The sequence below is a fragment of the Aythya ferina genome (assembly GCF_964211825.1).
Source record: "Aythya ferina genome assembly, chromosome: 5".
Classification (NCBI taxonomy): domain Eukaryota; kingdom Metazoa; phylum Chordata; class Aves; order Anseriformes; family Anatidae; genus Aythya; species Aythya ferina.
The window spans coordinates 48763053-48907231 of record NC_140301.1 but is presented as its reverse complement, the minus strand read 5'-3'; the positions used below and the strand labels follow the sequence as shown (position 1 = coordinate 48907231).

Below are 144179 nucleotides of genomic sequence, written 5' to 3'. Positions count from 1 at the left end.
TGTCTATAGGTTGTTGACCCAAAGAGCATGGTGTTGAAATATTGTTAGAGGTCCTAAGTTTCGCATGTGAGGGATTTTCATCAATTCTATCGGGTCCTATGAAAATCACATGGGTCAAATCAAAGCACATGGTCAGTTACAGGAATGCAAGTATAATATTGCCTTTTTGGACATAGGCTGTTTTTACTTTTCTGGCTGTTAAAAAGTTGTCTGTTTTGGAGGTAACAGCTAATGACTACAGGAACCCTGGGGCTATCCCTGTGAGGAACTGAAAGCAAGAAACAGAGAGAGAGAGAGAGAGACGGAGAAGAGACTTTTGGGAATCCTGCTACCTATGAAAGCAGTTCTCAAAACAATTTTGTGTGTGTGTGTGTGTGTGTGTGTCTTTGTCTTCTCTCTCTGTACACAAATGAGGCAGATCAAAGTTCAGACTGTACTAATCTCCTAATCATACAGGCTTCTGATTAGCATTTTTAATCAGTCTGGTGATCACAGGGCAGCCTCAAAATTGCTCTTGAATGCTAAACTTTAAGAAGAGAATTTCCAAATTACTTTTATTTTGGTGTTTGCTCTGGAATGTATCAGGTAACTCTTTGCACAGGATGTCTGATAGACGTGTGCTACAGAGTTCAGATCCAGTTACCTCTCCCCCATCAGCTGGCAGGACCCAAACCTTGAGAGTCTGTTGGAGCACATGGAGGTCATTACTGGAATGATATCCCAATGCTTTATTCTGATTTGAGACATTCATGTTACATACAAATGAATGGTGATAATGTCAGAGGCAAAAAAGAAAATGTTTTGTGTATACGGTGTCATTACATTCATTTATATTAATTTTTTAAATCTTAAATTATCATTATCTCTTACTGCCACAAGAACAATTGTCTATAAATTCAGTGGGATCTTTCCATTAATGCTATTAAAAAAAAAAAAAAAAAAAAAGAGTAGGATGCCCCCCATGGTTTTCTGAGTGATGCCTTTCCAGTGAGTGGTTTGGTGATATTCCAGATGCTCACTGTCTCCATTATAATCGGAATAAAATATTTTCCAGACCAGATCTAGGAATACTCCTGAAATAATCACATGTTGGAAATTAGAGGTATTTGGGAAATATAATCAAAACAAAGTACAGAGGTAGAAAATATTAAATAGCATTTATCTGCTTAAAGCCAGACACAAGGAACTGTCTTTCTTGTCATTGCGCTTACCATTGTGATAATTTAACTTTCATGTATGTCCCACACTAAAATATCTCGCTAACAGCACCGACTAATGCTAGCTTCAGCTATCACTGCCAAATTTGCTTGTTTTTCATCTCAAGCACAATTAGTATCACGAACTGAGTAACAGCCAAAAGGCTTTGAATTAGGGAAGTGTCTCACAGGAGATCCATGAAATCAGCTCATCTAAGGAGAAAATATTGATGCTGCTGAGAGTCAAAGGAGAAGTATAACGCTTGGATGAATTCTCTATGGCACCCCCTAAAAGGAGTAGGAAAAGCAGCAGCAGCACAGCAGGGTAGCTGGAAACTGAGATGCTATTAGTTTGCCATGAAGACTGTTGCAGCACAGAAAAGCTGAGACTGCACCAGCTGAGAAGCTCTGGGGACTGCAAGGTGATCATTTATGAGTGGCACCCGGCCAGCCCTAGGAGCCTGGGCAAGGCCAGTTTTCCAACCGATACAGCCAAAATCCCAGTATCATCCCAGTATTCCCAAGGTCAAGAGATGGTATCAAAGAAAAGCCAACATAATTCCCACAAAAACAGGCAGAAAATCTCCTGAAAGCCATAAAAATGAAGCTGAGAGGAAAGGGAGTTGGTGAGAGAGAAGACTGGTCCTGCTCGTGCTGTTTGTTTGAGGTGTTTCATACAAGGGACACACTGAGAACACCTTAGCTTGGTGCTGTCAGTAATCACCCTCCTGCCAAAAAGGCAGCAATCCTGTGTTTGTTTAGGACCTGGTCCTCAGAAAAGGAACACACACTAGTATGACTTGACAAAACAAAAGTGAACATTAGCACATCCATATTTAAATGTTGAACTTTAACTCAGGCCATCATACATCAAGCAGGAATATCCAGTTAGCTCCTTAAGCACTGGTGAAAGGTGCTTTGGTGAACCGTACCTAAAGGTTTCAAAGCAGATCCAATGTTGGGAGTCTCTGCAATGGGTAAGTCCTGAGCTGGGGCCATTTCTGGATTTAGACAGGGACTCCAACTGTGGTACCCATCAGCGGACTCATCCCTGTGCTAACATCCTCAACATCTCTCTACTCATTCTCAGATTGTTCTCTCCCATCCATTTTCCTGTTCCAGTGTGCAGTTCCCACTGTGTTACCATGTTGTACTTTTGCAGGCTTCAAAAGCAGAAGTTTTTCTTAATACAGAGTTATTTCTGTAGTTTTACTTGGGCCTTTGTTTTACTTCCACTTATACATCACTTAATCTTGAACCGGAATTTAAAAGCTACAAAGAAGTCAGTCTCACATCGTAATAAGGAACCACATCTTCCTCTAGCTCACCCGAATCCTCCCTTGTCATTTTATAACTTGGAGTCTTCCTACTGCTGATTTCTTTAATAATCCCGGGTAATGCTGCTTTCTATTTCTGATGAGCATCAGCGGCTACACCCCACGCTCAGCACTCAGCTAGCTGACATATTCTTACCCAGGCCTTACCTGGGAGTTTCAGTGGCAGTAAAGGGATTCTCCCACAGCATGCAGGGGTGAGATGAGCAAGAGTTCCTCGTACCCTACTTGCCACAGACAACCTCAAACAAGCCCAGGAAGGAGACCTGTGGCTACATATAATCTTGCTATACAAGAAGAATAAAATGTACCAGCCAGATCTAGGCTCTTAGTGTGATCTACTTTAAGCTACAACAGAATAAGATCACTTGACTCTTGATGTCCCACATATGCTGTTAACACATTTAATTTACGTGTGTTGGCTCTATTCATACCTCTAAACCCACCAAAATGTCTCACAAGTAGAAAAGATTTTTGTTTCTCTGCTTGCCTCCTCAGATCCAACACTGAACTTGTCAAAGATGCCAAGAGGTGTAGCAATAGAGGCTGGGCACATGAGCAGGGTGAGGATATCTGCTGCCAGCCACACCACACCCCGGGAAAAGGCAGATCCTAGCATTTACATGCAGGAGAATGAGGGACATTTGCATATTGGTAGGACTTAATCTGTTGCTCTTCTGCCCATAAGGTTTTGATCAATATCTGGCTTAAAAGCAGGGTTTGTTGGAAAAAAAAAAAAAAAAACACAGTATTTTTCTCCTTAAATTCATACCATCCGAGCCCTCCAAATTCATCACAGCATCTACATTTAACACCCACTGGATTTCTCAGGGATATAGGCATCTGCTTAAACGCTTGCCAGATTTGGAGAACTCATGCGCATGCATAAAGCCATATCAAACTGGGGGTTACATTACAGGGACTCTGTTACACAGCATATCCTCCCCTGCACACACACCATTTCTGTCTTTCTCAGTTTCTCAGGCTTGCTTACCTCCACTAAATCCAAGCTTCAGCTGATTTTACTGGCTTTACATTTTGCCAGCAATTTTCTGTTCCTCTTTGCCCTCAGAGTCACTTTCTCTTCTGCCTATTTCACTGCTTCCCTGACTCTTTTTACCTGTTTGCTCCACATGACCTTGGGCCTCACCTCTTGACCTTCTAGGCACTGTGTAAATCTTTTCATTTGTTCCACTCTCTGTAAACAGCACTTGCTCTTCTTCAAGTCTCCCCTTAAATCTACACGTGGGTTAGAGCCTATTATTGACTCTAAACCTTATTCCCAGAGGCCTGAGGAAATCTGAGCGTGCCTGACGGTAACTGTGAGGAATCTAGTTAGGTGGCATCATGCTGAACGTGAGTGATTCTGGCTGGTCAAACTCTGCGGGCTGGCTGCAGCACTCTCTTCCATCACTGTACAACACCTTTATTTGCTCTTCGTAATTGGGTTCCTCTCCCATATAAAACAAATGAAATTCACTTCCATAAAACGTTCCCCTTTTGTTTCCTTTCTGGATTTCTTTTCTATGCTTGCGAAATACAGTGAAATTCAAAACAAATACTGAGGAAACACCTTCCCACACCCTGCTTTTCGGCAGCTTTCATACCCGCTGGGATCTGTTTCCAACCCCTTTGCTAGTCCCTCAGAATGAGAAGGGTCATTAACTAAGCAAAAATTGATTCATGGCAGTGAGAAAAAAAAAAATCAGCTATGTGTTTTTAGCCCAAACCACAGACTGCTCTGATCTTATGAATACACAGGAGGAAGCTGTGGAGAATTCTCACACAAAAAAGCCTCAGTTGATGTCAGTGCTTGAAAGCCTGGAGGCTGAAGAGGTTTGGTGCCAGTCCTGTTGGGGAAGCTGAGAAAGATTCAACAGGGCAGCTCCTTTCCCTCATTAGACTGGTACATCAAAATCATTAAGGAAAGAAAAGTAGGCATGCATCCTCAGTAAAATAAATAAATGCAGACTTCTAACTCTATAAAAGCAAGTGCTGAATGTATGTCCTGGCAACTGATGTCCTTGAAACCACAATATTGAAAAGGTGAGAACTGCCTGTGTTTGGAGGCTTGGGGAACATATGCTTGGAGGAACCCTGACGGGTCAGCCTGTTCACTCCCTTTTGCTGAGGCAATAGCAACTCTCCCTAATGTTGAGTGGGCTTGCTCTGAAACTTAATTTCCATTTTGATACTGAAACTGCTGTTTGACTGCCTATCAAAGCTTTTAAAATAAAATGATGGTGAATAACATTAAGAAAATTTACACCTCCTACTTTGGCTGGCATCTTTTTTTAACTGTTAGTGAGCAGAGCTCAGAGAGTGCTGGGAATTTTCCCCCACATCTGACCACAGATTTTCAAAAAGGAAAATTTATTCTATTGAAAATCTATTATTTTAAAGCTAAGAGGAAATGTAGCTGTCAGTCAGAAGGGGGAGAATATTATTGCCATTTATTTCTATAAAGCTAGTAGAAATCATGCTCCCTTATAGATGAGTAGGAAGAAAACAACCTTGCCCTGGGAAGACAAATTCAGTGTATAAAATCATGTAAAACGATAGTCTGGAGGGAATGGCAATCAGAGGAATCAAGTGAGCAGCTACAGTGTTCAATGGAGTGTTTTGTATGAGGAATTCAGGTCATTTATTTCATTGCTGCTTCATGTTGTCTTCTGTGGAAGGGACAAGAAAGGAGGGTTAATTTGCTCCCCATTACGATCAGACAGGAGAGGGGAGAACAGAGAAGGCTGGTTCAGAAGGCTGGTGATGTGAAAGGTGTTTGTCTAAGGAGGCATTTAAGGGAAGGAAGGAAGGAAGAGCTGTGGTACAACAAGAGAGGGGAGAAGGTTCTGAGCAAATGCATTAGGCACAGCCCTCTGGGGCACCAGACAAAGGAACCTCAATCAAAGTAGATCGGAAGCACGAGTGAAACAAGCTGAAACGGGGACACGAGCAACACTACGTCCACTTTGAAGACCGTCTTACACTGCGAATTTGAAAAGGGTCAGTGTAGCAGGGGAGAGACAGATGTGGCTGTAGCACTTCGGGAAGAACGTTCTCCACGAGAGTCCCCTCTGAGCTTACAAAGCTGCAACATCTGCAGCACAGCCTCCTCCAACCCAGATAAACGATGTTTGTTATAGTCAATGAAAAGTCACGGTCAGAGCAAACTTTGGCGTATTTTCAGGCATTGGCAGGACTGCTTTTTGCAATATTTCCATGTTAACAGACGTCACACTCAAATACTGAGACAATTAGTAATTATTTCTGATTTTAACAAGAAATGTTAATCACTGGCAAATATATCCAAATACGACACTCCTGCAAATTCACTTCCTTGCCATTCCCAGTTCCTTGAAAAGGCTAGCAGCAGGCTATTTCAGCTGGCCTTGGGTGTAAATGTGCTCAGCTGCTGCTCAGCACCAGGACAGCCCATGCTGAGCCCAGCCCCTCCACGCTGGCTGCTCTTTTTGGCTTGTAGTAGGAGTACAGCATAGGAGCGCTACCCCCCCATCCGCTTTAATAGCAGCGATGGTGGGTGTCACCTACCTGTCACGCCTGACTCACCCCACCATCTTTTTTTGTTGTTTTCATTTAAATATTTAAGCACTCGGATATTCCAGCCACTCTGCAGTTCACCTCCTCGGAAAGGAGCAATGTTTCAGAGGTGTTACCATAGAAACAGCGGAGAGAGGAGGCAGCTGAACATGAAGGAAAGTCGTCCAACATTACATCCAGAGACGTGCTTTGGGGGAACTTGAAATTAAAAAATGTATAATTAATTGTGCTGCTGCTGAGCATGTGCTTTTACTTATTGCTTCCTTACAAGTGACAAGAGGCAACCTTTTTGCCTGTGACGGGGAAACAAGGTCGCCGTGTACGGAATTTTAAGTCCGTTGGGTCCTTTTTGGCATAGGAGAGAGCACCGCTCCTTGGAGATGGCCACCGGTGCTAGTCCTCTTATCAGCAAGGTCAGGGAACTGAAATGGTATTGTAAAGGGTCAGCAACGCTAGGTTCCTCAAACAAATCCATCCTACTGCTAGCAGCGGGCTGTGAGCATCGCTGAGTTGTGATTTGAGGTGCTCGCAAAGTTTAATCAGGCTATGGGAAAAAGAAGATAGCATTAATGGAAGTAAAAGTGCCGCTAGATATGGCATGCCCCTTCCAATTATACAAATGAACACACAAAGCCACAATGCCTAATGCTCTGAAGTGGGTATTAAATCAACCCTGCAGGTAAATATAAAAGCATGCCATTGTCAGTCTGTCACCCTATGTCCTGAAGTACCACAATCACCTCTCTCGAGCATGGGAAGGAATAACTGGCTTTGCCAGTGCTCACATCATAAAATAATCTCTGCCATCTCTGGTGAGGTTGTGCAGCTTTACCGAACTACGTGTTGTCTGTAGGGAAGGTAACAAAGGAAAATCCAATGTTACAATTACATGTTAAGCAAGAAAAGTTAAAAAAAAATAAAAATAAAAATAAAGTAACAAAAAGCATATTCACTTCACACATTGGCAAGTTGACCACAGAAACAATATGCTTAGCTATGCCACACAAAATGTTCTGTTCAGAACAGCATCAGAAATAGAACATCAGAGACTTGAAATTTAGTTGCTCTCCATGACCATTCAGACCATGTTCAAGCCCGTCTTACTTTAACTTGTGGCAAGGAAGGGTCCCGGGAGATGTCTAAAACTCTTCCAAGAGCTGGAAGTTGTCTTGATGATTAAAAAAAGGGTTGTTCTGACTGGCAGCAGGACACATCTCTAGCAAACTGACAGCTCTGACTTGAACTGAGTGCTGAGCACTTTGCTCTTGGTGCCCAGGGTGGCCGGCTTACCATCAGCATCTGCTCCACTGCTGCCCTCCTTGGGAAGGGGGTCCCAGCACCTCCTCAAGGGGTCACACCTGCAACCAACCAAATTTTTTCTGACTTTCCTTTTCTCATGAGCCTTGTTCCTTGGGTCAATGTGGTGGGGTGTTTGCTTTTTTTCTGCACATGGATTCACAAGTTGATGGAAGCATTACTGGTGGAGCTTCTCCTTCAGAGCCTTAAGTCTGCTTTTTGCAGGTGAACAACCACCCCTGCATGTCAGGAGGACCTGTGGGGAGAGGGCAAGCCAGACCCTGCCAGCCTGAAGCCATGACTTAACCATGCACTGCTGAAAGTGCTCTCCTCCTGCATGGCTGGGCAGAGGGAGACATTATGTGAGATGCCCACATAGCCCACAACATCAGTAAACTATGAGGGAGCATGGAGGTGCTTGTCTACTGAGGTTTGGTGGGCCTCAATACCAACACAGCAAATCCTGAGGAGCTGATCCTACCCACACCCAGCTGTCTGGGAAACACGTGGAAGATGGCAAAGGAGCCACTTCATAACAGGCTGGCAGAGCATCAGGGCATCAGACAGGCTGTGATGGTCATCATAAAACATATTCACTCGATGGCTTGTGATAAAAGATAATTCATGCAGTTCTACCCCCAAAGAAATGGATATCAAATCTCTTTGAACAAGGATAACAGTACAGCCGTTTATCTGGATAAATAAATGTTTATCTGGAGAAAACTGATCTTCCGTCCGTTTCACAATCCTTTAAAAAAGAAAGTATTGAGTTGCATTTAGCCTTGTGACTGATGAAGGAGTCTCAGAGAATTAGTTATGCTCTTGGCATTGACTGTACAAAGGAAGGGAAGAGACAGGCTGTGTTTTAAGCGATTTGTTTTTCTTGTTGTTGGAAATCTATCATACTATTCCTGCCTAAATTATCAAGATGGTTGATAAGCTGAAAATAGATCATTGTGGTGAATGTTACATAGCTAGCTATTGTGTAACTGAACTGCATTTTCTACCTTAGCTTTCCAAGCTCTAATAAATTATAAAAAAAAAAAAAAAAAGCAAGTATTCTGGAAGATTTAACCAGCCTTAAAATGTGCTGAGGTTTGGCAGTGACTTAGCCATGAAACCTGAGTGAAAGGGCACAGTTTTGTTTTTGCTGTTTCTGTCCCCCAGAACAGATCAGAAGCTTCCAGAGAGAGGCTGCCTCCTGCTCTCCTCCTGCTCTGTGCCTAGCACAGCCTGTCCCTGCCAAGTGCTGGGGCTGCCAGGGCAGACGTCCTGTCGTGCCCACTTGCGTGAGGTGGGAACGCAGCAGCCCCCAGCCTTCAGGGCTTGCACTGCTGCACTGCTTGTGGCAGGCAGAAAGCTAGTAAGTACATATGTCACTACTTTTTACGTCAAGTACCCCTCATGAACAAATAGCCATTTCAACTCTTATCTGAAAAATCTCTCTACCCTTCTGCTTTTCTTTGTGTTTCTGAGTTGCTGCTTGCTGACTCTGATGGACCGTGGACCAATTCCTCAGAGAAGAAAGAGCTTTCAGCTCATCATCAAGTCTCTGAGCAAGCTAGTCCTCCAGGAAAAAGAAAAATACTTTAAGTCACTCTCAGAATAATAATCACGCACAAGGTCTGATCCTTTTTTTTTTTTCCCATGTTTCAACAGGTATCTGAACCAACGAATGTGAGTACAGTTACACCTCATCCAGACTCAGTTTTCTGTTTGTTGATGCAGTGGCCCTGGCTCTGAACCTTGTGGAAGGGGTTGCATCATGTATTGGTGTGCTCACCAGTGCTCAAAGGCTTGCTTAAAGCAGGTAAGTGTCCTAGCAGTCCTAGCTGCTATTTTTCTTACTTACAGGCTGCTATAAAAAGCCATAATAAGAAATCAGCCATAATAAGAAATACTATAGATTCCAAAACACTGAAAATCTGTTCTCTTTGCCTTGATAAAATAAATTGCTGGTATTAATGCTTGTGATCTTTCTGGTGAACTCAAGGATACTAAGGTGCCATCATGCTTCTAACAATCTAGTGCTATTTAGTGATTTAAACATTTTACAGTCTCAGACCATATTGAGGAGCAGGCTTAGAGGAGAGGGAGATAAAATATTTTAGCTCTAGCTTTACTGTCTTTTTAAACTTCTCAGCGTTATCTGTTTTGCTACCTGAGGAATGTTAAGGAAGTGAAATCAAATTTCTATCTGATATTAGGTCATACGCAATATTTATTCTGGAGGCTGAAGCAGTTTCATTCACTCTCGAACTACTTACAACATGAACACACTATCAAGTCTCAATAGATCATTCTATAGATCTGACAAGTAAATATCTTTGAAAATGAAAGTAATTTGCACACTGTACATATATATGTGTGTGTATAGGCTTAGTAAGAGTATTAATGGCCATCCATCCGTGCAAAGGACTGAAGAATGTAATTTATTAAAGATGGGAAGAGGCTTTGCAGGCGGAAAATAATACAAAATCTGGCCAGTCCAGCATGTGTTTTGAGCACCAAGTAGTACCAGAGGTTGCAAAAAAAGGCTGAAGAAGTTGAATTTCAGCAGGAAGGCTTCTTCTAATCCCAGGTAGCTGGAGATTAGGTCCAATCCTGAAACTTGGAGAAGTTTGATCCTTCAGTAGTTTCTTGGTTTTGTGGGTTGCTTGTTTTTGGCAATTTAGAGCAGCTAATGAGTCGTGGTACCTGTTATATAAATATCTAGCCTCTCCATGATCTTTTTTTCTAATTTCTTAGTCTTTTCTTCAAGATCTGTACAGTTAACAGGGAGTTTCTCCCAGTGAGGCTTCATACATTTTTTCCTGGGTGCTGAAGTATTATAAAGGACCATGCATATTTGCTTATGAAATGATAATTGATCTGATTTACAATAAAAATCCATACAGGCAAAAGTACTTTCTTTTTGAAACTATGGCTAGAGTTTTCTCCAGGTGTATAATTACAGTTCTGGGTTTTGAGATTGATAAAATGTTGCACAGAAAGGCTAAAGAGCTGCTGAAGACATATGTTTATCTCATACTCTTTACTTTTAAAATTTATATGCAAGATTATTACTTTTTACAGGGGAATATGCAGAAGAACAGCACGGAAGGAAATCCAGAACTGAGAAATAGGGGAGTGGTAACTCCACTATATGCTTTTCATGAAGCCTGTGTAAACCCACCTGGGTGAGCTCTGCAGCCTTGTGATTCAGTGCGAGCCTGGGAGCAGCGGCCGGTACCATCCCCCTGCCCAGGATGTTCCCTCCTGCCCCACAGAAACCCAATACCTGGAATCACTATCAAAGAAGCATTCATATTTTGTCTGAATTTGCACATGGCTTAGAGTGTAGCCTTCAGTGGACATTAGGGAACCCAGGCACGGAAGGTTACAGACTTGTCCAGTACTTCTTTCTAGGAAGCTCCAGCCACCTTCTCTAGGAGGGCATATCCTCAGAGAATTTTGGCAAGGCTGTTTTCCTGAATGATCTGGGCATTTTCCCCTCCACTGCATGTCTTCTCAGAAGAAAGCTGAAGTCTTAAAGTCTCTGAAGTTTAACGGACTGCTAAAGAATATGCACTTCTGCTGAGCAGCCTAACCTCACACAGCACTGTAGCAGCAAGGGTTGTTGTATCAGAAACTGGGTTAGTATTTCTGATGCCGTGAGTGGTGAAATCTATTTCTCACTAAAGCATTGACACTAGGAACTAAGTAATTCTTGTATTTTACTTTGTCATGGTTAGTCACGCCATTTTCACCATAACTGAAAAAGAGAAATAGACACTGAGAAATTATCACTAAGCACCTGCCTTTGTGGTTTGGAGAGGATGGGTGGGGGCTGGATTGCAGAGGAATGTATTTTGGGTCTTTGTGACCTTGCCCTCTAAGCAAAAGAAAAAACATGGGTTTGTTCAAGGATGTGTTTGTCAATGGCAGTTAGGGAGAGAAAGTTGGAAAATTAAATATATATATGTGTATCTTTCTATTTCTGGAAGCTGCCTTTCTCATCTTATTACCCTTGCAATTATACATTTTAATTCAGTAACTTTCCATTTCAGTACACAAACCACATTCAAATACATTTGTCTCTTGAATCCTGATCCTACCAAACCTTGCTGCTGTCTGCTATACTGATGTCATTCGACTTCAAGAATTTAGTGTATTAAGTTTTGACCAGTAAAAAGCAAAATGCACATATTCACAAACATTTCAGAAGTTCATTCTGGACCCAAATCCACTGCTAACTTCAGGTGTATCAAATATTGTAGATTACTGATGCACAGGAAAATCTACTATAAAGATTTTACCAAGTTTTTTATTAAAATTTATACAAAGCTTACCTATTCCTATTGTACATTGGTTTTTGTTGTTGTTGTTTTTCTTCCACATGCTCAGGAATGCAGCCATTCATATACATTTGAGGCTTTTTAGATTTACTTACAGAACTGTGTGAAATCTTGTCCCACTAATCACATCAGAACCCCAAGCCACTAGCAGCCAGTTCCTTACACAACTGACTCACCTGCCAGGCCAGCCTTCCACCCCCAAAGTCTTTCCCTGTGTCCCTCTTCATGCCCTCTGGCAAGCTGTTTCTTCATTTTTCTCATCCTCTCTATATGATTATGCTCCTTGTTCCTGCTGCTCACACAGAGAGCATCTATATTCACAGTCAGTCCCCAGGCAAACACTAATTTTTGACCAGTCATGCACGTCTGTGTTCATGCAATGTCTCCCATAGTTCCTGCTGTAGTGTAGTGCTAAGAAACTTAATTGCTTCCAACATTTCTCCCAAATTAAGAGTATCTGAAATGCTATTTACCATAACAATACTGGGAGGGAGGGCTATTTCAATCTCACACTGATATTAATGAGGGTTAATTACACAGAGGCTGATGGAAGCAACCTGGGATGAACTCAGCGAGTGCCCTTCAGTTTTAAGAAGTACCACATAAATCACTCTCTTTCACTCTTTCCCACAGGCCCACTTGTCAGAGATTAGAGATAATAGCAGGTATCTTTAAACTAGTCACAGGCAAGGGCTTTGTTCAGTAGTTCGTATAGGAGACCTTTATGATTATGAAAGCAAAGGTATAAAGAAACCATTTACCTTTTCAAACATCTTATTTACCTTTGTTGGACTAGACGGGCTGTGCAACAATAAAGGAAAACAAAGAATAGCTTCAAGGCAGAGGCATCAGCCTCTTCATCTCTATCAGTTGTTCTGCTTCTCCAGAAGTGGCCTCACAGTAGCAATTCTAGTAGGAATTAAAATATTTTCCTGCAGAAGATGCAGAGAGAACAAGACCTGTGTGCTGCAGAATACACAAGACTCTGAGTCATTCACGTGGATGATATTTTCCTTTGGTCCACACCATCACATACACATGACCTCTTGCACACAACCACAAAAAGCTCTCACTAGCCAGCACTAGCCAGCAGTACATTGAAGCTTTAAATGATGCCCAGCCCTGTATTATAAAAATATCAAAGAACATAAGACTGAGGATTCGTTCATACGTTCAGCAACTTTTTCAGCGAGTAACATTTGAACACTATTTTATTGCTCAGTGCACCAAATGCTGTGATCAGGACCCTGATGAGGTCATGACTAAAATAGGGCACAGAACCTGTATTAGCTCCTGGAGAAATCAGTGGATTTCTTTTTGCTGACTTAATAGGAATCAAATCTTTTCCTTACAACATAACAAGCTGTAGAAAAGAGAAGAGAGTGCCAAAAAGAACAAGAGTAATATATGAATTCTGCCCAATAATCATTATCCAACTCTTCCTTACAGTTACCCCAGGAAGAATAGCTGCTTTGGATCAACTTGGAAATTGCTGCACACAAGCTGAGAAAGATGAAAGCAAAGAATCTGCAGACCTCAGCTGATATTAACACCTGTGGTGGATCCAGGCTTCTGAAATCACCATCTGATTAGATAAATTTGTACATAGGGCAACATACAAAATCAAATGTAATGTGCCTCAATGTTTTCTCAGTGCTCTGAGCATTCCTGAGGCTTATCTAACAACAGTGTTTTAGAGAAGTGGGAATTAAAGAAACTTTTCTATGGAGCCCTGGCAATGCATTTCTGGGTAATTACCCGGTATTATATTTTTTTCTTTTGGAGAAACCCCAGCAAAACCAATAGAATGCATGTGGAGAGAAACTGCAGAGTTTCTTCCCCTTTGTATATCTGAGGAATTTCCTGAGTAAAGAGTTTTCCCATATCTGCAGAACAAGAAACTGCTTGTTTATACGGTAGATTTCCCTACATACCTCTCTAATGTTTGTTACATATTTTATCTAAGAGAGCAAAAGTTTAATAAAAGTAAAATGAAGAAATAAAGAAATAAAAATCACATTTTGACAAGCACAGCTGCAAATAAAGGGAACAAAACAATTGTTACACAGCTTACACAGTTGGGACGGAAAGTTGTACATGCCTAATAAAGTTAAATGGGAAAAGGTGCTTAAACCAAACAGTGATATCACTGCAGCCACCATTGAGAATGACTTACAAAATTGACTGTCTTCTTAATATGAAATAGAGTAACAAAGAACCAACTAGGACACTTAAGAGATAAGTCTCTGTGTTAGCAGAAACCTCAAAGGGAATGTAACAATTCCCCTGAAAACTGGACCTCGTTTATAGGCTACGCTGCTAATTAACGCAGCAACTACAATGCATGAGGGGAACGAGAATTTCCAAGTTGCATGTACAAACAGAAAGGGAGCAGGAAGTCTCTTTTACATGCACATCAGTTTCTGTTATATTTCTCCATTCCAGCAAGAATTATTAAATGGAAGAAAGAAAAGAAAAAAAAAAAAAAGAGAAAGAGAGAGATAAAAATATATGTAACAAACCCTAGGAAATTAACTACATGAACCAATGAGCCCAGCAGTGCAGAAAACACTTGACAATTCTCTAATTACCAGGCTACACCTAGCAAGTTAACCTTTTGTGTTCACATACTACCAGGCAGCAGGTGATATGTGCTCATCTACGTAGGTCTGTGGAAATACGGGCTGTACGCTTACAAAGTGAGAACAGCACACCATCTGTCTAATACTACCCATACTGCAAGCACATCACTATTTTAAGTCACAAACTCCTCAGTATCAAGGAGGCAAAAGGCAAGTGTTGCCATTACATTGTAGTTATATTTATGATGTGTGTACATTTTGTCTCAGAGTGAGAATCCAAGGCTAGTAGCCAAAAATATTCAGAGTTATCATGATAGTGGTGCTTCGGACTTTCCACTACACCAAATGGTACTTCATTAGCCTAGAGAGAGCTAAATTGTTACCTAAAAGTAGCATAGTTACAAAATGCAAAAGAATTTTTGTCTGTCTTTGTGAAGATAAGTCAAGAGTGGCTTCAGGAAGAAGGACAGCCCAATGTCACAAGCATAAGAGACCAGGTAAAGCCTACATCAGCTGGCACTGAGCTGTGTGCTGTGCTGCTGAGAGCATCCAGCCTCTAAAGCCAGGGAAGGAACACGTCCCCCTGCTGTAGTCAAGAATGGCAGCTACTGGAATGTAAATAGCAAAGCAAAACATAAAGATTATGTTTATGAAAGGGGTTATATATGAAAGGACTTAATAAACTCTTACAGCTATCATTCCATGAATGCGTATCATGAGGCATATTCCATATCCATATATATGCATCAGCTGTGATGAAAGTAATAGAGTTAACTAAGCCCTGACTTCCCTTAGCAACAGTGAGCATTTTCCTCTCAGTTTAGAACAGCAGCTCCTTCATGCTTTGCTGCCATGTAGTTTCCAGAGCAGCTACTTGTGGCAAGAGTGTGCGTGTCCCCTGAAACTGCAGGAAACCCCCAGCACTGGGTCTGCCTCTGCAGTCCTGGGCTGGGCGCTCCCTCCAGGATCTGTGTTTGGCAGAGGTCTAAGAGCTGGTGCTCACATCTCAAGAGAATGAATATGTCACCATCTTCCATCTTCATGTTTTTGCCTTGTGTTTGTAGTGACTGTACATATTCTCTGAAAGAATGACCTGGGTATGGAGATTCGTTTGTACTTGTGAAGATCTTGTATTCAGCCAGCTGGTCTCATGGAACCTCAGAAGAAGGTGGTATCTGTATTATTTGCATAGTTCATCTTCAGTTGCTGTCTTTCCATGCTAGAAGGCTGCTCTAGATAAGACAACAGTTGTCTGTCCCACTCCCTTTATTGTAAAAAGGAGCAGAGTTGCAGCTCCAGTACATTCACCAGAGCCATTTTCTGTTCCTAGTGGCAATGCTGACGGGCTCAGAATTGCTCCCAGTCCTTAGATGTGTGAATCTAACATGGAAACACACTATTGCAAGATACCCTTCATCACTTCACGGGGAATTTTATTCTGCTGGCAATACGGAACCTGATGTCTATGGCTCTCTGTTGAGTTCACATTGGTTTTCTGAGTATTCCCAATAGACAGCTTTTATTTGGCTTTGATGTAAAAGCTACTCATCCTCTCTGTGGTCCAAAATCTATCTCCCTATGTTCTTCTCTCCATTACATGAATCATTTTTGCTAGGTGATAATTCTGGTTTCTCTTTTTGATCTTGAAGAAGTTGTTAACTCTCTTTTGAAATTCCGCTGCTTTTGCTTGTGTATCACTGCCTGGCCTCTGCATTTAAGCCCAGTCGGGAGTTTGCAAATTATTAACTTTCCATCATATTGAATCGTATCGCATCATATTGTGTTGTATCATATCATATCAAATAATTTGCAGGTGTTATATATCATATTACACACATATATAATATTTATAGTATATAATATATATATTTATATATAATCTCACCTTTGGAGTCACTGCTTTTTTGTTTCTCATTTTACTAATTTATAAGCTCCATAATTACTGCATATGGCCCAATACACATGACATTTTCCACCAGCATTTTCCACTCTCCATCATATCTTCATGTTTTCTTTCACATTCTGTTTGTTTTGCCTTTTGCCTTTGCATTTGCACAAATATTAGTGTATTTTGCTTGTTTTTCATGAGAAAACCAATTACCACAGTCTCTCCACCACATATGCTCTGCATTTGCAGATGAATGCGCTCACGTGTACATGTCTACGGCTCTTAGTAAAGTTAATGTGAGCTCCCTGAACAGCCTTAGTCAAGCACATTCATCTTGTCCCTATCATTTCTGACACATTCACCTTTTTAGAAGTGACAATCCAAGAGCTGACTATTTTGTGATATGCCGGTCTATTGTTTCTCCAGATCTTTTATCAAAAAGAAACCTTTTATTTATGACATTTTTGAACGATGAAACAGTTTTTAAAGCATCACTAGGATTTTATACGGTTTGTCTTGGTTTGAAGCTCCTGTTAAAGCATGTGACAGGTTTTAACAATTTCAGCTTATGGTGTGGCTGATCTTGCTCTCATTTGCATTTTATCTACACAGCAGTGTTGCTAAACTGGTCCTCCCATAAGTCCAGCCCTGCAGGGGTAGAAAATCTACGGAGTTTTTATAATTAGGTTTCTTTGATATATATATGTATGTATTTTTTTTTTCCTTCTTTTCTTTTGTGCTGTTCAGTATTTAGATAGAAAGACATCCCAGCCCATGCAGGAGGCCAGTCTTTTCTCCAATTGCTCTGTCCACTTATCTACTCCTGCCTGAAAGTAGGATTCCCTAAACTCTTATGCATAATCTTTCATCAGCTTCTCCAGTAAGGAACAGTGCCTATTGAAAACCACACATTAGTACCTTGCTCAGCTCCATATTTCCTGCATGATCCTGGACAAGTCACTTATCCTGTCTGTATCAGGATGACTAAATACTTGGTTGTGAAATGCACGTCAAGAATGGACTGCTCTACAGTGGTACAGATGCACCATGGCCATTATGAAGTCAAGGAAGTTTTCACCAGAGGAATGCACTCAAAACAGAATGAGCAAACAGAATTGAACAAGGAGCTCCCTTTACCCTGATAGGTTTATACAACTTTAAGCTAATTGAAATCTAATGGTAAAAATCAGGATTTATGGTCTTCCATGAGAATTGTAGCAATCTCAGAAGAACCACAGCGTGATAGGATGAGAAACAGCTCATACCCAGCCAGGCAGGTAGTCACAACCCATTTTGAAATTCATTTCATCAAACAGTCAAGTGGAACTCAGCAAAAATTACATTTTTTTATTGGAAGAAAACAAATTCTGTTTTATATAACAATTCCCTAAATGTTCTAGAGAGGACAAAAGGAATTAAAAATGCAGTAGCTTTTGGTGACATCTAGCTTCTATGGCACATTTCTTCTAAACTGAGTAGCAAATATAATCCCATCTGAAGATATTAGTACTGTTGACCAGCCTCATATTACCCTATCCTGTTAGTCTTAGTTTACCTGAATTCAAGCAACGTTTGTGCTCTAAAGCACACTCCTATCCAGCCTGATATACCAGAGGGGAGTTAAAGTACCTTCAAGTCCATGTCCAAGGACCTGCTGGCCTGCATCCATCAGAGGGATGAAGCTACCACCCAGATGAAAGCCCAAGTTAGCAACCCTGTACAGACGTACCTTGCACAGGTGGAGGGCACACGGCCTGTGTCTGCTCAGAGAGGCTTACCTCTCTGAGGCCTACCTAGCATGGCTGACATGCTGTGGAGCAAAGTGAGGATGTCCCTTTCAGTCACCAAGACAGCCCACAAGCAGGTGTATGAGAGAACAATTTATGTGGAAATTAAAACACATCAAATCAAATTCTCTGAGACAGCTGAAGAACTCTCAGTGCAGCTGAAAAAATGGAATGTGAAAATGCCTTCAAGTTCCCTTTGCTAAGTAAGAATCCCAAGTCTCCCAAGGAGTTATTCAAGCCCCCAGAACCAAATCAAGCAACCTTTAGGCAGGGCTTGTTTGTGCTAATGGCTGATGGACATTTTACTTCTTCTAGATTCATCCAGAGTTAGTCACTCCTCCTGTGGTGACTTTTTTTCTGCCTTTGAAAGAGAAGTAGTTTGTGCCTGGGGTACACAGCAGCACTGCTACTTCAGAGACGAGTGCAGCACAAATCCTTACGGCAGGCAGTGACTGTACTGAGAACACACAGCGACAGTAATGTTGCCTAAAATGCTGGCATTACATCTGGGTATTTGGCTTAGAGATAATATGAGTCACGACAGAAAAATCGGGCTGAGAAGAGACAAGGAAGACATCATGGGTAGCAGATAAACATGCAGGGCTCCCCGTGAACTGCAGGATGATGAGACATTGGACCGTGCAGGGTTCCACCAAGGAGCCACATGGGTGGATCAGGGAGATGCTGCACATGGACTAAAGGGACACTATCAGATTAAAACCCACAAAATAAAGAGCATGTCACCTTCTCTGAGAGGTTTATATTCACGTAGCCGTCTGTAATGGTAATTTGCCACTGACAATAGCTTTTTCATGTGTTCCAGACAGTCATTTCGCTGAGACCATCAGCGGTAAAGAATTCTTGTCCTTCATTAACTTCTGATGCAAGCATTAATTAGCCCACAGATTCTAGTAATAATAGGCTTAGGTAACTGATGTTTGAATGTACCAATAACCTCTTCAGTGAGCTGTGCTATCCATCAGCAAAGCCAGGAAAATAACTGGGGAAGGAACATACTCTAGTTTCTACCAAGGTCCTTTTTCCTCCTCTGCAGAGCAGTTGGGAAAGGGGTTGAGGAAACCAGTTTTCATTTTCCAAGCTCACCTTTTCCCTGTAGCTTTTAATAATATATTATTAAAATAGTTAATGTCTTTGAAGTCAGTCTCATGCTACCTAGTATATATTCACTATGTAGTTCTTTTGCAACTGTGTCAATCACAAAATGTGCACTGTCCCCTCCTGCCTCTTTGTGTTACTGCTGCTGCTGTAGGGTTATATTGTGCTGGAGCCCAGGAACACCTTCTGACAGCCAGGCTCCCACAATGCTGGACACTGTTAAACACTGACCATCGAGATTGCATGCCCCAGGGAGCTAGAACAAGACAGCTGGTGAGATGCACCCAGGGAGGAGAGCACAGGGAGCCAGGAAGCAGCACTAGGCAGTATGACAGGCACCGACTGTAGCAGATGAGAGGCCACCTAGACTGATTACTGGTGGCCCTGGTCCTTGGAAGATGGCCTGTGTGCCAGGATCACTGCATCTGCAAGTTGGCCACTGAGACCTCTGGAGCCCTGCGCAGACCCCGTGGGCTTCCCTCTGGAAGCACCTTTCAGGATTGAGTCCTCTGAATGCACAAGAATGCAGAAAATCTCCCCAATCTCCCTGTGACCTTCAAATGGCATATTAAGTTTGCTGTGTAGCTGAATGAGGTATTTTCTTGGGGTGGGCTGGTGAGAGCACTAAGGGCATTTATTTTCTGTGACCACACTTTGGTAGATGTTTCAGCCCGATTGATGTCCACAGTACCAGTTTTCCAGAGGTCCCCAAGGCCTGAAGATATCCCTTCTGTTGTCAGAAAACCTGTCAGCATGCAGGCTCTAGAAAGAGAAACCCAGCAGGGTGTTGAATAAACTAATCCTCCCCCTCCGTGGGTATCATTTATATTACAGGGGCTGTTAAGACGCCATCAGCTTGGAAGAGCACCACCTTATCCTCCAAACTGTGGAATTACGTCTGATCCTTTATGTCAGCTCTCCTATTTCTAAAACTCTCATCAGATCACAAGTTAAAAATACTTGAAGTACCATGGCCTGTCTAATCGCCTGTGCAAGAAGCGAGTTCTCTGTTAGCACCATGCAACAATGAAATCTGCAGTGTCCTTATTTTAGTGTGCTTCCTGGTTCTCTGTGATACAGACACTAATGAACTGTAACCTGGGAAACCACTGAAAGTCTATTGGCTTAATGCATGTAAGAAGTTTGCCTAGATTAAGGTGTCTTTCAGCAAGAAAATTGAAAAGACCTTCATCCCCCCACAACCTCATGGTCTTCAGACTGTTCCTTTAGACTAGCAAAGTTTCTTGAAATTCATGGAGCTAGTTTTATTTCTTTTTTTTTCTTTTTTCTTTCTTTTTTTTTTTTTTTTTACCTGAACTGAAACAACAACAGGAGCCTGGAAGTGGAAAAAAATCTCTAGTTTCCAAAATAAATTCTGAAAAGTGGGAAGAATATTTTGCACTTTGAGAACAGAGAAATCATGCAGAGATTTCTAAGCACTGCAGATATATTAATTAAACCTCATGCCATCCAGTTACTGCTGCATTTACCTTAAACAGGTAGCTGCATGGCAGGGAGGGTAAAGGACTCACTAGCCACACCAGGAGCAGGACTCGGACTAAAACTGAAGGTCCCAAACCTGTCCTTTCAGCCTCTGTCCATACCCATGTTGTCCTTCTGTGGCACTTCAGGAGCACTTCTCCACAAATAGTTCTGCCCACTCATCTTTCTCCTTGGTCCGGGTCAAAACAGCTGCTTTCTGTGGGCATACTTGCTGGGAAGCAGCTCTGTTTTGGGCATTCTCTGTCTCTGTTCCCTCTCTTCTTCCACTGGCTCTTTCCAGCAGGTGCTAGTAGAAAAGTGCAAGGCCTTTGTTGTGATCACTGCCACAAAACTTCTGCTGCCTGCTGTGGCTGGCCGAGCTCAGGTCTTGGGGACAGGCCCTCCTCTCTGCCTGCAAAAGGCCTCGCCTGATGTCTGCTCCTGCTAAAAACATGTCCAGCAGAACTTAGTGTGGTAGGAAAGAGAGGGTGTCTGAGGTAAAAATATGGCAGGACGGGATGTCCAACTGTCTGGCTCAAAGCACAGCTTAGGACCTACTCTGAGACAGTCCTCTCCACTGCAACCTGCCTGCTTCTGCTGACCACACTTTTCGTCATAGCTTTGCTTCAGTGATTCCTGATTCTCCTCTTCCCTCCTTAATTATTCTTCCTTCATATCCTCTGCAGCAGCAGACACCTGAGCCCCCTTCTCAGGGCTTCATCTTCAACTGTCTACTGTCCTTCAACACTTGCTCCCAGGTAATCTCATCAGTTACTAGCCAAAGCAATTCACTTGCTGTCTGTGTGTAGATATTTGACAGATCAATTAGTCTATCCCACCTGGGCCTGTCTTTGTGCAAATCCAAGTCTCTCTCTCTGGTACCTACCAATATATGGGATCACTAACCTGAAATCAACAGGGCTAGTCTTTCCCAACCCATCTCCTTCCCCCCTGTTTGGTTGGGATAACACTGCCATTCTCCTCCCCCTGTCACTCTGGGTCTCATCTTCTGTCCCCATGCCCCAGCTACATCTCAGCCTGGCAGGTTGCATTTACCAGTATCCCTGCTAGCTACCTGTCTTTCAAAATCCTCTGAGAAAATCATTTTCCTGTGCTTCTGCCTTAATGCTTCAGTTTCTCCTCTTCTAGCATTACAGGAATGTGTTTTCTTTCTCATCTCTTCACCCTCAGCTCTTCAGCCTCCCACCCTGTCCTAGCTCATCCTGATCCCACCCATTCTGAGTGGGATCAACACATGCCTCTAACCAGACCACATGTCAGGAACTACATATTTGGAACCCAAATACTCATTTTCTCTCTGTATCTCATTCCTCACATAAGATAGCAGCCCTATGAAGTTCCACAGACATGCTTAAATTCTCTTTTGTCATGATATCACCAAAATGCTACCAGCTAGCTAGGCTGTTGGTAGCCGGAGCCTCCTGCCTCTGATACTAAGCATAACATTTCCACTGGACACCCTGTATTCCCACTTAGCTGTCTGCATCCTGATGGATCTTATTTTACTACTAGTTGGCAAGCTTGGGGTTGGGTTCAGAAATTGCCTTTTGTTCTGTGTTTGCAGAGTGCCCACCACACTAGGACCCTAGTCCATCATTCCTGAGCCTTTTGACATCAAGGTAATAAATAAGACTGGAAATTACCATAACAAAACTGTCACATGCGGAGCCAGTGGCAGCACTGACAAGCGAGCAGAGGCACCCTGCCTTCCTTCCTCACTGTTCATCCCTTGCTATTCATTTCAGTACCTCTGTGATTCTGCACCTGCAAACATGCAACCAGCAGAGAAGTAGGAATTGTCACTGTCTAGAAGTCCCCTTCTAATTATAAGATCATATGGCATTCTGCCAACCAAATAGTTGTAAGCTCTTCATATACAAGAAGCTTTCACTTGAACTTAGCAGCCACAATCCAATTTGCTGTATTGCAGTAAGGTATAAATTGTTCTTCCTGTTCTTTTTACACCAACAGCCACAGAACAGTATATTTAGAAGATGTAGATACCCTGTATGAGAGAGATTTTCAATGGGATATGTTAAGATCTTCATTTTTCCTCTCTAAGAAGTCCTGGCAAGAGAAAATTACAAGCAGTTTTAGACACGTGTTTCTCTCATATCTATCTGCAACCAAGCTAAGCTGATTTGCAGCCTTGGACACTACCCATCACTCTACTTTCGGGTTGCTGAGGACTGGATATATAAGCATACCAAAAGCTAGGTTGCTCCCAAAATAGAACATGCTTTAGGATTTGACATAGTTAAAGCAGAACGTTCAAGTGAAAAAGCAGAGCGGTGATCATATTTACAATGGAGTGCAACAGCACCCAGGAGAGAAAGGAAGGCAGAAAAAGTTGCCTAAATGTTGTATAAGATCTTTTGTTTTTATTGAAGGGGAGGGAGAGATGGAACTGAGATGTAAGCAGTTGTGTAGAAGATAGCAAAGAGAAGTGCATTTTCCACAGCTTGAAAGTTGTGCTATAGGTGTTAAATGACCTCCAGAGCCTAAGCAGGTTTCATGTGTAATGGATATTTTTCTTTGATGTTTCTTCAGAACACCTAGTCTAGGGAGCTGGCCACTGTAAACCTCTTAAATTTCAAGTGCTATTTTTATGGCTTCTTTATGTTTGAAGTAACCTCACTTAAAGGATTACAGGGGTTACTTCATGTCTTTGTAGCCAAACGCATTCTGGTAAAGGTCAGGTTGATCTGAAGTCAACAGTTATCTTTAGCTTTTATTGTTAATCATTCCCAAGACCTTTGTTCCTTGATTGTCACTTACATGCGGGGTGCGTTCATTAGTAGTATCAGCAAGATACTTATCAGCAAGATGTGCATTGTCAAATACAAGAAATATATCCCTGATACTGTTAGGAAAAGTATCTGAAAGTAACTTCGAAATAATAGTATTCACCTGATGATTTCCACAATGTCATGCTGATTTGCTTTAGTGTTTGTGACCATTTCATAGTAAAGACATTTAAGAGGGAAGACATACAGGGTGCTCTGTTTTATAAAGGAGGAATGCTCTCTAAGTAAAATAATTCACAGCCTAGATTGAAGCGTTTAGACAAACTAAAGACAAATGAACAAGTTAAGACATTTATCAGATTATTCAGTGTCAAGCTAAAGTATAAATGATGCAGGCACTTGCAGCTTTCATATTACACAGCATGTCACAGCTGATAGCAAACATCAGAAAAGACAGAGGTTATTGATTATACTCCTATACCAAAGCTCCATGCAGCTTTGGAGTGAAAAATATAATTATGGAGAGTGTGCTTTGAAGAGGACAGTCCAAGTGCCATGTCAGGAAGAGCTGTAATATTGTAAAGAACTACTCAGTGCCTGTGCACAGCTCTGCCCTCTCTAAGACTGCCTCACAGTACCCTGCTGTACCTTGCATCATAGGACCTCCCCAAGCTCCAGCTGAGATTCACCCTTTGCTGAATTCCTTTAAACATTTTCCTTTTGAAGAAGGAGGATGCAAGATCTCCAGTGCTGTTCTCATGTTGCCCAAGCCAAGGTGTGCTTCCAGGGGAAGTTGTGGGTGGCAAAGGATGAGCATGATTACATAACATGTAATCTGGCACACAAAAATGCTTGTGTTCATCAGCCACATCTAATTTTAGGCATTCTTCTTCCTGTGGGTGGCTGCTTCACTCCCAAAGGTCTCAGGTATATCATTCCTTTAATGCACCCACTTCAAACTATTTGATCTGGGGAAAAAAAATACACCAATAAATTGTTCTCATTGAGTTAGCTACAGCACAGATGTTTTATTTTAAATTTGAATCAAGTTATAAGCCCATTCTCTGCCTTCACAGTCACCTTACAGAAAAAGGTCACAGAATCACAGAATGGTTGAGGCTGGAAGGGATCTCTAGAGGTCTTCTTGTCCAACCCACATGTTCAATGAGGGTCATCTAGAGCCATCTGCTCAGGGCTGTGTCCAGTCAGCTTTTGAATATCTCTAAATATCTTTATGGAGACTCCACAACTTCTCTGGGCAACTTGTTCTACTGCTTGACCACCCACACAGCAAAAATGTGTTTCCTGATGTTCAGACAGAATCTCCTGTGTTCTAGTTTGTGCCCACCAGATGACAGCACGACCCTCTGGTGCATCAGCCACTCCTTCCAGCTTTGCGTCATCCACAAACTTGCTGAGGATAAACTCTGCCCCATCATCCACATCATTAACGAAGATGCTGAATAGGATTGGACCCACTACTGGCCCCTGGGGTACGCCTCTAGTTACTGGCCTCCAACCAGGCTGTTCCACTCATCACTGTCCTCTGGGCCTGGCTATTCAGTCATTTTTCAAGCTGCCTCACTGTCTACTCATCCAGCCCATCATCAGCTTCTCTTTGTCTTTCGGGAGACAGTATCAAAAGCCTTACTGAAATCAAGGTGGGCAAGACCTATTGCTCTCAGTCCTCACCTACCAAGTCAGTCATTTAATCATATTGGGTTGCTCAAGCATGGCTTCCCCTTGCTGAACCCATGCAGTCTGTTACTGACTTCCTTGTCAGACCAGCCTACCTTTTGGATTAAAAGCTGTAACACCAGTATCAAAATCCGTCTCAAATATTCTCCAAGCTTAATTCAGTTCAGAAGCATTGGTAAGACACTTTCCTTCATTAAGCATAGCTAGATCAGGCCCTTGAACAAAGATATTTCTTTTTTCTGCATTCGGGTCTCCTGCTTTCATTTCCTGTTTTTCCTCCTTCCATACGATTGCTACGTTCTCCATGAGACCCCTGTGAGTTATTCTGGTCTCAATGGCAAATATCCAATGTGAAAATGTTTAAGCTGTCTTTTATTTACTTAAGAGACTGTATCTTGTGTCAATATGTACTTTAGGCAGGTTTATCATTCAAGAGACAGAAAGGTTCCAGCCTCACAGTTAAATATGTAATTAGGCAGCTTTAAAGCATGACTACTTCCAATTCACCTTGGGGGTAATAGATACTTCTTATTTAAGAACTGTTTTGAAGACTGCAGCATGAAAACCAAGAGGTAGGAATAGGATAATTACTACCTATCCCTTCAATATATTCTGTTGGTTATTTATATACTTTTTTGAAAACTGATTTCTATGTAATGAAAAAAATCTCCCTTTACAAGGCATTTGCTTCTTGTGTGCATCTGAGACGTGTTTGTGCAATGGAAACATATGCAGATAACAATAAGCTTTTCTGAAATGCCTACTTGTAACACAAAGCAGATGGGGCTTCTACCTCTACAGTTACTTTCTGAGAGCCTTAGTGGCAGCTCACCACAGAAGTCTGTTAGATCAAATAAGTCCAGGTGAGTGTAAACTCTACCAATTTACCTCTAGTAAATGGACTTAGTCTGTCCTTGACCCAACTACATCTATTACAGCAGTAGCTATTACTACTACCTTGTTTTGTGTTTTTATCTTGCTGCTCATCACTGTAATATTTAGATATCTAACAAAATATGCAAGCACTAACAAAGTCCTGAGTGGATTAAAAACTACCACTGACAGCATTTAAAACACTTCTTTGGCCTCCTTTGAGGATGCAACGTTGGCTGCTCTCTGCTCAAGAACCAAAATAATTTATTGCCTTTGAGTACAAGCTCCATAGATCATTATAATCATTCTCAAGTGTCCTCCTGAGATTGTGTGAGAATATGTAATAAGGACATTTTCTACCATGTTTTTGTCAGAGTTCATCATTTTAAAACTGTAAAAATCATGCTTTCATACCAAAGATATCTGAGGCCTGATAAATATGGTTCTAATTTAAAAGAGGCCAAACTGAAAAGTTCCTTTCCTTTTTTTATTTTTTTTTTACTATGGTGGTTTTACCTTGCTGGGCACCTAAGCTCCACCACAACTGCTGAGAAGAAAAGGGGAAGAAGAAAGTATGCTGGAAAGAAAAAAAAAAAAGGCTCACAGGTTGAGATGAGGATAATTTAATTAAAGGGAAGAGGAAGAGGGAAAAAAAAAAAAAAAAAAAAGAAAAAAAAAAAAAAAAAGAAAAAAAAAAAGGCTGCCTGGAAGCACAGAGAAAAAAAATATATCTATTCTTTATTTCCCAGCAACAAGTGATGTTCGGCCACTTCCTGGGAAGCAGGGCCTCGCTGCATTTAGTGGTTGTTTGGGAGGACAGACGTCTTCATAAAAAGAGCTCCCCCCCCCTCCTTCTGAGGAGGGGGAGTAAGAGAGCAGTTGTGGTGGAGTTTAGCTGCCCAGAAAGGTAAAAACATCACATTTACTCACTTCTAAAAACAGTGTTGAGGTCCATAGATAGTCAGATTTGAGTCCTGAATGAATTTTGAGGGCAGCCTTCTGTCAGGGATTCTGAAGCTGTGAAATAAAAATGCTCATCATTTGAACATATATTTTTACCTGTGTAACCAGGATATATACACTGGTACAGCATTTTGCATTGGCTATGGCAAAGAGCACATCTACCTGTAGCTTTGTGAAGGTGTTCTGCATAAAGCACAGACCTCTGGGACAAGCAGCTTCAGCCCAGCAAACAGCAGTATCACAACAGAATGGTCATAATGGTCATACGTGTTTCCTCTTAGGAGGCTGAGATGTTTCATACATCTTCTACCTACTTTTTTGCCTTCTTGCCCTAACCATAAATTGCTGCTAAAGACACCTGCACCAAAACTGAAGACCTACATCTCTTTGAACAACCTGAGAGGAAAACCTCAGCAATATGGTTCCACTCTGCCCGTGTGCCTGTCCTTCCGTGGCACAGTTCTTCTTGCCCATGGGATATCAAAAGAATGTCCACAGTGAGACTTAACTCATCTTCCTACTTTCCTGTATATCCAGCACTGTGAACTGCCTCAGGGAATGGAAAGAACAGAGCACAGGCAGGACACACAGTACATCCCTTCTGCTCCCCTAACAAAAGCTGAGGGCAGGTAAAGGAAGAGGAGGAAACCAGACAGCACCACCAATTCCAAGGGAAGTTTCTGTACAGCTAAGCATTTGTCTTGCATATTTATTTTATTCTTCCCTCTTTTTCTGTGCTGGTCCTCCTTGCAGCCTTGTACCTATCAGAAATAGCTTTTAGAAGTGAATAGGCAGAACCAGTCAGCACTGGCTGTGTCCTATCTTGAAGGCAATGCTGACACAATTGCCAGTCATTGCCTACTGGGCGTTCCAAATCAGCAGCATAATTTCAGCAGTTGGTGAATTGCAGTCTGCCTTGCTCACAGCAGCCTCCTCCCCAAGAGCAATATCTTGTCCAGTTACTAGTAACTAGTGTGGTTCCCTAAGACTCCATTTTAGGGCCAGTTCTCTTTAATGTGTTCATAAATTACTTGGATGCAGGACTTGAATGCATACTGAGTAGGGTTGTGGATAGCACTAAATTGGGAGGAGCTGTTGACTCCCTCAAGGGTAGAGATGCCTTGCAAAAAGATCTTGACAAATTAGAGGACTGGGCAATCATATACCATATGAAGTTCAACAAGAGCAAGTGTCAGACTCTGCACCTGGGACAGGCCAGCCCTGGGTATACGTACAGACTGGAGGAGGAGAGGCTGGAGAGCAGCCCCATGGAAAGGGATCTAGGGTGTTTTGGTCAACAGCAAAATAAATATGAGTCAATACTGTGCCTTGGCAGCCAAAAGGGCCAAAAGTACCCTGGAGTGCATCAAGCTTGGCATTGCTAGCCAGTTAAGGGAAAGGATTGTCCTGCTCTGCTCCGGTGCGGCCTTGCCTCGAGCACTGTGTGCAGTTCTGGGCACTACTGTATAAGAAGGACGTAAAACTATGAGAGTATGTCCAAAGGAGGGCAACTGAGATAGTGAAAGGTCTGAAGGGCAAGACTTATGAGAAGCAGCTGAGGTCCCTTGGTTTGTTCAGCCCCGAGCAGAGCAGGCCTCATGGCAGCCTGCAGCTCCCTCACGAGGGGAGCGGAGGGGCAGGCGCTGAGCTCTGCTCTCTGGGGACAGTGACAGGACCTGAGGGAACGGCATGGAGCTGAGACAGGGGAGGGTCAGGCTGGGGGTTAGGGAAAGGTTCTGCACCCAGAGGGTGCTTGGGCACTGGGACAGTGTCGTGGTTTAACCCGGCCGGCAGCTAAACACCACGCAGCCGTTCGCTCACCCTCCCCCCTCCCTCTCTGGGACGGGGGAGAGAAATGGAAAGTGAAGCCCGTGAGTTGAGATAAAGACGGTTTAATAAGACAGGAAAATAATAATAACAAAATAATAATAACAATAATAATAAGAATGATACAATGGTGATAATAGGAAAGTAATAATAATATGTACAAACAAGTGATGCACAATGCAATTGCTCACCACCCGCTGACCGATGCCCAGCCTAACCCCGAGCAGTCCGGCCCCCTCCCCCCGGCTAGCCACCCCTATATATTGTTTAGCACGTCAGACGCACAGAAGTATAAGGCTTTAGTAGACACCGGTGCACAATGTACTATAATGCCATCGAACTACAAAGGACCAGAGCCCATCTGTATTTGTGGAGTGACAGGGGGATCTCAGCAGTTGACTGTATTGGAGGCTGAAGTGAGTCTGACTGGGAATGAGTGGGAAAAGCACCGCATTGTGACTGGCCCGGATGCTCCATGTATCCTTGGCATAGACTATCTTAGAAGAGGATATTGCAAGGACCCAAAAGGGTTCCGGTGGGCTTTTGGTATAGCTGCCTTAGAGACAGAGGGCATTAAACAATTATCTACCTTGCCTGGTCTCTCAGAGGACCCCTCTGTTGTGGGGTTGCTGAGGGTCGAAGAACAGCGAGTGCCAATCGCTACCACAACTGTGCACCGGCGGCAATATCGCACTAACCGAGACTCCCTGATTCCCATCCATAAGCTAATTCGTCAATTGGAGAGCCAAGGAGTGATCAGCAAGACTCATTCACCTTTCAATAGTCCCATATGGCCAGTGCGAAAGTCTAATGGCGAGTGGAGACTAACAGTGGACTATCGTGGCCTGAACGAAGTGACGCCACCACTGAGTGCTGCAGTGCCGGACATGCTGGAACTCCAGTACGAACTTGAATCGAAGGCAGCCAAGTGGTAAGCCACAATTGATATCGCTAATGCATTTTTCTCCATCCCCCTAGCAGCAGAGTGCAGGCCACAATTTGCCTTCACTTGGAGGGGAGTCCAATATACTTGGAATCGGCTGCCCCAGGGGTGGAAACACAGCCCTACCATTTGCCATGGGCTGATCCAGTCTGCGTTAGAGCAGGGGGAAGCTCCTGAACACCTGCAGTACATCGATGACATTATTGTGTGGGGTGACACAGCAGAGGAAGTTTTCGAAAGAAAGAAAATAGTCCAAATCCTTCTGAAAGCCAGTTTCGCCATAAAACAAAATAAAGTCAAAGGACCTGCACGAGAGATCCAGTTTTTAGGAATAAAATGGCAAGATGGACGTCGTCAAATCCCAATGGATGTGATCAACAAAATAACAGCTATGTCTCCACCAACTAACAAAAAAGAAACACAGACTTTCCTAGGTGTTGTGGGGTTTTGGAGATTGCACATCCCAAATTACAGTCTGATTGTAAACCCGCTCTACCAAGTAACCCGTAAGAAGAATGAGATTGAATGGGGCCCTGAACAACGACAAGCCTTTGAACAAATCAAGCAGGAAATAGTCCATGCAGTAGCCCTTGGGCCAGTTCGAACAGGACCAGATGTAAAGAATGTGCTCTACACTGCAGCCGGGGAGAACGGCCCCACCTGGAGCCTCTGGCAGAAAGAACCTGGGGAAACTTGAGGTCGGCCCCTGGGGTTTTGGAGTCGGGGATACAGAGGATCTGAGGCCCGCTATACTCCAACTGAAAAGGAGATATTGGCAGTATATGAAGGAGTTCGATCTGCTTCGGAGGTGGTCGGTACTGAAGCGCAGCTCCTCCTAGCACCCCGATTGCCAGTACTAGGCTGGATGTTCAAGGGAAGGGTCTCTTCTACGCATCATGCAACTGATGCTACATGGAGCAAGTGGGTTGCACTGATTACTCAGCGGGCTCGAATAGGAAACCCCAGACACCCAGGAATATTGGAAGTGATTATGGACTGGCCAGAAGGCAAATACTTTGGGATATCATCAGAGGAGGAGGTGGGTTGTGCTGAAGAAGCCCCACGTTGGGCGCCAAAATGACTGTCGTGGTTTAACCCGGCCGGCAGCTAAACACCATGCAGCCGTTCGCTCACCCTTCCCCCTCCCTCTCTGGGAGGGGGGAGAGAAATGGAAAGTGAAGCCCGTGAGTTGAGATAAAGACGGTTTAATAAGACAGGAAAATAATAATAACAAAATAATAATAACAACAATAATAAGAATGATACAATGGTGATAACAGGAAAATAATAATAATATGTACAAACAAGTGATGCACAATGCAATTGCTCACCACCCGCTGACCGATGCCCAGCCTAACCCCGAGCAGTCCGGCCCCCTCCCCCCGGCTAGCCACCCCTATATATTGTTTAGCATGACGTCAGATGGTATGGAATACCCCTTTGGCTAGTTTGGGTCACCTGTCCTGGGTCTGTCCCCTCCCAGCTCTTACTGCACCCCCAGCCTGCCTGTTGGCAGGACAGAGCGAAAGGCTGAGATGTCCTTGGCTTGGTATAAGCACTGCTCTGCAACAACTAAAACATCGGGGTGTTATCAGCACTCTTCTTATCCAAAGCCAAAACACAGCATTCCACCAGCTACCAGGAAGAAAATTAATTCTGTTCTAACTGAAACCAGGACAGACAGGCTGCTCAGGGCAGTCAGTGGTCATGGCACTGAGACTGCTGGAGTTCAAGAAGCATTTGAACAACACTCTCAGACATAGGGTCTGGTTTTTGGGTGGTCCTGCATAAAGCCAGAAGTTGGATTCTATTATCCTTGTGGATCTCTTCCAGCTCAGGATTTTCTGATTCCATTGTCCTAACTGGTCTGCAAAAAGTAAAATTTGATGCCTGCTACATAGTTAACATCAGAAGCTTGCAGATAACTGGAGCTTTATAGGAGGAATTCCAGAAATGTGGCCCTGGTATGTGAAAGCCCCAGGAAGTAAATGGCCCGAGCACAGGCACCAACTTACTGCTTGCTTTTGGAGCAGGCAGTGGTAAGTGAAAAAAGTCATAAACTGAAATGTTCCATGCTGGGTACCAAGAACTAGATAAGTTCTGCTTAGATTAAGAGTGAATAAAACTCTGATTTTCTGGTGTTTACCCTCAGCTCCAGGAAAGTCTCAAAGGTGTATTTATTTAGGCCTTTCTCGTGTGAGCTGAATAGACTAAAGCTGCTGACACTCCTAGAGTGGGAAAAGCAGCAGTTACTGGCAGAACAGTGAGACAGGCCCTGCACTGCCCAGGGACGGAGCAGGGCAGAGAGACCAAGGGGAGCTGAGACATGCAGCACAGAGCAGATCCAGCATGCACAGGCGAGTAGCCAGAGATGTGGCTAAAAGCTTCTCATTTAGTCAAAGCACTTCCTTTGCTGTTTATTAAATTGATTACAATTCATTGCTTTTTTTTAACAGAGTTATTGTTTTGATCTTAGGCTCAATACAAAGGAAATAAGATGGGGAAACTGTTAGTTACTGTGAGATAAAATGAAACAATGGAGCTCAATGAAAACACAAAGGTTCCTTTTCTCCTGGTATTTGATTACGGGTAATGTTTCAAATGGAAGTTCATACACAAACATTTCATTGATATTCAATAATATAGTTGGTGTATCTATTTAAATAATGAATTTAAATCACCCTGGCTCTGCACTATCCAGGTCCTCAAGCTGTGTTTACAAGGTAGAGCAACAGAGCAGAGAACAAGAGCTCCTGGTTTCCTCTTTTGCAAGCCATATAAGCACCAGCGATTCCCCCACACCTCAGGTAAAAACCTATTAGCTCTGCTTGGGTAGACAGTTCCTGCACAGCCATTCATCTGCATGGCCTTTTGCTGCCTCTTATGTACCAAGTCCTCCCACTGGCAGCCACACAGGAACTCTTTGCCGCAGTTTCCCCATCTGTACTTTGGGTCAAAAACATTTCCTTGTTTGGTGAGAATTGTAGCACTGACTGCCAGAAATAACATCTAAGAACTAATACTTAAATCAGAACAAGCTTTAATACAATCTTTTAAATATCCAAATAAAATTTGGATGTGGCAGAAGTTCATATATACATATGTGATTAGCACATGGTTAGAAGGTGACATGCATTGCCAGAGGCTTCATATTTTAGAGGAAATTCCTGTCTCCAGAGGGTTCTTTCTTTGCCATATGATACATAATTACTGTTGCAGCCCAAGGGCAGTAAACATCCTCCACATGCTTCATGTGGATGTGGCAGAGAATTATGTTTTTTTATTATCATCTGACATATGCAGGGCAATAACAGAAGTTCTCAACCAACCAAGATGAAGAAGACAGAAGAGAAATCTTACCAGCAGTGATGTTGGATCTGCGTTTCTGAAACACAGCTGTAATTCTGACTCTCTGAGTATCAGCTGAAAATGCAGTGGGTCCAAGTTACCCTTAGGCAAGGCGCAACCCAGGAAAATAGCATTTCAGTCATGAGGTTTCAGTTCCAGCCTACTTCTGCCTTTGAAAATAATTCAACTTAAAAGTACTCACCAAGTTAATGTCACAGAGATTTTGTGTTTCTCCCAAATATCCAAATTAAAGAGAGCAGAACACAGGTTTGGGCCAAAGGCCGAGAACAGGTGTATTTGTTGATCCTTACGTAGCCTGATCAGAGTCAGGTAAGAGGACAACAGAACATGTACATACACTATCAGGACAGCTTAGGATGTCCTTTTTTTTCATTAGAAAAAAAAAATAAAAAATGATAATCAGCTGCATTGCTCAGCACTGCACATTCCCAGAGACAGGACTCAAGCCATACAGAAAACCTGAGAACAAATATGTCAGCCAGATGTATTATTATTGAGAAAGAATAATAGCAGAGATGGACCAACTGTTCATGCTCATCTGATCAATCACCAGTGGCTGAAATTTAATTTTCTTGTTTGCACTGGTTTTCATCCAATCTCTCTCTTTGTTTGTACCTGTACAGAGAGCTGTTACTGTTGAAAGAACAGAAAACTCAATAGTTTAAAATATATTTTATTGGTTTTGTTAGTATCTGAATATTTGATAACTTCTAAAAAGACAACTTCAAAAATTAATCTGATGAGGCTGAAACTCTGGTTATTTCTTCCAGTGCTTGCTGCTTTATTGTCCAATTCCCCATGACTCAGAGGAAACACATAGAAAACAGACCCTTACTACTTCAACTAATGGTCTACAGTCAACAACTAAACTCGACTTAGGAACTTGGAATGAAGACATGAAGAAGTCAAAAAATCAGCCCCCTAAAAATAACAGACAAAGTCTCAGGTTGCACAAGACCACATCCTCACCAGGCTTGTCTTCACAGCTGATCAAGTAGACACAAAGCTGATACCATATCAGCCTACACTGCTGAGTTTCCCAGAAAGTCTTCACAGTGATTTATATCCTCATAAGGCTACAGCCAGGTTTGTTTGCCCAGAGAAGAAAACAACTACATCTGTTTTCTCTGCAGGAGGAACTGATTCAGTTTAAATCTTCCACACACACAGAGCCTTTTCGTGAACCCAAGTGCACCTCTATGGGTGATTTTGAGTAAATTTTATAATCCATCAAGCTAATTAAGTAGAGGTATTTCCTAGTCTAGCTATGGCAAAAGTAGTTTATTAGTGGACCTTGTCTGCTTTATTTTCCAGGACTGCTGGTCATACAAGAAAGATCTGCCTTTCTCCATGAGGAGACAATCGTTCAGATAGCGACCAGAGTATTGAAATGCGTCGTGAATAGCAGTGTCTTGTTAGGATTAAGAGGAACACAAACTTCTGACTTTTGTAAAAGATTGTGTTGAGATTAGTACAGAAAAAAGACCCTGTAAGGAACTCTGAAGATGCAGTTACGTCTCTGCAAAAGTTTGTCTCAGATCAGTTAACTCAGAGGCTGCAGTCTCCAACCTGTCCCAGTGTAACATGCAAAGTTAAAGGATACAACACATGCACGTTTCATCTTTCTAGAGACCTGCTTTTAAGCCTAGGGTCAATCACAAGGAAGTCAAATTTGATACTTGGACTGAAGGGCTAAATCCAAAGGGGAACAGATTAGTCAATTAGTCAGCACCAGACAGACCTCACAGTCATGGGTAGGGTGTTGGAGGCTCCCCAGATAATGCCACTGAGCAGTAGAAAGTGGAGCTGACTTTGCTGGAAATGGGCAAATCAAGCAAAGAGCTGTCTGAACCTAGCCAACAAGGAATGTGAAGAAGAATATGCAGTTACGTTTGGTCTAAAATGTCATCTGTGAGCCCATTTCTGAGATTTGCTGTTTAAGGCCAGAAAGAAACAGATCCCTCTAAGTGGTTAGACAATTTCATATCACCACTTTTGGCTGATTTGGAGTGAGGACTTGATCTCAGTGATGCAAGCCCGCATGATCTCTTTGAGGTCTGTAGCTTTGCTACATGCCAAAGACACTTTAGGAAATTCTAGTCCCTAGAAAACAGAATACTTTTTTTGCCAAATAATTTCCCTGCCTTATTAGCCCTTGAACCAAAGACTCACTTGAACAGCCCATGAGAGAAAAAGGGAATACAACTCTTTGGCTTGCTGAGCAGACTCATTGCACAGGTGGATGAGGGGATGTCCCAGATCCTGATCCCTGCTCCAAGGCAAGGCAGAAAGTCAAAGCAGCAGACAGCCAATACAGAGAGGTAAGAATTTGGCTCTGTTTAAGCAGAGGAGGGCACTGAGTGTATGCTACAGGCAAACACTCCAGCCACAAGAGGAGAAATTTTGGCAGAAAACTGTTCTGTAGTTGTATTTTGGATGTGCTCCAAGGATGCTGCCGCTGGTGGGTTAGCCTTGGCCAACAGTCAAACTCCCACCCAGCTGCTCACTCAACTCTCTCCTCATCCCCCAGAAGGAAGAGGGAGAACATCAAGAGAGAAAAACAGAAGTAAAAACCCAAGAACAATAAAGATCATGGGATGAGATAAAGACGGGGGATCACTTATCAGTCACTGTGATGGGCAAAATAAATTTGACTTGGGAAAAATTAACTTCATATGTTGGCAATTAAAATAGATATTTAATTACTGATTCAGGTAGTAAGAAACAAGGAGGCAGACATTAGGCTAGCACCTTTTCTGCTCACTCTCCCAATCTTAATTTCTCTGCTGCACTCCAGTCTCTTGTCCTCACCCAGAGCACTCCTGGAGATTTCTCTCTGCTGTTCTTTCTTTCTCCCACTTTTCCCCTGCCAGATCTGTTGAGATCTGCTTTGGCACCAGAAGCACCTCCACGCCATCTTAGTGTCCCCTCTGCAGGTTCTCATTCTTTTTGTCCTCTACCCCTTTCTGTGGCATTTTCTGCCCCTTCTTAAATAAGTTCTTACAGACCGGTGACCAGCTTGGCTGAGGTCTCACCTGTGTCATACAGTGGGCCCAGTGTGGAGCCAGTTGGAACAGTTTGTGTCCAGCATGGCAGAAACCCAGACATCTGCTCATGGAGCCACCTCTGAAGCCCCCACAGTACAAAACCCTTGCCACTTACACCCAATACACCACCAGACCAATCCTCTGAGCAATCTGTATGGGCTGTCATGAAGAAAATTAACTCCACCCCAGTACAGCCTTCCCTAGCAAAAATAATTTTTAAAGGCTTCTGCAGAACACCTTAGTAACAGAAACCTCCAAGGTTAAGAATGAACTTAGAAAGGAGAGGAAAGAGAGACGCACCCCACTCCTGCTGGGCTTGGGGCTGGGCACCAAAATTCTGCCTCGCTGCTCTCGGGGTCTTGGCCCTCTATTGTTCTGTAGATGCAGTGCTTAGTTGTTAGTGGACGTTTGTATAAATACAAACAATATACAATGCCAGACACTGCTGTTTGCTAGCCTAGCAGGGTAGGGGTTTCTTGTAGGTGAGGCACAAAGTCTGGGCAGTGTCTATGTTATGTAGCTAACCATGATGTCCTATGGAAAGGTCTGCTTGTTACGGCCTTTTCTGCCTTCTTTCTGGGGCTTGAAAAGCCTTGTAGTTATTAGCAAATTGAGTTCCCTTAAGAAGAGGGATGTGAATATGTAAAATTCTAACTAAAAATGAAATTTAATTCTTCTTTGCAAGTGAGATGGAAAGCTATTACTTTCCGTGCTCCTGAAGGATGCATTTCTGAAGAGGAGATAATTTTCTGAATTGTCTGGAAGGCTTGCAAATAAATTACTGTTTCAGGTTTCATTATAGTCTTGAGGTTCAGTAGGAAGTTGCAAAAATATTTGAGCAATGCTGATGAAACAGTTGAGCGAACCTAGCAGAATTCAGATTCTGAATGAAAGTCACAAACATTATTCTCATTCAGATTTCATGAAACAAGCAAAATAATGGCAATGGCTTTTGCTTTGACATTATGGGCCACATTCAGAGGGAATGAACTGCTGCATCAATGAAGAGAGCAAGGCACATCTGATGAGTTTTGCTGACCCTACCACTGGGCTGAGTGAAAACCCTTTTAGAGTCAGCTGACAGATGATACTCAACACATGAGTACAAGGCTGTCTCTTATGGCCCTTCCCATTTAGTTTCCTTTGGAGGAACCCAGTGTGAAATGTAAAAGAAAGGACAAACAGGCCATTACAAAACAAGAACAAGAAAAGGGTTGCCCACTGTGTGGGCAAACACACGTTCCCCCAGCTGTGATCTGGTTCTTCCCATCAGTCAATCTTCTCTGCAAATGTTATCACCCACAGTGCCATTTTGCAGACAAGGAAATGGAGTCACAAAGGTTAAATCAGTTACAGATGGATCTTCAGTGCTGCCCAGCACTGCAGGGGTAAAGCCATGAATAAAGAATTAGCATTCAGTGATCTGCTGACAGGGCCCAAATTTGCATTCATTAGTTGACAAGAGTCTCCATTATTTTCAAATATTAGAGCCTAGGGCTAATGGCTTACTACTAAAAATGTCAGATTTATGCCTTCTGGTGTGTCACATGAAATGGACGCGCTGGGGCTGGTACAGGTTGTGAGGTACAGATGTTGTGCCTGGCTTATTTGCAAGACCTGTCAGCTGAGATTTGCTGCTAGCTCCCCACAAGGCAGGCAGGCACACGTACCCGGTTCCTGCTGGTGTTGCCAGGGCCCAGCACATGAGCTACTGGCTTCAGGAACTGGTTTCAAAACATTGCAAATCTGAAGTAGTAGGCTAATTTTTCCCTTCTACATGTATTGCACCATTTATGTTTAGGTTCCAAAAATAACAACAGAAAACAGTAGCAACTTGTTGCTAGTGTGTAACTGCAGTTGTGAGAAGCACAAACCACTGAATTTACAGAGCAGTAAGTACTTCCCATCTCTTGTTTCTGTGAGGAAGAAGCCTTGCAGACTTGCATGAAGGAAAATTATCAAACATAATTATCAGAAATAACTTCTGCTGCATTTAATTTTTGCACCAAATACAATTAAAAAAAAAAAAAAAAAAGGTCAAAACAGGCTCAGGCTGTCAACATTCCCCAGAAAGCTTGGCACAAAGAGGAAAGCCGTATATTTCAGTGTAGCTATCTACCTACTTTGTGTAGCATGTGCTTTGCTTCACTAAGCTCTAAACATCTTTTAGACACCTAAAATAGAGCGTATGAATCACGCAACTCTTGCTAGACTGCAGACGTGGACCAGCAGTGCAGATCTCATCCCAACAGGCAATGGCTGCTCCAGCTTTCCCTTTGGGATGTTACCTCTTGGCTACACCATCTGCTAGCCTAAATCACAAAACTGCTTTTCTCTTGGCCCAAAGAAGAGCCTTTTGCCAGTGCCTCTGTGCTCCAGGAGGCTCTTCCCCATTTGTCCTAACCACCAGGAGCTCTCTCAACTCCAGGTCGGACACAAGACCCAGTCTGCAGCTCCATCACCTGCCGCTTCCCAGCAGAGGTACCTGGCTCCAAACCCCCTCTCTGCCTACATCCGTAGTGCTCAACAGTAGCAGGACCAAGACTGAGGCCGGGAGACCTAGAGAGGATCACATCCATACTGCACTGACTTGGCCTTGCATCTCCTCTGGGGCCAAGTCGATGTTTTGTGGTTTTACATTATTGGGACAGGGAATAGTGTTTAATTCAAAATGTCTGGAACTGTGGGATTTAAATACACCCCATCAGCAGAGCGATAATTTTAGAGCAAATGTGTGTGAAATGTGTGCCATGCAGCATGGTATAAGAGCATAAAGGAGAGTTTGAGGAAGCAAGGCTTGCTGGAGCACATCAGAGGGCTGAGGAGGGAGCCAGATGCTGTGCAGCATCTTCCATCCTGCCTGCTATGGATGGTCTCGGGGGAATCATCTTCCCTTAGTCACACAGGCTGCCAGCTGGCATAGCCCAACCATGGCAGGGAGGAATTGTGATATGGAAAATTACTATCCAGTGCTTAAGGTCACTACTGAATGCTGTTTTATTTAGCTATTTGGACACAGAGCCTCATACTCAAACACTTTCCCTGAAACAGACTGCATGTGTATCAGCAAAAGATGGACTAGCCCTAAAAGTGTAGATAACCTTGCTACCCAAAGAGCCCCAAAGCTCACGGGTATTTTTGCCCTTAATTTCTCCCTCCCTTAATTTCCTATCGGCAAAATTAGGGTAATAGGAAATCTTCATCAGTTGGAGATGGGGCAATCAGTTCACTGGAGTCCACAGAGCATGGAGAGGGCAATAAGCACAAGGCAGAAGCTTGCCCGGAAGACATTAGTTCTGCTTTCAGAAGGAACTTGGAGAGATGACAGGAAATAAGGCTGCAAACCCTACTGTGAATAACAAGAGCAGCCTCCAGCTTATGAAGTGGGTCCTGTGCTCTGTGATGCTGTTTTTAACTCCGGTATAGATGCACTAACGGTATGAGGCAGTAACCTGAATTCAACCCATCCCACTTCAGACATGTAACTGAGTCAAACAAGGTAGAAGCTCTGCCACTCCTGGCTTCTACTGTTAAAGGAAGGAATGAGGCCCACCTTTGTTATATCCACCTAAAACCTCTATTAGGTTAGTTACCTACAGTGGAAAAGGACTTATCTAGAACTAAAGGGTTGATTTTGCATCTAAAATGATTTTTTCAGGTTGTTTTTCTGAGATGGTTCTTAGCTGAATGATGCAGAGCCAGGAACATGCCAGACATGAATGTGCTGGCACATATGGTCCTACAAAGGAAACACATTTTGTCCAGACAAAACGTGAAAAGCAACCAGAGAACAGCAAAAGAGTTTCTCACACAGCCCCATTTTCCATAATCTGAAAAGCAATTGCGGGCAAGCAGGACATTTGCAAAACCCAACGCTTTCTCTGTGATATAAAAAAAGAAGTTGCTGAATAGAGTTTGTAAAAAGTTTTGAGCAGGCCTTTACTTAAGAACAGGCCTACCTCAAAGCAGAGCTAAGTAGGTTGCTCTGTTGCAGGTCGTCACAGATTTCTTCACCTGGTGCCGCTTTTAAAAAGGCCAACAGAGGGTACAGCTATTAACAGTGCATAATATATGTGGATGTTCCCTGTCATCTTTTTGATGTTGTTCTTACTGAAAGATTTCTGGAAAACAACAGAAATCTTTTCAGAGGCCCTCTCTGCTGAAATGGGGCACCAAGCAGCTAATGGCTGAGGGAACAATCAGCAAGGTAGAACAGAGTTTTGGGTGCAATGGAGTTTTAGATTTTCCTTTTTCACTTTTTAATGCTCTCAGCAGATGTGATGGATTAATGAAATGATTTAGAACAAGATGATGGGGGAAGAGGACTAAAACAGTTGCTTTAATTATCATAAATAATTCATCATTTGCTAGGAAAAATATCAAGCTACTAAATTTGTTCCTGAATATTCAGAAATGTGGTGTAGGGTGCCTGGCAAAGGATCTGCTCACCTATTCAAAGATCAGCTGCAGAAATTGTCCTTGTCTGAAATCAGCGATGCAAGACCTTCCTCACCAGTGACCTCACAACTTAACAAAGACTGGATTGTGTTTCTAGAGACCATGAGCTAAGTGTGGCCTTTCACTCTAAGTCATATATTTGATGAAAACAAAAACATTAATATAAATTCCTTACTACAGAGAGAAGCTGGCCTCATGGCTCTCTTACCAGATCCTCTAGACTGGATCCTGACTCTCAAAGTAGTACCTGTGCACATCTCCAGCAACACAAGGAAGCCATAAACCTCTGCCAAGAAGCAGGTACACATTGTCTCTGCATGGAAAAATCTCCAGGTAACGTTGAGAAGTGAGATAAACTCTTAACGCTGTTAATGCCCGGGTTACAAGCCCTGCGGGGAAAAAATGCTTGCAGACGGGCCCTTGGGGAAGATCTAACCAGCGTAAGCATGCTTCTGAGAACAGTCATGAGCCAGGTCAAGTCAGAGCAGCACTGAGGCTGCTCTCATACTTACCAGAACTTCAACACTCTGAGATTCACAAAAGCTGTAGTGGGCCACATTAATGCATGCTAGAGTCCTTCATCAAGTAATACTCAGCCTCAGCTGATGTCTGGGCCTTGGGTTTTCATCCTCCGAGGCAGATTGTTTCCTTACCTTTATAGATACAGCACTCATGCCACTAGTGATGTACAGCAAAGGAGAGGTGCTTCAGTAACGTGCAAAGCTGCCGAACACTAGAAACTACCAAGACAAAAATACTGTGTGAAAGGCCAGCAGCCTTCAGAAATGTTGGAAGAAGGCTTTTTGCTGCAGTCTGCATCCAGTCGATATTAGGGCTCAGACCAGCTGCTTTATGAGTATAAGGGCTGAAGCTGACCATAACTTTTCCTTCAAAACTTTTTAGACAGTATGCTTCAGCCAAATACTTCTCTGGGTAAATCTCATCTCTTTTGAAATATTTTTTTTTCCTTGGAAAGACAAAATCTAGATAAACTTGGCTAAAGTAAAAAAAAAAAAGAATAAAATAAATAAAAAAATAAAAACAAAATCCAGAAGAATGAAACAAACAACAACAAAAAAAGAAATCTTTATAAATTTTATTTTTAATTAGCATTTTTCACAAAGGGAGAGAGATTCTCACCGTGTCTAAGTTGGCACTTACCCAGCAGCATTCTGGTCCTGTTATCTCCACTGCAGCCTCTCTTTCTCCAACTAAGATTGTCACATAAACTTGTGGAGAGTAGAGACCAGCAAGAAACTAAGTGGGGGTTTCATCTGAGAAGATGTGACAAAAAATAATACTGAAAATAGCAATTATAATGAGAAAGGAAAGAAAAGCACTCACTATGGTCGAAATGTGCTACATGCCTTTGTTAGCAAGGGTCACCACACTAAACTTTCCTAGGCTGTGTATCTATTTGCAGCTAAAAACACCACAGCTCCCCAGGTTCCTGGTGCATACATGCAACTTCCATTTCTGTAATTACCTTTTTCAGGATCTGTGAAGGCATACTGGCACAGCTTCATCTCTCAAAAGTGTAAGTATAAGGAAAATCTATTTTTTAACCAAGGATTCAAATGGTGAAACTCCATGAAATAGACAGGATTTCAAAATTTGCAGTAGTTTAAAACATGCAGAAAGTTAAAAAGCGCCAATGGTGCTAAATATTATTCGTATGACAAAACTTAATCAGAGCAACTTACGTGGTTTGGAAAACTATACTGTGTGTGTAGAAGAGTGATACAATCAAATGCAACGTGACCTTTTTACCTACATTTCACACAGATGAATGAGCCAATCGCTTATGAACCATCACACAGATCTCATGATATTTCAAGTGGTCAGGCTCTCTTTCAGCATCATCTACAATATCACATCCTGACTGAGGTCAGGTCCCCAGTGGCATGCCCTTCTTTGCTCTCTCTTTAGTAAAGCCTCTTCCATCTGATACCAAACTGGGAGAGAAAAAGTGATGGCTTTCTCAGTGGCACCAGGGGAGAGGTAAAAAGGTTGCTCGTGACCTGGGTCTTAAAAATTTAAGCAAGATCAATCCTACAAGGCATGCCCTGTCCCTCAGGAGCAGAGCTGCTGCTGAAAGACATGCAGGGTAGCCGTCTGTTCCTGTTGCAAGCAGCATGAATTAGATTCATGATAGTGGAGAGTCCCCTCCAGACAGAGATATTGAGGAAAGATAAAGCTCTAAAACAGTGACATTTAGTACTACCTTCCCCACAGAGCTCATTACACAAGGTCCAAAAGTAAAGCTCATCCCAGAACATACCACTGACCAGTGTTTCCACAAGATTTTATCACCCTCACTTTCCAAAATCTGCATTTTTGATGGAGAAAGCCGCAATAAAACAAAGAGTGGAGAGAAAACAAAAGCATCCTTTTCTGCCACTTAGAATATAACTGTCTTTGAATGTGCTTTCACTTAATTCTTATATACTGAATTCTGCACAACTAGCAGAATTACCTAGCTTAGCATTGGGAAGGTGCTGTATCAAAGTGAAAAGTGTTATCAAATCCAGTCAATAGTGACAGTGGGATGAAACTCAGCAGTTCCCAACTCACAGCAGCAACATGTCAAACGGAAATAACCAGCAAAGATCAAAGAGTATTCAGGGTGTTGAGGTTCCAGTTAAAGATGTTGAGGCACAGCTGCGACATGGCCTACAAAGCTCCTTACAGCCACTCAGAACACAACTGAAAAAAAGTTACCTAGCAAGCAAAGACCAGCAGGGCTTTGGGGCACGAAAAGTGATTTCCTTTACTTTATCATGTGAGAATCAAGAGGCCATCCTGTGACTTGTGAGCTGTGACACACCACCCATCACTGCAAAACAGAAAAAAAAAATAGAAAAGAAAAAATCAGAGCAACAAAAATCTGACAATCTGTGTGTTTGAAAGCAATTGCTCACATGTCAGAGGGGACACACACTCGGGACAGACTTGGCAAAGCAGAAGTATTGCAATTACCGTTGTAGCCCCAAGACTACACACTTCTCAGTTACCGCTATTACTGATAAACATTTTGACGGCTCTTCAGTATGATACATTTCAAAGGCGAGACTGCGAGCCCCTGTGATAAATATCAGATCACCCAGAGCTCACAGGAGCAGAGTCAGCAAGTTCATAGACCAGTTTCTGGACTTGGTGACAGTGATGGCAAAAAAAAAAAAAAAAAAAGATTCCAGGAACTGATTTCCACAAGCACAAGAGAAGTCCCCTGGGAGACCTGTGCTGTGAACACAGCTGTAGCCATCCTTCCTCTTCTCTCCTTTTCTAGTGAAGGGAACAAGGTGGAAGAGAGTTTAAAATAAAAACAAAAAACAATCAGGCAGATAAAACTGTATCGAGTGGAGGCTGCTGATGAGAATCTGCCAACGGCAAAGAGTTGCCTTAAAACTCTTTTAAAATATCTATTAAAGAGGAGAGGAGGAGGCTAACACAGAGAAGTAGAAGGAAGCTTAAGGCGTGAAAATGTGCATGTCTGTGTATTTATGTAGATTATATTAGCAGGATCTAAAAAGAAAGAGCGGAAGCTGGAAATTCCTGCACACTTTTCAGAAGATCACACATTCCCAAACATTATGCTGTGCATGAGGTTTTAACACCTTTGGCAACTCCAGCAGCAAAGAAGTTTGCCATAAGTACTGGAAACTGCTGAAGATCCAGTCAGACTGAAAGCAAATGACAGCTGGTTTTCTTATTAAACATTATGTAAAACTTTAACACGTAGGCCTGCCATGTTATATCCTCCTTCAGGTTCTTGGCTACATGTGTAAGCCTAAAGCAGCTTTCGCTGGAAGCATATGAAGCTAGCAAATCTATCCTTCTACTACATCCAAAAGCTAAGGTACTAATGAGGCTCTAGCAGATGTTGCAATCAGCTTCAGCAATTGTCTGGATGCTAGGTCCCTCTTCTGCTCAGGGTGGTTTTTGTACATAATGAGTTGGGATAAAGGCTCCAGGAAAATCTCAAGGGACTCATCTGCAGCAGTGCAAGTTTTCTGAAGAAAGAGCCCTGGTGCACAGGAGACACAGCGAGGCAGAGGGGCTTGGGATGGCTCCCATCACCCAGGTCTAGAACAGACAGAGGGGGAAGGAGTAGTGATGCCATGCACTTAGAGGGGTGAAAACAGCCCTGGGAAACCCATACCAGTGCATGGGAAGAAGGTACAGGGAACATCCTAGCTCCTTCAGAGTAACAAGAAAATATAGAGAGGTTAAAGCCAGGCCACAAGGGAGGGAATAGCGATGGAGTTTCCACACATTCATAAGGAAAGTGAGGTCCTAGTCACCTGCTGGAGGCAGCAGGGAGGAGAGCCCAGGTCCTTCGTGGTGAATAACTGTGAAGGGACAGGTCAACTTGTCCCAGATGACCTACAGGAAGCCTGCAGGGCCTCGAGTCATTCCCTCAAGAACAAGGAAGGTCTTACCCCTTATTTCTCCTTTGCTACAAGTGGTTATCCAAGGTCATGAACACAGGTGGCAGAGGAAGAACAGAACCTTGCTCTTCTCATTTGAAATCCCCATCTTAAGCCATAACAGTAAGAATATTAATTTGTGTACTTTTCATCTACAGATCTCAAAATATTTTGCGTAAAGAAGATAAAGCACCTATTCCCAGTTTACACATACAGGCACAAATTGGTAAGAGACTCTCCTAAGGTCACAGAGCAAGTGAGGAAACAGGAGGAGAGCCCTGTTTCAGGACCATCATGCCTCCTTCCTACTCAGCCAAGGAAGAGGTGAGAACCAAGGAACAGACACACATACCCCTTCCACTTCTACAGCATGTTTTCTTGCCCTTCTGCATGTTGGAAGTAACCAAATATGGCAACAGCGGAGCCAAATTAAGCATAAATTGGTTTTGATATCAAGGATACACCTTTTGCAGAGAACTCATATTACCACTTTGCTGAGCAAATATTTGGATGGAGTGAAACCAATTGGCAATTGTCATGTGTTATTTGCAAGTGAATACACCAGATCTTTCACTGTGCTGAGAAAACAAATAATCAGACCCCCAAATTCATGTACTTTCCCTTTAGAAAGAGCCACATTGTGTTGTTACATCAGCAATTGAAATATGACAGGGTGCTTGTGTTTATACTCAGAGAAGTCATATACAGATTCCATCTGTTCAACATTTGGAGCAAATTTGCAGTGATTACTCAGGCTGAAAATTGCTTTGGAGTTTTGTCTGCTGTTGCTTTATTTGAAATAAATCACTGATGTGGTACCTCACTTCTGAGCACGCTGACATGCATGTCAAAGCGAGAAGACAGCAGCTGAACTTTGGCTGTTCTGATTTTCAAGACAGTCAGGTGTTGACACTCACAGGGTGTTTTACTCATAGGCTTTAGAGAAACCCAGGAAGCGCTGAAGCTGCTGCTAAAGTGAGGAACTAATTTCCTGAAGTTTTGTCTCTTCCGATGAAGACTTGTTCTGCGTTCAACAAAATCCTTCTCATGCCACAGGCTCTGGGGCCAGAGCTGCCGATAGTGAACATCGCTCAGCACCACGGAGCCGCAGCTGCACTGCCAGAAGTGGTTGCCCAGTCATCTGATAGAAGTCTCATTAAAACTGAGGTGCAGATGATTCCCAGCCACTTGTGCAGATCGGGTCCAGGCTTACGTCCAAGCTTTGATGCAACAACCTCTCTGAACTAGACACAGACAAGACTCTGGTTCTCAATAATCTCAAGGAGAATTAAGGAATTTTGGAGCTTGCTCCAGTTTTGCTGATTGGGCTCTAAATCACAGTGACAGAGAGACTGAATTTCAAAGTTTGTCCCTGATATAGCCAAAGAGGAAACCACAAAGGAGAAAAATGAACTTTAGTCATTCAAATGTAGTTGAACATACTCAGCTGCAACTTCAGGGAGAAATCAGAGGAAGAATTTAACTGATTGGATTTTGAGCCAAAAACAACTCTTATTAAAATGCCAGATGTTCAACAGTAGTCACAAATAATAAGGGTTGAGCTCTACATCATCATTATTCAATCCTTCAAAATCCTTGACTAATGGGAGGTTTTTTAGGTGAAGATAGGCTGTTCTTCCACTGGCCTGCTTCCCCTGTGGGATCAAGTGGAGTAAAGCAAGATGATGAGCTACCCCAGCTAACAAATTGGTAAGAAGAACGAGTGAAAGCATGTGTTGCTCTGAGAATCGAGCTATGTGGGTGGCAGAGATGGGAAATGGGTTGAAGGGAGTCGGTATGCATTACCAACCCCTGATCCTCTGCAAAACTTGTTGACAATGGTACTGCAGCCAGGCAGCTTTGGAAGCTGAACAGCTTGGCTGGTAGAAAAACCTGTTCTCTGGCCACCCACGCCATGGAAACCAGCACGCAGTTGGCTTCAGATGGATGAAAGGTTATTTCTATGGATGAAACACGCTCAACAATTAAGGGTAAAGTGGCAAAGTTAGGCATCAGCTGAGCCCTAGCTAACACCCAATGACTGCAGCATGATCTGTGAGACGCTGACACCACGACACCATCTGTGTATGATTTATGCCGAACAGACTGCATATAGAAACAGATGGGAGGTGTCAGCTTTGATCAGAATTGTTATGCTGGTGATTCCGCAGCGCATTATATAGCCCAGAGCCTTACTTTCCCACGTACTTTCATAAAGAGCAAGGGATTTCATAGGAGCTCCATGTTACTCAGGGAATTATTCCTGCTAAATCCTAACAGGGCTGAATCCTAAGGTTCTGCAGCTGTGATGGATCTCTCTTATTGTACCTGATCCACTCAAGAAGGTCAGTCACTTTGTCAAGTCCAATGTTCCTAAAATAAGCTTCTAAAATATCTTTTCTGGGGGCTAGGTCTCAAGGCCAAATTGGAAACTTACTGAGACTGTGTTCAAGTTAGTTTGAAGTGAACCTTAGACACCACTGTTCTTTAGCACTGCCACGCTTGCTATTTTAGGTCTCAACATTAGGGTGTTATCTTTCATCTTTTCATGATTTCATGTAAAAGTTAGCATTAAGTTTTCACGACTGTGGGAAAAGCTCATAAATGTGATTCAGATTCAAAAGAACAGAAATGCCAGTCAGAAGGGACCTCTGGCCATTTGGGCTCATCTCTCACTTGAAGGGCCATGTCTAATGCTGGCACCGTTTGGCTGCGGCTTTGTCTAGCTGAGGCTTGAAAATCTCCGGATTTGGAGATCGCACAGCCTCCCTGGGCAGCATGTTCACAAACTGAAATGCAGATTTAAAAGAATCCAAACCAAGTATTTGACAACCCTGACATGAACACCTAATGTGGGTACCTTTAGGAGGATTCTTATAGTACAGATAACAGAAGATAAGGCCAATTTTCTATGGACTCGTCCTGAAATAGCACAGTGGGAATCAGGCTTCTACCATGCAAATTAAAGGACAGAAATACTATAGCACCATTCTGTCAGATTCTGGCCTGTCCAGCAAGTTTTCTTAGGCCACACTGTGGTTAGGAGAAAAGCTAATAAATGTTAGATCAAACTAGCAAAAAAAAAAAAAAAAAAAAAAAAAAATTGCTACATAGGAAGACAACTGTTAAAAACTAAACAAAAAAATGTGAATGTTGCTTTTGTTCAAGTACAGGCACTTTCTAATATTTCCACTTCACTAAAAATCTATGTTTCATTTGGAAAGCCACTGTTATGAGAGACTGTCAGTCAGTTCTCAGAAGCCTGACAGTTGTTTTGTTTTTACCTGATTATCCAGAAGCATTCTCCAACCAGCAATGTGTTTAAAACTAATCTCACTTAAATAGCAGTTAACTCTGTCCTGAAATAAACAGGGAATAAAACTACTGCGAGAAACCACAGCAGTGGGTGGTAGAGCACAGCGGCCTGTCATTGCTTCCCAAGTTTCTGATCAGGATTTAAATGGGTTAAATTAAAGTACAAGTCTCGCTGAGTGACTGTGGGCAGAACAGAAGCCCGTGTGCCCCACACACTTACAAACCTGGGGTAGTTCTGCCACAGCCAGTGACACCGAACACAGATAACGTGAGTGCAAGAGTGGCAGAAGCCCTCTCACCTTACGTCCACTGATCATGACATGTGGAACCAAACAGTCCTCATGGATAAAGTGTAACCTCCTGGACCCCATTTTCCAAATATTTAAGAATTAAAACATCTGCTTTTGTGGAAACCAGCATTCCCCAGTGTCAAGGTACACAAATCTGCTTCCCTCAGCAGGGCATTAAGGTTCACTGTATTTTTAAGCATCAACATATGTGCCAGACCCTCAAAGCAGAGGTGAGAGCAATGACAAAATTATGGACCATGCTGCATGAAAAACTCTCTCCACCCTTCTCATGAAGCAGGGGAGTCCTGTCAGTGCTTCTCCAGGTCGGAGGCATCAGGACAACTGGTGAGTAGCTGCAGATCCTCACCTCCACTGGTGAAGCAGAGGCACTCACCATTGATTAGCTGTGCAGCACCTGCCAGGTTCAAGAATAAAAGGCAGCAGATGGCACAACAAGAGTCCTTACAGAAACAAAACAACAAACTTTTTATTTTTTCCTGAAACTAACAAGGTTTCCTAAAACTATAACAAAATATAGCCTCACACAGCTCAGAGAAGATGCATTTTTTTTCCTCAGATGCTGCAGTGGGAACCTCCTGCACTGTTGGGAGCTGCAGACATGGGGCCACACACCATCCGCTGCTCAGCCACATGACAAGGATTTGTTCCAGGGACTGTTTGTGTTTACCATATAGACAAGAGTGGATTAAGCAGCCACCAGGTTTAGGCTGAAGAAGTCTTTCATAAATTCCCTCAGACCCGTTAGAAAAGCATTAACAATTTCCAGACTCTGTTGGCTTCCCACAGTCTGTGTTGCCTCAACAGACTGGCGTTTTCAGAACCAATCCTGAAAAGCACCTGGCAGGTCAATTGCATTGAGCCACCCGGACAAGATCCAATTTTGCACAGCAGAGACTCACAGCCCCGGCTGGACCCATGGTGTGCAGATGCAGCAGGAGCAGGGCTCTTTCAGGAAGAATGCTTGGTGGTGCTGGCTGGGAGCTTCTGTCTCCATAGTCACCATAGAAAATGGTGTCCAGCTGGGGACAGAGCCATGGAAAGCAGCCACTGGTAAGAAGTTTCCCATGTGTTTAGAGGGAGGGAGGCTGTAGAATTTGGACACACACCCTCCCTTTCTTCTGCTTCTGTGCACGGTGCCATGGCTGAATTTCTTTTCCTCCTGCTCAGGTTGTGCTGATGGGCTTGGAGAAGAGTCACTGTTCAGTGCTCTTATATGTGCTCTTGAGATAGCTGGGTGTGCACACTTGTGGTAGCACACCCAGCTTGTGATGGGGGAACAAGGCACCCACCATTCCTCCAGCATCACCCAGTTCAGCTTCACTGGTATATCAGAATATGTACACATTGGTATACAGAAGTCACATAGCCCCTGGACACCTACACGGAGCCAGCCAGCATTAGATGGTGAGAGCTTTCCCCCCCCCCCCCATCTACATTTGTTGGGCATCTTGCAGTCAGGTCAGCAGAGCAGGAACCCGATAGGGAACAGTCTCACACTTGGCCAAGTTTTGGACTAGAGGGGAAATGCTTTCATTTCTGAACTTTCCCTTAAAATAATGTGAACGATCTGTTCTGGGAACACCCACCCAGTGAAAATCCCTCCGGAGGCTGCCTGCCAAAGCCTGTGAAAATCCCTTCTGGGAGCCTTGTCCGCTATTTCAGACACAGCCTGTTCATAGGAACATAAATCTGCTGTCCTCACTGATGAAGATTATTCAAGCTGGATTTAACGTGCCTAGGCACATCTTTCTTAACTTGGCTCAGACAACCACCTGCTACTTCACGTGCACATGTTGCTCAGTACGGGTCTCAATAGCACCGCGCCTCCTGTTGATAGCGGCTGCAGGGGCTGTGCTGCTCTCACCTCTTCCCTGCAGCCCAGCACAGCCCATGTGCATCGCTGGTGCTGACGAAACAGCCGCTGCTCTCCAATCCTCCCTGAGGGTTTCACCTTGGGATTTTCTCCAGCTGCAGCATTATTCCAACTTGTCAAAGCCAGCGCAGAGAAAACTTAACACTTAGGAGATAAAGTAAAAAACAGAGTATGGCATAACTCTCTAAAAACATAATAGGTATGACACCCATGGAAATAACATCTGTAGAAATTGTGAGTTTACAAGATGGTGGGTTCCATTTGCTGAACCTGTCTGGAAGTCCATACCGGCAAGAAAATGTCTCCTGTATTTTACTAGAAGGCCAAAACCATCCAGGAGGAGAATTCTGGGTTTTATAGGATGTCCTCTCCATTATTGTAATGCATGTAGTATTGGGACAGTGGAAAGAAGAGTAAGCAGGAATAAACTCATACTTTAGCACTTTTCCTGCTGGCACTTATTGAATTGTTTAAAACCAAAAGAAACCCCACATTTTTGGGACAACAAAACATTGGCACACAGAGACCTTGGTAAGACTTGGCACAAGACAACACTGTTTTCATCCATACCCATGTAAGAGTGCTGCATACTGCCAGCGACTTCAAGATGACTGCCATCCAAACATGCTGCTGGCACCAACTCCACCTGCTGGAAACAACCTAACACCCCAACCGACTTCACATTCTCTGGCTGCAGTTTCTTTATTAGGGAATTTAACTATGTGAATATCCTTGGTGATTCCTCAGTATGGCCCCAGAATCATCCAGGTCCTGGTGCTTTAAGATTAAGCCATAAATCCTTCTGAATGAACTGATCAGAACTTGATCGGTGCTCTGGTGCAAGGGTTTAACTGTCCGTGCTGTTTTTAATTCTTCCCTGTACCCACGTATATCAGAAAATTAAAAAAAAAAAAAAAAAAAAAAAAAAAAAAGGCAAAAGAAAGTTTATATAAAAAACAAAGAGCATTGGATATTTTTAAAGACAAGATCAATTCACACCACCTTAGTTTATCTAGTTTGATATAAAAAATGGGTGAAATAATTGCAACAAATGATTATTTGTATCTCTCAGGCCAAGGCTCCTGAATTACACTACAAGCATTGAGGATTTGTCCCCTGCTAAGGGGAGATCAAATACCCACACTATCGTTACCTTATGGCAAGCACTGAGCACACAGAATTTCACATGGTCCTTCCAGTTTCAAATCCACCATCTACAAGACAGGAGGCTGAGTTGAAACAGGCTTTCACAAGATATTCAGGTTCAATTTGAAATTCTACCCAGTGGGAAAACTGCCCTGTCAACTGCTATTGCACTCAATTGTTAATTACCTTCACTGTTAACGTTTTGCATCTTACCTCCAGAGTAATTTCATTTCCAAGAGATGATGGGCTATTATCATCCCTTCGGCTGCCGAGCCAAGCACACTTTATTAGCAGAAGTGTCACAATGTGGATGTTTATCAGCTGAATAAATTATCACTTAACCTTTCCTTTAAGCTAGCCATATTTTTATCACTCTTGCTTTTCCGTTTTCCAATTGATAAAGAGGAAGAAGGGATATGACTGAAATCTAAACAAGTCAATAGCAGAGTCAAGCATGCCCTGCAGGATTCTTGATACTCAAGACCTCTGTCACTAACACTGCTTTCTTCTAAGCACAATCTGATGTTTCTGCTTCTCTCCCAGTGCTATTTAGCACCAGCACAACAAGCTGGTATGTGTTCAAAAAGTCCAAGCACACTAGGGGCTAGATGCTGGAATAATATACGTTTTTAGAAAAAACAGTATTTTAAATATTGCTAAATAGCTAGGAAACAGATTGCTCAGATGAATAAGAAGGTGTCTTGTGATTGAAAGGATACAGAATGGTCATTATAAGCTTTGCTGCTTATTATGGTCAAATCAAAATTAGTTATTTGTAGAAAAAATTCTTTGATTCGTTAATTTGAGAATCAAATGCAACATCAGGATTTTTTGAATTACCCAGAGTGCTGAATGCCCAATTTTCTAGGCCTCCTATCACATATTTCCTGTCACCAAATGCATTCAACCATTGGAAGTATTAGGAAAAGAGCTAATTTTACTTTTTGTTCTGAGCTTTTCAAAATAAACTAAATGAACATTCAATGCTCAAAGACAACAGCAGACACAGGAAAATTCAGATAATGCTATGTTAGTTCATGATTTTTTTTTTTCCCAAAATCATTCAGTGATTTGATTTTGTTAGCATACTTTTTTTTTTTTTTCTTCCCCAGTAGACAGATTAAGCTTGTACTTCCTGAAGATACCAGCAAAACACTTTCATTAGCGTTCCGTATGATTCACTGCCTTTCTCATGGCTATATACCACTGCAGTAGCTATGATGATCTAACAACAGCAGAGGTAAAGCCTGATGGTAAAAGCAGAGTCTTATATATGTATTTATAAATGCATGTATTTATATATTTAGACAAATATTATATTTAAACAAATATTATACATAAGCTATATACGTACACAGATACTCCTGCCCTGCCAAAAAAGGCCAGCATCTTGATCACAGTGAGTCACACTCTACACACTGAGTTTTTATCTTATTCATGCAAAATCCACTAATTCTGCCTGAAACAACGTATGAGGGCACAAGAAAGAGAACTTATAGAAAAGACTCAAGTATGTATTTTTGTACCTGAACATCAGATCAAGTTCCTTCATACCATGAAGTGGTTTTGTAGTCCATTTTTCAAGTTATGTTTATCAACATTATATACTGGCTAAATAGAAAAGGTCTAAGTAATATTCCAAACAGCTTTTTTTTTTTTTTTTTTTTTTTTTTGGCCAGGCAATACACTGAGTGAGTTTTAAGTTTATTTATGTAACAATCAGAAAGTATATGCTCACTTCTTCAAGATGAAAAATCCCTCAAACAAACAATAAAGAACAGAAAGTGGCACATTTGAATTTTCCTACTCCCATTTTCTGAGATAACCGGCCTGATAATAAGCTGCCATTACGTGTTAATAAAACACAGGTTACATAATTTACGATCCAGCAAGGACTTAGCAGGATAAAACCAGATACTAATGATGGTTTGTTTGGGATTAATGGTAAGCGTTGGATTAGTTGAGGGCTTCTTGGTATCTGCATTTCCCATCTCTCAACAAAAACTCCAACTGCAAAGGGCTAGTGCCACCTTTAGATGAAAATTAGTACTAGATCTCTCAAGAAAATTATCTTCCATTCCCTAAGCAGTATTTCAATGCCTTTCTGATTAGATATTTTGTCACACTTTCAGAATGATTAGGAAGAATTAATCAGGTAAGCTTTCTTCTTTCTCTGTCACCCTCCTTTCTCTTTTTGCCTCCTATTCAACTTTGATTTTTAAGCAATAAATACAGGAGCCCTTCCCTCTTCTCAGTGCTCATATCTTACCTCATCTCTTTGGATTTATCCTTAGAAACTTATAAGAAAGTCTCTTATTAATCATCATGACATTTGATTAAGGCCCATTTTGTAAGTTATTTCCACAAAGCTGTTAAGCTAACTTTGACTCTTTCTTTGACTTTTTTTTTTTTTTTTCTCCACTCTAGCCTCATTTTACCTTGCTGCAGATAGCCAGAGATGTTAATATCTTCATCAGTCATCAGACTTGCAGCACCTAATTCCTCTATCAAGGAAGGACATCATTTTGAAAGATGGTATCCAAAGGATGTGTACTGGGTCTGGCTGGAATGGAGTTCGCTTCCCTCATAGCAAACCCCAGGGTGCCATGCTTGGAGCTTTGACTAAGATGTGTGGGAGCTCAGCTGCTGGCCAGAGTCAACCCAACACATGAGAATCTGGGGAACCTCTGTCACAAAATAGGCACATGGAAGCATGGAGCGTCTTATTTCTTAAGGCAAAATAGGATAGCATTACCAACAATCAAGTCTACATTCATATTTAGCATTAACAAAGAGGAGTGGAGACTGCAAGCTAAATTCCCAGAGAGAAGCAAATGATAGCATTTGCTAATTGGCTTTAGTTTTCCATCTCTGTGTGGGTTTTATAATTACATGTAAGCTTCATTTGATTTCAAGGGCTCTGCATTTATTCCTAACAGTAGCACTTGCCAGTTTTTATTGGATGATTCCCTGGAGACCTTGCGCTAGAAAAAAAATGCGATCAACCAAACACTTCACGTTATATGTTCAGGCATATTTCTACAGCAAAATGAAACAGATGCCATTCAATCTACCATACATACAGCCAAGTGACAACTTGAGAAAGACAGTCTGCAGTGAGTCAAATCAAAAGAAGGGACTTTTCTTGATGATTTCCCAGTGCAACCAATTAAGTCCACTCTCCACACACCGTGTGGCCTTGTTTTTCAATTTTTTATTTTTTTTTTTATTTTTTTCCCTAACAATTTCCCTTACCCAAGGGGTGAATGGACAAGTGTTTGCTTTTAGCTGGGGAAATGCTCTGACATCAATGCCGCTGTATGCCATTGTAGGTTTAAAGCTTCTGATTTCAGAGCCAAGGAAAGTTTGACTTTTTTTGGTCAGTTTTTTTCCCCTTTCTCCAATCCCCTACCATTTTCAAAGGAAATTGAGGCTCATTAAGAAAAGTTTTATACACATCAACACACAATTGAGGTACAATCAGATCACTAATACTACATGAGCCATCACATAATAATGTATTGGGAAAAGGGCTCACACCCTCATTGAATTTATTCACCAAATTTTAATTCCCTGCTGTGGCAGTAGGAATCAGGGACAAAAGTTATACTCTAACTTTACTGTAACTCACAGATGTTGGTCCACAGCAAATGATCTGCTACACTGTCACTCTAAGGTTGGAAAACTTGCTCCATCAGAAGGAATACCTGATTTGAAAATCTTGTAGCAAAAAGAAGGCAAGCAAAGAAATTGGGAGAAAAAGAGTCCATTCAGATGCTAACCACAACATGAAATAAAAATGCACTTGTATCCCATCACTATAACCATCAGGTTGATTTCCACAATCTTTTTTTCTTCTTGTAATCGGCATAAGCAGTTATGTTTATGTTGCGAAACAAAATGGGTGATTTGTAAGGGCCATTTAGAATGGCCATGACTAGATGATTTAATACATTCTAAAAATCCATAGTTTCTCCATATTTTCTCTCCCTGTCTGACTGGTATTCTTCCCCTTTCTTCTTGGGAACACTGGAGCTGATGTACCTACTTTGCTAACAGAAAAGATAAAGAAGGAATTTTGTTCAGACCAGGGTGTGTGAACACCAGCATAGCCAGCACCATCCCACACTTCATCATCACCCACAATTCACCATCCCACTCCCTGCAGGATGAGGTCCCCCCTGAACAGGTTGTGGCTTTCCAGCAGCCAGATTAAAGCCTCCCACCCCCATAAACACACCCTTCTCTCTATCCACAATCCCAGGGAAATATTAGCTCTTTGTCTAATAGGTTTAATAATGGCTCATATGCCAAAGGAAATACCAAAGAAAAGCATCAGTATCATGAAAGATGCAAGAGATGCACAGCTAACGTACTTTGACATTTAACAATAGAGTAAATAATGCAATTCTAAACAGTCAGTGAGGCACACCGTAATACAAAGAACTCCCACCAGCCCACAGATCTGGTCACACAGAAATGCAGATAGATCCCTCACGTCCAAGGCTCTGAACAAAAGCTGAAAAGGAGATTTTTCTCTTGCAACTCTCATCAGAATCCCTGTGTCTACTCAACCTTGGGTGTTCACTCCGGGCTTCCAGCCCTTTGTCCTAGTCAGGATCCGGCTGACCTCCGCCAGAACCTCTCCATATGCCTCCCCTCTGGAGCACACAGTGCCCTGCAGTGCTGAGCTCAACAAGAGCAAATAGAAGTCACGCCTGACACAGTAAAGATGTTTGTTCCACATATGGTTGCAGCTCATGCTTTGATAGTATCTGTTCCTAAATGACAAGTTTCTCTGTTGCTCTTGATGTTAGCTGGCTCCTGCCTGCCTAACCATACCGCAAGTAGCACAGCTAAATTAAGAGCTGTTTGTTTTCAAGAAATTCTATGTTCTGTCCAACTTATTTATCTGGGGAAAAATCATATACCCCATATGCCTCTTGAAGGTTTCATAGCAAATATGCTGCTTGATGGGAGCCATAATGTTGCTAAACATAAACTGCAGGCGCATTTCAGACATGGACACAAGCCTGTAATTCTGCACCTCCCTCAGATCAGTGGGCCTTGAGAGGGTTTCCTCCACAGGGCTGAGGGGACACAAAGGCCTAGCTCAAGGAGCTTGTCTTAATTTTATTTACTGCCAGTTAACACTAACTTCTGACCACTGATCTGAGTATTGGGAAAAGTCAAACCAAAGAGCACACTCACATAAACAGCTTTTCCCTTCCTCTCCTCCTACGACCAGGGCCATTTCCACTCAGCCCTTCCCAGCTTGCCCTGTGGGCAATGCAGCTGGTCACAGTGCTGTGGCAGCAGCTTCACCCACGGCTCTTCCCTTCCTCCTGCTTTTCCATTGCCTCTCTGCATCTTTGTATCCTTGCCTTTGATTCCTGAGCTGGTAGCTGCCACCAGCATGGGGCAAGGGATGGCTGCCACCCACTGGGCACCCCACTCAAAGCCGCTGAAACCCTGTGCATCACCAGGCCTCTGCCAGAGCCCAGCTGCCGGGACACGACAAGGTGCTCCACATCTCACAGCTTCAAATTGTTACAGCTCAACTACTACTGCTGCTGCTAGTACTACTACTAATATTGAAAAGGAAACCTCAACCTACCTTTGCTCTTACATCACCGGGTAAGTCAATATACTGAAGTAATGTTAGGCAGAATAGCATTTCAGCAGTCTTTGACACAAAAAGTGTGGAAAATCCTCTAATTATTCCAGATTTGTTTCTCTCTTCTAGGAGAATATCTTTGGGATATTTTATTTTCTCCTGCAAATTTCCATGTGTTTTAGCATACATACCGAAACCAGGTTGCTATTGCTATGAGAATTGTTTCAGTCCAATTCCTTTTTGTGGATTCTTTTGTTTGTTTTACACAAGCTAAGGAATTCATGCTTTCAAAACATACATACTGAAAGCAAATCAACATTTGCTGCAGGAAGTTTCAAATATCTGCATAAAGGGGAGTTAAAAAGGAAAAAATTACACCCTTTTAGGTGGGGTATCAGAAGTGAAAGTTTTTAAGCTACTTAAAGACTGTAAAGGACAACAGTTTGTTCAGACACAGAATGCAATTTCAAACACAAAAATATAATCTCTTCAGATTACGCGCTTTCGAGAAAATAGACTTTATTCTGGTCACAGAGACATATACATCCTGCTTTTCCAAAGAAGCTTCTTTATGAATACATGAAGATACATCATTCATGTCCTGCTTTGTCATTCAAGGCTCCAGTCTCAGTCCACAGGTGGACCAACGCACACACCCAAGCCTGTGAGCACAGACTTTGCATTACAGTGCTGTATATATCATAGCACAGAGGTGGGAAAGGAGTCTGTACCTGGTGAAACAGACACAATAGACAAGATACCACAACCAGATGTCACGTACATACAAATGAGTTGATGACACAGGACTGGTATTCAGTAACATCAGCCATATTATTTTTTATTTCAGGTGAGTATTAGAGTGGGTATTGGAAATGTCCTTTCAAAATGCAACTAATAGGACATACAGAAAGATACCAAAAGAACACCTTTGTTCTTTGCGTTGCATGAAATCATAGCTAGAATAAAAGCCAAAGAAAACTCAGTATTTTGTTTTGGCATTGCACAGTTTCAGCTGATTGCACCACATAAACTTCACATTAGGTAACTGGTGATACAAAGGTCTAGTCATTTGAACTGTTACAATCAGCAGCTAACTCTTTTGTGTTATTGTAGCACATATTTACTTAATCACACTTCTAAAAAACTGGTAAGTATTAGAAAGGTTGCACAGATCATGCCAACAAAGCTTCAGGAATATTAAATCAACCTGCCTTTAAAGTTGACCTTCTAAAAATAACCTCACTATACAAATCACTTGTCTCCTTAAAGATCTTTAAATAATACTCATTATGCTGACATACACATCTGCCTTCAGTAAACTGAAATTAAGTTCCAGCATATACAGTTTTTCCATTAAGTACAGACAGAAATTTAAAAAAAAAAAAAAAGTTAACAGAAGGTGTGTGAATGTCTTCAACAAACACAAAATAATTGCCAATATTTTATTTGAAGCAGTGACTTGAACATGCAGTCATTTGTATTGGAATTTCTTTTTAAACATAGGAAAGAAGAGATGTTTGCACAGAAATTCTCTAATTTCATCTGACTGCAGCAAGAGAAATTACTTTTCATCTCCAACTACAACATCTTCTACAATATTCTTTACTGATGTGGCTAATAGTAACTAGCAAAGAGAATTCTGAAATAAATTATTTCTATAGCTACTGGATATGACAAAGTACTCAAAAATCTGTAACATCCTTGATGTTTTATCATTCAAGACAGCTAAAGAAAATTCCACATTATCGCTAGGAATGCAATGTTCTGAAAAGACTTGGTTTTAGCAGTTCTGAATGTCATTTCATCAGAAACAAGACAGAAAGCAAAAGCTTTTTTTCCCTCAGTTATGTTCTAGGAGTAAAATTCATGGTTCAAACATGGCACAACACAATCTTTCATGACTTCTATGCCAGAGATTTTCTGACTAGATCACAGGGATGTTTATCCCATGATTTCTACTAGTTTTATCAGACAAGGTTAAGGAATAAGCAGCAATGCAGAGTCATGTAACTTCCATTAACCTAAAAGATCCCATTGGAGTGAAGAATTCAAATCCAGTACAGCCAAGTCACGTACAGGCATTCACATTTCCCTGAAGAACAGCAACTTCTCTCATTCAGCAGTCTATACCCTACAAGTTTAGGGACATAACCACCAAGCCCTCTGAGCTATTGACTCTATACATCCTAATTTACACCTGATTTCAGAACTGCCATTTCCACAAGCTGAAAAGCCTAGCAAAGCAGAAACAACAAAGCATTGTTTGGTGAGTAAAAAGCTTTATAGAAGTCTTGGGTAGCTGCTCAGTGTCCTGCAAATACTCACTGAGGTGCCTGACAAAGTCGGAATATATGGGCTTGTTAACTGGGATAAAAAAATAAAGCATACTGCTTTAATATACTCTTCTCTCAAGCTTAGTCCCTCTACTATACAAAAGCATTTAAGACCACCACTCATCCATTGTATCCCACCAGTGAACAGACACTCCTAAAGGGGGAGAATTGTGCAAAGATCTCAGGACCTGGTGCAAGAAACCCAGTGGATACAGAGCAAAGACGTCAGGTTCTCGTGTTTTGAAACACATCCTCCAGTTTCCATAGGTAGCATAGGAACACTAGGCTCCTATTCAACTAAATGACATACCTGTGTTAGTAAAAGAGTAATTTCTCTTCTCCCAAGCACTGTAGCAGATCAAAGAGTAGAAGACTTGTACAGATGCAACACAGAAAACACTGTGCTGGAGGAGATAATTACACTGCGTGTTATAAACATAAATCACAAACAGCGTAAAACTGGTGATCCAGAAAATAATTCTTCTGTGGATGCTACATAAGCATAATTAGACAATAAAATTGGGATCTGCCCATCTTCACCAGTTCCCTCTTTTCCCTCTTGTCTTCCTTGAGGCACCACCATTCTGCTGGTGCAGACTTGTCCAACCATACTAGACATTAAAGATGCCTTGCTCACCAATTCTCACCTGTTCACACAGAGTCCTGGGCTAGTCACCACTTTCAGGGCTATGAATTAGCTAGGCAATGACAAAAGTGATCTTGGAATCACAGATAAGCAGCTCACTCGACAGTTTTCCAAATAACAAATCCAGCACTGCACTTTAGCAGTTCTTATCAGTGACAAAGCAAGTCAAAGCTCTGTGCAGTAAGGTGCAGCTGCAGCGATGATGGGAGAGATTTTACATTTGCACAAACACAAGTAGACAGCAGATTTCCAAAGTGCAATACCCATGTATCTACCCTTTTAGAGCTCCAATACACAGAAAATATGGCAGAACACTCACAACAAGAAATTAAGGTTTACTGAAGTATACATTAAAGAAATTATTATTGTTTTAAACAAATTTAGGAAGCTCAAGGATTTTCAAAAAAGGCTGATCATCATCATGAAAAGTCACTTAATATGAGGAAAATTTTTCAGCATCTTTCATTATCTACGCACTCAACTATATATGAAATCTGGAATTAAGGGAAATTTTTAATCACACTGCAAGTGGTTGAACAACCTAATGAATTATTAAGTGACAGAATGCTATTATCAAGAGTTAATGAAAAAAGCATATGCAGCAGATACAAGAGTATCTTAGTATCTTAGTCCAACAAGTCTTGTAGGAAAGCATAATACACCATGCTTGTCTCCTGAGCTGACAGGCTTGCAGACACTGAAAGACCTTCCAGTAAAAGTCTCCCCTCCCAAACCTTAAACCCATGCCTAATTTATAGATAAGAGTTCGCAAGACATCCATAACCCTCTCAAGCAAAGCAAAACATCGTCTCCCTTGAAAAGTCATTAGTTTTGGTCATTTCTCCTTACCTTCTACACTGTCTAGGGCTCTTGTTCATCCCATCTATACCTTACTTCCAAATCAAGAACACCAAGGCCGATATCCTTCCCCACCCTCAAGGAGATGCTTACTTTCTTTAAGCTGCTCAACTTTACAGAACAACTCTTCCCGCAGTAGCTAGGAAGCTTATTTCAAAAACAATTTCAAAATTGTTAGAGCACATGTTCTGACAACCAAAGAAAAATTCCATTCACAGATCAAAGAAGTAACTATATAATTTGGAAGCTATTTCTTTCTTAAAAAACAATCGGCTGAATAGTCTTGCAAATGTAGGAGTGAAATTACCAGCAGTGTGAAGCACTCAAGTTGTGTACTGTTAGGTATACAACTATTAACTCTTGTATATACAGCTTACACCGTGCTGCCTCTAGCTGTTTCTGGTATCATAGACACATGCATTAAAGAAATAAGCTTGAATTTTGTATTAAAAGCAATTCTGTGAATAACTCATTTCTGTATACCAGCTTAAAGGCACTCATATACATAACTAGCAGCAAGACTACTAGTCAAATATTCAATCTTTCTGATGGTTGCCTTGAACATAAAGCTGACCACTTACTTCACTACACATTTTAATATCTCAATTACCAATACAGATTTATTTTTTTTTTTTAAGCTGGCTTTTTACAGCAATTCCTCATACACATAGAACTTGCAATTAGTACCACAGAACTTGACTGACCAAAGGCAACGCACAATATTAAAGGAAATAAGGTCATTAATTTATGATGGCATTATGTAAAAAGCAATCAAATAATAATTAAGCTGTTAAAACAGTACAAACAGGCTACACAGAATGAACAAACAAGTGTACTTTCAGAGGATGAGGCTGCCATTCTGATACTTTTCAGCTATTAGGTTTGGAAGGTATGGACTATACACAATTTCCAATTTTTCCAGTATAGCATTTTGTTTTCTTTGTGTGCTCTGTACAAGAACCAGAAGAATTTAATGTAAGCTGAAATTTCAGCAGTCCCCTCCTCCCAGCAATGAAGCAGTAGCCTATGGGCACAGCGAAACTCAGAGCACATTTCAAAAACATCGAGAACTAATTAAAACAGTACAAGAAGTAATTAAAATGCCATTTCATACAAGAGCAAAAGTAGTATTTTGACACTTCTGGAAGAGAAATGCGAACTATGAAAAGTCGCTATGAATTTCTTTGACAAACATGATGTTAACTGCTCAACTCATCGATTCACAGACACAGAAGCTGAACTGAAGAACTGTTGCCATCGACTCCCAGGAAGCAGATTAGGATCATGGCTTGCGATACCAGAGTGGTTTTTGACTCTAACAAACTAAATTTAGACCCAGTTACATAAAAAAATACTAATAGCCTTAACACTTTTAATCAGCATAAGAGGTTTAAAGATCCACAAATGATTTAAAGTCTGTTGACTAGTTTTATACTGCATTTGCAATATTGTGCATTAGTAAAATCAGGGAGATTATGAAAGAAATACTGAAGCATAAGAAAATTACATAAAACATGAAATGCTGGCTATACAGAGTGACTCCAAACCTTGATACTAACAGAATATTTTTCCAGAATACATCAAAACCAGAATTTCTCTATAGATTCCTGCAGCATGGAGGCTGGCCTAAGCAAGTAATGCAATGCAAATACCTACTAGGTTCACAAAGTAGGCTGGACTCTCTTTAAATGCAATATTAACTCTTGTAATCCTACACAGGGCAAAAAACGAAATGCCTGTTATCTTCATGCTGTTGCACACTGCCGATGGATCCGTGGCTAGCGCAACAGCACGAAGCAATCTGGCGGACTTTCAAGTGCCAAGCCTGGCATGGTGACGGGCAATATGCTCTGCCAGCTGCGCTGCTTCTTCAGGAGCAGCAAAACGTATCAAGTATTGATCACATCATGCTCAGGGTTCCCCACCTCAAGGAATTAACACATTCCTTGGAAACAGGAGAAGATGCCAACATTGTTGTCCTAATAAAAACAATTACTTGGATAAGCTACAACCATTGCCCCAGGCATGCAATAAAATTGCAAAATAGGTGGCAATGTTGTCATATGTTCTATCTCCCACTTTTTTGAGAGAATCTGTATCATGAAAACATTTTCAGGTTCACATCCTGAAGCATCTGTAGCAGACCAGTTAGCTAAACTGTGTGTTTTTTTAAAAAACTTGAATAGCTCATTGTACAATGTCATCAGAAAGTGACCCTTAAAGGCTTGTTTTCTACCACTGCATCCTAACTGATAGAGGAAAGAAACAGGTGACAATTACCAAGTGCTATGGACGACCAAGTTCTATCTACATTCAATTTATTTTAAAAATCTTTCAAAATCCTTCGTGCAATTTTTCTAAACCACTTGAGTATTACTAAAGATAACAAGAGATTACCCACCCTTCTTCAGAATTATTTCTGAGAAACACTGCAAGTAACACTGAGATGTGCACGCTATCGAGCTTATCTGGTTGGATTTAGAAGGGGGGGGTGGGTGGGGGGGGAGAACAACTTTGAGGCAATTACTGTAAAATACTTTTCAAGGAAAGTATTATCGCTGAAACCTGCCTAGGAACTTCTGCAGCTGATTGTTCTTCCTGCTAAACTAGAGACATCATGAGAGGAAGCAGCAGTTTCTGCAGATTAGAATAACTGCAATGGCATTCCATAAAACTACAACTTTAAACAAGCCCTAATAAAAATTTAGCTTTCAATTTCTCATCTATTAAACTTTTTTTTCTTAGCAGGACACATTTTCAGCAACTTAAGCTGGCTCACGCTAGATCATGTTTTTGTTCTGATTTACATAGCTGTAAACCAGCCAAGGAAGTCACTGTGCTGGGTGTCACAATTTTACGGGTTAGACCTGGTGAGACAACTACTCCAGGCTCCTTGTAGAAAGGCCAACTGAGTTAAATGACAACTCTGAGAAGGTACCAGCAAAGACGTCATCCATAAGAAACCGAACACTCCAAGAGCTCTCACTTAATATCTGTGTTTTAAAGTTAAGTCTTTGTAATTGACACCTTAAATATTTCTAACATCTGATTAGCCACAAAGGAAATAATTGCAATTGTACCTAAAAAAAATCCTTTCCACGCTGGAGATGGAATAGTTAATTTTCTGCGGAAGTTATGCCTTTGCTTTTTGACAATAAATACAAGGCTTTATTTACCTCACCTTAAATATCAGCAAGGGCGCCATAGCCACTACCACATGAAAAACCGTCCCTTTTGATTTTCTTACGTAATTCTCCAAACCCAATTTTAGGATACTGCTACCAACCTTGGGCTGCATCAGACAGAAATGTGTTGTTGTTTTGTTTGTTTGTTTGTTTTTGTTGTTTTTAAACTGAAACTACCATCTTTCCAAAATTGTTTGGAACTCCCGCAGAAATACCTCTTGGAGAGGTTTGCAGCACTTCAGAAAACCTGCACTGAAAATGAGTAGTATCTGAGAAAGCAAGTATGCTATTGAAATCAACTCTGCGCTCATTACTAAAATTTGTGAATACCAGCCTGCAGTGACAGACTATGCTTTTTGGCAGATGCTTAGCTCATTATCATTCAGCTGTTGAACCACAAATCCAGCTTGCATCACCTAAGAGGATTATGCAACAACAGGCAGGTTATTACTGCTTACAGCTCAAATGCTGAACTAGCTTCTTCATAACGTTTTGAGCTTCTACGGACACTTCTTTTCAAGGAAAACAGATCTGTGGCTTATTGGAAGTTCTACTACATTCTTCTACAGAAATGCTGTAATTTATTTTACTTTGTATCACAGTGGTAATATATAACCTAGCAAGGAGAATATAATTTACAGCACACGGCATGAAACAATATAGTTCTCCCATACCTCCCATATTTATCAAGCTTTCACATTCTATCTACATGTAAGACAAAATACTTGTCAATTAATGGGTATTTAAAATACTGCTTCTCTATTTTCCTTCTACATTAAGCAAGTATTTCAGACCTCAAAAGTATTTTTATTTTATTTTTTTTTTAAGACTAGTGCTGCTCACATTGACTTAGCTAACTATCCTGGTCTGCATTTACAGCAAAAAAGGCATGCGACAGCAAGTTGCATTTACCAAGTGAATATTACTGATGCACTTTTTGCTCCTTGAGTCATAACAATCAGAAAGTCTCAGAGGATAAGTTCTAAAATGGGTTGAAGTATTTTTAAAAACCAAGTGTTTTAAAAAATAAATTTCAATGGATTTTTAACTTACATCAGTTCCTTACACAGTTTTCAAATCAAGACCTAAAATTGTTTACTGGATAGCAGATTTGACTGTTGATCATCTTCATCACCAACAACTTTTTAAAACTACAAAAAAAATGTAACAGCCATGAAACAGAACACTGTGCCATTTTTCAGATCATTACATTAAAATTTATTTTGCTGAAGTCTCTGAAAGTGTGGTTGCAGTGTTTTCCCCAAGCAACACACTCCACTTTCCCAACTGAAACACTAATGCGTGTCATGCCTTACTAAAGCAATCTTGATTCTGCACAATGTGTTTTGGGATAGAACCATCTATAATAATTACTGGGGGGGAGGGAATGGCGTTGTAGGGCATCTCCTTGCTTGTTTATTCCAAAATAAGCACTGCTTGACTGCAATTAAAAGGTAGTATAGGAATAGGAAGAAAAGAATATGAAAATTAAGATTTACCCACAAATACTACAAAATGTGATGGTGGGGTACAGCAAGTGTCAGCCTTTCCTGTGTGTCAACACAGCTTTGGAATCTGAATTATTCAAGACCCTTGGAAGGATATATTTTTTAAATGGTCATGAGTACCAAAGCTAGGTTTGAATTGAAGTTAATGTTCTTGCCCTCAAGCACAATAGAGAGAAAAGTTAGGAATAGTACTCCCTATTAAATTGTAGGTGTTATGGAGAAAATGCAGGAGTCAAAAACAAAGCTTACAGCCCATGGCAGCACCAACATTTTTTGGATGTGAGCAGAAATTAATTTCATTTCAGTGACAAGCAAGAACCAGACTGGTAACTGAAAATTAGACAGAGAAGTTCAATTCTTGTTTAAAACAAATTACAGTTCAAACCAACGAAATAATCTATCAGAAAGCTGATAGCTGACTAGGTAGCATTCACAGGAATTTGTTTCGCTTCCACAGTGCCTCCAAGTAAGGAATGTGTAGCCAAGGAGCACACCTGCCTCACAGCACAGCTGCAGCCTGTGATGTTACTCCAGATGTCCTGTACTTCCCCTTCCTCCCGCTCACCAGCCCACAAATCCAGCCTTCTCCTGTCCCAGAGCTCAGACAACTCCTGTTGTCCTGCACATCAGCTTCCTAGGTCTCATTTCATACCAGACTATTTCAAGCAGAATAGACTAATGCAGAATAATTAGCTGCTATGCTCATACTTGAGTTTTATTCTTCAGCAATGACGCTACTTTGTCCTTTAACAGGACACATGGAGATTTAGCAATTAATAACACTAACATTTGTTAAACTTAACTGAATTTGAAACAATAAGTTATGAAAAAAAAAAAAAAGATTGAAAGTTTTGTGATCATGCTGTCTTGTCTTTCCCCCTTTTTAAGAACAGCATTTTTTTTAGTTCCATTTCCTAAAGGTTTTAAAATTTTATTTCAATGTTCCATATCGCCTTATGTGATCTCTGCCCTCCCCAAGCCTCCAAGTTAAAAGCTCTAAGGCCAATACAATTATGTAAAAAGGAATGCACTTTATAAAGTTCATTAGTATCAACAACAGTAATACAATAGTATTCACCAGCAAGCACCCAGTATCATAAAGATTTACACAGCACTGCTCCAAAACAGCTACAAAACCAGAGCATTTCTAAGAAGTTCTAGTTGTCAATGTAATAGAAAATAAACCTTTTTTATATACTGTTGCCAAAGAAGCGTTGAGCTGTTTAGTCATTACTAGCCAAGATTATTGCCTGTAACAAAACACATTCTCACTTTGCATTACATTTTCAAGTGTTTTACATTTTTAGCATCTAGTTCTAGCAGCTTGGTTGATTTTTTTGTTTTGTTTTGTTAAGCATGGACTTCAATTTCAAGTTACTATTTTAAACAGTATAAATCATCTGTAGATCAGATAAACTATTAGTCAAAAATGAATTGCAAGGTAAATTATCTTACCATTAATAGCCCACAGGGCTTTTTTTTTTTTTTGCCACTTTGTCCAAAGATGTTATTTAAACATATACACAGAGAGCACATATGACTTTTCTGTTTTATGTAAAAACAAGTAGGCAACCCTCCACTGCCAAAACTGGTGGTTCACAGATGGAAGAAAATGGAATTAAAGAAACTCTCAAGAGGCCATTTGTATGCATAAATTAATTTCTGAGAAATTCAGCCACACAAAACTGTACTCATCTTCACCTAAAAAGTAAGTACAATTTCCAGCATAAACAGCTACAATAAATCCCATTTTCAAAACGTGCAATAGTATGAAACATGGCACAAAAGCATTAAATACATCACATGAACTCAGATCTCCAGATAAAGGATCTTCTTGAACTTGGTTCATGGCACTCTGAACAAAGAGCGGTGCACAGATAAAGGCTTCAGTCTTTGAAAGTATTAAAATTAGAACTCAAAATATCTTATAGTTGGCATAACTCTGCAAAGCGAGAAATTGCAAATCCAATAAGTTTGTACAGACGTTACTCAGAAGCACACAATCACTAGATTTTAAGCTGCCTGACAATTTTCTCCAGTCTTCTTAATGTACCTGTTCAAAGCAATTTTTTGATCCTGCAGATTAATACTTCATACAGAATATGAAATGCTGTACTGGAACAAACAAGAGCAGACAGCAACAACATTAAGACACGGCCAGATGAACACTAGGGGAACATTCAGGTAGTCAACTTTAGTTACGTTTTTAATAGCCCACTTGAACTCAATTTAAAACAAACAAACAAAAAAGGACTCAAGCCTCTTCCAAAACGGACAAAAACCAGTTCCATGTTTAATCTTATTTTAGCATAGAAGAATGACTTCGTACTCTTTGGCAGGGAATCTATCAAACCAGAACACGTCCTGTCAATGTGAACCTTTCCTGAGGAACAGTTCATAGCCATAAACTCATTTAGAATGTATTATGTAGGAGATGGCAAGTCATAACAGTTTGAGAGTCAAGAACATGGAATGTACCAGTAAGTTTATGAAGAGTGACAGTAGCAGTTATTTACATGTTCAGGGTAGTTTACCTATTCTTTATGAATTACTTCTCCCTTGTATAAATTAGAAAACTACAAAAAGTCAAAACTGAGAGAACTCCTCGTCATCTTTACAAGTTCAAGTAAAAACACCTTTGCAGAACCTCCTTTAGACAATAGCATATTGCTTGTATAAAAGGTCTCTTATTCTATAGAAGTCTTGACAGAGACAGCCTTCCAATCCGATGCGCCCTGTTTCAGTCTGAAACAAAAGACATATTTCAGTTTATTATCTTTACACTAACAAGAAATTTAATTTTCATTTAGAATATTATTTACCAAAGAGTTTAAGATACAGAACACCTACCCTGCGAACAGCCACCAGATTGTTGCAAACAAGCACTCCTCCTACAAATTCAGCTTGTATACCTTCTCGCAAGAGAACTTGCTTGAAGTCTGATAGTCTTGGCTCATTCATAAACACAGACTGGTGACCAAGAACCTTTAAACAACATACAAAAATTTAACACTTGTGCTACTTGTTGTCTTCCATTTTTCCAAATATCTCCTCAACACTGTGTTGGCAACAGCATTGCCTATGGACAGGCTGGGGGACTATAACTGAGCAGGTTGTATTTCTGTCTACTTGCAGCAAGATGTTTCCAGGACAGGATAGCATAGAAATTACTTGTCAAGTAAATAAAGGATTTCTTTCTGCACTCATATATTGCATAGAAAACTGTCCTTGAAGATCTCTTCTGAGACATGCGACAACCAGGGACAGAGCTGCAGTAAGCTGCACTGCTGATCACTACAGATTCATAACAACTGTCACAGAAGTATGAAGAGACTTTAGAGATGTCTCCACTTTTATCTAGCCCCTGAAACAGACTACATTTAGGACTGTAAAACAGTATTGTAATTCTAGGATTAGAAGCTATTTTAATCATTCACTGAAAAATGAAATAATATTCACACAAGCAATCATTTTCATTTCAGAGTAAAGAATAAGATAAAGAGATTAAATTAATGAACTCAGATCACTACTAGAGGCAGAGGTGTATGAATTTCCAAGACATGTATTTCTACTCAAGTATATGAAGTAATTCCTATAGCATCAACAAAACAGAACAAGACTCAAGAGTAAATAAGTAACTGATTTACAAATCCACAAGTACTAATTACAAATTGATTTACAAATCCACAAGTACTAATTACAAATACGAAACATTAATATCTCATTCACAGATAGTCGGTAACTGTGTGCTAGGCACTGTTTGTGAATGCAACAGATCATCCTAATTGAAAAGCTTAAAATCTGAAAGAACAGTAGCAGGCTTAACTAAAAGAAAACCAAACATGAAAAAACAGACTTTCATTTGAATAAGATCATAACTGTCAACCTCTAAATACTAGAAAGAAATCAGTGAAGTTTCTATACCTCATGAGGTGGCAGAGGTTCCAAAGTAGGAATGATCTCACTTTCCTCGCACATCTCCTTATCGTCATCACCAAAGAGGCTTTTCATGGCCTTTTGTTGTGCAATGACACTAGAGTCTGAAGAAGGCATATCCACTTGCATCTCTAGGTCTTCATCTTCCCTCAGCTCTCCCTCTTCCAAAATAACTCCAGTATCCACTTTTGAAACTCTCATGTCCAGGACACCATCTATCCAAGCCAACTCAGCATCCTTGGCTTTACAGAACTGAAGGGAGCTGACAAGAGAGTCTTTTAACCTCACCTGGGTTGCACAAAAATAAAAGTACTGTTGGTTTGATGGAAAACACATGGAGTTCTTACTTCAAGTTTCCAAAATTAGCAGTTTTCCTTTCACCATCTTTCTGCACAGTTTTGACTCAGTCTTTTGGAAAGAGAAAGAACTTGGTATCTCTAAGACAAGACATTCTATACTTAAAAAACACAGATGGTATAAACTTGATATCAGCAGTCAACTTAAAACAAACCAAAAAAAAAAAAAAAAGCAAAGAACAAAACCTTTGTTTTTCCATGATTAACTTAAGAAACTTATATGACTACAAACAAGTTAAATTTATGGCAGGAACAATCATTGCTTTTTACAACATCAGATTTTTTTTGTGGCCAAGGGATTCTTCAGTTGGCCTTAGTAATTCTATGGAAAATTTACACAGATACATTCAGGTTAGGAAACTGCAGCTCCAAAATTCAACCTTCTTTAAAAAATGATAATTAAATTTTATTGCAAGAGGGGATGTTGTAAATATCAGACTAAGTGTCCAAAACATTACCCTGATTCCTCTGGCACATTCCAGGACTCGAACTCATTAAAACCCTACTCTGAAAGACTGCTATCCACATGAGATTGTGCAGGATCACAATAGTAGAATCAAGGCTGCAACTGTACAAATGAAATTGCAACTAATTAACTATCTGCAACAAAATTCACCCAACAGACATTAGGATTCCAAGATCCCACTCCCATCTATTTTTTAATTCAATGTCTCCAATGTACTTCATCTGTTCAGACAGCTTCCAATTGAAAACAAAAAATTTTAATCTTTGAAGACTGAATTATCCCCTTATAAAATAAAACTGAAACAAAATATGGAGCTATTAAATTTTTATTCAGACAAATATTTAGTGAAAAATCAGAAATCTCATTTCTTTCACACTAGCAATCCTCAGAGCTTTAAAACAAACAAACAAAACCACAGAAAACACTGCTGTTTTAAGATTCTCCAAACAAGTTAATTTTGAGTTACTGGAGCTTTCTGCTTCCACGGGTAACAGATTTTTCTCTGTGAAGTCACAAAAGCACCTCTTTCAACAATTCTACTGATGTTTTTCTATTAACTTTAAAAGTACAGAAGGCATGAAAGACCAAATACCTAAACTGCATGTGAGATGCTTTCCTCTCAACAACTTCAAAATTTGCATCAGGACCATATGAATTTTCATATGCTTCACACAAAGTATCCGAGTTTTTTCATTTTGAGCTTAACAATGAAAACTAAATACAATGTATTAAAGGAAGTGCAACATTTTATTGTTACCTCACTTTTTTTTTGTGAGCAGAAAAGTGGTGGTGGTAGGCAGACGTACCTTTTTAAATAATTTCTTTAACATTAACTTGCCCCTGACTGTACGTGTTTATCTCCAAGCACTACTTTTTTCTTCGCTAATTCTCCTTTTGAGATTAGAGAAAGAATCCTGAGTTCCAAGCAGTTGTAGCGTACAGTGGTATTTTAAATGCAGACACAATGTATCTACTAAGAGTAAAGCAAACTGACGTTCCAATGGACATAAACTTCGCCTTCTGCACTACAGGCAAAGGTGGACTGATCTCACATTCCAGTTTTGTTTTAAGCACTTCGGAGTAACATTCATTTAAGCATAAGGAGAATGCCTACCCATAAGACAGAAAAAAGCTGCCAGTGTCAAAATCAAGTGGACACATGTAGCATTTTGTGCCTCCTCTCCCGAAAAAACAGCCAAATAAGAAAGCCTGCCAGTACAGCTTTATTACAGTTGACATTACTTACACAAGTAACAAAATCCTGTAGCTTACCTGATAAATGTGAGTTTCACTGGTTGCATCTACAGTTTCATGTAGTTTTGGCATGTAAACTTTAATGTCTTTTCCACCAAAAGCTCTGCAACATTCTGCAAGGTCCTGGCTGGCTTCAGGTGGTCCGTGGACAATGATCAGTTGTCTTGGTTTCATTTGGTTAATAATTTTTTTAATTGAGTCCCCATCTGAGCGTCCTTCATAGTCAATGTATGTAACCCTAGCTCTAGTTTGAATTAAAAAAAAAAAAAAAAAAGAATAACAGATTTTTAAGTTTAAATAAAATATTTTGAAGCACTCAAAGTTAAATCAAAAATTTTCATTTAAAAAATGAAAAATTTTAAAATTATTCTACATCAGAAAAAGTTGTCATCACAAGACATTTTATGGATCAATGAAATAAAGAATTGTCAAATATCAGCACATACATATATTTAACACTAAGTTCCCAAAATTCACTTACATAGTTATCAAAACATGACTTAAGAGTATGTGAATAAGTTCAATCCTTTCTAGCAATATATACATACACACTTCCTTATCTGTGCTGACAAACTATTGTATCATTTGCTCTTCCTTTTCCAATTCTCCTCAAACAGGAACCAAAGTGTATATTTCTTAAGAGTAAGAGCCATAAGATTCTGTATCATGCTCCCAGAAAGACTAGTAAAAAAAATAATTGTGATTAACCTGGAGAAGAAAAGAGAATCCTATATGACTTTTTTTAATTTCAAGCTAGCTTTTTAAACTAATTTGTACAATATCCGCGCCACTATTCTAATAGCATGGACTAAGGCTCATAAAGCTCAAGACTCACTGGATACATACACAGCTGCAAACAATACAATACACAACATTTTCCTACCCACACACTGTATTTCCCTACAAGCACTGAGCTCGGCAGTAGCTCCAAAGAATCCTCTAGCATCAGAGACCTTGGAGGATAGACTCAGGAGACACATGTAGTACTGGAATTCTCCCATTATCCCTTTATATAACACAGGTGACAAGCAGAATTCAAAGCAAAACAGAATGTGAAATATAGGCACTATTAACAGCTGATATTACGTTGGCATGCATTTCCTATTAGCACTTCTATAAAAGACCCTCTTGTTGCGTGAGAAATAAACATAGCCACTGCCTATTGTCACAATGTAAAAAACCCAAACGCTTGAAACGCTTGAAGCTTAAAGCACCAGTTTCAGCTTGAACAAGTATTTCTGGAAAGAAGGCAAAACAGCTGAATGCTGGTTACAACACATTGGCCTTTCAAACAGTACCCTCCTAGCTATGAAGTTACCAAAAATTGGAACAAAGCCAGTCCACTCACTTAATTTCCATGGATTCTGTTGCTGAAATACATTTGGTGGGAACATCTGATAAATCCTGGTCCATAGGCTCCTCTCCATTTGTCAAGCCAGATTCTAGTTTGCTTTTTTCTTCTTCTGTTGCCTGAAGTTCTGGAACTAGAAAATCTTCAGGTCTAAAGGATGAAAGGCATTTTGTTTTTAATAGTCTTATAGTAACTGCAAAGCTCTACACAGTATAGAAACAAGTAATCCTCATTATAACTACTGACTTCTTTTAGAATCGTTAGTGCTAACAGTTTTATTACACTTGCCTTCAACATTTTCACATGTGAACACAGCTTATCTGGAAAATATTACCTTCATATCTCAAAACAACGTTTTGATATCCTACAGAACATTAGCAAGGTGAGGGTTTCTAGCATGTACTCCTCACACAAATATTACAAATATTGCTAAATTTTCCTAGGTTGAAAGATGCTCCTTCCTGTCATAGTAAGTTTACCAAAATTGTGTCATTTAAAGTAGAAAAAAGTCAAGTTCAGAAAAAATAGTCTTCTCTCTCAAAAATAAAAGAAAAACCATAGCAAAAATACAACATAAGAGATGTAAACTCATGCCAAGAACCAGTGCTCTGCTTCCTGTGAAATTTAGCACAAACTATTTTACAGAAGTCATTCAAATGTTACTGTGTTTAGGAGAGCATATAACAGTGTAGCAAGGGAGAGAATGCTGGTTTCTATTTTTATTACTTCTATTTTTGAACTATTTCATAGCTGTTACATGTTACTAAGCACTATCATTGCTTTCTCTACATACTTGATAATCTCGCCATATTCATCCCATTTAATTCTTTCTTCGGGGGCTGGAAACATTGGGTAAGATTTCTTTGCTTGTTTGAAGAAGCTTCCTTTTCGGCTACCTTCACCCTTCATCATCAAATCATGTTTGGTCTTATGTACAGTTGGCTGATCAATATCTTCTTCGGCATCACTCTCATCACTGGAATCGATATCTGCCCTGAAATGGCATTCCAAGAAGAAAAGAATTTTCTTTCTAATTCAGGTTTAGTGTTACATAAACACACTGACTGGACAGTAACAGACACTAAGAGCAAAGACAATTTATGCATCTGAGAAGCTGTGCACAAAAAGCAGATGAAACAGGTCTATCTTAACGACATTAAAGACAACCATTTCTGACTCCTCAATGCCCTCAGACAAACCTATCAAAACTACGATTTTCATTTATCCCTGTAAACAGTTGACACATCAAGCTGATCACACAAATGTCAACTCTAACAATAACAGCAGAACGCAACAGCCCACATACTTACTCTTTAGACTGTTCTAACTTTTTAGCCGCTTCTTTCTTTAGTTTCTCCTTTTCTAGGTATTCTTCAAGTTCTTTTCCTTCCAACTTGACACGTCTTCTCAACTTATAGATAGAACAAAAATTAACATTACTGTGAGTAGCTGATGTGATTTTAACATTTCTCCTGTACACTGCTGGTAAGATACTATTTATATTTAAGTACCAAGGACAAACACAACTTGTTTGTCACATACAGAACAAGAATATGTAAATGTGTGGCACCTTAGCATGGCAATATCGTGACAATGTTATCAATTAGCAGAGACTAACAGAAAAGCATTTCTAAGGTATTAAAATCAATTAGGTTTACAAAAATTCCTTAGACAAAACATCTTCAGGAAACATTTCTCTTCAATAACTGAATGCGAATACTCTATAATGAGCACTTTTTTTTTTTTTTGACCTTTGTGTAACTAACAAAAACAGAACCTTGCAAAATGCTATACTAGTACGCAAAGCAACATCAAGTTTTGTTTCTTGTTTTCCACAAAACAAATTAGAATACAGGTCACATTGGATAACACAGAAATCTAGAAATAAGTCTAATACTGTAATTGAACATTTCCAATCCAATCTAAAACTAAAAGCAGGCTGCATCATCAGGATTGAAGTTATCATTGCAACCACAGGGGACTCCTGTAAGTTGTAAGATGTAAGAAGTGTTGTTTAATAATAAATAATTATTATTTTTTTAACTATTTAAATATTTAAAAGCAACTTCGTGTTCATCTCTGTGAAGTATTAATTCTACCACACCACTGAAAAACAATTTGCATTTCCTAATGTAGGATCTATTTTTATGTAAATTTATCCTTAACCTTTTATATATGCAACATACTTACTTCAGATTTCCTTCCACCACTACAAGCATTTTCAGCAGGTCAAAAAAAAAAATAAATCAGTTTTGCTTATACTCTGCCCACAACAAAAACTTTTAGATAAATAGACAAATTCTTACCTCAATATCTATAACTTTCTCAGAAGGATTATCAATCAGGAATCGTGCTAATGTTCCAGGTGTAGTGCGGTAAGTTAAAATTATAGAGTTTTTGGAATCCTGGCACCACTGAATGAAAAGATCTCTTGAAAACCCACACTCTAAATCAGGTTGACTGGCAAGAACAACTTTTGGACTAGGTACTCGAGCTAGATCAGAAAGACTATGACATAAGGAGAGATGGCGGAATTGAAAAGGATTGTTTCTCTTGTCTTCAAAGCACCTCATCAACTTATCGCTCATCCATTCAACCTAAAATATATATTAAGAAAAAATCATTAATAGGAACACAAGCTCTGTAAAAACATAAAAACCTGATATTAAGTACAGAGGTGAAATGTGTGATTACATCAACGTTTCTCAGTGAAAATAATAGAAATAATGCTGAGTGTAAACACCACAGAAACGAGTACTTTTTAATAGCTACACTCTATACTGACAAGTCTTGTGATTAAAAACAAAGTAGAAACAAGTATCAAGCAGTACAACAGTAGCAATGACTAGATACTGCCCTACTTGATCAAAACATCTGAGAGACAAATACCAACTCCAGAACAAGGTAACACCCAGTCTTTGGCTTTTTTTTTCCCTTTAAACTGTTGAAAAGAAAAAACCTCTTAAACATACAAACTGTTATCCCCTTCACAATTGCATTTTAAAAATGAAATCAAACCAAACCTGTGATTTGGAGAACTCCACTACATTGTAGCTGACATTATTCAGAAGTGCTAGAGAGTAGACTCCTAATCCCGCATCTTTTGTTCTCCAGATCTGATCAAGAAGTTGAGCAAGTTCCAGAACTCTGCCTGCTGTATCCACAGCTATTAATACATTTCCATCACCTCGTAATGTCTCCAAAACATTAGCTAGAAAAAAATAAAACAAAATGCTTACACTTTAAACCACAACTTCGATGTTTGTAGGGTGGTGGTGTTTTTCTTTACCCTTCCTGTATCACACTTACAGTCATTAGTCAAAAGCAAAATGAACTCAGCAATAAATTAAACTTCAAGACAGAGCCAAAACCACATTTCCAATTAAATTAAAATGAGCTGGACTTTTCTTGGTAGTTCTGAAGATCCCACTGTCTTGATATTACTTTCTAAAATAAATAAATACAATGTGTATAATGGAGCTTAAAAAAAAAAAATTGCATTACAAAAGGTCATTTAAAAAATCCTTAAGTAATCAAATGATCCTGGGTAAAATACCCCACTTTCAAACAGTTTTATATAGGGTACAATTCTTTGTTTTTAGGAAAATGTTTTGCCTACAGAATCGGTACCATCAAAATCTGTTAAATTTTGATAAAGATTCTTAATTTAGATGCTGGTGAGCTTCTTACAGGAAAACAATTTACAGTGGCTAATAAATCCTGTTACTGCTATCTTGAACCCCCAAACAGAATACATACTCAGTAGCTGCTCATCCCGTTGCTTCCTCCTGGGTTGTACATAGGTAGCATTAAATGAATCTGTAATAAGCAATGAAGGCCTGCTCAACATTTCCAATGAACATCCATTCAGGTGGCTGTGGAAAAAAGGCCAAAACTCACTTTCTGCATTTACATTTTACAATAAAAAAATAAAATGGCTAGTTTCCAGATTTTTACATGTACAGAAGTCAAACTCCTCAATAATAGAAAACTATTGTATCACATATAAACAAATCAGAGAGCTTCCTAAAGAAAAGACTTTAGACCAAGAATAAGAGGATGTTTAAAAAGATTCCAAGTCCTAATGTACAAGTAATTTTGAGGCAGTTGACACACAGCATAAATTATATTTAAAATCTACAATTGATCATTAGTAAGAACAAAGGCAGTTTCAATTAGCTTCATTTTTCTACTTTCTTCTCTTCTCATTCCCCAAAAGCCTCTTTTGTATAACTTTAATTAGACCTGGAACAGACCCAAATTAGAGCCTGGAACAGGTTCCCCAGAGATATGGTCAGAGCACCCAGCCTGTCAAGGTTCTAGAAGTATCTGGACAATGCTCTCCAACATGTGGTTTAATTTTTGGAAGGTCCTGTGTGGAGCCAGGAGTTGGACTCAATCATTCCTGTGCATCCCTCCCAACTTGGGATATTCTACAATTCTATGTTTCAATGATTAAATTTGGCTTGATACATAATACAAGACATTAATTAATATTAATGTGGAAAATTATCTTATTTCAATGTTCATTTTCTTGCCTTTCTTCTTTTAAATAAGCATTTTAAAGAAGGAGGACAGGACATGAGAAGAATCCTGTCCGTTACTGTCTAAGGTAGAAGAAAACACATTTTTTTCTTTATCAATGTCTATGCTTTCTACGCAACAATGAGCTTTGTGTTATTATTTTCCTTCTTAAACTCGCAAGAAAAGCTTTTCCAAACTGCACAATACAGATGTTTCTTGCTTCAAACTTACAAATAAATAAATCTGAGTGGAATGAGGAAACCCAGAGTTAACACTTGTTTGAAATCAATTAATCTGAATGCATGTGAAATGAGCATCTTATTTCTGGAAAGGCACTTCCGTACCTATTTATTTCACAAAATGATGCACACCTTACACATCTAAGAAATACAGATAGCTACACTGAACTTACATCTCCCTCTTGTGGTTGAAATCAACTGCATAAACAATTTCTTCCTCTCCATCTTTGACAATCTTCCAAATTGTTCCTCCTATCATGTGACCAGCTGGCAATGGTGTGATTGACAGACCATGTCCTTTGCCTACAAAAAAGAACCGTCTTTTAAAAACCTCTCAATATTTTAGGTATGTTACACGTACTAAAATCCATTACTCTAAATAAAAAGTACATAAATAACTCCACAACTACTACCTGGAAAAAAATCAAATGAAGAGTGAAAATCAGTAGCATCTCTCTCCTTGCCATCTAACCAGTAACTTCATGATGTTACACTTCTTGCAATTCATTTCTACTCTGTCTCCAGAAAAAGAAACTAAAGTGAAGAGCACTTCTTCACGCCACCTCCCACCAGTACTCAGTGGCATTGCCAAGCTGCTATAACTACAGACCTAAACAGCAGCAAGTTACATAACAAACACATCCCAGAAAAGCAAGTCAGCTGTGAAAGGCAGACCCCTCTCTGCTGCACCACAAAATGCTTACTGTATCAGTCACTGCCTGAATACTCAGAAAAAAAAAAAGAAAAAAAAAAAAAGTAAGTTACACAAACCAGAAATTCGCCGGAATAACAAACAGGCAAGTGAAAGAATTCCAAGGAAAGGTGTCTACGTGCTACAGTCAGGAGGGATGGCTGATCTTTTCAGCACTACCTGCCGCTTTTCTTACTTTTTTAAATGCACGGCTGCCTCTTGTCACTCATGGTAGCCTTGATCTTTGTCAGAGCAAAACTAGAGCAACCATGACCATTACTCATGGTCTTTGATCCATGACACCAACTAGAACTGCATGACTGCACAGCTTTAACAATGATTAGAACACACATTATCTTCTTAGATGTGTCTATTGAAACTTCACATCACTTCCATTAAATATGAAAAAGGTGTTTTGACACAGTTGTTCACTAAAACACTTATCAGATGTCAAAGTTGGTAGCACAGATATATCCGTGCTACAAATACCTTGAAAAAGGGTCAGCAGCCTTTCAAGAATGGAAAAGAAAAATAGAAATGGGATGCCAAATTACAGGGCAAGAATTTCAGCAGGCAGCACTGAAGAGCTGGGAGATACAGCATCTTTGAGACAAGCTGCTGCTGATCAGCTTATGTGTGTCTGTGCAAGAACTGCGTTTCCATCTCATTCTGATCTTTGAATTCAGCAACAGTGAAAAGATGCTGATTATCTGTATGTCACAGTTCCTAGCAATAAGCTATGCTGAATTTCATTCAGAGTCTACAAAGACCTCGTTAAATCATTCACATGCTAAAACTTAGTATCTGCACATTATTTGTTCTCTGGAAAACTTTCTTTTGTGTTACTGAGGAGCTCTGAGGTATAAGTATTTTTTAGACATGTGAACAAGCTCCAAGAAAAGTTACACACAAAAAAAGGAGAAAACAATGCCTAAATATGCTTTGGCATAGCCTTCTCCTCATTAAGTGGAACTTCTACCCACCTCCATATACAAATACTAATGCCATGTGTTCAGCTGATATAGATTGGCACCATGTTACTGAATTCAGATCTGCAAAATGTGTAACCTTCATAAACATACTCCTTTTAAAAAGTTACCTTAACTGTTAATGAAAGTAAGAGAGACCCTAGAAGCAGTTTATCAAAACTGTTCCTTACAGAACAACTTTACCTTTCAAGTTCACAATCTGAGAAAACTTGAGCTGTTGTATCTTATCAAAGGCTGCATCTACATCATCCAATGTAAAGAGTGTGAAATCTTCAGTATTATGGCGGGACTACAACAAACAAGAAGCAAAGAATGTTCAAGAACTTGAGCCATCTACCTCATCAATGATGTTGTGTATTAAAGTATGAACTTAAATATACCTGATACAGATCATACATAAACATCTGTCCCATCTTATATACAGGAATAGTTGCATAAATGGCACAATTCAACCCCATTTTTCCAACTGCATATGGGAGAGCACCAAGGTGTAGAGGGTCAGGATGAGAAAGGAGAACAGCATCAACCTGGTGGACATGCCTACAAAGGAAGGACAACAGAAGTTGCTGAAAAGAGTTCTGAAAGTAATAATACACTTCAAGCTATGACTATTTTGCAAGCAACTGCACAGTCTGAATACCAACCAAGAAAATTCAGATTCTTCCAGGTTTAAAAAACATAACTAAAAGTCAGAGATATTTCCAAACATTCTCAAGTAACGTTAGAACTTAAATATGCAAGAGAGTTCTTAAAACGTAACTTCAAGGCCCGGGTCATTTATGAACTTTCAGAAGTTTCACATTAAATTGTTGATTAGAAAGACCTTAATATATACTCTGACACCAGAAAGTTCATTAACTGAAGAGTCAAAAGTATTTTTGGTGCAGGTACGTTTATATATCTAAAAACCTAAAACAGACTACAACTTTTTTTCAGATGAGAAAAAACAAATAACAGGATCCAAGTCTCAATAATCTTTATATTGATAAGAATCAAATCAAAACATTTCTTTTTCAAATTGAAACAAGCCAAATTATAACTCAAGAAAAGTGGTATACAAAATTTAGATTTTACTTTAAAAAAATATATAACTAAAAACACAGAATATGTTATGTTTCACAGATTTTTTTATGTTTCAGTCTTTTACCAGCAAACAATTTCTGCATCAGGAAAGCTCACTATAAACATGCAAGAGTTCAGTACTAAAGACTAGACAGGTTGATGTCTTGACAGCACTGAGATACTAACAGAAGCTGTTTTCCAGACTGACAGTTTGTTAAACTTGAATTAAGGGGCAAGAGTTGATCCACTTTATCTTCAGCCTTCATACAATAAGGCCTCTCATTTAAAACTTAGCTAAACATCCTAAATTACTTTAAAGCCAAGGTCAGCCTCCCATAAACTTGATGCAGAGCAGAACATATGTAAAAACATGAAACATCCAAACCAAAACAAACTCTGAACAGTTTGAGAACTGTAGTTAATTGAGGTTACTCATTAGGATAAAGAAAAAAATTTACTAGAGATGTTTTAGCAGTATCATCCCCTTCACATAAAGCGCATTTTGAGCAAAAAAGAACAACTTTGGATATAACATCACCACGTAGATACCACAGACTAGCATTTAAAAAACTTTCAGAAAGAGATAAGTCCTATTTAAAGTGTCTGAGCTACTTACTTCCTTAGGGAATCAATAATGTCCATAGAAAAGTTCTCATCCCAGCCACAGTCCAAAAGAAAGCGAAATTCATCTACTTGCAATAGATAGCAGAGGGCAGACTCCTCCTGCACCCCTGAAAGCGTGGTCAGCTTGATAATCGATGTCATTTTTCTGTCCAAGCGCTTGATCTCAGAAAAAACTAATCTGAATGGGGGAAGAAAGCATTTTATTATGTAATCCAGAGGAAATGTTTATTTATTTAGATCTCCCTCCTTTTCCTTAGATTTCTCTCAAGTTCTGACAGCACGCACAGCAATGGTGGTGAATAGCATTCAATAGGGCTGCCAGGTGCCAACCCCTAACTTCCAGATACCAGCTTTTGATCCTTGGGGGTCTTTTGTTGTTAAGAGAGAGCTTCGAAGTTTATTAGACATATAACTTAAAAAATAAAATAAGGGAGTGCCAGAAGCGGCGCAGGGACCAGCTCCGCGCCTCTGGGGTCTCAGGGGAGCCCCACCGGGGCAGACCCCGCCGCGGAGGGGCCGGGCCGGGCCGGGCCGCGCCGCCGGGGCTCACCGGGGAGGAAGAGGAGGAAGAAGAGGAAGAGGAGAAGAAGGAGCCCGGCTCAGAGCACTGGAGCCTTTGGCCGCCCGGCAGCGGGCCCAGCCCTCCGCTCCCGGCGCGGGTCGCCCCGCAGCGGTGCCCTCCGAGCCGCCGCCGCTGCCTCGAGGCTCGGCCGCCCTCAAGCCCCGCGGGGCGCGCCCCCACCGCCGCCTCCTGCCCCGGCACCGCCGACCGCCATCTTGTGAGGGGCGGGCAGAAGGAGGAGGGAAGGTGGAAGGGGAACGGGCGGCACCACCGCCGGAGAGATGATGGGGGGGGAGGAGGCTCCCCCCGCTCCCTGTGCTGCCGGTGGGCTCTCCCGGCCTGCTCGCGCCGCCCGTTGCCCTTGGTGCGGCCGCTGCGCGGGGCCCGGCGGCGGCGAGGATCGGTAATGGCGGGCGGGCTGTGAGGGGGGGGGTCGTGTCTTTTCCCCTCTTCCCTCCCCTTTTCTCTCCCTGGGGCCGGGAACGGGTCATAAACTTCTTCGGTGTCTCATAAAATCTCCATTGAGGCTGGGAGGTTGTGGTTTGAGAAGGCCGGCGAAATTCGCTTGATGGGTTTCTACAAACGAGCCGTTTTCTCCAGCTGTCAGGTCCCATACGGCTGGTTAGTGGTAATAGAGCGCGCGTCTCTGGGATTTGGTGTAACCAGTGCGCTCCTAATGGTCTGCAGAGCTGCAAACTTCTGTATGGTTAGGTTTTAACGAATAAATTGATCGATTAAGTGTGACTGATTCACCGGTAATATCCGAAAAGAGATATTCCCTTCCCTTTTTAGGATAAAATCCTATTTCCCAGGGCCAAGAGCTGGTTAGAATTATTTCTAAGAAACTTCTGTATGTATCTGAAAACAACATGTATCCTATAGGAAGTGTTCGGTGGCCCACATATCTGTTAGTGGCCCACATATCTATTATCCTATGGTAGGATCCTAGTAAGCGTAAATAAATATTCCAGGGACGCCACAGCCTCCATTTCCAGATGTATTAGCAGCTCTTAACCTGTTATACTTTCCTTTCTAGCAGCCATGGTGAATTTCGCCCAAGTTGTGCGTGATCACTGGGTTCACATCCTCGTTCCCTTAGGATTCGTGGTTGGATGCTATCTGGACAGAATGAACGATGAAAAGCTGTCAACCTTCCGAAACAAGAGCTTATTGTATAGAAGGTCTGCTTTAATTATGACTTTTAAATATGTACATTCAGTTATTTTGACAAGTTGAGTTAAGTACTTCTCTGTTGTTAAAAGTCTTAAATATGAAAAAAAAAAAAAATCAGTGATACTACCAAAATATTGGGGGGGGGGGGGATAAAAGTTTCAGCAAGCATTCCTGATGGGTTTTAGGTAGGTCACTGATGCCCTCTGAATATCCCAGCATTAGGACCCATCTTAGTGCTCTTAATTGTGAAAAGAAAGTATGTGTAATTCTATCTGTTTGATCATTTAGCCAATATAACTGATTTAAAATAATCAATTGCACCAGTCAATTATAAGTGTTGATATGAATAAATTTTATTTGTGGAAGCAAGGTAAAAGCAAACATTTGTGAATATTAAGACTGATTTGTATCTAAATAAACTTAGTTGAAGGATGCAGTACATGAGATCAAAATAAAAAGTAAACGCATACAGATGAATAAGAATAGGAAAAAGTCATCTTAAAATAATAAAACTTAACCATTAAGTCATATTAAAATAACAAAACTTAACCATACTTCACAGCGTAGTTATCATGGCATGCCATTAACTAAATCTTAGTATAGTATTGTTAGTGGCAAGCACTGTTCTTACAAACAAACATAACTTTGAAATACCGCTAATAAGAAGAAATCTCCAAGGATTGTAGTAAAAATACCACTTCAAACCTTACTGTAAAGTATACTTCCAAGGAAAATATCTAACAGGGTTTTTTTGGGGGGGGGAATTTATAGGCCAGGAGAAAATGTGTGGGACTGTGTATGTAGCATGCATTTAGCATTATTTTGTTAACTGGGGGAAGCAGAGTTATAAAGTGCATGAAGAACTAACAAGTTAGGGAAGTATTTTCAATAGGTATGAATTTGCCTACCCCCCAACCCCAAGTCCTTGAAGATTCTACAGGTGGAAGAATGAGTATCTTGCATCTTAATGTTGTTTGTCAATTTAAAATGGAATATGATCTTTTTCAGCTCCTAATTAGTTTTTAGTTAACTCATTATTGATTTGAAATCAAGTAATTTGGAAAAATAAGGTATATTCACTTTAGTACAAAAATCTTTGCCTGTCCAAAGCTTGTTAATTGTTAGCTGCTGGCCGGTTCTCAGTCATGAAGTATGGAAACCATTATTTTGTCTGTGAAACCTCAGTGGGAAACAGTCATTGAATTTTATTTTAGTGGATAATAGCAAGCTTCTGTCTTAAATTTAAAATTATCACAGCACTTATTAACTCAATGCTTGTGTAAATTTGTTATTAAAAGTAATGAATTTTTAAATTAACACAAATGCTTATGTTGGCAATTGCTGTATCTTCACTTCAGGGTATGATTATATATAGTAAACAGTTTGAGCTTGCTGGCAAATTTCTCAGGGAGAATTTAGATAACTTAATGTAGTGCATCATCTGTATCGGTTCTAATTTTACATTACACCATGGGGTTAAGCAATTAACAGAAATAAAAGTCATGCTGCATAGCATGGACTCATCATAGGAATGTTATCAGTTTGATTTTTTTTTTAAGCTCTGCTGTCACCTAGATTAGTTCTGAGTAAAAAAGTAAGATGATATAATTCTTGCCACTGTTACATGAGCACTGTGCAGTTGCTTGTGACATTTAGCTGTTATTTCTGCATATTACAAAAACCTCTAAAAATATAAGATAACTTTCAAAATCAAGGTATTCTAGAATAATTTATATATTTTAGAAATTATTCTACAAAAATCATCCTAATTTTAGTCTCTTTTCTGTTTTTTTTTTTTTTTTTCCCCACAGAGAGTTGAAGCCTGGTGAAGAAACAACATGGAAATAAAGACTGTTGATGAAATGAGGAATATTTTCACTTGATTAATTATCTTGTCTTGAGCATTGAAAGAATACAATTATGGTTTTCATCTTAAGACTATATAAAGCTACAGAAAAGAACACCTGCAAGTCCATCACTGCCAATTTAATTTCCAAACATACTTTTTGGAAGATGATTTAATTATATGACTAATTTGCGTCCAGGAAGTCCATAACTGTTGAGAAACTTGTCCCTGTAAGTCATACTCTAGAAAAAGAGGATGTAATAAAGAAAAAAACTATGCAAAAATCAGTTACATTGTTATTACTCTGTGCGGTGCGGAAGTTTATAGCTGATTTATGAGGTATATTTCAAGGGGATACTTAACAAAGGCCCAAAAGGCGGTTGGTAGGGATTTTTCTTTGTTGTTTTACAGCTGTTTTTGTTGTGTTTTGGAGGTGTTGTTTTTTTTTTTGAACATGCAGGACTTTCCTTCCCCGTGGCCGCCCAGGCAGGCTGGGCGGAGCGCCGAGGGAGCTGCCCCCGCTGCGCTGTTTCTAACCCGCGCCCCGCGCAGCACTCAGGCCTGACTGAGTAGGAAGAGCCGAGGGCGTCCCTCGGCCGGGAGCCCGGCGTTAATTAGCCAGGCGTTAATTAACCAGGCGTTAATCAGCGCACGCCCCCCTCCCGGCCGGCAGGGGGCCCGCGCGGCGCCCGGCGAGGCGAGCTTTGGTTGGCTGCGGGGGGCACGGGAGGCGGCGGCCGTTGGCAGTAAACATGGAGGCGATCTTCCACGAGCGGGTGAGCGGGCGCCTGGGGGGGCTCCGACGGCGGGGGGCAGCCGGCCGGGCCGGGGGTGCCCTCCCTGAGGAGCCGGGGTGGGGCGGCGGCCGGGCCTCGCCTCACCGCGCTGCCTCCGGGTCCCCCCCATAGTCCTGGGGCGGGCTGAGGGTGTCCCCCCGGCAGGGCAGCGCGGAGCTGCGGCTTCTCCTCCTCCTCCTCCTCCTCCTCCTCCTCTTCCTCCTCCGCGGTGCCCCGTGGGGAAGGGAGCCGCCGCCAGGGCCGGCCCTCAGCGGCTCCTCGCCCCCCTACACATCTCGGGGGCTTCAGGAGCAGGCCTGGGGTGCGCTCAGGTGCACGCCGCTGTGCCTTGAAGAGAGGCTCCAGTGTAGACGAGCAGGACGGTTTGGGGTTGCTTGGTTGCTTCTCGGCTGAACCTGCCTCGGTTTGGGTTGTGTAATGAGCGAGGAAATGGAGCGCTGGTAAGGAAATCCTACTGCTGGGCTCCTGGGTGCCAGGCAGCTTCCTGTTTTGGAGGACGCGCTTCTGGAAGCTACCGTGAACTAGCAGTGTTCCTAAATGCCAGCTGTCTGTGCCTCAGTGTGAAACTTAGCTGTTTTTCATGTAATTTATTCACGCTTCCATTGTCTTAAGGGAAGCACTAGTCTCTGTATACTGTTCTTACGGATACTTGTTGGCTTACTTAATGAATAAAGTAAGCCAGCTTCACAACTTCTAAAATTTCTTTCCTGAAATCAGCAGAACCTGAAGAGTGTTCTTCCAGGCTGGGTTTGGGTAGCCAGGCACTGTCATGTTAAACAGCTGCTGTTCAGGGGCTCAGTGTTGGATTTCAGCTGTTACACCCTGTGCTACAGTGACCTTGAGTCCCAGTCGAGGTTTGACAACGAGTTGAAAAACAAGCGCACCTTCCTTTTGTCTTGCCTCGCCTGCTGCATGAGGAAACGGGAACTGAAACTTCAAGTTCTTGCAAGTAAAATTTCTTTGTAGTTTTGGAATTAAAACCTGCTGAAATCAAAGTGATGGAGCATGCTAGGTTCCAAGTTATAAACTAGTTGTCATTTATAGCTGCTGCTGGGTTTGGTTGTGGGTTTTCTGGGTGTTTTTATCTCATGTGAATGTGGAATGTAAGTGGTTATTAGTAAGTTGGTTATGCAGTTCCTAAAGTGCCCGTGTGCCTGTTTTAAATTAGACTACCAAATGCGTATATTTGTTGTTGTCATAGGGAAGCCTTACCGGAACCTTTGCCTTGTTTCTTAGGGGGTATTTTTTTTCCCATCAAGCACACAATTTCATGTCCTGTCAAAACACTTAAAATGCTGAATGTATACACACACCACTTGAATTTGCACACTAAAAATATTTCAATTTAAAAAAAAAGGATGAGCAAATATGGTGTTGATAAAGGAAATTGATACACTTTCAACTAAACAAAGACCTAAGCAATGTGGCACTTGTAACAGGGAAGTTGCATTTGCAAAAATGTAGGATTAGTCTGGATTTAAGGAGTTCTCAGTGTAAAAGTTGGCCCTTTCTTTGATAGCATTCAAATAGTTGAAAACGCTGAAAGCAGGACAGCAGTTTGTATCAGGGTAGGTTTCAACAGGAGGATTTCAGTTTGTGGAAGGATACAGAATTCTCTGCGCAAAAATAATGAAAGTAACATCTCTTAGAAACTCTAAGATTAGTTTTCTCTTCTGCACTTATAGTTCATCCAGGTTGTATATACAGAAATTGTTTAGTTTTAAGGTAGAACTTCTTCTGTACAAGTACAGCAAGGCCCTTTCAGTGACGCTGTGTTTTAAGACTGCAATAAAACTCCATTTCAAAGGTATTCTATTACTGATTTCTTTCTAATGATTTCGTACAGCTCTGGTGAAGAAGCCTGTGATTCTTGAGCAGGTTCCCCAGCTTTAGTTGTATCACATGGCCAGCAGCAGGGATGTGGTCCAAATAGGACCGGAACTTCTGTGTCTTGAGTTACTTCTTATGGGGAGAAGATGAGCTGGAGGAGAGCTGCAGAGGATGACGCTTCTAAATTGCATTGTACCCTGGCCGTAGAGCTGCTCCAGCTTTAACTCACTGATCGATTGAGTGATGGTTTTGTAATCAGGAATAAAGGGAACTTCTGAGGTTCCTGCTGTAAGGGAGACCATGAGAGATTCATGCGTGTGACTTTTATGTTGCTTTCGTGGCTGTTTAAAGAGTATTCCTCCAAGGCAGGCTCTTGTCTTCTTAGTTTCTGGGTTTGGCAGGGCGGGGGGCTGGTTTTCATTCTGTGAATTGTTTTTGTTGTTGTGTTTTTTTTTTTTAATGCACGTTCTTAATATAAATAAAACTGAGCATTGATTAAAAAAAGAGTAAAGATGCGTTTTAAAACTGATGTTAATCTTGTCTTGCTCTCACAGTTTATTTCTTAGAGAAAGATTGCTTTTGATGGGAAACCATAATTTCTCTCTTAACAAGACAGTATTTTATCTGCACATATGAAATGGTAGAGCCTAACATGCAGTCATTCAGATTTGGTTTTAATCTGTGCAACAAAATGATGACTGTTGATAACTTATTTATTTTTAACTTGGGTTGACAGTCTAAAAATTCTGTATTTTTGCAATCTCCAGTATGCTGGATGTGTAACAAAGTATCTAAAGTGTTTTGTGTTTAAATAGTTTATCCAAAAAATATTTTCAGTGTTGAATGTGCTAAATTCATTTTTTTTTTCTTGCTGTCTCATCATTGTCAGCAAGATTTTACAGCTAGTAGGTATGTACTAGTTTCTCTTACCTAGTTTCTCTTCGTAAATTTCATGTGGAAAATGAGATTTCCTACCCTTCCAGCACCTTATCACTTTCAGAGCAATAAAGGAGTTAGTTGCAACCTGAACTGAATGAGTAACCTGAAAGGAAGGAAACAAATTCTGTAGATGTATACTTTTTAATCTCTTTGAAGTCTTAATGGTCTGAGTTTCTTTAACCACATGTGGAGAGCAGATTGCTGATAGCTGCACCTGGTGCACAGGAAAGTTTAACAAAGAGCAAGAGTTTCCGTTGCTGAGAATATTTGTTAATGGGAATTAGAGAGGAGGAACAAAAAAGCTTCCTCTTTTCATATGGTGATGGTTTAGAAGAGGGCAGAATCCATTATCCTGCTGGTTGAAAAGTACTTGTGTGATTTGGTCAGGCCATAGGCAATTTTATAAAAGTGTTTTAAAAGTGTTTTCCAAAACACTTTTCCTAGAAGAAAATAAATTTGAAGTAAATACAGTAGTGGGTTTACCCTGTTGTATATGTGTGGGGTGGGGATTGGGGTTGTATTCTACAGGTTGCACTATAATACATCTTAAGAAAACGTGGGGGGGGGGGGGGGAGTGGAGGAAAAGTTTGCCAGAATTAAATTGAATGTTTGTTTGTTTGTTTGTTTTTTTCAGAGCAAAACATTAACATGTTTTTGTCATTGCTTTGGTGTTTCTTTCTTTTCCAATGTTAGCAAGAAGGCTCATTGTGTGCTCAGCACTGCCTGAATAATTTGCTACAAGGAGAGTATTTTAGCCCTGTTGAGTTATCTTCCATTGCGCAGCAGTTGGATGAGGAAGAGAGAATGAGAATGGCAGAAGGAGGAGTGTCTAGTGAAGAATATCGAACATTTTTACAGGTAAAATTTTTGTAATTTGAGGTTTGACATTTGCCTGACATCTAATATTGTGTAGCACAGGCTTGCTATTTTTTGTGGTTATAGAAGGTTCGTTTCTTTTGCTAATGTTTCTTAAGTTTATAGATATTTCCATTCAAGTATTTCAGATTTGTCATTTTTAAATGTTACTAGTATAGCTTCACAGTAATCCTTTTAAAAAAAGGGGGGGGGAGGGGGAGCTATATTATCATCATCTTACAGGTAGGAAGGTCAGGCATGGCAAGGACAAGAATTTTGCCTTATGGTTTTGTAAACTAGTGGCAGGGAGGGGAATGATTTTCCATGCCTGTCTGTCCTTTAAGCACTAAGCATTTCTAATTTAAATGTTTGAGGTTTTAATTAATAATTATGTTTGGGTATTGTAATCAGTCTTACTGAGTAGGAAATAATTAGTTTACGTATTTGCAGTTATTTATTCTTGAAGTTGAATTCTTTCTGACCTTTTATTCTTACACCACATTTCTCTTTTCTCCCTCCCAATCTCACGCTGAGCAGCAGCCTTCTGTAAATATGGATGACAGTGGATTCTTCTCAATTCAAGTAAGTGTTGTTCTATATTGCATGATTTTTTTCTTCATATGCAATATATGTGATTTTGCACATGACAGTGGTTACAGGGTTATCGCAGTGATCTGCAGATTGGAAGAAGCTAAAGTACCTCCATTTCTATTTTTACAGCGCTCTACAGCCAAAGTAGAAATGAAGTTTTATGTTTTGTTTTAAGGAGTGTAATGGACAAGTAAGTAATAGGAAATACTTAAACCAGAACACCAAAAAAGGTGTTGAACACTGAACTGGGGCTTGTTTCTGGAATTAAGCTGTTAGCTAAGCTTTGCACCTTTGGCTGTCTCAATAGCTTTGAGAGGTGCTTGTCAGTGTTCCAGAATCCCCTGAGAGCAGAGCCTCTGTCTTATTTTCTGATGTAGGGCAGGACTGTATTTCTACTCTGTGAAAAATGATGAACAGTTTAGCATTTCTTGTATTCTTGATTGTGTTACTGCAGTACTGATGCTGGAAAAAACACTCCCATATATTCTACCTTTTTTTATCCTCTCATTGCTTTGCTCACTTGCTATGTAACTGGCTGACTGAAAGGAAGGTTAATTGTTGATAAAAAATTTCTTACAGCATTACCACAAGTAGCCTTAAAGAGCTCTTGTAAAAGAGTTCAGTTAATTTTTATTTTCAAATCTGCTGATTACCTTTCAAAATGACTTTGAAATAATCTAAAATATTAAGGAAATACCAATTTTGATGTGTTAAGATACGGGAAAAGCTTATAAGCTATACCAATGCCCAGGATTTTGTTATATTTCTGTTCATTTCCCATATAGTAAAAAGAAAGTTTAAAGTCTTCAGATTGATCAGAAAGCTTTGATAGACAGCTCTTTAAAATAAATTGGGATAGTCAACCTAAAAACACTAGCAGTAACCCTGTGGTAATGAGCCTGAGTTGGTGCTGTGACCTTCCAGTGACGCAAATTTCAAATTATTACTGTGGAGAAAGATGACGTTGCACTGAGCAGAGAGGGAGGGCAGAGCAGTCCATTGAGAGCAAAGAGATGATGATATTAGTGTTTGTGGGAGTTGAAATTACAGCTTTGACTGGGGGAGTAAGTTTATTAACATGTCTTAGTTAAATCATAGCTTTGTTACTCCCTCTATGGTAGGCGTGTTATATTAGCATGTAAATTCGTGACAGTTGCATTTTGAATAATGTGATTCCTAGTTTTCCCAGCAATGTTTTGAAATCAAAACTTTGAGGAAAAATACAAGTGTTGATAGTGGCTAAAATGTTTGCAGTTGCTCAAATTAGATTTGATTGGTTTAACTCATTAAGAAGTGTTGTTTTTTGACAGGTCATAAGCAATGCCTTGAAAGTTTGGGGTTTAGAACTAATCCTCTTCAACAGCCCAGAGTATCAGAGGCTTGGGATCGATCCTATGTAAGACTCTTTTATTATTGTTTTTAGCACCCTGCTTTCATTTTATGGAAAAATACTGACAATCAGTGATTTAGTTCTGTGTCTTTAAAGTCACTGTTTCAAGCTCTGTTGCATCCTGATGTTTATTTTTTTTTATACTCTGCCTTTTATATTTTTTTTCTTTCGGTGGTGTGTATTAGCACCTCACCTGTGTGCCTTTATGACATCTTAGTATCTGTGGCATCACGGGTATGAGATTTCAGTAATATGGATGCGATAAAAAGGACAACTTTCTAAGTATTGTAAGTTACAAAAGCAGTATGAGTATTCTGTAACGTCAGCAGTTGTATTACTGAAATTTTGTTATGCAAGTTAAAATTAGTGGTAGCAAAAAACTTAAACATTAATATGCACTCCAGTATTATTTAATTTTATCTATACCTTTTGTTTTTCTTTTTACAGAAATGAAAAATCATTTATTTGTAATTATAAGGAACACTGGTTTACAGTTCGAAAGTTAGGAAAACAGGTGACACTGTCTTTTTTTTTTTATTTAAAAATTGACTTCATAGTGGGGGTGGAAAAAACGGTTGCAAATAGACCATGTGTTGGCCTTTTGCAGGTTTTTGCTGCAGTTTGCTTTAATAGTAGTAATAAAAAAATGACTTTAGTAATTGTTTGTTATATCACAAATATGCCAGGCAGCTTTTCATGAATGTTAGCCTAGGGAAAGATCCTAGGATCTATTCCCCAGTGAACCTGTCCTATAGGAAGTTGCTGCTGAGGCAGAGTCTATGTGACCTCTCAAGTTCTTTTCTTGCTTTTCTGCATGAAGAATAGCAGAAAAATGTTTGTATGGAAGAGGGGGAAGTCTTTTATAAAGATTAGGATTCCTATAAAATGCAAGTTTATTTAATGGACTGCATTATTGACATTGTAAAAATGAGTTGCCAGTAGCCTGTGTGTTTAAATGGACAATAGATGGAAGTAAAAGTTCAAAGTTCTGCTGTATTCATGAATATTTATAATCCTTAGTATTTAAGGGTATCCAAAGGATAAGGTTGGGGAAAATAGAATCATAGCTTTTCACTGTTTTTGAAAACTATCTGAAGCAGTAGTATGATAAGCAGGAAATAACTATTAAAGACAAGGGGTGGCCAAACTCCTGCACGGTACATACGTCATAACTCAAGTCATGTGCAGGTCTCTTGTAACACCAATACAGTCGTTCTTCCAGTAGCCAGTTAAGCTTTTGGATAAGCTTCTGCACAACATAAATTAGTAGGTTTGGTATGGTAGGTTTTGTTGTTTTTGTCATAAGCTGTTTGTGAAGTAAGCTCTTAAATTCTAACATAGTGGGTGGGAGTCACTTTGCCAATTTGGTTTTCTAAGTGCTGGCTACATATGTTGTCATACAGTTTAAAAGAAATGCAATTATTCCTGTGAGTAAGCAAACTACTGTTCTGGTTTAGTTGTAAATTATAGCTGATATTGTTTAAAGGCATTTCTTGTGTATTTGAAATTGAAAAGGCTGAGTGGTCCCTCAAAGCTATGGTGCTCCCTGGTATAAATACAACCACATCAGCTGGAACATTTTTGATACCATTCTAGCTTAAAAGTTCTTGAGTTGGAGGAGGGGTGTATTTTGCTTGTACGTGCGGCTTGTAGCTACACAAAGCAATGAGCTACACTAGGTTCTGTTATCTAGAGTGATGAGAAAGGATATGTGTGATGAAAAGATAGACTTAGGGCTTTGACCTACTTCTTTTCTGTTGTAGTAAAACCAAAATTAGTTCACTAGACCATTCTCCTCCATACTCTGTTAAGAGTTTGTCAGTAATCTGTCTGTCATATATGTTTACATAACCTTTCAATCCTTTCCCCACTCCTACACTGGTGATGTGTTTTTTTTCACCTTTCTCCAGTGGGAAGGGGGCTTTTTGACTGAGAAGTCAAGTGATTCGATGACAGAAGGGTAGATACTCACCTGGAACAGAGGTGACTTACAGTATGGGCCTGACTGCAAATGTATGAGCGCATATATAGAAGTTTAGGTAGACAAATGCCTTTTTTTTGAGAATGGAGATAGAATTCTTTTGCTGTCTGAAATGGTGCTCTCTGGTTCAAGTTGAATAATATTGAATGGGTGTGGTATAAAAAAGTTCTTCAAATTGATAGTAATATATATGGGATTTTAAAGATAGAATATTTTACCATACCTATTGAATATATTTGTCCCTAGTGGAAGTGTTATTACCAACTAATTGTCTGCAGGGAACTGGAAATACCTGTGTATATTTTTGGTGTCCACTACTGTAATATTGTTATATTATTCATGTATTATGTTTGAGTTCACTTAATTTTTAAATTTAAAAATTATCCAAGTGTAAACCATAGTTTTCAAAGACATCATGTTTAGTTAATGTAACGGAAAGAGTTCAGTTTGCTTCCTGTACCTACTAATGCATTAAGATAGAGTATTAATTTATGAAAAATTTCTTCCTTCATCAATCTCTTAACAGTTTTAAAACTAGGATTATGGAGTATTTAAGATTTGTCTGATTTATGATTCCTCTACTGTTAGATTTAGATTTTTGTTTTGATGTGTTCCCTGGTACTAGTGTTGAGTAATGGGAGAGAACATGCAATAATTTCCATGCTACAGATCTCCTGTTAGCTGAAGAGTATTTGAAGGGAGACTTCTAGCAGTATAGGTATTGTGCTTCAAAAGATTTTTTAATTTGATTTATTTTACTAGACTGAGTTGGATATTCCATCGTAGAAAATGACCACATTGTACAGAAATGGATTACAGAGTAATCTTTATACTAATTTGTTCTCTCAAACCTTTTTTTCTTAATTACAGTGGTTTAACTTGAACTCTCTCTTGATGGGTCCAGAACTAATATCAGATACATATCTTGCACTTTTCTTGGCTCAATTACAACAAGAAGGTAATAGTAACTTGCAGATGTTACATTTCACTAATTAAAAGTAGGTAATAATCGTTATTTATTAGAAATTAATGAGTTCAGTTAACTACTCTTAGTTTTGTTACTGAAATAGTGCAATAACCCAAGTCCTTATAATGAAAGGTAGAGCCTTACATTTTAATAAATTGCACATTGTATTCTGTATAAATGTGCATTTTAGAGTACTTACTTGTACACCTTAATGCTGTAGACTTACAATTTATTTTTTTCAGGTTATTCCATATTTGTAGTAAAAGGTGACCTGCCAGACTGTGAGGCTGATCAGCTCTTGCAGATGATTCGGGTACAGCAGGTGCAGAGACCAAAACTAATTGGGGAAGAGACAGCACAGTCAAGAGAACAGAGGTAAGGTAAACAGATTTCATTTTAATAATGTGCAGTGTGATTTGTTTCTATGATAAATGTCTACATGGAGACAACCCTCTTAAGATGTAATTAGAAGTACCTTTAGTTCAATGTTTTCTGCTATTGCACACTATGAAACCAAATTAGTGGAGTAACTAATAGTGCATTTTTAAGTGTGCAATAAATACCATAATTTGTTTTCTTTTTTTTTTTTCCTTTGTTACACAGTCTAGAAGTCTTCTAGAAGATAGCAGTGATTGTCATGAACTCTCCCATGTAAAAAGAGGCTAAAACCAAAATGCTTCTGCAGGTGATATGAATAGATAAGAGCAGATTACCCTTAGAAGTTGTATGTGACTGGTCCTTGGATGTCCAAAGCCAGGTTGGATGGGGCTTTGAGCAGCCTGACCTAGTGGAAGATGTCCCTGCCCATGGCAGGGGGTTGGAACTAGATGATCTTTTAGGTCCCTTCCAGTTCATACGTTTCTGTGATGATTATGATTTTTCCCACTATAGTAGAATAGGTTAGCCAACCTTACCAAACTATCGTTAATGGTAATTGATCTGCAATTAAGATTGTATTCTATCATTAGTAGAAAAGGACAATATTCCCATAAATACATTCCACATCATATAAATAATAATACAACATTCCTGTCAGGAATAATTTACCTGTAAATGTTGTGGTGTGCTACTCTGTTGTGATAAATACTGCTAATGTAAAACCTCAAGAGCACATTATGTACTACTTAAAATAATTTTATCCCATTTTCATTGTGAATAAATTGCATACTGATTTCCAAAAAAAAACAATAAGGCTGTCTTCAAAGGAGTGAGTTCATTATTATTTCTTCCACTTCATAGGGGTAATTTATAGTGTTGTGAATTGATGGAATAAAAACAGTAAACTACTTGGCAGTTATGTGAAAAGTATGTATAGCCTACAGAGGATCTTTGACTGTAGTGTAGTCATTAAAGATTCCTTAGGAAGAGACCACATGCACTATTATCTGCTGGTGTAGCTATCTTACTAGCAGTGGGTTCAAATAAAAATATTACTGGCTTTTATAGCACTACTACTTCTGAACTTTTTCCTATTAAGCAGATTCTCATCAACATATGCACATAGGTTCAGGGTTTCAGTATTTTCATTTTACAGCTGAAGGCTATGATTGCAATTTTTCATGTTTTGTATAGAACTGAGAAAATATTTGTATAATATATTAGCACAATAGATTTTTTTGCCAAAGTTTAAAAATAAGTAGCTAAATCAGCACAAAATATTTACTTTAAATGTCAAAGTATGATTACTATCTGAATGCCTTAAATGTATTGACTTGACAGGCTACCCAGAAGTGATGTGGACCAAGCAATAGAAGTTAACCATCCTTTTGATGGAACAAGCATGTTAGACGAAGATGAGGAGAATTTTCAAAGAGCCCTGGCTCTAAGTAGGCAGGAAATTGATATGGAAGATGAAGAAGCTGATCTTCGTAGAGCCATTCAACTCAGCATGCAAGGTGCAGTGCTCATTTAAATTTGGCTTAGCGTTCATGTTGCTTATGCTTTAGCAGCTACTGGAATCACTTTCAGCCACTCTTTCAATATGCTTCAGGCTCTCTGAATAGACTGGCTTTGAGGCCTGGAAGGATAATCCAGGCTTTCTTGTAGCATCTTGCTTCCTGCTTTTTGAAAAGTTGCAACTTTCATGTTAGCATTGATCATTAGGAGGCGAGAACAAATTGGCAAAGGGTGGTAGGATTAAAGGAAAACAGTCCTAAGGAGAGAGTATGGCAGTGAAGTTAGCTTAGGTGCTTATTTCACTAACAAGTCACTTTGAGGAGGGTGGGGCGTGTGGTTTTTCTTTTTTTTGGGGGGAGGGGGCTTTTTTTTTAAGGTATGCTTTTTGCAAACTTCATTTTGCTGTAACTAATAGGATATGTCTTGTTCTGATTTTAGGTTGTCGTCGAAGTGAGTGCTTGAACTCGTTATCAACAAATGTTCCTCAGTTACCACACACCAGTCAGACAGACTCCCTTTCTTCAGAAGAACTGCGAAGGAGAAGACAAGCATATTTTGAAAAGTAAAGTAGCTGATAGAAAACTAAAACTGCATTTGGGAAGTAAATGTCTTATTGTTCAGTGCTTTTGGGCTGTGGGTGGGTTTCTGACTGAGGTCCAGCTTAACTTTTGTCTCTTAACAGGCTTTCATAGCATACCAGAATTTTGCTCTTCCAAGATGGTTCCTATAAAGAAATTAAACCTGTAAATAGAGCAACTATTAGGAGTGCAATATCAATCTTGAGAAGGGAAGCAAATAAATGCATTACAGTATTTCCACATGAAATCCTGTAGATAACTTTTGTAGTCATTTTCTTGAAGAAAAATATTCTTGCTCTAAGACTACTTCTGGTAGTGATGTCTCTACTGAGTGTCACATAGAAGTCATCTAGATGGTGCTTCGCTTTTGTGTTCTTAATACATTATTGTGGTATTGTCATAGCTTTTCCTTGTCTCTATTTCCTGGTGATGAAGGAAATTAAGACCAGGAAGAAATGCTACGGATAAGAGAAGTTAGATTTTGCATGAGAGGATAAAGCACAAATTCTAGTAAAAGTGCAGTTTAGAATATAATGTTGCGAGAACAGAAGCCTGAAGGCTAGCAGGGGGAAACAATTTAAGAGATTTTAAGTATGGGTGTGTTATCCAACCAAACAGCAGCTTATACTACTTATGCTTCTCATTCTTGGCCTTCCTTACAATGAGATGTAGGATTCAGGATTCATACTGTCAAGTCTGATATTAACTTTTTCTTATAAATTTATAATTATTTCAGGCAGCAACAACAGCTGCCGCAGCAAGATCAGACCTTGAACATAGAAGATAAGCCAGCTATAAGCTCAAGCAATCTGGAAGCCGACCCAGGTATTGTTTTTTAAATGTATTTTCAACTCTGAAATTTTTATAAGTTATTTTTCACCTCTGTGTTATGCACTGCTTCCTAATTTTCCTTGCCTGCCTCTGCCTGCTTTCTCACCCCAGCAGCTGTTCAGACTACGCATCGCAGCTGTTACTCTTTTTTGGTGGTAAAGGAAAGGATCACTTTCTTTGAAAAGCCTACTCTGCTGTGAATGTCAATATCCTGTTTCAGAGTGAATTATCAGACAATGAGTTCTGGCTTTGCTTGTTGTTGCTTAGTTTGGCTGGGGCATAACTCAAGAAACTGTAATCTGTGGGATCTGTATGTAAGCTTTGTCGCTATTAAGTACTGGTGATCCAAAATTTGTGTGCATGATTCGATTCTAACTACTGTGCATGGAAACCTAAGTGTAAAATGTTCGATTATAGTTTTAATTAAATAGTTTTTAGAAAGAAAATTAAAAAAAAAAAACACACCACAATTTCTAGAGGGTGAGCGGAAACAGTAGGTATGAACAGAAGGAACAAAAAATCATCTAACTGCAGTTGAGAACTGTCTGTGTGCATTTCTTACAATTCATATGCATTTGTTTTCTTTAGGAGGTGATATGAGTGAAGAAGACATGCTTCAAGCAGCCATGAACATGTCTCTGGAATCTGTTAGAAACCACTTGAATACTGAAGAGAAAAAATGACATCACAATTTTCCCGTCTTCTATTGTCAAAACACTAAGTCTCCATTATAATCTTACTGTGTGGATGTTGCACGAGCAGGGTTCATTTCAGAGTTTTGGAAGCAGGAATGAAAGGAGGCTGGAGCTCAGAATTTAGAGGGAATCCACAAATATCAAAAAGTTTGCACTAATTTAGGAAACCGTAGCACTCCTGCTACAGAATATCTGTTGACAAGAGTAGCTTGTTAAAATTACTTAAACTACTCGTGTGGCTGACAGTAGATATGTAGCAGTTGGAACTTGCATTTAAAAAGCAAATTTAAATTGTTTTGAAGAGTTATCTAGAGAACAGAAAAGGGGACAAAAAAATGTCAGCTGATGTCCTTCAGTACCAATACTAAAATAGATAATAAATTGTGTTCATAAATTAGTAATTATAAGAAAACAATTGAGATGGGGAAAAAAATGTTTATCTTAGATAACTTGTCATTCAGAATGAGTCATAAACTTGTCAACTTTTTGGTCCTGCTGTCCACTTTTGAAATGACCCATTCTGCAGGAGAAACCTGAATCCATAAATCCATGCTTGGCAATTCAACAGAAAATCTCCAGTGTATTGTAGATTATAATGTTACTTCTGAATGTTCAGTGACTTGTGACCTTCTAACACTTTGTGGTTTTCCTTTCACTTCCAACTGTAGTTTTCAGATCCATGTTTAAAGTAGGCTTTTTGCTTTGCCATTTTGTCTTTTTGGCAGATACATTGCCATTACTTTTTTTAAGTAGCTTAGTTAGTTTTTCTTCTGCTCCTTCTGTTTATGCCACTTTTTGCTGTAAAAATATCATAATGGGTTAAACGGGTTTTCTCTTTTACCTCTCCTGGAGTTTTCCCTCTCTGAGCTCAACCCTTTCTTCTGGCCTTTCAGTATAAAAGAGCTGTTAACTGAGTCTAGGAGAAGGGAGATGGGGAACATTTGGGTGCCATAAAACTAGTGCCACACATCCAACGTGCGTTCCTGCAGTCTGAAGTGACCTCTGTGCAAGTAGCTCTTTTAAGAATGAATATTTATGTCTGTGTGGGTGTTCTTTCCAAAATATTTCTCGAGTGTCTGTCAGAATGTTGCAGCTTTTTCAGGAATGGCCTTTATTCATGCACCTTAAAATTTTTTTATCATGCTGTTTCTGATGCTGAGAAACTGGGGAGCAAAGGATGGGGGATAGTTTATTCTACTGGTTGTAACACATCTGCTTTGATACCCAGGGTGAGTGTGTAATAGGGTGACCAAACTTGACTTTCAACTTAGTGCAACAATTCAGATAAGTTTCGTTTTCCTAAATGGTGCTTGAAATACAAATTCTGTTTACATATAAATTATATGGAAGTGTTGTAGGTACAGTATGTAATCTGTATACCACTTAATGCATTAACAGTTAGCACAGGCATTTTAAGAATAATCTTTCGAAGATAAACCCCAAATTCTTTATCAAAATACTCTGATGTTATATCATTACACAATAGTAACAAAGTTAGTATGAACTGAATGGTAGTTAGATGGAAATTTACATTCAGCATCGAGTAGTACTGTACATGAAAGGGCTCTTACCTCTCGGTAAAGTTTTGTTTACAGCAATGGTTTCTTGATAGGTTAGAATATTAAACATGAATGGGCAGAATTCTGTTTTCTGTATGCTAAATTTCCAACCATAATGTCACCATAACCACTGGTATGTGTAAGATGTGGCTTTTGACATGAGACAGCAGTACTTTTTTAAAGTTGGTTTAAAGTTTTGCTTTTTAAGGAATCTTGTCATGCACGTAATCAATCTTTGTAATGTATTAAAGTAATACAGCCAAGTAATGGCTTTAAAATGTTACATGTATGCAAATGCCATTTTGAAATGCTATATTTTTCAGAATGTAGATTTGATTGAAATTTATATGAAACTGAAAACAGAAAAGGAGTCTGTAAAGCACTGAATTATTTCTTTGCTTGTTTGCAAATTATCCACAGCTTTACCTTTCCTTCCTTTGTTGTGCCATAAACTGATTCTGAAATAAGACTCTCCATTTAATAAGTAGGTGTAGGCTGGCAAAGCTTGTTAAGACGTACTTGATACCAGTTCTTGGAACTTGAGCCTTTTATCCTCTGTTGTAAGAATATCATAAATATTTCTGTAGCTATATGGTATAGCAGTCATATTAAAAAAAAAATAATAATAATGATACTCTAGGCCCCTTGAATTGTATTAACTGTAACCTGTGACAACTACATGTTTTTGTAATCACTAAAGCATGGAGGTTTGGATTTGAACTTTCATGTTACTTTGTAAGTTCCTTCACCTAAGTGTTCTAATATATGAGGAATATAAAGTAACAGTGCCTGAAAAGCACAAATCTGTGAGTCAGATTACAGGGCTAGCCATATTCCTTTCTGTGGAGAAACAGCATCACTGTACAAACAGTGGTCTGATGTTCAGAGGAATGTCAAGTTTGGTAAAGTTGGCACAGCTGCCTAGTCATGCAGTTAAGAGGTAATAATTTAAGCTGTGTGTTAATTGCACCAAAGGAGAAGACTAATGCTAATTCTTGACAGAGCATGTTTTATGACCCAGATCTAAAGTTCAAGTTGTGTGGACCTGCCAAGAAGCTGTCAATAAAAAAAAAAAAAAATCTGATCTCACTTTCATGGTGTTCATTCTTTTAATGATAAATATGTCTCAATATGTCCAAACTATGTTCATAAATACAATATTTACTAATTTAGAACCTATTCCTATTGAAGCTGAAAGATTGTTTCTCCCCATGTTGTAGCTTTAGGCCAAAGTCTTACTGTAAAAAAAAAAAAAAAAACAAAACAACAACAACAAAAAATTAATTTTGTAATTGTGATATGATATTCAAGGGAAATTCATACTTCATCAAACAGATGTTTACTGTTTTCCTCACAGTCCATCCAACATAATTTGTGGTTTTCTGCCTGTAGAAGTCAAAGGTGTAAGGGGGAATGAGTGATACTTGCCAGATACCTTCCACAATTAGTTCCATAATTCTGTAAACTGCTTTTGTGGTTTTGCAATGAAGGCAACACGAAAAAGCATTTTAATACAGTCATGCCTGAATACAGTTCTTGTTAGGCATGGTATTATATATATGTGAACTATATAAATTGTCACTTTTTTCTGGGCTTGGAACTAATCTGATATACCGCTGGCTTACTCTCCTCCTACGTTTGGGCTCTGTGCCATTTGAACATCTCCAACAAAACAAAAGTAGCAAGTTTAAATGTAATGTTCAGCTAGCATGTGCTTCTGATATTTTTTCATACTTCATTACTGTGTAGGCTTCACACTGCAAGGCATGTATAGATTTCTCAACTGGAGTACTACCAACACAAAGTTATTTCTCTGTGTTTTAATATCGGACTACTTCATTTATTATGGATTTATAAAATGGTGGGTGGTGGACTGTGCTTAAAATAACTTCTGCATAAACAAGCAGTATTATTTCCCTATCTCAGACAAGTATTGTTATTTACAAGCTGTTTTTTTTTTTTTTTTTTATTACAAAGCTGATAGGGCTCTTTTTTTTTTTTTTTTTTTTTAAATTAAAAAGTGTTGCACTTATTTGGAGAAGTCTTGAGATTTTTCAAGTATTTAGGAACTATTTCAAAGGAACTATTTCAAACATGCTGCTGAAAATGTACAAACAGGGGTCTTAGTGAGAAATATTATGGGGAAAGGAATTAGCACCAGAACTCGTATTTGTAAATATTATTGTTGCACAATTATTATCACCACGTGCTTTAAAGTTGGCTTTAAAAGATTCCAAAAAAAGAAGCCAAGAAAAGTACAAACTTTTTTTAGGGGCCTAGGCATAAAATGGTTGTTTATGTTACAAGCCAGTACTGTGCTATATTAAATAAGCTTAACTTCTAGGAAATCTTCATAGTTACTCATAAAACATTATTAAAAAAAAAAAAAAAACAAAAAAAACTCCAAGAGATAATCTATTCTCACCACATGCACATGATCAGTTCTTTGAGTTAAAACCATATTGATGGTCTTCATATTAATATATTTAAACTGTATAAACAGTCCAAATATTTAATTCTTTATATTCAAATGAGTAGTTCTCTTGTATCCAACTTCTTATCTTGAAAGCAAAGTGTTTCACAATAAACTTCATTTTTTAACCTGCATACACACTTTTTGCCTTACTTGCATTTGGGGAATTGAGGAAATGCTTCAGTATTTAATATACTTCTCCTTGTCCAGTTCTATAACACCTCCGAGTCATAATTTTAAGAAGTGGGGGAAAAAACTAACAAACAAATTACTCCGTGCTATTTTGTTGACTTCTTTCCCTCTTTAGCTTTATAAAATGAAGGGTGACAGGAGATGTTTATATCATCTATAAATATTTTTAAGTTTGGATTACATCCTTCATCTTATTTAAAACGTGTTAAAAGTTTTCTCTGAAAAGGAATTAACCACAGACGATTGGAAAAGAAGGGTTGTTTATGTCATACAGACTTTTTATTTTAGGATGAACTATGTTAAAGGCTGTTCTAGGCACTGCAAAGTGCAGGAGATGCTGGCTTGGGTGTTGGGCTCTCTCCTTTTGGCATTTCTCTTAATAGGGGAGAATTAATTCTCTATTAAAAGCAATTTTTTAAATTAGCAAAACCAATTTAGTTATGTGTTTATGTTTTATACTGTAACACAGTACTAATACCTTCCCGAATTTTGTATAGAAGGTACACTAATTAGGTACTCTAATTCCGCATATTTTTTATTGTAGATAGAAATAGATCTCAAGTGGATGACTACTAGATGATTGTGCGTATGGATAAATACAAAGGTGGTAAACATCGAACTAAAAAAGCTGCACTTTATACACCCGTCAGGGTTGGGGTTACAGCAGCCCGCCCGGCAGGCCCCGTCCCTCACAGGGCCCCGCCGGGCCGCCCGGGGGCGCTGTGCCCGCCTGCGGCCGCCCCGCTGGTGCCGGGGGCGGAGCCGTGATGGCGGCCGTCGAGGTGGCAGCGCCGGCGGCGGCCGGGAGGAGCCGCTGAGGCGAGGGGGGGGTGGGCGGCGGCGCTGCGCTGAGGGAGCCTCGGCCCCCGGGGGCAGCGGGCGGCCATCTCCCTTGCCGGCCGGCCAGGCGGCTGCGGGGCCGCGGCGCTGCTGAGGGAGGAGGCCGGGAGCGGGCCCGGCCATGGCGTCGTGGCTGGGCGGGCTGGGCTCGGGGCTGGGCCAGTCGCTGGGGCAGGTGGGCGGCAGCCTGTCCTCGCTCACCGGGCAGCTCTCCAGCTTCACCAAGGACATCCTGCTGGAGGGCGCCGAGGAAGTGGGCGGTAAGAGGGGGCGGGCGGGGACGGGGACGGGGGGGCGCAGCCATCCTCCCCTCGGGGAGCCCCCCGGGCGGCCGGCGCGGTGCCTGGGCTCGCTTTGTTTGCGTTTTTGTTTTTAGAGGTTTGTTGTCTGAAGCCTCTGAGCGGCGTGGAGCGCCCAGCACCGATGACAGCACAGGGCGGTCATCGCCGTGTTTGTCTGCTTTATCGGAGCCGCCGTTTTTACGAGCTGCTGTAGCGTGGCTCCGTGACGCTGCCGAGCTGCGCTGCCACTGCCCTTATCTCGGGTCTGACGTGTCCCACGGGCGAAGGTCCAGGGCTTCCGAGGTGTTGTTACTCCTGTCTCGGCAGGGCAGGCAGGTTTTGTACAGCCAAGCAGGGGATCGTGGGCCTCGTACGGAGATTAGAGGCTAGCATGGCTGGTATTAAACAAACAATAAGTCAAAACAAAACAGCTGAGACATCAGAGGACAATGTTCAGTAAAGTCATAATAAACTTATTCTAGACTAAATAATTTTCTTTCTGTTTTTAGTAGTGCTTTTCTAATAGGAGTATTTGAGTAAAACTTATGATTTTTATAGTAAAGCAATCATATAAAATGCTGATAAGTATCAGTAGGTTAAAATCACAACTATTTGCCATCCCAAAACTACAATTTATTGGAAAAAGCAATTGTTCGGAACTAAGTGTTAAGGATACCAACCACGGAGAGCTTGTGAATGCTCCCCTTAGAACGTGGATTTAAACAACTGTGCCTTGTCTGCAGCTCCACTGCTGTGAAACGTTGTGCAAGTATTGTGTAAATCTTGATAGCAGTGTGACACTAGTGGTCTGATACAAATGGGTGTTTTTATCTATGTGTAAAATGCTTAGAAGAGAGAGATTTATTCTAATCGAGAAATTACCTTTTTCTTGCTTTTCTGAAGGATATGCTTTGAATTATTTTAAATTCCCAAATCCGTATTGGTTTAGTTTGGAATCTTAACTTTACACTGATAAACCATGTAGTCATCTAGTGTCTTTGTTTTCAGGTTTTAAAATCTGAATTTTGATTCTGATAAACAGATCTGTGCCTCAGTTGATGCAGGACAGAGTTGGCATTCAGTAGCTGCTTTCAGATGTGCTGGGAGACACTGCTAGGTGCTGCTGTGAACAGCTTCCATTTCTTAACAATTTTAGGGTAGAGTATGTTGTTATGGGGCAGCAGGCTTACTGACCTGGGGAGGTAAAAATCCAGTGGCATCTAAGTGTTCCACTCTCTGAAGACTTTCATACGCCATGTGGCCTAAAGAACGCTTCTCAAGTAGTTCTTTTCCTTCCTTTTTATCCTAATTCTTAATGTTATCTCTTACATTTGCTACTTTGCCAGCCAAACTAATGAAGGTGTTTGTGGATTGCAGACACTCCCATCTTCAATTAAACAGTTTTTATGGGTGTAGCACAGCCTCTGCGGCACTTAAGCAGCATCAGTGTTAAGCATCACATAGGAAATTATAAAACAGTATTTAGTTGCACAATTCTATTTATTTCAAGTTTTTGCAAAAAATGTCAAGGTTTCATTATGGCCAATAAATTATGTTTCATTAATAAAAGGAAATGTTCTATTTTTACTACTCCTATGTCCTACTTAATTGGTAAACAGATTATTTGAAGAAAGTTGATCTTTAGAGGACAAGGATCCAGGGGGAGAATAACGTGTTGGGTTTTTTGTTTGTTTGTTTGTTTTGTGTGTGTGTTGGATAAATTGGTATGGTCAGATTGTTTTGCCTTTGTAAATGAAAGTGAGTTTTATAGGTTTTTCCCCTTCCATATGGAAGGGCAGGAAGGATTGGTGTTTTGTTGTGTGCTTTTTGTTGTTGTTGTTATGTTTTGTTTCTTTGTTTTCCTGACTAAATTTAGTTAATCACTGTTGTGTGTACCTTATGGAGCTAATTGTTTTTTTGAACCTTCACATGAAATTATTGAGAAATAATCACGCACAACAGTCATGTCAGGAGCAAAGTCCTGAATGAAAAACTGATTCCGTGACACACAACAGTTAAGTAAAAACTTTTTCAATTCACTTATTTTAAAGCTTATTTCCATACTTTTGCCATTAGTTTTGTGATCCAACTTAAAGACTAAATAAGTTTCAAAAAGATTCTGGTCTGAAAAATAATGTGGTCAGATAAAAGCAGCTATTGGTATTTACATAGGAATGAACATTAAAGCAGTCTAAAGAAAAAAATACTTATTAATAGGTGTGCTCTTAAGTAATGTCTGCTCAACACATTAAGAGTTGGTTAATGAAAATGAAAATTTTCCCTTTTCTTTCAGATGCAGCAACAGAGCTACATGTGTCCAATTCCAGACTCAGAGAAATAGAAAGTATTAATGCAGCACTGAAGTCCGAAGTAAGAAATCTTGAAACATTACTGTAATTAAAAACAATAATTATGATTTTTTTTTTCTGGTAAAGATGAAATGTTGCATCAAAGTTGCTCAGCTTTGGGAAGAACTAGAAACAAGGGTAACAGTGGCATTAGAATGCATCTCTTTTATTTGCTAACTGCCATCACAGTCAGGGGGACAAATATATTTATAGGAATACGCATGTGGTGTGAGCTTTCATCTTGTGCTCACTGGTGCATTCTGCAACTGTTCCTACTCATCATGGGGCCTTGTACTGTAGCAGTAGACTCTGGCTGTGAAAAGCTTGCAAATGCAAAATTCTTGTAAGTTTTGGTAAATTTTAGTTGGTAAAGGGTTAATTGGTTTATTGTATTTCATATTGTGGTGGTTTTACCCTGCCGGGCAGCTAACTCCACCAACAACCCTCTCACTTCAACTCCTCAAAAGAAGAGGGGGAGAAAGTATGATGGAAAGAAGAAGGCTCACAGGTTGAGATAAGGATAATTTGATTAAAGGGAAAAGAAAGGGGGGTAAAACAAGCAAAGGCTGTATGGAAGCAAAGAGTGGGGAGAAAAGTGGGGAGATTATCCTCTACTTCCCATCAATGAGCAATGTTCAGCCATGTCCCAGGAAGCAGGGCCTCAATACGTGTAGCAGTTGTTCGGGAGGACAGATGTCTTCATAACGAGACTGCCCCCTCTTCTCCTTCCCCTTTCCCATCTTTTATTGCTGAGTGTGACACCATATGGCATGGTATATCCCTTTGGTCAGTTTAGGTCAGCTGCCCTGGCGATGTCCCCTCTCTACCTCTTGCCCACCCCCAGCCTGCTGGTTCTGGGGGTTTGGAGAAAGTCTTGTTCCTGTGCCAGCCCTGCTCAGCAAGAGGCAAAGTGTTGGTGCTATATCAGGGCTGTTGTAGCTGCAGGTGCAGAGCACAGCACTCTATGGGCCACCACAGGGGAAGGACACGTATATATATTCCCGCAGATCTCCATGATGCCTGGTCACGCTTGGCAGCGTGTCTTTTGTTGCAGGCACTAAAGATGGGTGAATGTGTTTCCCCCACCCTGATGCAGTTTTCTTTCTGTTGTCAGTGTAGTCATTTTGATATAGCTGCAGATGCTTGTGCTCTTCCAAGGCTGCTTGCAAATCCCATGTGCCCTTCAAAGGACTGTTGGCCTTGTGACTCTTTGTAAACCAACCACCTCAGTGTATGTCATCTGCTCTCAAGAGCGTTAAAAAGCTAGATAGTATTTTGGGGAAGTAACAGTTTCCTGCTTCTGTTTTTAGACTCTTGTTATTTGCTGTTGACCAATGTCAGAATAATGGTCTGTATGGATCTTAGCTCCCGTTAATGCTCTGTGGCTATTTTTAAGTTTCACATGTAATTCAGCCTTGAATTTTTCTTCTTGGCACTTATGACTACTGTAAATGGCCATGTCATACAAAAATGGAAAGTGGTCCATTTTTGGACCACAAAATCAAGTTCATGGGTGTGAACGTGATTTTAGGACCACACATGGAAGTTAGAGTTACTGTGTGTTTTGAGTCAAATATGTGAAAAATCTATATATTTAAATAATATTTATTTTTTTTTTACTGTTCAGCAGGCTTCTGCTTTTCTAGTTCTGTAAGAACTATTCAGAATTTACTAACATCTATTTCTCATTTTTGCTAGAATGAGAGACTGAAAAAAATCTGCAGTGATTTAGAAGAAAAGCATGAAGCAGCAGAACTTCAAGTAAAGCAGTTAACTATAGAGTACCGAAATCAGCTGCAACAGAAAGAGGTATGATACAGAGTAACATGTGTAAGTATGTCCAATATGCATTATGTTGTTTTTTTCTGTTATAGTGTCTGTGGCCTTTCAGTTGAAGTGTCAGTTGTAAATGTACTGTTATAGATTGGTTCTTTATTAATATAGACACTGAGAGGCCAAGACATGAATTTCATTGAATCATGTAAAGTAAGCAGTGCTGCCAGGAGATAAATGAGGAAAGAGAAAACTGGGAATATCATGTGTGTATCAGAATTTTTGTTTCTGTAATCACTGAGAAATGATACTTTTAACTGCATTGTATTTCTAGGTCAATTGCCTTTTTTAAGGAAAACATTGGGAGCAAACTCCTTTGAAACAGTTACATTGTCTGTTAATATTGTAATTATTTATCTTAAAGTAACAATTAAAGGAAACAGCTACCTTTCATAATTTGAGAAAGTGCAGCTTTGGTGTAAACACCAGTTTTATCACCTGCTGTGTAACATGAGCTTTTGTAGCCTTTTAAATGAAGACGGTTGCCGCTATGCCTAGAATATTACACAAAATGAGTTTTATTTCTGCTTTATTTGTAAACACATAGGGGAACTAGAGGAAGCAGAATTTTAAGATGTGTAGAATTCTGCTCATAAAATATAACAGAGTAGTTATGGGAGTATTGCATGCAGCTAATTTTAGCTTAGTGTAAGTAAGTTTGCAATATAGTGAAAGGTTGAGCATAAAATAAATCAAATATAATGTAAATAATATTTATAATGCGAAGTTTAATTTCCATATTTGAACAAACTCTTTAAACATATATTTATTTTTTTTTTTTTTGGACAGCCTATTACCTTGAATCTTGATATAGTACATAGGTATCTAGACTGCTGAAAAACCTCTATGGAAGTAGGTGTTGAAATACTTAACTAAAAAGTATTAACACTTTTAATATGTCCCTTGTGTGAGATGCTTTGTAACACATCAGCTAAGACTGCTTTTCTCCATTAGGAGAGTGTTGAAGGGTTTTTCTTCCTTTATTTTTTTAGTGGAAGAGACCAGTAATTTATGCTGGGAGGGTGATGTTTGGTTGGTTAATATTTCATAAGAGTATATTTTATTTCATTATTAGTAGTATTTATAGTATATTAGTATATACTATAGTATATACTATATATATATAGTATATACTATATATATAGTATATACTATAATATATATACTATAGTATAGTAATATATATATATTATAGTATATACTATATGTATAGTATATACTATAATATATACATTAGTATATATTATTTCATTAGAGTATATTTTGATATTCTTACTGAAACAATGCATTATATTCTATATGTTCAGGTGGAAATCAGCCATCTGAAGGCTAGACAGAATGCACTGCAGGAACAATTGCAGAAAGTACAAACGGCTGCTCAGTCATCGCAGTCAGCTGCTGGTTTGCAACCAGCTACTACGTCAGCTTCCTTTGTTCCAGTGGTTAGGCATTCCTCAGGTTTTGAAGGAGATGACATGGATTTTGGAGATCTAATCTGGTCTCAGCAGGAAATAAACAGATTGTCCAATCAAGTTTCTAGGCTTGAATCTGAGGTGGACCACTGGAAGCAGATTGCACAGGTGAGTCTTCCCTCTGTCTTCCCCTCCAAATTAGTATTTTCATTGCATTTGGTGTTTCTGGTGTCTTTATAACTTCATGCTGTAAAATTTATAGAAGCAACATGATTTGATGGAAGAGCTGAAACCTAATGATCTTAGTCATTTTTTTATTTTTTTTTTTGCCATTACATGACTAGGGACACATTCCGTAAATGTTTTCCCAATGCCTTTTTGTGATGCTTTCAAGTGTGATTTGTCAAGTAAGGAAAAGCTTGTCATAAACGTTCACATAAAATATTAATACTACTTCAGGGTTTCATTTTTATGGAGCCTTTCAAAGAAACACTTTTCTTCTAACTATCTGTGATATCGACTGCTTATTGACAACATGATGCTATCAAAAGTACTAGATAGTATCACAATTCTTGATATGTCAGTTATACTTTATGGTCTGTGGATGCAAGAAAGGCTTTCAGGCTGTTGTGTGAGTCATCATTTCTCAACTATAGCCTGATTTCAGAGATAGTACTTGCTCTACATGGAAATACAGGAGTAAAATTAAACAATCCTGTTGCTTTGTGTAACTAGGTGCAATAGTGTCATGTCCCTACTTCTCCTCCACCAATAATTTTACATTTGCATCTAATAAAAAGAAAAATCAATAGAAAATTATTATTTTTAAAAAATACACTTTTCTAGGTGTGTTTTCAGCATAGATTTGAACTTTATTTCACGTTAGAAGCTTCGTATTTACTTCATGTTACCTTTGTTGTTTTCTACCTTTGATTACCAAAAGAGGATGTGCTTACTTGAAAAACGAGTATTAATCGTGATCACATGGAGGTGTAATTTTTCTTTTCTCAGTCTTCCAAAGTGCAAGGGACGAATGTTGCTGAACAAAGTGAAATATGCAAGCTGCAAAATACCATTAAGGTAAGATGACACCTTTGACAACCTAGTCCTAGCTTATGCTGTATTATTAATGGTTTTGTATTGATGGTTTTGCACATGCACAAGTTAAAAATGTTTATAACACTAGCAGTTACATCTTCTCTGTTTAAAAATGCATGTGGACATGTATTTGTACTACTGGTTGAAATGTTGCTGTGCTAAATTTCAAAACATGGCCAAGTATTCTGAGAAAGTGAGGGTGTTTATATAATTTCATGTATATAGTATCTAAGATTAAAAGAAAGCCATTAGCATTTATGAGGGCAAATCGCTTTTACAAGATATTGATTACTTGAGACTGAATTTTAGATACACCAAGTAGTTTTTCCTCCCTTTTCATAAACACCTGGTTCTTCTTTCATTGAAGATGCAAAAAACAAATCTTCAAGTCTTCCATGAAAGTTATTAGAAATGTCCTGCTGTATCCACTTCTTATACTGTAATCTTTATGCTATCCTTTTTTAATATTTGCCATTGTGTAGTTGTCTAGTGCATACTGTTTGCAAAAATATATTTTTAAACAAATGACTTTTTAAATGTTTAGAAAAAAACTTGGCCTTTTCTATGAGAAATCTCTTAATAAATCTTTTGATTTTACTAGGGAAAACTTCTGTTTCTTTTGTACTGTTTCTTTCCAGAGCTTCTGTACTGTATTTTACCATTCTGTTTCTCTAACAATATTTTTAGGAGCTTAAACAGAATTTAAGTCAAGAAATAGATGAACATCAACATGAACTTTCAGTATTGCAGGATGCACACAGACAAAAGCTAATAGAGATAACTCGTCGACATCGAGAAGAGCTGAGTGAATATGAAGAGCGAATTGAAGAACTTGAGAATCAGTTACAGCAAGGTCTTTGTTACCACATGCTTGCTTTTTGAGATTACTTTCTGGTTTAATATGCAGTGAATTTTGGTTAAAGTATCAAATATGTATGTAGTAGCAGTGTAGTAAATATTAAGTTGATTATGTTTAGAAATTTGCATTTCAACTTCAGTTCAGTCTTATACTTAAGGTGACACATGTCCTGGTATCTTTAATTCAATGTGGTTGGGTTGAATGCCTGAATTTTTTGGAGAAGTACCATCTGCCAGTTGGGTTACTAGATGAAAAGCTTGAAGGTTGCCATAAGGACCACATGTATGTCTGTGGCGTGATTAGACTGTAGAAGTTATTCTTACAAAGAGCCTTTGTTATATCTTGAAGGTACTTCATATTCCCCAAAAAGTTAGGTCAGTTGGGGGTCTCTTCTGTATTAATTTTAGAAAACTGACAGATTCAATGTCTTAATAAGTTAGTGTCTTTAATCTTACCCGCGCTTTCTGGTTAAGTATATGTTAATTAAATCTTGAACTATGTGTCTTGCAACACCTTTTAAAACCATTTTGAACAAAGGAGTTTGTAAGTACTTGAAGAGCTGTTTATCAGATCATTCACATACATGATAACTGCTTCAAATGTTAGTTCTATTTATGTTAGTTGTCTGTTGATGATGATCATGTCTTTGTTTGGTACTATAGGAGTGTAATTAACTTTGCTTAAAAGTTGCTAGTGGGTTAGTATTGCAAACCTGATCTCTCTTGCTTTTTAGATGGTGTAAGCACTGATGCTGTGGATAGCTCTAAAACTGGTGAACAGAAAAAGAGCGCTCAGAATCTAGAAGGAGGAAAAGTAGAAGACTTGCAAATTGTAAAAGACCTAGAGGATGAAATAAGAAGATTAAATCAGAAATTATCTTCCGCCAAAGAAGAAAACAAAATTCTTTTGAAAGATCAAGAATTGTTAAAGGTAGAAAAAATAAAAATAACCCAGGAATATGAAAGTCTAAAATCTGACTATACTATACTTCAAAGTTCTGTCACAGAGCAAGATGCTCTCTTGAAAGAACAGGAGAAGAAGTTCCAATCCAAGACAACGCTACCAGAAGATGTCGTCAGACTACAGCAAGCACTGTTAGGTACAAAGATGATGTGGGTTTATTTTGTTGTTTGTGTTTTTAATATATCTTCACATATTTCCAACTTTAATGCTCAGAATTTGTTTCAAGGATTTGGAATTGAGTAAGTGAATATGTACCTTTAAAAGCTGCTGCTTTAAATAAAGGTTGTCCACTGAGATAAGGGCAAGCAGAAAAGAGAGCCTAATTAGGATTAGCATGATTCACGTGGGGGTTTCTGTTTCCAGTAGTAATCATGTATGCCAGCTGATAGTCTAATGTTACTGGTCTTTAAAGAAATACTGTAGGTTATCTGTTTTAGAGTCATGTCTTCATGTAGAAAATCTTTGGTACCACAGCGTAGCACTTAGGCAATACTTTAAGTTGGCATAAGTGGATTCAGTTGTGTAAGTAATGCCTTGCTTCACTTTGTTGATTGATGCTGCATTTGAATCTTTTACAGCACTGTTTCTTAAAAAAAAAAAATACAATCTTGTCACAAAATGCTGTGAAACTATTCTCTTTTGAGCAGTAGAGTTCTGCTGGGACAAGGTAGGAGGATGTTTTGGGTTGTGTTGTTATTGTTTAGAAAGTAGTAAAACTATATTATTTCTGTCTTCCTTTATAGAAGCAGAAAAGGAAATAGCAAGACTTTCAAGTTTAAATCAGGTAAAGTAATTTCTAAATTAAGAAGCCAAAACGGTTCATAACAGTAGTAACTGATAGAAAACATGTTCTTGGCAGTATATGTTTTTGGAGCATTCACACTTATTTATAATCTTGTAATGGAGGCAATGGTTTTAAATTAATTTTATAATTGCATGTGGAAATCAGAAGTAATAGAAACTCCACAGCATATTCTGTTGAAGAAAACTAGTAAAGTTGCACCTATCACATTGTTATGTAGGCTGCTGTATCATATTTTTCAAGTATTAATTGTAAGTTAACTTCCCTTTGAATTATTAGATGGATAATATTTTAGTGTAAAACTGTGTTCATATCATAGAGGTATTTATTCATCCATGGTCCTTCACTGATAAATATTTATTAGTAAAGACTAGTTAGAGGTTGTGTTTTTTTAAATGCTCTGGATCTTTACCTGGAGTATTCCACTATTTAAACACTCCTTCTATTTTTATAGGCCGACAGTTTCACTCATATGGGGAAAGATATGCAGGCATTTACACCAGATCTACAGGTTCTTAAAGAAGAAAACATCAAACTTAAAAAAGAAAAGGTATGTATCCTAGATTTTCTGGACAGTGTTGTTTAGCTATTTCATGCTGTATAGAAAAAATATTAAAATATTCAAACACCTTTTTGGCATGTAGTACTGTTTTACTTTTCATTTAAATGTTGTTAATATTAAATTGATTGTTGTAGTTGGATGAACACACCAGTCAAGCGTAACATCTTAGTGTACAGCTATTTTAAGTTTCTCCACTTTTAATATTGCATAACTTTTTTATTGCACAGAAACATGAGTAAACTTTTGAGGAATTATCAAATGCGCTCAGTGTGGATACCAGTTATCCGGTACCTGGGATATTACTTGTGGAGACCTAGAGATCCTAACATAAAAATGCATGCTTTGTTTTTACCGTTGAGGAAAAAAAAAGAAACCGTTTTGAATCTAAACAGTTTACAAATTTTGTCAAGACAAAGGCTAATACTTAATACTTTTCATTTGACCTAAGGAGGGACTTGAGAAGGAACTGCTACATGCACAACATGAAAATAAGAATATTCTTTCTACATATTCTGAGGATCAGAATTCAGAGATAAATCAGTTAAGGCAAGATTTGGAAAGGAAAGAACATGAATTAAATGAAAGTATTGCTGAAAGAGAAACATTAGTAGCAGAATTGGAAGAACTAGACAAGCAGAATCAAGAAGCTACTCAGGTAATAAACATTAAAATTACCTACTGAATTTGGAAAATAGATACTTTTGCGTGTGTTTGTTTTTTAAGCTGATCTTCACACATAGATAAATGAACCTCTGGCAAAAAAAAAGTCAGGATCAGTGTTTCACCGTTTCTACCATATTGATGTGAAGTTCTGAAGTGCAAGAAACCCACTTGTTATGGACAAATCTGGCATATCCAGAATGGGTATTAGTTTCCGGAGTCTGGTTAAATACCACTTAATTTTTCTTTGCATGTGCAGAAAAGGCCACAGATTACATGTAAACAGAATGAAATACCTTTTTGTGACTGTCCTGATATATTTGACCTTTAAATATATAGTAGCAAAACATGTTTTTCCAGTATCAGTTTACTTTATAGAATTGAACACATAAAATATTTTTCTATGAGATAAATCCCAGCAAGTATGTTAATACATAGTTAAGTGAGAAATTGAAAATTGGCTATACAGATATATACTCAGTTGTGGTTTTTTGTTTGTTTTGTTTTGTTTCTCACTTAAAACCTTCCTGTTTTTATGTAATGGGTGTTTACTGAATACCAGTTTTAACTTCTGTGAAAAGTTCTGTCTCTTAGTTCTCTCTGAGTTCCTTGGTTTAGATAGTTAGGGTTCTTCTGGGGGGAGATGGTGTTTTTGTTTTCAGCAAAAGGCAATCTATTTCTTCTATATTAGTTTTTAATTTATTTAGTATTGACTACTTGATACTACTTGCCAACTTAGTGTTTTGTTTGTTTTTTTTTTAAGTAGGAAACATTGTTTCCAGGCAAATTTTTATTGCTCAGTTGATAAAAACAAAATACATAAGTCTACTGGTTCTCCTTTCCTAATAAATTCTTGTTTGTGTTCATTTCAGCGTGTGATTACACTGAAAGAGCAGCTGTCAAAACAAAACACACAAGCTGATAGTATCACCAAACAGCTGCAAATTGACATAGATTTTGAAAGAAAGAAAGTAGCAAAACTGGAAATGGAGAAGATGGAAACTATTAAGGAGTTAGATAGTCAGAAAGAAAAACTAAGCCAATGTTCATATGCACTTAATGATTTGCATATAAGTAAACAGCAGCTTCAAAATACTATTAAAGATCTTCAGGAACAATTAAAGAAGTCCCAGGACTGTAACTTGCATAACAAAAAAGAAATTAAAGAATTGCAGCAGAGACTAAAAGAAAGAGAGGAGGAGCTTTCTGTATCCTTGAGCAAGTTAACAGAAAAAAGTAACCAGGAAGCTAACTACAGTTGTCAAGATCTGATTCTGAAAGAAAGAGAAGTAGAAATTTCAAAACTACAGAATAGCATTTTAGAAAATAAACAAATAAATGAAGACTTGGAGAAATCTCTATCTGATCTCAAAATAGAAAATGGAAAGCTATTAACAGCCTTTGAAGAAATAAAACAGCAATTAAATGATGCCATTTCTGAGAAGAATAAAGTTTACTTAGAAAAAGACACCGTTGTGGAGGCCTTGAAAATGGAAAAAAAACATTTGGAAACTGAATTAAACCAGACTGAAAAGCGTCTTTTTGAGCAAGCACAGAAGTATGAGCAAACTATTCAGGAATTATCGAATGCACGTAGTATGGACACCACTGCATTGCAGCTTGAACACGAACGCCTAGTTAAACTGAATCAAGAGAAAGACTTTAAGATTGCAGAATTCAAAAGGAACATGGAGCAGATGGAAAGTGACCATCAAGAAACGAAAGAGATGTTGACTACTAGCTTAGGAGGGCAAAAGCAGTTGACAGAACTCATAAAAGAAAAAGAGGAATTTATTGAAAAATTTAAAAATCAAGCCTTGCAGGTAAGGCAGGAACTTGAGGAATATAAGAAAGCTTCAAAAAAGCAGGATGTCTTAAAACAAAATTTAGAAGAAAAAGACAAAAGTCTTGCCATCATGAAGGAAGAAAATAATCATTTGAAAGAAGAAATTGAACGTCTTAAGGATCAACAAAGTAGATCTACACCTATGGTTGAGCCTAAAACTCTAGATATTATTATTGAACTTGAAAGTGAGGTAACGCAGTTAAAAGTGATAAAGAATAATCTTGAAGAAGAAATAGAAGTTCTTAAAAAAACAATAGAAGATCAGAATCAGAAAACAGTGCAACTTCAGCAGTCTTTGCAAGAGCAAAGAAAGCAAATAGATGAGTCTAAAGTTCAGTGTGAACAAATGAATGTCACACATGAAAGACTTTCTTTAGCGAAGGATGAGGAAATTAAAAATTTACAGAAGACAATTGAGCAAATTAAGACTCAGTTGCACAAAGAGAGACAGGTTATTCAGACTGATTCCTCTGATCTTTTTCAGGTAACGAAAGTTCAGACACTTAATGGAGAAAATGGAAATGAAAAACATGACTTATCTAAAGCTGAAATTGAAAGACTAGTAAAAGGTATCAAAGAAAGGGAGATGGAGATTAAGCTTCTAAATGAAAAGAATGTTTCTCTGAGTCAACAAATTGATCAGTTGTCTAAAGATGAAGTCGGCAAACTTACTCGGATCATCCAAGAGAAAGACTTAGAAATACAGGCCCTCAATGCTAGAGTTTCCTCAGCTTCCTATCGGCAGGATGTTCTTTGCCTTCAGCAGCAGCTGCAAGCTTATGTCATGGAAAGAGAGCAAGTATTAGCAGTTCTAAGTGAAAAGACAAGAGAGAACAGTCAGTTAAAAACAGAGTATCATAAGATCATGGATATGGTGGCTGCTAAAGAAGCGGCTTTGGTAAGGTTGCAAGAAGAGAATCAAAAGTTATCTAATAGATTTGAAAATAGCAGCCAAGACATGTTTAGAGAAACTATTCAGAATTTATCCCGTATCATTCGAGAAAAAGATATTGAAATAGATGCTCTAAGTCAAAAATGCCAAACCTTATTGACTGTCTTGCAGACGTCCAGTACAGGTACTGACAGTGGTCCAGGAGGTGTTAACAGTAACCAGTTTGAGGAACTTCTACAAGAACGTGACAAACTAAAACAGCAAGTAAAGAAGATGGAAGAATGGAAGCAACAGGTAATAACCACGGTTCAGAACATGCAACATGAGTCAGCTCACCTACAAGAAGAGCTACACAAACTTCAAGCACAGATTTCAGTTGAAAGCGATAGTAATTCAAAATTGCAGGTAGATTATAATGGATTGATTCAGAGTTACGAACAGAATGAGAAAAAGCTGAAAAGTTTTAGTCAGGAATTAGCGCAAGTTCAACACACCATAGGACAGCTTCATAACACCAAGGATCTTCTCCTGGGTAAACTTGATTTGGTAACACCATCTGTAGCAATGGCTTCCATCATTTCACAGCCTCCGGTCATTCAAAGCAGTGCTCCTGAAGTGCTCAGTGATGAAACTAAACTCCTTCAAAAGGAATTGGAACAGCTGAAAAAAAAGTTGCAAGAAAAAGATTCAACTATTAGGACTCTTCAGGAAAACAATCAACGATTATCAGATTCTGTGGCTACAGCATCAGAGGCTGAAAGAAAGAGTCAAGAGGGGACTGATTCAGAGATGAGGCAGATCAAAGAAAAGCATGATGTCTTACAGAAATCACTTAGAGAAAAAGACATACTGATTAAATCTAAAAGCGATCAGCTACTTTCTGTGAGTGAAAATCTTAGTAACAAAGAAAACGAAAATGAACTTTTAAAGCAAGCGGTGACTAACCTTAAAGAAAGAAATCTAATTTTAGAAATGGATATTCGAAAACTGAAAGAAGAAAATGAAAAAATAGTTGCAAGTTGTAGGGAAAAGGAAACAGAATTCCGAGCACTTCAGGAGACTAATATGCAATTTTCAATGATGCTGAAGGAGAAAGAGTTTGAGTCCCACTCAATGAAGGAAAAAGCTCTCACTTTTGAGAAGTTGTTGAAAGAAAAAGAACAGGTATGTGTGTTCACATTCGTTATCTTGAAATTAGTCACTTGGTAGTGTGTTTTCATGTACATGTAGACATGAAGTATTTGCCTTAAATCTGTTTGTGGCTTCTTACTGCTTTGCATTGCAACAAAAATCCTTCCCCACAAAGTTAAGAAATGAAAAATCAACAGGTGAGTGGCTTGCAGTTGTATCTGTTAATTTTGTATTCATAACCCATGTTCTTCATTCATTTGAAAAATTCTCATTTACTGAACAGCTGCTCAATATTTTGGCTTTTGCCTGTTGTTCATTAAGTGTACTACGTTGTTTTTACTGTATGTTGCTCAAACTTGCAGAGGTGGCAAAGACTAATTTCTCAATGTGTTTTCTTCAAGTGTCTTTCCGATTTGGTCGCTTCACAGCATCACTATGAGATGAATGGGTTCACACGTCATCTTTTATAGCTGGAAAAGCTTTGGTAAAAAAAAAAAAAAAAAAAAAAAAAGATAAAAACATTGGACAAACTAAATTAATGTTTTCTCTTCCCAATTTAATATATGGAAAAGTAGGTACATTTTTTTGAAGTGTGTTCAGAGAAAAGTTGCAGTGGCTTATGAATTACTGTGTAAGTAATGTGAGAAAGAATCTTTTTTAAAGGAGCCAAAGAATTACGTGGCATTGTTGATACTCGGGTCAACAGCATGTTGTAAGAACTGCTACTGCTGGCATTAAGGAAGCAATATGTGAATCACCATCCTTTTTGAAACACAGGAGTTAAGTACAATGCAACAGAAAACATTTATCAAAACTACAGGAAAAGAACAGAACTCCAGGATATCGATATTTTTTATTTGCTTTGTAGTCTCTGAAACTTAATCTGTCCTAGTGGGCAGTCTTTTCTGGTAATTATTTCCAAATATGTCATCTTTCTTCCACTGTGCTTTTTCTTTTCAGGTCCCCATTCTTTTCATCCTGGTGGCTTCAGTTTCCATTATTCAGTCTTTTCTCAGAAATGTTCCCCTGTCATGTGTTTCTTCTCCTTGCTGCATTTAACATCCTTTTTTATTTTCCAAAATTCTGAGCATTGCTGGTTATCAGAGAGTGATGTTTATGCAAACCATTACAATATAACCTGGCATTCATTTTATCTCCACTATATAATAGAAAATTTCACATCTCTTAAAAGCATTTTCAAACTACCAAATAAATGTGCAGTGTAATATATCCAGGAATTTATCATCTGTAAGTCCCAACTTTGATATATGAGAAAAAATAGGATTTTTTTTTTTTTTTTTAAGTAGTAAGATAAATGTTTAGCTCTGATTGTTCCTAGTGGTTGTTTCCCCATCCTATTCTGAATAAATACTATGGAATTAAAAATAGAATCTTTAAGGTATCAAATTACAGTTACATTATTTTTAAAAAAAAAAAAAAAAAAGCTTTGAATTATCATTGGGACTAATGTTAATCAGTTGTGCCAATAAGAAATATACACCTTCTTACCTTTTTTTATTTTATTTTTTTTTAATTATTCTAACTCCAGTAGCTGTTGCTCCTGGAAGCCTGCAGTGTCTGGTTAGGTTCTCTGTGTGTTGCATGTCTTTGCCCTGCAGACCTCTTCACTCACTGACATCTTGGGCTTTCAGTTTCGTAAGCGTGGAACAATTGTCTGGACTTCTTTTTTCTTCACAAATCAGAGTTCTTTTTGCAAACTCTGTGTTCACCGTGGAGAACTATGAAAAATAGTGTTCAAATGTATTTTGTATGGGTGTCAGAAGATAACAGCATAAACAGCAAATTTGTGTGCAGGTTTGCAGCTCTAATGAAAACAAAAAAACCCTGTATTCAGTTTCATTTATAAATAATTGAAGCTTATAAGTATTAATGGTGAAGGAAAAGATTGGTTTACTTTTTACCAACATAATCAATAAAAATACCTGCTCTCAAAATAATATACGAGATGAATGGTAAAAAGGATGCTGCAAAGTTTCAAGTAACTGCAGATGCATCCATTTATTTAGGCTGTGTATGTGAGTTGGAGGTAACAGACATATTTCTTCATGTGTTTATCCTTTATGTAAAGTTGTAACAAATCACTTACAATGAGAAATAATATTCATTGAAATATGACAGTTGAAAATGTGGTGGATGTTGCTGCGATTCTTTGAAGGCTGATCTCTAGAACTGAAGTCACCTTATGGCTTAGTTTTAAGGATTACTTCATGTGTTTAGTCATCTTAACTTCAGGCCAGTTGACGTGCCGAGGCAGGTGCTTCATATGTCCATGTCCTAATAAGCAGGTACCACAGAGAAAACATTCCACCCATAGCAGAAAACCTGAAAGTTTGAAGTATACTTGTGACTGTAGTGCCTTTTAGGAATAAATTTTAGTTTGTTTGGTAATGTGTGAGGGAAATCACACTCAGGGAAAATACTCTTCTGGAGTTTTTTTCTGTGCTATAGGGCCATAGGTGTCTTGCACTTCTCCTTGTTACATTAGTATTTTCTTTCCATTCTTCTGGGCAAATAATACATCTCTTTCAGTAAGACTGCTGTGTTTGAAATCCTCTATGTCTTCGACAGGGCAAGACGGGGGAATTGAATCAACTGCTAAATGAAGTTAAATCAATGCAAGAAAAGGCTGTTACTTTTCAACAAGAGAGAGACCAAGTTATGGTAGCACTCAAACAGAAGCAAATGGAGAGCAGTGCCCTGCAGAGTGAGGTATACCACCAAGTAACTTACAACTGTAAGAAATAAAAAAAATAAAAAATAAAAAAAAATAAATTGCATCGTATAATATTTTCTGCATTATTTTTGTTAGCAGTAACTTATGAAAAATGTTTGAAATCAATATGCAGGCAATATGCTTCAAAGGATGTTTTGTTTGCTTGCATTATTTATGAAAACTGATAGTACAAGGAACTTAAGGTATGTTCTACACAGATACAGCATTTGCGTGAGAAAGAGCAGCGCCTAAATCAGGAACTGGAGAGGTTACGGAATCACCTTCTGGAAATGGAGGACTCCTACACGCGGGAAGTGTTAGCTGCGGAAGACAGGGAGGCCAAGCTAAGAAAAAAAGTTGCAGTTTTGGAAGAAAAACTTGTGTCCTCATCTACTGCAGTGGAGAATGCCAGGTGATCTTTTCATTTATCCAGCAGTGGCACTGTGAATTTTACAGTTTTCTGGAGTGATACTGATAGCTTTATTTTATTGAATTAGCATTCTAGAGCATGCTAGCCAACTGAGAAAACAAAAATATATGAATTCCTGTTATTCTAAATCAGGAAAGTAATTTGAAATTTCCTTGGCAACTGTTATGAACCAAGAAGTTATTTATAATTTTTGAAGCAACTTTAGAAATCTCGGATCTTTGACAGTGCTTAGAACTAGAAACAAAAAAAAACAACAACAAAAATCCGTCAACCCATCAGTTGAACATAATTGAATAATTGAATATGTCAGAGCATAAAAGATTAACTTAATTGCCTTCAATGTCGAGGCTTTATTCACTTTGAAAGTGCATTTGAAAGTGTTTTATACACTTGGATGCACGGGTATGCTTGTGGTACTTTGTGCATTGCTTTTGAAAGGAGTACCCATCCTTACCTTATACATTATAGCATAGAGAGGTGTATGCTGCTGTAAACCTTCTTTAACATACATATAAAGCAAGATGCATAGATGCTCTCGTAGGTAGCATAGTTAGAAAGGCTAGAGTTAATTATGGTGGTTTTTTTTATTTACCATAATCATATTTTTCAGTTACAACAATGAAAACCCAAGTATTAAAATTACTCAATGCCTGTCTTGACTCTAATGTAGGCTTGTCGGTTACTTTGAGCAAGATTACTTTTTTATTTTAGTGCAGTTGTCCAAATGAACAAGTATTTCAATCAAATATATCTACGTAGCTGGAGTCTTTCCTACTTCTGAAGTGCTCAAAATGAGCTCTGCTCAACATTCTCAGCAAAGAGATTTCTGAGCTGAGCAGACTGTTGTGGAAAATGTGGAAAATTGTGAAGAAAGTTGAAGAGCTGGGAGAAGGCTCCGTAAAAACTGGCAGAATGTTTCTTAATTCTTCACCAAAACTTGAAAAATGTCTTTCAAGAAATGTAGCCCGTTTCCTACCTAGTATGCACTGTTAAGAAAGACCGAAATGGGAATAAATCAAGTTCATAATAATTCTGCATAATGGAAAGTTTAATGAATATTCAGTGGTGGTCAGGATGGATATATTGAGGTCTGGGAGACTTGCTTTAGAAGTAATATTTGATAGAAAGAACTTGATACATGCAGTAAATGAATCAGGCAAGGTGTGTATGTGGTTTCTTGTTTGTTTTTTGTTGTTAAACATACTTTTCCAAAAATGGATTAAAAGATTATTTTTGTCTTTTTCTAATGCACTTCAAACAGAAGTTTGTTCTTATTTTTGGATTGCCAAAATTTTATTTCCAGGCATATTTAAAATGTGTTGCTAGGGTTTTAGTTGTTTGTTTGTTACTTTGGTTTTGAGAGGAATTTGGGGAAAAATGTTTTCATTTTTATAATTTTTAGTGAAAATTAAAGGTAGATAAATTTTTGATGTGTTTTAATTTTTATCTGTGATGACGTCCTTCATTATCTCAGTAAATAATTTGTTTTCATTAAGTCATCAAGCTAGCCTGCAGGTCGAATCTTTGCAAGAGCAATTAAACTTGGTTTCCAAGCAGAGAGATGAAACTGTGCTACAGCTCACCATCTCACAGGACCAAGTGAAACAGTATGCGTTGTCACTGGCCAACCTGCAGATGGTGCTAGAGCAATTCCAACAGGGTAAGTTTTGTCAAGAAGTACCAAAGACTGCAACACGCATTTTTCAGCTGGGATAGTTACTATATTTTGGTACTTTTAAAAGCATATAGTTACTTGGTTTTCAATTTGGTAGTTTAAATTTCAGAAGCTTTTGTCTTTTAAAAAACTTCATTAAAATTCTGGCCCTGTGAAAACCAATGGTCAGTATCCTATATATGAAACTAGAATTCCACCTCTACTTTGTGAAAACCAGACGTGATAATGCTAAGGTTTTGCAGTTGTATATCCCCCAAAATAAAGATACTTATTATGAACTGAGATTTTTTTTTTTTTTATTTTAACCCATTAGAAGAAAAAGCCATGTATTCAGCAGAGTTAGAAAAACACCAAAAACAGACTGAAGAATGGAAAAAAAAAGCTGAGAACTTAGAAGAAAAAGTTGTATCACTGCAGGTGGGTTGAATAATTAAGTTGAATACAAATTTAATGCAAATTTTGACTTTTTTTGAGCTATTGTGTTAAATGTTACTGTTTCAGAGTATACAGCGTTACATAGTTATTTTGTCTTCTCTGGTTGAGGGGTTGGAAACAGGATGAGACTGAAAGAAGGGCCAGCAAGGTAGCATATCTCTGAATATCCTATTTCTGAGGGTGTTTACAGTGCAATTATTCTAGAGTACAAGTGATTGAAGCCTTTGTGTCTGTTGTGTTTGATGTATGTTGTATTGGAATAATCGTGATAGTGAACTCATGCTTCTCTCTCTGTCCTTTTCTTACCTTCTCTTCAGGAAAGTTTAGGAGAGGCAAATGCTGCACTGGATGCAGCATCAAGGCTTACTGAGCAACTTGATGTTAAAGAGGAGCAGATTGAAGAGCTTAAGAAAGAAGGTAACTTTTTTTTTCTCTGCTTAAAATATTCCAAGTAGCTGGGGAGTCAATATACATGTAGTGTTCTTAGAAGTTAACCAAAATGTCCTTTATGAGGGAAGAGAGTAATTCTGTGCCACCTTTTGAGTATTCACTCAGTTTATAAAACAATTTTAAAAAAGGTGTTTTCCTTCTGTTAGTGATCTCTCTCAAGAGAAGGCTTTCTAGTTTTCTTCTCTTTAGACACCAAAGCCCTTGATTTAGTTCAGTGTCTCTGTAAAAAGTTTGTGAAATATGAAATGCTGTCACATTTTCCAAAATAATTACCATATTTCACATAGAGGGAGTTACTTTGAGGCAGAGAGAAAGTGTATGCTGTTGAGATGCAGAGAGAGCAGCTCTTGCACAGGTATGAGACTGACTGAAGAGATTACATGGAAGGCCTTGGACTCATCTTTAGATTGTATTTTTAGATCTCATTTCAAATAAGCTTCCTAACTGCTCATATTTAGAAAGATGCTTTCATACTCTTCTAAGATTAAGTACTCTGACATTTGATGAGCTTCATTACTTTGGATGTGAAGACAAAGCTTAGCCAGACAGTAAAGAACTCTGCCAGGAGAAACAGTTTTGAAAAGGAAGAATATTTACAGTGAGGGTGGTCAAACAACGGGATAGGTTGCTCAGAGAGGTGTGTCCATCCATGGAGATACTCAAAACCCACTTGTACACAATCCAGGACAATCTACTCTCTCTGACTGCTTAAGTAGAGGGGCTGGACTTAGTAACCTGAAGAAGTCCCTTCCAACATAAATTATTCTGTGGCTTTGTGATTCTGTGAATGAAAGGGAAAAAGAAAATGATGAAATCACTTAAACATAAAATCCATGATAGATACATAGTCTTCTCTTTTATAAACACCTCTAGTGTTAAAGCTGTATAGAGAAGCCTAAAAAGACAGAACAACCTATTAGTAAAAACTGATACCATTTCAACATATTTCTGTTTTATGGCCTTAAACTTTATTCTAATCAAAAAAGTTAAGGGTAATTTCTGTACAGTGTATTTGAATACCAAACATCCGTAAGATCTATAAGCTCAGACTCAACTGGAGATGATATAATAGGTATACAAATAACATAGCTGTTTTTTCTTACTGCATTAATTGTAGTTTTCATGACAAAGGAGTTGTAGCATTTGGTAAAGCAGGACTTAAAACTAATAATTTTGCTGGATTTCTGTACATAAATCTCAGCCCTGCTCTGTAATTCTGTCTGGAATATCTCCTTGAACCAAGAATGAAAGTTACCTCTGTCTAGTTCCATGATAGTTCTGATATGGGTGAACTTACTAACAGTACCAACTGTCGAGGGAGTATTAAGCTCTTTCTTTATTGTTTTCCTTCTAGTTTCTTTGTTTATTGCATTTTCCTACTCCATTTTCCTAGCTGAATCCTACTTTCTCTTTTCTTCTCTTTCTGTGGATCGTTGCAATTTGCTGTTACTGCAGCATCCTCTGTTAGGGTAGGGTCCAGCTGTCACTTGTATACATGTGATTAATCTGAAGCCAGAGGAAGACTTCTGATTGCTCCCTGTAGGGGGCTCTCAAATGGGAGTTTGAAGGGCAGAGGCTTGCTCACTTGCAGGTCACTTAACAGCTCTTACCTTCATATTTTTCCCTCTATGTCTGTAGGAAATATGGGGGTAAAATCGTTTAATTAAGGCTTGCTGTGGGAAGGTGCTTGTAAAGTCATCTCTGATGGATGTAGTGGTAACTCTTTGTTCTGCCCCTATTCAACTAATTGATATTCATTTTTTCTTGAAATATATTTCGTTTTCTTAAAGGAGACTTGTTTGTGGTCTTGTAATTAGTGTAAAAAGTCATTTGAAAGCCGTTGCAATTTCACCAAGAACTCTATATAAAGTTACCACTCTTATGCCACACAATTGAAAGGGCGTTTACTTAAATGTTGTTGTGTGTAAGTAAAGTTCAGCATCCCAGTGGGCATCATAGCAGTGATCTGAGTTCACATGTGAATTTTACAGCTTTAATTAAATTTCAAGCTGCTGCATGAATCATGTACCAAATCAGTAGATTTATTTTTAATTGACTGATCTTTATATCTCTGTCTTGCTAAAGACATCACAGTAGAAGTCTTAGAAGTTTTCAAATACCCTGGATTGAAAATAATTCTGACATAGGCAAATAAGGCACCATTAAATGGGTAGCTCAACCCTACTGGTTAATTTAGATAGCTAAACTAAATTAAAGCAGGGGGGTAACAAGTTAATGGGTTTGAACTGCGAGAGAAAATTGGGTCTCAGTATTCTATCAAACCATGCTGTATTGGCAAGCAATTTACTTGTTTAAAAATGTGAAACAGGATTGTTGTATAAAGGAAACAGCACTTTAATGTTGTTGTAGAATAAATCATAATTTTTATTGAAACAGAGACCACTCCATTTTCTGTATTTACACAAGAAAACATATAGTGTCTTATTGAAAATTGGCCAAATGCATTCCCAGACAGAGTTTTGTTGGCCAAATCTTTTGAAGGATTTCTTTATGGATTTTTTTGGCAGGAGAAGTGATTTTAATGGAAAAGTATAAGATGTACCAGATGCAGTTTTCTAGATTGCCATAAATGGTTAACAAATTATTGGAGACTGCTGTAAATGTCTGGTTTACAGCAGCCCGTGCTCAATTTTGGCTCAAGTCTTTTTTGTTATTCAGTCTCTTCACACACAGAAAGTATGTGTTTAAGTCCTTTTCAACTGTAAGATGCTGTTTTAGAAGGAAATATTCCATTTAAAAACTATTTAATTTAGAGTTGTGTAATCGCTGTGGGTGAATGTAGCCATGTAACTGTCCTTAAAAGACAGTCCTCTTCGATTTAAAAAAAAAAAAAAAATCAGGAAAAAAATATAGAAAAGTCTTAGAATTAACATTTCACTTAAATTATTAATTGCTTTTTTTAAAAAATAATTTTGTAGATTTAATTGGGGGAAAAAAAAAAAACAAAACACTTGCTCTGTAAAGCAGTAGCAACATCATGAGATTTATTTAAACCTTTTTTTCAGATGCCATTTCTCTGAGTTTTTTTTTGTGCTTGTGCCATGTTGTTAAGTTACTGGTATTAGTAGTTTAACTCTTACTCCTTTGAATTCTGTGGAGACCCAAATAACTCAAACTCCATGTATGTTCCTGCAACTGCTGTTATTCCATAAACATATTGGAACTTTTTTAATTCAAATTTTGGGGACCTGCTTAACCACATTACAAAGTAGCATAATTTTAAGTAACATTCCCAGCATGGCACTTGTTTGTTCTACTCTTTATAGAAGTCATGTTTGTGAAGTAAAGAGTTTGTTTACATTTCTGGAGTATTTGAATAGGACAATTAGTTTCTATCCATTTCACAGCCTAGTTCTTTGTGTATATACCAAAACTCCATTCAGGTTCTCATGGAGTTACTAGTGTTGAGAACCATGTTGTGTCAGCATAGCTATGGCATGCATTTATTGAAGATTGAATGTCACGTGGAAATGAGAGTGGAATGTTTCTCATGCATCCCAGGTGATCTGAAACTTATAAAAATTCCTAAAAGTCACCTTTCATCTTCCCTTGTCTCCACATTCTCTCAAGAAAAATAGAATTCTTTTAAATAGCTATAAGGTATCCACTCATTTCTACAAAGGTGTTGAGGCTTTTTAGAAATAAACTATAAGGCAGATGCAATAAAAGTATACTTTTTCTATGAAGCACTTTTAATCCACGTGAACACAAGAGGTTTTGAAATAGTAGGAAGATTAAGTCATTCAGCGGCTTTTCCATAGGGTTTGAAAACATCTGAAGGATTCAGCATTATGAAGGGAGGGGAGAAAGCTCATACAACTGCAGCTTATACAAGTTTGTCTTCACATTGAGGGTCCTTATTATGTTGTTTGGCTTGTGTATGTTATTAAGACTTGTGCTTTTATTAGGAAAAAGTAACTTCAAAGATACCATCTTGCAGAACCAGAGTTTGCTGAAAAAAATATTTTTGCTGTTTTGAAGCTTATCTTCAAAAAATTCTTTGTACCTTGTAACTATCTGTTTTCTTGTCTGTGGGCATTTTGTTATGAGTGTCCTTAAATCCTGTGTTAGGGAATAGTTTTTTTCCTATCAGCTTTCACTCTGTGCTTCTGCGTAAGTTTGTGTAGACCTGAATGTCAGATATTTTTATCCAGTTTCTAACGTAGCCAGATTTTACAAAGACAAAACTTTGGGTCTTGTATCCTCAGAGTCAGGATGTTGTAGAATGCTTCCAGTAAGTAAAACCTTTAGGAGAATCTCTTTCTTCATTACTTTTTGAGTTTAGTGGGAGGTCAGGGGAAGCCTGAGTTATTGACAGAGAATTATCAGGGTAATCAGGTGTATCCTATATTTAAGCTATCATATAGTCTGTGTTAGTGAAATTTTAGAGAAATTGTAGAGAAATTTGTGCTAAGGAATAATTGGACAAGAGGGAATGTATTTGAGGTTAAGTACTGAGATCCAAAGACCCAATAACAACATACGATTTATAATCAGGTTATAAAAAGGATTAAGGATTGCCACCATAGAATATACACTTTTACCAAGAACATCTTCCCAGTTCTGTGTGATATAGGTGGAACAGAGCAGCTCATCAGACCTTATGTGGTTGATTTCTATTCTGGATGTTTCTGTACTGTAGCTTTGAGTATTGTTCTGGAAATTCTAGCTTATGAATTCAGGTAATAATCACTTACTGAGTTGACACTTTTTTAAGAAATCATGTTGATGCTGCCTAAAAATATATGTGTTAGCATATCTTGATAAGTGTGTATTGTAACAATACATTTTGAAGCAGTCTGTAAATTTATTTGCTTTGACCTAATATTTTATAGGAGAGATCAGAAAAGAAATGTTAGAAGATGTACAAAATAAACTAATGAATCTCATCAACAGCACAGAAGGAAAAGTGGACAAGTAAGTCTCATATTACTGTAGATTTCTGTTACTGCGCGTGATGTGCAGATAATGTAACAGCTGTAAGAGTGGTGCAGAACTGAGCTTCTGTATGTAAGCTTGTAATGTGCTTTCGTTATCTTTACATTTTTCAATTGCTTGGTGATTGTGAATAGTAATCTTGATTATTAAAACCAAAGTGTATAAATTTATATTATTGATGTGTTTAAGTAGAATTACACTTCAATAGCATGAGCTCTGAAAACGGAGAGTTCTAGTGAACATCTGTTACAATGCAACCAAGGTGTGAATGGCATCACCTGGATGCTGTGCAATTTGATCTCTCAGTCTTTTTGTTCTTTCCCTGTGTTAGATCTGAACCTAGGATAGGCAAATAAGTTCCCCTGCTCCCTTCTTAGGTCTTATTTTGGGTCTGTACATAAGTATCTGCTTAAAGGTTCTGAGTCAAGATTTGAGAAACTATATTTTCCTGCATTGTGTCTCTTGCATCAAAGCCTGGTAATGTACAACTCAGTTTCACCTTACTGCCTTAGAGTATTTCTACTTTTGTCCAAATTGCAGCTCTTTGTTTTAAAAAGTGTTTTAACTTGGAGAGCAGAGAAATCTGTGAGGTTCCCTTTTAGTTCTTTGTACTGGCTTGTTTATTTGGGTTATTGTAAATTAGGTAAAAGTAAGGAAACACTGATGCATTTATTCCTCTTATCAGCTGCTACTTCAGAGCAGGCAGTGTAACAAGCTTCCTTTGTTTTGCAGGCTCCTGATGAGAAATCTCTTTGTTGGTCATTTTCATACTCCAAAAAATAAACGTCCTGAAGTGTTAAGGTTAATGGGAAGTATCTTGGGAATAAAAAAGGAAGAACTTGATCAGGTAATGCTTCCTGAAAATTAGGCTTCCTTCATTTGCAGTATGCTTACCTAAAAATAGAATGACTTGCTACTAAACTAAATGTGACTGTCCTGGTACTTCCTGGGGTGAAGTGTGTTTTGTTTGTTTAATGTGGGACACACTGTTCTTAATGGAATCTCATGATAACTGTATTTAATATGGATTTTTTCTTCCCGAGGAACACTAATGCAGAAAGGAAAGGATTTAACTTTATGGTGTTGCACATAATAGCTGTAATATGTTGGTTAAAGAAAAATAAGACAGTTTTATATGTACCACTAGGTATTGTGAAGAATATGGCTTTTATATTTTTACACAAAGAGTTAGGATTTTAGACTGCCATTTTTCAGGAGGGAGAGAATGAGGTTTTGATAATAATTGAAGTTTTTATTTATCTGTAGGATTCTGTGGGATTCCCACATCATTTGTAGTGGATAAACATAAAATGAGAACAGTTTTTGCAGTTTTTTTATCTGCTGCTTTATTTTTTGTTTCCTAACTTTTTTTTCTTTTTTTTTTTTTTTTTTTTTTTTTTACACCTTCTAGTTACTATGTGAAGAACAAAGAGGAGTTACAAGATGGGTGACTGGCTGGCTTGGTGGAGGAACTGGGTCAAAGAGTGTCCCTAATACACCTTTAAGGCCAACTCATCAGAATGTTTTTAATAGTGTAAGAATCAATCATGTACTCTCTGTGTTTGAGTAAAGAACTGGAGCAGTTGTGTATTAGTACTGAAGTTTGGTTCCTAAGTATATTGAGCTTAATGTACCGATCCTACTGTACCTTGAAGAAAATTGCACAGTCATAAGCGTTGAGCTAATACAAAACTCTGATTACTGTTCCGCTGGCTCCTGGGATCAATGACTTCTTCCAGTATGGACTATATGCTATAGTATCATATTTTGATGACAATGTTCCCATTTGTCCTTTAAATTTCACTTTTTTTTTTAATTCAAGACATTTTGTCAAACGAAAGCATTGTTGGAGGAGTGATTTGCTTGAGTGTGGACACAGGAAGTACTTGTGATGTCTGTAGCATCATAGGTTTCTTGAAACAATTGACTTAAATCAATAATGGAACCATGGTGGAAGTGTATGTGTTATCTTTAGAGTGTATGAATTTCACATAAATGCCATTCACTGAGACAACAAAAACTTTGTATTTTGAAAATAATTTACGTTGTCCCTCACTAAGTAGTACTTTAAATACCAGTACAGAGTTCTTTGGAGCCTGCTGACAGCTTTTGTTTTTTTTAATGTGTTTATTTTTAACTTAAGTTCTGTTGAAAAGCATGTAAAATATAACTTGTACCATCTTGTAGTCTTTTTCAGAATTGTTTGTGAAATTCCTTGAAACAGAATCTTGCCCAAGCCTTCCTCCACCCAAGCTCTCTGTTCATGATATAAAACCTTTAGGAGCAGCAGGAACTGGTAAAGCTGGCAGTGTTCCATCCAGCAGTCAGATACAAGGTACGATCTAAAGAAATATTGAAACTTTACACAGATATAAATAACTAACCATAGAGTTTTTGAGAGGACTTAAATGTTTCCATGATTCCTCATCTGTGAAGTATGATTTTTATTTTTTTTTTCCACTGTGCCTTCCCCCACAATGTTCTACTCTCTCTCTTCTTTCTCTCTATTTTTTTCCTGCACTGGCCACCCTCTCTCTTCCTTCCAGTGTTCATTTTAGGAAATGGGGTATGGTGTGATCAAATTCCCTTTGATACGGAAAGCTTTAACAGCACCTTTTAAAGCTAAACAGACAACTTCATATGGTGTAGTGGTGAACCCAGCCCTGATTTTCAGCATCCCTGTTGATCAGCTTGGGTCTCACTGAGTGAAAAATGCAAGTAATACCAGCCTTGTAGTGCCTCTCGCATATGTAGAACCTGGTCACTCAGAGAGAACTGAAGTAAAATCAGCTAAGTACCTGGCGTGATTTGAAATCTTTGTAAGCTGTGCATGAGTCCTTGACTTCAATTTTTCTGAGGCTGAGAGCAGTTATGTTTTTATTTTGCATGGTAAAATTTATAGTTTTTGGCTCTCATTCTGATTCTATAAGGAACTGTGTACTTTATATAAGTAATATAGGATTGAAATAATCAGTTGAAATGGACCAGGTTGTGCTGAATTTTTCACGTGCATTCTGGACTTTAATACAGTCCTGCTGATTTGCAGAAGCTTTTTTTGCTTGAACCTTGTAACAGCTGTACTCATGGGGGAGAGTGAATGATGCATGACATGTATCCCCAAACCTATATGTAATATATATTACATATATATATAATATATATGTAATATATATGTATTTTCAAAGCATATATATATATGCTTTGAAAATACATTTTATTTCACATAAAGTAGTTGGATGTTACAAAGTATAAACATCTACTTTGAAATACCGATTTATCTCTGAAAGCAGTGTTTACTTTTCTAATAAACCAAAATTTAATTTAATTTTCTTTTTACTCTTCTTCCTTGTAGTTTAAGAGTACAATTGGTAAAGTATGCTTTTAAGCTATAGAAGTACTTGTAATTTACCTATATGAGCCAAACCTTCTGGCTTGTTGATGTGTTTTAAGTTTTTTGGTTCCTGGAAATAAACCATATGGTAGTGGTTTTAAGTATCTACACACAAACACATTTATGAGAGTTATGATGTTTATATGATTGTAGATCTCTTAAAACAAAAAATCTGAATAAAGTCACTCATCCAACTATTCATTGTGACAAGGGAATTTCAGTTCAATTTCTGCTGTATGTCTGATGTAGGAATCTTGAGAACAGGTTACATCTGGAAGATAGGATTTTGATGGGGGAAGGTGAGAAGGGGCAAGTTGATTGTTAGATTAAAATCATTTAGGAACAAAGATAATAAAAGTGACATTTTGACAAATAGATAACAAAGATATGTCAAGACTCACATGTGACTTAGCCCTTGTAATGATAGATTAAGTTCTTGCTTCAACCTGACCCTGGGGCAGCTTCCCCTGTACACATGGAGTGGGGAACCAACCTGCATGTTGTGTTGTAGTGCACGTACAAGGGCCCTTATGTCTTGGCATAGTGCTGGAGCCAATGTGACAGATACTCCGTGTCTGGTTTTGCATGAGTGAAGGGAACCCCTCTGCACAGGGTGTTTGTGTTCCATTTCACAGAGCAAGTGTCTTGGTTTTCTTTTGCATAGCATGAGGTGCTGCAAAATTTCAGCTGCCAACAAGCACAGGTCCTGGAAGTGCCTTGGTGTAACTGGTGACCTGAAGTGTAGATGTAGGGAATGGTGAGCAAAAGAAGCCATGGCAGATGTGATTCAAGGTGAGAAAAGAGAGAGAGAAATAAGTATATGAGAGCATCTGCAGTGCACAGAAAGAAGATAAGATTTTCATGTTTGCAAAACTAATATGCAGTTGTAAAATTTGTTTCATGGCAAGTGCTCTGAAATTGGGTAGGGTTATTAAAACTTTCTAATGAAGTGATGGCTTTTTTGTTTGTTTTACATTTCAGATTCTGCAGTCTCAGGAATCAGCAGAAGGCCAGATGCAAATCCATTTCTAGCACCTCGATCTGCAGCAGTGCCTCTCATAACTCCTGCTACTAGTTCTGGACACCTGCTTATGAAACCTATCTCTGATGCCTTGCCTACTTTTACGCCACTGCCAGTGTCCCCTGATGCCAGTGCTGGTGCTGTACTGAAAGACCTCCTGAAACAATAGATGATTTTGAATCAATACGATGATAGCACTTTAAGGAAAATGAGAACACTATGCTGTATATAATTTACCACAGTGAGGCCTTCTGTAAAAAGTCATATAGTTGTTTGCAATTGTCTTGTTTTTCTTTCTTTTAATTACAAACTAACCAGTGCTTTGGAAATTGAAGGAGCTGCGTTCTTGGTAGCAGGTATTCATTTTGAGTAGGGGTTAGATTTTGTTGCTAGACTGTCACAAGATAAATTGAAGGATTTTTAACCCTTAGTTACACTCTGAGTCATTTCAGTTACCTGTATATAGAAAGCATTACTTTTTGGGTGTTGAGATCCATTTTTCCATTAAAATAATCTGCCATTGGCAGTGGACCTTCAAGAACCAGAATTAAAAATGAATAAATAAAAACGCCTAGCCAAAACTCATCTTATTTGAGGTGCTGAATGAATCATACGAACTCCAAACAGTGAGGCAGTGAATATATGGGAATGTGGTTACTGAGTAACTGCAGTTCCCCCCCAAGCTACACAATTTCTTATACTAAGTTACATTAAGATATGTATCTCTTACTTACAATATTGATCATGTTTGGGGGCATTTAAGGCATATTAATCTGTGCACAAAGATTAGAGGTTTTTTCCCCAAGCCTAACAACTGCTTTCAGTAGTCAAACTCATCAGCACCAAGGAGTTAACTGTGGAGGTGAGTGCTTCATTTCTAGTGGTGTCTGTGTGATGAAGAGTGGATAATATAGCAAAAGATAGATTCATATATATAAAGATACTGTACTCTAATGCTCTAAGATGTATATTTGACAGACTTTTTATCTTGCTGGAATTTGTAGATTCAAATACAGGCTTAAAGCTTGAAGATATGTATAAAATTTAAAGGGAAGAACATGCTTACTTATCCCAAATGTGTAAATAGGTCTTTGTAAGACCAAGGCCAAAGTCAATTATTCTGTAAATTTTGCTGTGATAACTTGTACACATTGTTGGCAGGTAAAGGATGAAGTTGCATACTAAAGGATACAAATCATCTTGCAAAAGTAGTGAATCTGAGGTAAAATATCTTCATTTTAAAATGTGTAATTTCTAAACCTTTTTATATGCCATTCCATGTTTAGTCAGTGTTAAAAGATAACTGTTGTGCAAGTTCTATATTAGAACTGTCAACCTTCTCATCTTCATTGAGATCCTGGATTAAATTGTTGTAAGACTTGTATTTAAATAAAATTAATCACTGAAACTTGTACAGAATCAACCAAAATAATGCAAGAAATCTGCATTTATTTATATAAAGGTCAAATAGTGAATTTCTTTTGTTGCCTTGAAATCTAGTGAAGTTTGTTTTAATTACTGTATTTACCTTGAGAACTGCTTGAGTTCCTTTTCTCCAGTATGTCAAAGCTTCATTGAAGATTTATGCAACCCTGGAAAAGTAGATTGACCATATTGAATTTTTATTTAAAAGTTTTTGCTGCCTTGTAGACAAGGTAATAAATTTGGCAGTTTGACTTCTGATAGAATAGCAGCAACAAGTAGTGTACCAAAGTATATTCTACATTATGTAATAAATGTAATGAGAATTTAAAATTGTGTCTGCTGGGAACATTTCTGTATGGTACTTCAAATGTACATCTTCATTTAAACTATTGGACTGGAATGGGTAAACTCTTTTTCTATAACAAATATAAAGAAAATTGAAATCGGGTGGCTTCTATGCAGTCTTGTTCTTGTAGTCATGTTTATTTGAGGATATGCAGCTGCTTCAGAACAAAGTTGCTTTTTGGTAAGTCAAAGCACAAAGAAACGTTCACATTTAAAAATCAAATGGATTACATACTATAAACTGCAAGTGGACTCATGCTGATAACTATCCTCTGAATGTAACAACTGAGCAGATCTTAATAACTTCAGTGTATTTTTTTTTAATTTACTTGCAGAGAACTTAATATGTACCCATTTCTCTTCTAGGAAACTTTATAAGTACCAGTAAATAAAACATGGTGAGACTGCTTGTTTCAGGATTCTGTAAATCAGCTCCATTTATACAGTAAGTTATAACAGTTTGAGGAGGGCAATCTAAAAGCCACACAAAAGTATTGAAGAACTTCAGAGTTCCTTGCTAGGCTACTTTGGAGAGGAGAAAATCCTCTATAGGAGGGATAGAAGAGGCTTAAGTCCTAGGAGAAGTGTTGAACTAATGATAAAATTCGCCTTGCTTAGAGGTTTCTGCTCTAGGGCTTATTCTACAATTGCATCAGTGGGTTTTATTGCTGTGTTAGAGATCAGATGTACTCAGTGTTCCAGCCAGTGCTTTCACACTGAAAAGTGTAAACTACATAGCCTTGATTCTTTTTCTTAAGCTGTCTCACAGATTATAATAAACCTTCAAGAGTTGTTTTTACTGAAAGATTAGTGGAAATATTTTTTTCCTCTGATTTTTCTTCTGTGTTTACTCTGTGCTTGACAACTGTTTTGTATATATTTGCCAGTTTCCCACATGTAAGTTTGTGACTCATGTAGTCTATCCTGTTAATTGTGCAGGTCTTTCACACAGAGCAAGGGGGAAAAAAAAAGCCTTTGTAGAATATGAGCAGGTGCAGTAGCTGGAAATTCTTCCTTATCAGTTGTTTTCATCGTGTTTTTGTGAGGAAAAAGGGTGTGGTGCTCGTATTATTGGTCTCATGGGCTGTTGGATATCTTTAGTGTGAAGGTAACAGAATTCTAGTAAGGAATGGATATAGCAAATTTGCTACTAAGGGGAAAATAAGGGTTAGGATTTTCTATTCTACTGTAGATTGTTTCATCATTTCATCTTCCATCATGAATGAATGTCATCCTGTATTGAGGCATTCCACACAAAGAGAAAGAAATAACTGACCGTTGTAATTATTATAGTAGAATGATGTACTTTTTAATTAAAAACCTCCTAAATTATTCCATTTAGTCACGGACATACAACATATAATGAATGACCAGTGAAGAAATATTTTTTTTGCCGTGTTCGTTCCCAACCTCCATTTTATTATTCCTTCCTATTCATGCTCTTGCACATTTCGCATTAATAGTTACTACTAAGGCAAGCTACAAGGAAAACATAGGGCAGTGACTGAAAACAGCTGAAGAGACAGTGGAAGATACTACTTTATAAGTATTTCATTATCCCCTACCTCATGAAAGCCTTACAGTTTTAAGCCACGATAGTCTTGTTACTGCTGGCTTTGATGAGTTTCTTGCCACATTACATTGTAGATGTTCAAGAGTAATTTTCTCAACTGGCTTAATCAGACATACTTGTAAATTTGATGTTGTTTCCTCCCAGAATATCCTAGTTTAGGAGCAGATTTAACTGGAATGAAATTAAATTCTTACTTTGTCATGTATTTGAGGAAAAAAAAAAAAGACAAACATCTGTTTTAATATGGAGAGACATTAATATACTGTGGAAATAGCAGGGATAATGGCTTCATGCACTCTTTCAAACATAAGTCTTTGATTTATTATATATTCAAATCAAAGTAGTCTGCATCAATACACTTTTGTCCATGTTTAAAAAGATAAATATCTAAAACATATCCTCCTGTGTGTGCCACAGTTATGGCAGTGCTAAGAGTAAGGCTTGAGGAATTAAAAAATATAGTATGCATTTGCTTTTTTTTTTTTTTTTTTTTTTTTTTGCCTTTTTGCCCCCTTTCAGTAAATTGATAGTTTGTTTCCTTAAGTAGTTGTCTTTCAGATGGAAAGCTTCTAATTAACATTTCTAGAAATAAAGTATAAGGATGAGCAGCCTACTATTTTTGTTCTTTTGGTTTGTGCCATTATATACTGCTGAATCTGTTTGCAGCCCTGCAAAACTTAAATATGGAAACCAATCTGCAATTTAAAAATAAATAAATAAAGGAACAGACAGCTGCTGGCTTGATATTTAAAGAGGAAAAATAATTTGTACATAGCATGTTTACAGCAGTAGCAACACTGAACCTTGGTTTGTTGTATTTGTCTTAAGCTTATAGAACAGCATGACATAATATATTTCAGTATCTGAAAGCGTGTATCTAACACTGAAATATATTTTATAGCAAGTAATATTTAAAGGGTATTATCAGCATTATGTACATAAGAATTGTGCCTTTGTTTGCTGGTTGTATTAGATTTATTGCAAGGCTAATTTAGATGAATTTATTCCAAATCAGAAGCTCAACCATGCTGCTAAAACTCTCAAATACTTTGTCAAGCAGAATAAAATTGTGTCAAGTGATTAAAGGCTTATTTTCCTTGTAGGAAATAATAATTAGAAGATAACAGTTTATTGCTTAATATGTTAAAAAGGTCACTTTTCATTCACTAATTGCTGATGTTAAATAATTTGGGGTCGTTCTGTACCTTCTTTTTGAGCTTGTGGCATTGCTCATTAAATCTAATTTCTTTTTTAAGTATTCACAGATGTTGTACATCATCCTTGAGCACTGACAGTAAATTAATCTTTTCTACACCCTTGCGTTAAGGTTCCCATTAGACAGTTTCTCACAGACCAGATTTTAAAATTAATATCACTTGCACTCGAGTTTCCAGTGGTCTGTGATGGTTGGCTAATAACAGTTACTGTGAATATTCACCATATCACCAAAAATATTTCCCAGGCCTCCTAGATAAGTGGACTGAAAACACCCTTTTTCTCTTTTTGTAGCCATTTTAATTTGAGTTCTCTTAAACTATATGCATTTTTTTGTTCTCATTGGGAACCATATCCAAGTGTTTCCTTTGAGGAAACATGATGTAGGTCCCTTGCTACTCAGCTCTCAGGTACATGGAATGTTACACTCAGATAGGAAGCACCTCTTTTTAAATTCCTTTTCTGGTAATTGTTTCATTTCTATTGTCACAGTAATATTTTCTTTCAATGTGAATTTATGTGACTTATAGTTCATCCCGTAACTGTAAATTATTACAAGTGTCATAGTACCACAGTTGGCATAACTCTTGTGGTCACAGAAACTGAGCGTGTATGCTTCCAGATCACCTAATTATACAAAAATTAATATCTTTCAAATGTTTGCATGTAGACTTGGAGTTCAGGGATGAAAATGGAGTGACACCTGAAATAGGTAGAAGCTAGAGAGATGCAGACTCGCACCAAGTCAAAAGTTCCAGGTAAAAATAAGGGGGGAGGACATCACAGACTACTCTCATCACATTTCTGTTATCATTTATTAGTTAAACTAGAAAATGTGTCAGAGATCAAGAAAAACATAATGCAGATGGTAGCATGGTCTCAAAAGACTTGTTTGTGAGTGAAGTGCATCTGGTAAATTAATACTGTTAAACTTGATCATTGTATTTTGGCAAATTCAAAACTGTTCATTATGCTCTAAGATGCAAGAACAATCCCTGCTGCTAGAGATCAGAGCTTTTCCCCTCTTTAAAAAAAAATAAAAAATAATAAATAAAAAAAATTAACTCAACCTCTGAACCTTAACGGAATTTGTCTGAATACATAAATAAGGAAACTTTATAGCTAATGTTATTGCATCTAGAGCTGTTTTCTGGTCACTGGTGGTAGTAGCTACACCAAGATTCAGTCATGGTGTTCTGTTTTGCTTCAGAAGGGTGGATTTCGCCCTATGTTGACAAAGGAGGAAATGGCTGTAGCTTTATAGTATAAAGGAAACCTAAATCTGAGCGCTGTCTGGATATAGTTTGAATATCAACCAATATAGTTTGAATATCAACCAATATCATCAAGGTAAGGGAAATCCTGGCAGTACTTCTGTGTGGTTAACCCTAAGTTTTTCATTTGCAAAATCTGTCTGTGCTTCACCCCATTGGATGTCAAGATGGTCATGCAAGATGGATTGAATTACAACATGGCCAGATTTGGTGCATAGACCAAATTGGTTTTAAGGCAGCTAGGTAGCATTTCTTTTATGTCATTATGAAAATAGTAAATAGCTGGCACTGTAGCACAGCCACTTCATTTCTAATGATTGTTGATGGACTAATTAAATAGTCTAAGGAGCCAGGGAAAAGAAGCACATAACACACTCAGAACAGTGTGTATTTTATTGTTTGGCAGCTTTCTGTGAAGGCTTTTCTACCAAGCAAGCAAAGTCAAATGAATGATTTTGACCTAGTAAAAGCAGATCGTTGGTAGCTCATGAATTCCTAGAATGGGAAGAACTGCTAAACATAACCCTCTGAGAACAGGAAGCCAAGAGTTACAAATCTTCAAATCTAAACTTTTGTAAATTATCATGCATTTAGCTCCATACTCCCTAAAGTATTGAGAATTTGACTTTTGTACGCTGCCCAGAGAGACAGTCTGGGGGACCAATGCCGCAGGATTAATATGAGTAAATAAAAGTAATCTGCTTTATACAACTTAGGTACCCAGAATCCACATGGTTCCTGAACAATAAACAGTATTATCAATAAAAATATTTTTAGCTTAAATAATAGTGGCAAATATATAAATAGTACAACAGCAAGAGATAATAGTGGTTTTGAGCAGATAAGGCAGGTTGGATAAAAAAGCCATTTCTCGAATGGGAATCTGTAGAAAAGATGTGAGTTGTAACAACATTTCTTGAGAGAATTCATAATGACCATGAGAGTGGTCCTGAATATTTTCAGGTGCAGGCATATGAGACACTGAATATAGGAGGGGAAATGAAGGATTCAACATTCCCTTGGTCATAAGGGGATCCAACCTCATGAAATTTTGAAAAATTGTCCTTTATGCAGAAATATTTGGCTGTCTTCTGCAACAGTACTCTTACAAGGTGTTAAAGTACTGTGTCTTGAGTCAAACTTGTTTGTAAGGAAAGGGTTTTATTCAGAATTACAAGCAAATCACCAAGTTGATTCTGATTCACCTGTATGTTTCAGTTTATGTGCCATATCATGGATCCAATGCTAAATTGTACCAAGAGTAAAAATATAATAAAGCAAGTGGCTTGAAGTGGTATATTACACTGAAAAATATTCATCAAAACTGAAACTTCTTTTGGAAATACAATTGGAAAATATTTAGACTGCACTTTGTTCTGTATGCTGAAGTAGTGGGTGCCAATAAAAATGTAGGCAAACAGGAGATTGCCTTATTTGTGACAATAGGAGCAGGAACAGATGTGTTTAACAGTTTTTGGTTAACTTAAAGGAGACTTATTGTGAAACTAAAAAAAAAAATACGGGTACGGGATTCTAAATAAAAACAAATGAGTCACAAAAACTAGGCTTGCCAGATCTGTCTGGACCCAAATGTAGCCTCTAAACAGTAGTGTCTGCAGAGTGCTCAGGGTCAAGGACCTACACAGTGCTACCTGCAAGCGGAAATCTTGGAGAGGGTTCCTTTGTCTTTAGGGGACTTTGACAGAGCAACGGCTGTGGTGTGCTGCCCAGAGCCTGCTTACCTTGACTGGGGGTTCAGGGAGCCCCCAGGACTCTGGCTGTGATGTTCTCCTGAATTCAAGGAGCAGCTCCAGCTTCTTTGTTTGGTGCTTTTTAATAGTCAGATGCTTTGCAGGCATCCTGAAGCCTGCACTGCCCTCGCCAATTGTGCCTAATAAATCTAGTTGTGTGAAAGAAAAGATTTCCATTGGAAAGGGGAAATAAAGGGAAATAAAAATTTCCATTAGAAGGGAAATATCAGAAATCCTTCCAACTGATCAAAACCTGAAGGGCCAACCTTCCAGTTCTGGAAGGATAAACAAATCCTGATGAGAGGCCAAACTGTGTCTGAGTCGAGCCTGTAACTCATAGGAAGAAGCTTACACACACACTGTCACAGTGATGCAGTTTTGTCTTTCTGCTTGGCAGTTAGACCCCCAGTTGTCCATTGTACTCATGCATCTGGCTGCTATTGAAAATAGAGCACCAAGGAGAGGAGATGGATTTGAAGTTCCATTTCAAAAAGCAGTTGGACTTGCCTTGCCTTGGGTCCTTCCCTCATTCCCCTTCTGTCAGCAGACCTACTTACACATCTTAGTAACAAGACCCTGGGAGCCTTAGCCACCTCTACTAGTGTCAGTGCCCCCTCACTGGTCCTTTTCATGGGGTGGTTACAAAGGCAGTAGATTAAAATCTAGGTTTAGAAAGAAACGGTAATTCTTATACTCAAATTCCCAGGTTTTTGCTGGGAAAATGTGTTTCCTATCTATAGGTGCCAGCTGGGAGATGGTTGGAGCCAGTTTGTTGCATGGAGTAGCAGGGTAAACATAAACCATGGATCAGAACTTGTTTTAGGAGATATGTAGCTGTTAAGGACAATATGCAGCCAGAGCCAGGCTTTATCAGCTCAGCAGAAACCCTGTTGGGCTGTCCAGGACCAGCCACTGTGGTGAGTGTCTTCATCAGCATGCTTTTGTTAATGAGCAGCAGCTTTGAGATCAGGCTTCTTGTGTTGAAACCATTTTGTGCCGATGGAATCAGAGTACTCACAGCTTCAAAGATGTTGAACATCATCAGCTCAGCACATGATGATGTGAGGCCTTCCCTTCTAATTACGCAGCAGTGTGGATTCTTTAGCAGCATCTGACAAGGAATTTGTGAATGTCCTTTGGAAATCTTAGGTAAATTATATTACTTCAGTTTCTCATCTGCTTACTCACCTGCTCCTTCATAAAGCTCTGGGAGATCTGTGAGCTGTGGCTTCCTATTATGATTGTCACAATGGCTTCTACTCAGCTCCCAGTGGGCTTGTGTTCAATGATTCTATTTTTATTTCTAATTCAATACCAGTTTGCCTGATGTGGTAGATTTACTGTTCTGTATTTTATTACGCACTATAAGGAAACCTATTAAATGCAGTATCATATCTTGGTGCCTTTTGTTCTTGTAGTATTAGCACAATTTTGTGAGATTTTACACTTAGGACCATTTCAGCTGTTATATGTGTTCAGATTTAATTCATAACACTTACTTTGTGTCAGGTGAGCTCTGATGAATTGTTACTCTTTGTTTTGTTGATTTGTTCTCAAGCCTCTTCTGCTGGCACTTCAATTTTCGGCAGGTTCTCCCAAGTACCATCATCCTTTTTCTTTCTATTTTTTAAAACCTTTAATATTTTGTTTTGTATTTTTAATTCCATGACGGGAACATCTTCAGGTTTCTCTAGCAAGTACAGATGAAGAAGAATAACTTAATTTTCTTCTGTGCTTTTATCTTTTCTAAGTGCTATTTTTATACCTCATTCATCTGCTGGCTTTGCAGACTGTTGGCAGTTTTCCTGCTCTTGGTGTGTCTGAAAAATAATTTATTATTAGCTTTTATGTCTCTTGTGATTTGTTTCTCAAACTTTCTTGGCCTGCTCTTCAGTGCTTTTTACACTTAACCTGTCAGAGTTTTTGTTCCTTTCTATTTTCCTTACCTGGCACAACTTCAGCTTCTTGAATTTTGCTCTGAAATAGTGGACAAAATGGGGACTTGATCGCTTTATCAGGCTTGAGCAGTGGAGTCTGTTAGCCATGCAAGCACCTCTGTAGGGAGAAGAGTCCATTTCCACCAAGTTTTAGGATGGCTGCTTGGGGTTCTGGGCCCCAGCAGCACCACTATGGAGTGGGGCTGCCCAGAACAGCCAGGCTGCTTCTGCAGGAGGAAATGCCAGTCCTGTTGAGCTCCTTGTGCTGTGGCAACCAGCAAAAGTCAAAGCACAGGACAGCAGATAAAGGAAAGAAACAGCCTGTGCGGTAAGCTGCATCCTTCACAAGATATTTGCTTTGCAAGATATTTGTAAGCACTACAGCACATGCTCAGCAGAATTAACAAGTAATAGGAGCATCACTGCTCAGCAGGATTCCTCGCAGCAATGGCACCTATAGCTGTATGAATTGCTTTGGGACAGGAGTCCTCATTGCTGCAAATAATGAGCCTGAAAATAATTAAGTGACACTTAGAGGTTTTATTACCCAGTTCTGTAGCCATTTCCAAGTGGCGTGGTTAACTTATGAAACCCCATTGTAACAGGTAAATTATGAAATGGTGTAATTCTTGCTCTGGGAGTAGGTAAATTAAGTGTAGTAAAGTGTAAGGGTTTCAAAATGAAATTGAAAGACAATTTCTAATAATGGGGTAGAAAATTGTGTGATTTAAAAAAAAAAAACCCTGTTTTACTATACATCTCACCTAGAAGACCACTCACTCCAAAATGAAATCCAAAATCATTAAAGAGAATTTTAAATTGTCTTCTGGGGTTAGGAAAACAATTAAGTACAAAATAAGTCAAAATTAGCCCTCTCCTCATAAGGAAACTTTCTGCCAGTTCTATATTTGTCTAAAACAGTAATGGATGAGTATATCCATGAAATTATTAGATAAGGAAAAGATCCAAAAATGTAGGCATCCTTGCTGATTGTTTTCTTGGAAAAGGAAACCAGAAGTTTTTGCTTATATTCGTCCATAAGAATGAAGCATGTTTAAAAGGGGAATGTTTTCCACTACCTGGAAAGAGAGAAGCTCTGGAAGAGAGCTATGATGTCAAATGTTTTTCTACTCTGGCTTCATCAGCAGGGTTCTGGCAGGTGCCCTTACCAAAATAGTGCACATACTTGTGAACGTTCAAACACCCCCTTTGGGAGATGGCATTTCTACAGACTTGTTTGGGTTTGCTCTGAACCTGAAGTGTCTTAATGGAAAATGCAGTGCATGCTTGATGCTACAGAGGGTAACATTTTGCTCTGGATAAAAATGAATTGCTTAAGCAGACAAAAGAAAAATTAAAAAAGGAGAAAGAATCCTCAACTAAATCTGAGGGAAACAAAATATGTACATTGCATGTGACGGAAATAATGCACCTGGGAGAGGAAGGCGGAGAGGTGAAGTGATTGTTTACCAGCACACGTGCCCCAGCAGGCAAGGAATGCTTCCAGGGTATTGTGGAGTGGAGAGCTGCTGCCTCAGGTGTGCCGCTCTAACGTGCACCCTGATGCTGTGGTGAACAGACAGACCCAGTATGTACAGCATGGTGCACGAGTTAGTAACGAACCTGAGAAACCACAAAAAATGGTG

At 39.0% G+C, this 144179-nt stretch overlaps 4 protein-coding genes and 1 long non-coding RNA gene across 13 annotated transcripts; 4 read left to right on the top strand and 1 right to left on the bottom strand.

Annotated features, from left to right (window-relative positions):
• The first annotated feature begins 8668 nt into the window (after positions 1-8668).
• LOC311438180 lies at positions 8669-13229 on the top strand. The gene is made up of 3 exons (XR_014693967.1): positions 8669-8747; positions 9044-9194; positions 13171-13229. It is a non-coding gene; the product is annotated as an uncharacterized lncRNA (long non-coding RNA).
• Positions 13230-66755: 53526 nt separating this feature from the next.
• On the bottom strand, positions 66756-82053 carry CPSF2 (cleavage and polyadenylation specific factor 2). Of its 2 annotated transcripts, none has more exons than XM_084522766.1 (15): positions 81787-82053; positions 81229-81414; positions 79931-80090; positions 79734-79839; positions 78044-78173; positions 76867-76982; positions 76131-76318; positions 75414-75704; positions 74418-74518; positions 73901-74101; positions 73105-73257; positions 71775-72000; positions 69669-69968; positions 68595-68729; positions 66756-68489 (listed from the first exon to the last, which is right to left on the bottom strand). In XM_084522766.1, exons 2-15 carry the CDS (start codon positions 81375-81377, stop codon positions 68397-68399), a joined length of 2349 nt encoding a protein of 782 aa, XP_084378892.1. In that variant the 5' UTR covers positions 81378-81414; positions 81787-82053; the 3' UTR covers positions 66756-68396. The 2 variants fall into 2 exon arrangements, with proteins under 2 accessions (XP_084378892.1, XP_084378891.1); XM_084522765.1 differs by having other exon boundaries at positions 81229-81416; positions 81651-81923.
• Positions 82041-85104, top strand: NDUFB1 (NADH:ubiquinone oxidoreductase subunit B1). 3 transcript variants are annotated; one of them, XM_084522779.1, is made up of 3 exons: positions 82041-82201; positions 82835-82979; positions 84783-85104. In XM_084522779.1, the coding sequence occupies exons 2-3, from the start codon at positions 82840-82842 to the stop codon at positions 84817-84819; spliced, it is 177 nt and encodes a 58-aa protein (XP_084378905.1). In that variant the 5' UTR covers positions 82041-82201; positions 82835-82839; the 3' UTR covers positions 84820-85104. The 3 variants fall into 3 exon arrangements, with proteins under 3 accessions (XP_084378905.1, XP_084378906.1, XP_084378907.1); XM_084522780.1 differs by having other exon boundaries at positions 82068-82201; positions 82838-82979; XM_084522781.1 differs by lacking the exon at positions 82041-82201 and adding an exon at positions 82276-82419.
• Positions 85105-85373: 269 nt separating this feature from the next.
• Positions 85374-100406, top strand: ATXN3 (ataxin 3). 3 transcript variants are annotated; one of them, XM_084522777.1, is made up of 11 exons: positions 85374-85593; positions 89077-89241; positions 89776-89820; positions 91140-91225; positions 91667-91733; positions 94071-94158; positions 94410-94542; positions 95887-96062; positions 96502-96625; positions 97378-97466; positions 98061-100406. In XM_084522777.1, exons 1-11 carry the CDS (start codon positions 85570-85572, stop codon positions 98153-98155), a joined length of 1092 nt encoding a protein of 363 aa, XP_084378903.1. In that variant the 5' UTR covers positions 85374-85569; the 3' UTR covers positions 98156-100406. The 3 variants fall into 3 exon arrangements, with proteins under 3 accessions (XP_084378903.1, XP_084378904.1, XP_084378902.1); XM_084522778.1 differs by lacking the exon at positions 85374-85593 and adding an exon at positions 85703-86054; XM_084522776.1 differs by lacking the exon at positions 85374-85593 and adding an exon at positions 86097-86559.
• Positions 100407-103198: 2792 nt separating this feature from the next.
• TRIP11 (thyroid hormone receptor interactor 11) lies at positions 103199-134885 on the top strand. Of its 4 annotated transcripts, XM_084520443.1 has the most exons (22): positions 103200-103491; positions 105806-105882; positions 107559-107669; positions 109001-109273; positions 110117-110185; positions 110891-111056; positions 111796-112161; positions 112769-112809; positions 113282-113377; positions 113838-114044; positions 114922-115872; positions 116380-117951; positions 120508-120648; positions 120871-121064; positions 122579-122742; positions 123071-123174; positions 123510-123609; positions 128499-128580; positions 129334-129448; positions 130013-130135; positions 130789-130936; positions 132974-134885. In XM_084520443.1, exons 1-22 carry the CDS (start codon positions 103353-103355, stop codon positions 133180-133182), a joined length of 5448 nt encoding a protein of 1815 aa, XP_084376569.1. In that variant the 5' UTR covers positions 103200-103352; the 3' UTR covers positions 133183-134885. The 4 variants fall into 4 exon arrangements, with proteins under 4 accessions (XP_084376566.1, XP_084376567.1, XP_084376569.1 ...); XM_084520440.1 differs by having other exon boundaries at positions 103199-103491; positions 114922-117951; XM_084520442.1 differs by lacking the exon at positions 103200-103491 and adding an exon at positions 103547-105526 and having other exon boundaries at positions 114922-117951.
• Positions 134886-144179: the final 9294 nt, after the last annotated feature.

Bases quoted from the DNA above. Each gene is read 5' to 3' on its own strand.
- CPSF2 (XM_084522766.1), bottom strand. From the start codon at position 81,377: ATGACATCGATTATCAAGCTGACCACGCTTTCAGGGGTGCAGGAGGAG. The intron at 73,258-73,900 runs GTATGTAGAGAA...TTCATCCTTTAG, and splicing joins GAATATGGCGAGATTATCAA to ACCTGAAGATTTTCTAGTTC. The intron at 68,730-69,668 runs GTATAGAAACTT...TGTTGTTTAAAG, and splicing joins AACCTCTGCCACCTCATGAG to GTTCTTGGTCACCAGTCTGT.
- NDUFB1 (XM_084522779.1), top strand. From the start codon at position 82,840: ATGGTGAATTTCGCCCAAGTTGTGCGTGATCACTGGGTTCACATCCTC. The intron at 82,980-84,782 runs GTCTGCTTTAAT...TTTTCCCCACAG, and splicing joins AAGAGCTTATTGTATAGAAG to AGAGTTGAAGCCTGGTGAAG.
- ATXN3 (XM_084522776.1), top strand. From the start codon at position 86,527: ATGAGGAAACGGGAACTGAAACTTCAAGTTCTT. The intron at 96,063-96,501 runs GTGCAGTGCTCA...TTCTGATTTTAG, and splicing joins CATTCAACTCAGCATGCAAG to GTTGTCGTCGAAGTGAGTGC. The intron at 96,626-97,377 runs GTAAAGTAGCTG...TAATTATTTCAG, and splicing joins AGACAAGCATATTTTGAAAA to GCAGCAACAACAGCTGCCGC.
- TRIP11 (XM_084520440.1), top strand. From the start codon at position 103,353: ATGGCGTCGTGGCTGGGCGGGCTGGGCTCGGGGCTGGGCCAGTCGCTG. The intron at 110,186-110,890 runs GTAAGATGACAC...CAATATTTTTAG, and splicing joins AGCTGCAAAATACCATTAAG to GAGCTTAAACAGAATTTAAG. The intron at 130,136-130,788 runs GTAAGAATCAAT...ACCATCTTGTAG, and splicing joins ATCAGAATGTTTTTAATAGT to TCTTTTTCAGAATTGTTTGT.